The following is a 144,179-nucleotide window of genomic DNA, read 5'->3' as shown; positions in this document are numbered from 1 at the left end:
CGGGACATATGAAACAGCTCTACAAAAATGCATAGAACATTTCTGGAGTCAAACCCGAGAGCTTCCATTTTTTTCTACAGCATTTTGTCACCTTTTGCGTAATGGTTTCACTGAAACTTGGTTCCTCATCCACCCACAGCCCGCAGGCGCAGAGCAGTAAACTCGTTTAGTTGTTTATTTAATGTTGGTGCAAATATAATGTTCTTTAATTCTTCTTCTTTTTCCCTGACATCGCATTTCAATAGCATGTTGTCTGGACGTCAAAATGAGCATTCTTTGCATCGCAAGGCACTCTTTTCGTTAGTCTTGAACCCCTCAAGCAAATGAGGGCGTATATTACGAGGAAAAAAGATGTTTTTGCTCTACTTTGCATATTTCTCTCTCTTTTTTAAAACTATCATTTTTGCAAGACCACTGTGTTATCTCAAGCATTCTTGGCAAATTCCACCGGTTGTGGTAAATATTATGGGTGTAAATGTTCCCTATTTAATGTCGAGAACTCTCATTGAGTACTGTCGCTTCTTCCCATTCTCATGCACACTGTAGATATTTTGTGGCCTTGGGCTCTTACGGGACTTATTAGAAAACCCTGACATCAGAGAATGCCGATCGTTAGTGTCCGCAGAATCCACATGCAAGAATAACCAGCCTTGTGCTTTGTTAAATCTTCTGTTTAGTTGTTCTTTGCTGGTGTCTTGAGGGACGGGATCGCTTTCAATATCGCGGCATACCGCACTTAAGAGTTCAGGGCCCAGGTCTCTCAGCTCATTATGTCGTTGTTCGACATATCCGCCTCGTTTACAAATCATGGCGTGATCTAACGTAAAAACTTTTCCGCATACACACGTGGACATGTGGAGGAAATATCATCGACTGGCTAGTCATATTATAGTTTGATAGCATTACGGAACTCCCATTTAATCTGGCTGATTAAATTTGCGTTCTGTTATCGCAACAATAATGATTCTACATTCTCCAGTGGCTCTAGTAGATCCTGGTGCTTTGGAAGTAAGTCGACGGACATTTTAAGCCAAACAATGCGCATATAAAAGCTGAGTTAACATTCCTTTAAAGAAGTTTTCCCTTTGATTTCGAGTGGCCTTGTCAATCTTGACCTCTTGACGTTTTGTATGAATTGGTTACCGATAAAGGACAAGGGTGGGAAAATTCAAAATAATGACACAAAATGTCTCAATATTTATATTTAAAATTATAAACAGCGTGTGAAATTGAGCCGGTGCGAGCTAGCTAGAACGCTATGTTCAGGTTTATAATGCCAGGTACGGTCATGATTTAAAATCAAAAATATGTTTGAAATATTTTGCTTTAGACTGCAAAAGAGATGATTAAAAGATAACCGGCATGTTAGTCTCCTGATTAGGCTTTATGAAGCAAAATTTGCATGCCCTATAGTCAGTGATATGTACTCTGTGGCTATGAACTACCAAGCGGTAGATTGGTGAGGACGGTGGTCTACAGTCAGCCATAACATCATACTTATGCATGGTCCTGCAAGTAACTTGGTGGCTTTGACAATTGTTCAGATCTAGTGGTCCGGCCTCCACTACTTGGGGCTTGTCAGGTGTTTCGGAGAGATACTGGACTTTACTTGGTATTGCCATTGTAGCTTTGTCTAGTTCTTTAGGTAATATTGGAGTATCTGCTAAAGGGGGTGCTTGAGGTTCGTCTGGAGTGGCTTGGATGAAAGGCTGCTGGGAGATCATCTTTTGTATCAGGGAAGCCATCCAAGATTGTGTTTTTTAGCCTCTATAGAGCTGGGTCACAAATATCTCTCTCTCTGGGTTGCACTGAGTTGGTGATATGGAACGGGAAGAAAGTGGTTGGTATCAATGCGATCAACCACTTGTTCTGCGGGGGTAAGCTCACAGTCCTTCATGAAAGCTCTCGATAGAAAGCCGGCTAACAGCATACCTCTCTTAGCTTGTAGCTCATCTCGTTGTATTACTGCTGAAGTGGCAACGGGGCACTTTAGCTTCTTGGGTGCTGATGCTACGGGCTTCCCCATAATAAAGACCGTGGCTTATTGATCAGTCCGTAAGATGACTTTCTTAACGAACACATTTTGGTAGTTGTGCTCCATACCAAAGACTGGGAGCAAAAATTACTTCTCGATCTTAGAGTACTTCCTCTAGCCAACGGGAGTGTCACTGGTTCACCATGCCTCATTAGTAAAGGGTCAAGGCTATTCTTGGACGCATCTCCTTGTCCCTCTACTGGGTCACCCTTACTGAAGAACTGGAGTACTGGTGGTTTTTTTAACTTCGTCTTTGATCTCTTCGCTCAACTAAGACTGAAATTTGTTCACGGCTCAAAAATTGTGTTCGTCTCGCCAAGCAGTAATTATTCCATACTAAGACTTTATCGATCTTACCTTTCTATTCCCTAGAGGAAAAGGGTAAACCAGAGTGTATATCGAGGGCTTCTGACGCGATATATGTGATGGAAGACACTACTCGATAAATGTCCAGCTTTGAGTGTAAATCGAGGGTAAATTCCATGTTTGACAGGTTTCATGGCCTACTAGCTCAAAAACACATGGTTCTTCAAGGTCACGATTTCTCGCACCACAGTCCTACCATTACAAGACCATCCAACAATTTGGGAGGAAAAACAAAAAATCATGCATAATTTTATGCAAGTCGAGGTTCATACTCTGCATTGGATGTTTTTCGGTCGTAGTATATCACAAAAATCCTTTTCGGATTTTCTTTAATTGAGAAATTGAAACATGCGACCGGTTTCTACACTTGATTACAGGCAGATATATTGGAAATGAAGAAAATGTGACGAATGGGTATACCTCTCGACAGCTTCGCATAATCAGTATTCTAGCATAAATAACGTTTACCTTGTTTTTATACAGATTGTCATTTTATCACAGAATTGAAACTAGCAACCCGCATTCGAAAATGATGATCACATCCTCTGGACCAAAATTAATTCACAGTGAATAGGACTCTGAGAGAGTCTTATTGAGAGACTCGAATAAATGATATCGTGCCTGAGTTTTCTTTTCATCCATCTAGATCAAGGACGATTGAACTACACAAAGAGACGCAGTTCCTTTTGGTTAGAAAAAAAAATAGACCTCTAATGGCTTTTCTACAACTCCCCCCTTTTTCCAACTTGACACTCTCAAGGGAATAAGGCAGAGAAGTGCTCGAATGGATCACTATATATTAATTATTTATGATTAATCTGATTTCATTGGGGTAAATAATTACCAAGTAACAAAAACTACATCCTTCCTGCATGAAAGATGGATTCCAAGCTCAGCTTTTACATTGGGGGTAACGAGTCTATCAAGACTGATGTATTAAGCAATCATACAAATCTGTAAGTTCAGCGCCAAAGTCTAATCATTATGATGACTTAAATGCCACTTATTGTCCCTGAAATGATTTGTTTATATCCTATTGTTTTCCTTTCAAAATGTCAGTAAGATTAAAACTAAGAAGAATAGTCTTTACTTTTTGCTTTACATATATCTTAGTTTAATATTGGGGACGTGTGAAACAGGTCCATAAAATATTAGAAGACAAGCTATGCGCGTCTACCCATGAAAGGTAAGTGGAGGAATTTTGTATGCCAGAAATTTATTTTTTAAATGCTCTAATCTGCTAACAAAGCCATACTCTTCAAGAACGGATATCTTCTTCTCGGTTTTTAAATAAAAAAACCTAAAGTAGCATTACGAATTATAATCTGGTTCAAAACTAATTGAAACTTGTTGGTTTTTTTTATTTTTGTTAAGTACTAAGAGCAACTAAATGCTTTACACATTTTGTTGTAAAGCCGGTAAAGTGAGATGACATCACTTCACAACAAGGTTCAACTTGAATGTTAGAATAAATTTGTGACTTGCATACGTTAAATTCGACCTGATCAGTTATCTTATTTTGTGTTTCCTCATTGGTGGTCTATAGTTTATTTTCTTTAACTAACCAACGCATACTTTATGGCAGATTTAAAATCAAGCGAAACGAGAAGAAACTTTCTCCTATAGAGGCATTCTTTACAAAAAGAAGAAAGAATCCCAACTTACAGGTCAGACAGCTTGGTATTGTTACTGAATATGCCTGTTGGTAATTCCTTCAATTGGTTGTTGCTTATATCCCTGCCAAGAATTGATAAAGGGTGGTGTTCATCTCCATGTATTCAATAATTGCATTAAATCAAAGGGTGCATCCGGTAATGCTGTACTTTCTTGTAAGCTTTGATATGGAGGCTCAAACAAATCTAGGTACTCCTTTTTTTGCTATCGGGCAGGAATATAGCCTATTTTGTGCTTAACCAGAACTTTAAGTGAGCATGTTCCATTTTCACGTTGAGTATTTTTTAATTTTTGGAGACTGTGCCTTAATTCCTATATTTGGGAGCTCTATGTAAACTCAGAGCCTGAAAGAGGGGGAGGGGATGTTGTTTAAATTTCCCATTAAAATTTAAAAAGCATGGAAGGGGGGAGGGAGGGGGGGTTAGATTTCGCAATCTCTAACGGGAGGCTCCCCAAATGAAGAAGATTTTATCCGGTAACAATTATTGTCCGGTTGAGAGTGGTGCTGCGAAGGATTGTGCTCGGAACCAATAGCCAACGTTTCGATAAGTCCGACGGAGGTTTTCCTAAGGGTCGATTAAAGAAATATTGTCGGTCGACAACAGTCCTTCACAGGACTACCCTCATCCGGAAGATCAGGCCACAAGATCACACGTCAGTCCATGTCACTGACACAGTGACTGAAATAATGAGTTCAGGTACACGAGGTGTTCGCGTAAAGGTTGGGCGGAGCTAGTCATGATTTTTGGGAGCTAAAAATACTCAACATTACAACCGCAGATTACTCGGAGAAGGGACCTTTAGTTCACTGTTACTCAAATTCCTATCAAGAATCATGACAAACGTGTCTGACACGGATAAGAAATAGTCTTGGCTTACAGCCATTCCAGCTGGGTATAATTACTGAAGATTCCTTGAGGCAAGTCCCTCAGCTTGTTGTTGCTTAAGTACCTATCAAGATAACGTTAGAAACGTGTAAAGTACATGCTGAATACAACCGTTACGATGAGAATGATACCTGAACTTCTAACCTCTTTAATTTCAAAGTTATAAGGAAATTTATAAAGAAAGTGACTAACAAATTACTAATATCGTATCTTTAGTCATAAGTTACTCTCGTTAGCCTAATAACCCATAACCGCTAGATACATTTCTGAAGAATAGGGTTATTAAATGTAGTGATAGTCCAATTGAGTGGAACGATAGCCCATCGCCGGGAACTTCATCAATAGTTTTCGTAGTTTCTTAGTTTCACTGTATCTATTTTTGACCCCTGGCTGGAGAGAATGTCTTTCCCCAAAACACAATACATTTATCTGCCTAGGGCTTAAACCCGGACTTGTCAATCTGGAGTCAACACAAGGAGACAAGATATATTTAAGTGTTATTGAATATGGATTAATCCTGTCTTAAACTCAGGTTTAATAAGTTGCAAACACCTACACAGTTGGCCACTGAGCTTTGCAATGTTAAGAGCAGTGCTAGCAATTGGCTCATGCAGTGCTTCTTATGATTGGCGTTCTTTTACCTCCTTCGGTATTTAGTAACTGTTTTATGTTTCAAATTTCATTGATCGAAAAATTTATCCCTTATCTGTATGTAGTTTTCATGTAAATAATATTTTGTATCCAGGCATCAAGATGGTTACATTGATTTCTAGTCAATTATTAAACCGGTGAAAGTGAAATAGTCGCGAAAACTAAATTCGTTGCAACGTCAACAGATAATCCAAATTGGACTGATAAGTTTATTTTTTCACTTTTATCTCAGTGACGTATTATAGAACGTTCTCAGCTCTGTGTGCTGCAACCTATTGTGAAATTGAAGGTTAAAACTTGAAATGAGCTTAGATTCTTCGTTAGCGTGGCTTGACAACTAATTGCATTCTTTGATCAACCCGATAAAGCAAATCCCTCATTTCCCACTTTGTCATTCTACTACACACTAGGTGTTAAAGTCGCACGGTTCAGGACATGCACGTTACTAGTTTTAAGAGAGGATCAAGTGAAGGGACTAAATTCCACGTGTAAGCCTTATTCTTGAGCTTAATTCTCATAATTTTTTTTTAAGATCACACCCTTCCTTGTAGATCCTAGGAAGATATAACCAATCCAGTGTAGAACATTGTCCACATTAAGAATTCACACCTATCGACTACCCTTTATGGTACATTCTACATTGTCCTGGAGTTATCCTAATTGATTTGAGCCTTGCAATAACATGAAAGTAATTCCTTTGAGAATAGGGCCTACGATAGCTAAGAATTCCTCTGAGAATAGGGTTTTTAGTGGAGAAGCAGTCCTCTGGGTCAATCTTTTCTTGGAGTTTACAACTGTTTAATTACTCTCACAATTTTGACATGGCAGGTGGAAATTTCCATGGAATTGAATGAAAGCTTTTTCCACTACAATTCACACTGACGATAGTTTGGCGGAAGACGTCACATTCGCAATGGTCTGGGCACTCTAAAATGAGGCAAGAAATGATTGGCTGTTAAAATTCGTCAACAAAGGCTTCAAATTTGAAAGAGTTAAGTCGGTTTTTGGCAACGAAGAATATTTCATTTTGAAAGAACATAACTGTAAAATCCCAATTACCAAAAGTAAACGATCACTTCAGAGTTACGATGTAAATTAACTGATCATGAGTCAAAGATGAAAACTGGATTGAAAACGCGAACTTCAGGTACACTGTATGCAGACGTCAAAATCGAAAAACTCTGGCATAGTGACCTCGCTTGGAATAGAAAAAAGTTTAAGCGTATAAATGTGAATTTCCTTTGGCCCTCATCATATACGCCTTTCCCTTCACCAGATAACTGTCATACCAATAATTAACATTCAAACCTAAAAACAACATACAAATTAAATTAAAGGGATATAGAAAGATTACTTTTGAAAGGTTAAATAAGATCCAACTACCAAAGTAGCTTAAACGTTTTTTTGGGTGGTTAGAATTTTGAGCAAATAAAAAAGTACAGGTTTAGACAATCCGACTATACAAAGCACTAATGTACTTCAACAAAACAATAATACCTCACCTTCAATTGTGAGGCTGATGTCTCTTCTTAACACCTCTTCATCTTTTCTTACCTCACAGCTATAATTCATGTTGTTTTCCGAAGTTACCTTAAGCTGAAATGTTATGCTGGTACTATTTTGAACAGTGACACCATCTTTTCTCCATAAAATGTATGGAGCCGGCGCAGCCTTCGCTGGACACCACAGTTTGAAGGTTCTGTTCAAAAATACATACTGCGTCTTTGGAGCTTGGTCCATCGTAGGATTGACTGTATCAGATTTAAAAAAAAAAGAAAGTAATTGTCAGAATGATTATGGCGTGGTACTCAGAAAACCTTAAAAACAGTGCAGGACGTGAAAATCTTTCCTGTTCGTCTGCGTTTAAAACTAGAATGTGAATAGAGAAAGACGAAAAGGAAAAGAGTCCATAGGTGAAAGTAGAAAAGAGGCCTGGCTTTCAGCACAAGAAGTAAAGAAATTCGTCGCGGAATGGCGAAATAATCTTACCAAAATGGAGAAAGCTTCATAGTTTGAGCAATTTTCGCTGCTTGCAGTCAATCAGCAACCATTCATTTTTGCCGCGGCGTGCGTAGGCCGCTTTTTAAGTTGAAAAACAAACAAACAAACAAACAAACTTGAACTCAAAATTTCCGTTCAGCAGAATTAAAGTAAGGTCTCTCACGGGTTACTGTTAAATTGTTATCGCAAATCATGCGTTTGCAAGGAGTCTCCTGAGATTCTGCAAGACGCTTCTATGTTTCTATTAGGGGTTAGCATTTTAAGTTTTTCAGAGTTTTGAAATAACTTGACGTGTGGTCACCCAAAGGCGTGAGCTGTTTGGAAAACCTTGGAAGCATAAAACAGTCTACGTCGTTTCCATGCAAATGTGCATTTCTTTGAAGAGTCAATGGGGTATGTAAACTTTACTAATTGCCTTGAAATTGGGCTGAAGACTCCCAAGATATCAACCCTCAAGATTGAAATTGAGCGAAATTTTATATGTGTCAAATGTGACATCGTCCGTTACGAATTGTTGCGCTCTTTCGGTCTAAAATTAGATCGAACTAAAACGAAAAAAATTTGCCGAATATTGCATTTCATAATCGTTCAATTAATAAATATATATACGTTGCAAGTTTGACAATACTTGATATATATATACATACATATATATATATATATTTTTTTTTCTAATCAGGAATAGACACTTTTTGATGTATAAACAAAGGTATAGATATTTTCATATGTAATTTCAAATTGCAGCGCTTTTGAAAACGGGTGTATATATACATATATATTGATTTATTAAAAGAAACATACCTGTTTCATTGATGGATCTGGTGGTATAGAATACAGCGAAGTTGTAGAGATCTGTCCGCGTAAATTTCAACCACATGTATCGTCCACTGGATCTCACTACTCCAGTTCCGTAATCTCCACAGAATTCACCAAGAAGATTGGTTGACTGATTACTGCCATCACGAATTTCAAGATAAAATCCCCATAGACATAGTCCTGGAAAGTGGCCGCGTATTGTAAAGTTTAGTTCCACATAATGTCCCCATGGAACTGAAAGAAATTTTTTTCCGTCAAACTCCTTGACTCGTTCCCATCCTTGTGCTTGCTTATCAAATTCCAACAAACCTGAAATAACTGCAACAAATCAATTAGTTTGGTTGCAACAAAAACAATTCATAGTTATTATAAAGAAGTTATAAATGGTAAATAAAGACCAGAAAAAGAAAGAATGTGTTAGTACAAAAAAGAGTGCCTTGCATAAGAGCTGAGCTCTATATTGCGGGCACAATTACTCCATTCATTAGATTTTAGACCATTAGAAAAATCTTATGTAAAAATAGACTTTACTTGTTTTATCCTTCGCACAGGAGAGAGAGAAGCAGTACCTACAAATCGATCTCGGCTTGAACTGGGACAAAAGACCCACAAAATGAATGACGATTTCAAAACTTCAAGGTTTCAACTTCAATGGAATTTTAAAAAATGCAAATATTACTCCGCAGAGGTTGTCCTAACATGAGCTATCTTATTCACAAAAATAAAATAAACAAAAGCTCAAAGAAAAATAGCAGAGACGTTGTGTAGAGTAAGTAGCTCAAGAACATAACATAAATTTACAGTCAGGGCTGGTTCTCACTAAGCTTGGGGTATAGCCACTGCACCAAAGAGTCTCCGATTCCAAATGGAAAACTTACCACCAATTTAGAATTAAGAGCGCGAATTTAATTTCAGTAAAACATGCAGCAGATACTTATTTGGAATTCAGATGGGACAATCTTGACGTCTGAACGTTTTGTAACAAAGAATGCACCCCATTTCACATGCATAGTCTAAGTTGCATGATATACTCATATTCAAGAGATAACGATCTCTTGTTCATCTTTCAGCAGATGCCATCTGCCATATTATGCCATCTTCGTTCATCCTCTGAGTCTTCAATGCCCTCCTTCGATGAATATCCCACTCATTCCCTGTATTCCTTTCTCAAAGACGCCCACCCCACCCATGGAGCCTCTCCTCCCTTAAAATAAGGAAAAAAATTGAAAAGCTAATAACAATTTTAGATAATGGTTGTAAATAGCCGAGGCGCTTACAGAAAACAAGGATGAAACTCCAGTTGGTCATTGAACATACCATCACAATGTTGTGAGCTGAAGAAGAAAAGTTAATATGCTTAATCCAGGTACAGTTATAAAAAGCGTTAGTTCATATGCTTCCATAAGTCCTAGAGCAATCAGTATCCGTCGAAGCCGATGATTTGGCCTTTGGTTTTCCTTTCTTTATGAAAAAAAATATCAGGGTTACTTGCTCTGGATTAGTGGAAAATTCTTTCTGTTTCATTATTAATTTGAGGTACGCTGTCGTCGATTGACTCAGCGCGTGGACCTTTATCTTGATCCTCATCAGACGCCAGTTTAATTATTCTAATACTGGAAGCAGAAGTGATGTGTTGACTTATCTTAGAACCACCTTAATATTCCCTGTAAGCTTACATCAAGCCAAGTGAGATTTATTAATGTAATTCATGCAGACGCAGTGACATACAATATTAATTGTTCTCAAATAGAAAATTATGTTTATGTATACTTTTATCTTCGACGAGTTGATTGACATTTTCCTATAAACCTTTATTTCACCTGAGTTTTAGAAATCATTGCCAGTTTGAGAACGAACTCTGAAAAAAGGTCTATTGAAAAAAAAGCCGAATCTCTTGTTTGGTCCAATACGTAGTTTGGGACCAAGATTGAAAACAACACGATCCTTTATTATACGGTTTATTCTCGATAGTCCATAAATGATGAGTCTTGTTTTTCTCGACACCTGTTTTCTGAAAAAAAATTGTTGATATGTTGAGAGAGTTTACTCTTCTTTAAATATGAAATTGGGATAATGTACTTTGGTTACCGAGGCTGATGTCATCTAATATCGGCATTAAAAAATATTGATTCTTGGAACCCTTGTGACTGATGGATGACTTTTCTGCATTCAGAATCTAAATAGAAATTGAATTCGAATCCTGTCTTTTTTAAGCTTTCAATATTTTATGGTAAAGGAGAAAAGAGTCACTGTCTATGGTCAGCAAAAGCCAACAAGACAGATAAATAAACCGGTTGTAAAATCTTTTGTTGGACTAAGAATTCAAATATAGGAACACGAAATAAAAGAAAAAAGTAATTGAAAGAAATTTAAAGGTGATTTCTTATTCCTTTTGAAACGCTGAACAAAATCTCCCCCGTTGCGCAAAGCAAATATTATGTTCATGCATTTTTAATGTAAAGAACAAAAAGACTAGAAATTTTTTAAATTCAGTCCTTCCTACAAAGTAAGTACTTCTCTTTTCCCGTGTGGAGTTCTCCAACCTCTTCAGCAAGAACATTGATGACACATTTAGAGTTTTGGAGGAAATAAATTGAAATCCTCGTCCTGTGAATAGTTATCCTTTTATCCGTCAATCAGCTGATAATTTTACAAGCTGCATGTTTTTTGTTTTTGCTCTGGTGTCATTTTAATTTTTTAATTGATCGAGCTGATCGTTTTCCAAAATTTTAAAGACAAACTTTTAAGACGACTCGGCAGAGTAGCACATATTTCTTTTAGAAATTATGTCCGTTACTCTGTTAACGTAACTGTTGATCGTTTACAAGCTGACTGCTTCGTGTATTTACTCACAGATGTCATTTGACTTTCAAATTTACGTTTGAACAACTGACAAGGAGAATGGTTTCCTTTCCGTAAAATTCGCATCTGCATTGTAAAATACCATTACATAACATAACACTTTATTATTCCGAGGATAATACTACTATTTGTGTTTGTCGAAGAGTTTGGACTCTTTTCTATGTCGATCAATTTTCCTAAACTGCTACCATCATTCTTCTTGAAAATGCGTCGTTAATGATAAGGAAAAACTTGATTCTGAGAAATGATATGAAGTGCTGTGAAAAAACAACTATATTTCACTTTTTCGTGTGCTTTGTTTCTCAGAAAACGCGAGAAATGCACCTAATGATAACATAAAAATCTCAAAAACAGAGAAAGAAACTAAAATTGAAGAACTATAAGTCCAGGAGCTCGAATAGTTTAGAAAAAATATTGTGGTAACAAACGTGACAAAAACAATTTCATCGAAAAGATCGCCATCTGTCGACATCTCGGAAGCTAATTTCTTAGTAAAAAAAATTGCTCCCTACTTTCAAATCTAACTTTTGTACCGTATAGCGAGGGAGAGAGATGAATTTTATGAGATAAGAACAGAAAGATACGAAGCTCTCATGTTTAGTACCTGAATGTTGATTGTCCCTTACTCTGTAAGAATCTGATCGCATTTATCCGCATATGCAGATGATAATTAATTCACAAAAAGGTAAAGGTTTTTACAGCTGTTTTAATTGTTGTTTTAATAGCTTGAGAGCTAAAAACTATTTAAAAGTGTTATTTTGATCTTCAGATGAAGAAAAGCCGCAGAAATGTTAGGTTTTCGATTTTGTGGTTTGACCGGTCTTGTTCTTCTCAAAGTAAATCTGCTTAATATCATCATATATTGAAGATAGAAGGAGAAATTGCGCTTTTATCACTCTACTGCAATAATTTTTAGACGGCACACCATTAAAGATTGTGTCCGTTACTCTGTTAATATAACTGTTTATCGTTCACAAACTAACTTCTTCTGTCTTTTTTCTCAGGTGCCATTTGAATGTCAAATTAACTTTTGAACAACTTACAAGGATTATGTTTCCATTTCAGTAAAATTCGCATCTCTACTGTAAAATAACATTACAGAACATACACTCTTGTTTATTGTTTCGAGGATAATACTACTATTTGTGTTTTTCGAAGAATTTAGACTCTTTCTATGTCGATCAATTAGTCGATTAATGTTTAACTTTTTCTGAGTCCTATGTTTCCCAAAAAAGGCGGAAAATGCACCTAACAATAACATAAACATCACAAAAAAATAGAAAAAAAAAAACCAAAATGATCGAATTACAGAACTTCAGAAGCTAGAATAGTTCAGGATATATAATGTGGTAACAAACAGAACAAAAATGATGTCATCGAAAGGATCGCCATCTGTCAACATCTTGGAAGCTTATTTCCTATCAACAAAAAAAAAATTCTCTCCACTTTCAAATCTAACTTTTGTACCGTATAGTGAGCTAGAGAGATGAATTAAACTATTATGAAATAAGAACAGAAAGAAACGAAGCTCCTATGTTTAGTACCTAAATGTTAATTGTCCCTTTACTCTGTAAGAATCTGAACGCATATATCTGCATAAGCAGAAGATAATTAATTCACACAGGGGTAAAGGGTTTTACAGCTGTTTTAACTGTTGTTTTTAATAAATTGAGAGTTTTAGATTGACAAAAATTTCCATCACGTAGTTTTCCCAAGTCCACGTCTGCCTTAAAAGAGAAACTGAAATAAAGTCTATTTCTTTTTGTCTTTTTTTTCTCCCTTTTCTCTTTGAGCAGTTTTAATAACTAATTTATATCATGTTTTATAAAATAATTCAAATAGTACGCGCACTCTGATTGGCCATAAAACCATTTTACATGAGCGTATGTAAACACGGTTTTCGTTCCTTTTTCATTAGTTATTTTATAAAAGAGATGTAAAAATGGTTTCCGTGTTTACATAGCCTGATGTAAACACTTGGGAGGTTGGAAGAACACTTCTCGCTTCGCGTCGTGGTTTCCTACGCTTATCTCGTGTTCTCCCAACCTCCCGCGTGTTTACATCAGGCTATGTAAACACGGAAACCATTTTACATTTCTTCAGCAATGAACCGAATAAAATGACTTAATTATACAACTAATGTGACTATTCCTCGGCAACCAACGCTTTTATCATTTTATAACAGTATTTGACTTTCCTTACCCTAAGTAATTTTTTTTTTATTTTCATGAACACTGACTTACTTTTTTAAGCCGGAAATCCAAAATAAGGGTCTCATCTCAAAAGCATTTTCATTTTCTTCTTTTATCAATTTCTCGAAAACGAAAACTTATTTCCGGGATTGAAAATGACCCGTCAGTGGAAAGATAAGCATATTATTTACCGACTGAGACGTCCCTACAATATAAATCTCCGTTGGAGGGTAGCATTTTCAAGTTTTCCCATGTGGACCTTCCCTTAGCCGGTTAATAGCTTACCATTACTTTCTCCTTTTTTCCCAGTTCGTGGAAGGGCGGTATTTTACAATTTTGTGATTTGATTGGTTCTAGGAGCGGGCAATTTCGCTTCTCCCCTTCCCACTCCCCCTCTTCCACAAACGCACACGCACTCACACTCGCAGCGGGCGATATCTGTCGGGTGATGAGTTGTGTCATATATAAATATCGGTTTTTTTTCTGGCGGGACAGCGGCTTGGTCGTAGTTTACGACCTTGGTCGTAGTTCACTTCTATTAGGGCCCACCTTAAGCAGGCAAATGATTTATCTATATTTTTACTCCTTCTCAAATCATTTTGGTCGCTTGCGTAAAATTGGCTTTCAAAGAAATCTGTTATCGCAATGCATTATTGATTGGGTTACAATACTTAAAACGCTGTCTAAACACCATAGGCATTTTTCACTCCTTCGCAAAAGGTACTTAGAGAGGTATTTATTGCCATTTTAATTAATAATTCTCACTTTCAGTCATTTAATACCTGGATTCTCCTGACAATTTTTTCAGTGAACAAAATTTAGGCTTAGTTTTGAGTTCTTCTAAAGCTAAACGTTCGGTAAGTCTATGAAAGTTCTTTCAATACAGGATTCCACATTAGAAACCGAAAGAATTCAGTGAGCGAAAGCCGAATTAAACCCCCTCGTTTCTTGTGTTATCTCATTTAACTTCAGTTATCCATTGGAATAGAGACATGATGTATAAGCGCCATTACGGCGTACAAACGAACAAATTCTTACATTTATAACATAACCATTTGAACCTACTAACCGTGACTTTCCTTGTCATTTAGTGAGTAGCGTTACCATTGAATAATCGTCAATAGAGGCGGATAATACTTTCCGATAAATTAGTTGACTGGTTCTTAGAAATTATCGATGTAGAGCAATTTTTCGTTGTCTAAAGTAAGTGTGAAGAGTCGAAAAGCAAGCCAAGTTCTCTTTTGGTTTGCTTCACTTTGCTCTGTGATTGGTCCAGAAAACTAGCACCATCCTGTCAACCAATCAGATCTAAATTAAAAGCCAATCGCGACTTCGACACTGGCGTTTGCCCGCGCTCCAGGCATTGTACCTAAATTGTCACCTCTCTCAGACACTAACTGAGTTCTGGTTTCCGGGCTGATTGCTCCAGAGGTGGTCAACGAACTTCAAGCGTTGCGCATGGAAAGTTTCAAGTTTGTCACAGCCAACTTAAGCCGGGTAAGAGGCATACTGTGACACCATTTACGAATAATATCATAAATGAAACAGTTTCCAGTTTTATTATTTCTTTTTGTTTTCCTTGCTCGACTTTGTTTCAGGTCTGCCAGATTTCTTAGATGCCTTTCTATACAGATAGTACAAGATCATTCCAGCCACGAACGGCCAAAATCCTATTTGTAGCAGTAACTTTGGATCGAACAGCGACTTCCTCTTAATGGACATGAGCTCGGTGGTAAAAATAAGTACCGAGTTGGCTTTGTGTGAATAAAGCAAAAATAAGAAAATGTTTGGATTTACTGTTTATTTAGTAACGTGGAATGATATTAATATCATGAGTAGCAGAAATATTTCTGTATAACCCCTTACTATTATTGTAGTAAATCAATTTAAAGTCATAGTCCTAGAGGCAATATATTGTTTCTGCGGTTGTTTTTTTATCCATAAACTATCTGCATAGTGAAGTATGGGGTTGTGGAGAAATATTGCTAAGTGAGGGAAAAGGAAAGGCTTCTTGACCATTCCCTTTCTATGTTATTAGAAAGAAGAAATTTAAAAGAAAAATTTCCCTTTTTGGCTATTACCACATGCCCAACAGATATCTCGTTCGTGATTGGTCAATGACTCATGCCAAAATAAGTTCTGGAGTGCAACACAGGGTTTACATATCGCACGTGCTCAGAATTAAAGACAAACAAAAAAAAGCTAAGTTCTAAATGTTTTGAAAAACTTTCAACTTGGTTAAAATGTCACAACTTTTTTGCAACTCCATAAAAATTTCTTATTTTAAGTAATATGTATTGAGGACAAACAAAGAGATTTAAAAAATGAAAAAAACCGACTTTGTGTTTTGCAATTTATTGTTAGTGCGACTTTGTTGAATCTATAATTTTCCCGCTTTTTTGTTTTTGTTTCTTTTTGTTTCAGGCTTCACGACAAAGGAGTTTATTTTAGAGCAGGTATAAAGAAAATGGTCAAAGGCTACTCCCGGACATTTACTCAAAAGGTCGAAACAGAGGTGATTAATGAATCTCTAGAACGATGATATTGAAGGGCTGATCACAATAAAAGGAGTGTACCGCTGATTGTAAGACCTCTTACTGTCTTCTGTTTATCCTGAGGGCGGGCTCATGTTTAGGTTTCACCATAATGCCCCTTTTCGGGCACAGCCGCCTATTTTACCATCGACAGCTGCTTATGGAAAAAGGTTATTAAAACCCTGTATCAGAATGGGTTATGTACCTAAAGGGTGGCTAACATGGAAAACGGACCGTACTACGGGTGGAAAGGTTTATGTTCTTGCCTTGGCCAGCTCGTGTTGATGCCCTCATGGGATGAACACAGTCTTCTCAGAGAGCCTCTCGCCACCAAGGAGCGGGCAAAAGGCTAGGGAAACCTGACAAAATCCCGCGGAAGGGGAGGGAGAGGGGGAGGAGTGTAAGCTGCAATGGACAACCATCATAATCAGGTGGAATAGCAAATTTTGAAGTCACTTCACGTTGCGGAAAGCTTAAATAGCCCATCAATAGGGGAGTCAGTCTTGTTTTTCAAACTTAACATTCTTAGCATCGAGTGTTGGTCCAGATCATCATCGTCTTTCAGTTGTATTCAACACTTAATGATTGCATGTATATCAGCAGCACAATTTTTTTTATTTCATGTCCCAAACACACCTGAGCATTTTATTTTGGCGTTTTGCGGTGGTTGTTTGCCTCTCGTCCTCTTTAACTTTCCAGACACCAGTATCTTGTTTACTCAGCATCCTCTGTTGTGACTTCCTTTTCGCTGCAGATTGATGGCAAAAAACTCGACTTACGAACAATAGAAGGAATTATTATTCTTAACATAGGAAGGTAAGTAAAAGCTGGAGGTTAAGGTCCCTCAAATTAATTCGAATTAATTTTGTAATAGTTAGATGTTCAATTTAATTGCAAGAAAATCGCAGAACATCGGCTTCAACAAGTAGTTTTAAGCTGCAAGGTTTTTATCCCCGGTGAAAGTATGATTCGTGTAGGTCAGCATTATCTATTTCATATAATTATGATCTGATTCCTTTACGGGAACGAATAACCTTTGAAAATTTGTCTCCCTCACATCATGTAGCTTCACAGCTCAATTGGTAGCAGTCCCCAACTATTATCTGGGAGGCCCGCGTTCGAATCGGGTCGAAGTCGGAATTTTTAAGGGTTCTTTTCTCAGATCACTTTGATAGCAGCTGATTATCACTTCGTTACTTGTAAAGTCTTTTTGTATCAATTTTGCCCTTTTACTTTGTTTTTAAATTTGTTTTTCGGCCAGTTGGGTAGCAGGCACAGATGCATAGGGACCAAAGAAAGAAGATGTATGTAGTACTTCATGAATTTAGTAGTGATATCTGCTCATATTCTTAGCACCAAACAGCTGATAACATAACCATGACATGTTGTCCTCAGAAGGTGAGGTCTGGAGAAGACTCTAAGATTCAGCGCATCAGCTATGAAGAAGCCAACCATGAAGTTATCACAACGGCCGATCAGAATACGAAGTACGAAGAGAAGAATGGCGCAAACTGCTATTAGCGTGGGAAGTTGCGAATGACCAAACCACTTTTGGTTTTAGTTTTGCCCATGATTGGTTCAGATAGTGGCTTGAATTATCTGGACCAATCGCAAAGCGAAGTTACACGAACTAAGTGCAATCCCGGATTCCTTTTCCACACACAATTGAAATTGCTTGAATCTTTTTGCAGGATCATTCCCCAGCTTGTCACTGTGACGGTCTTGTCGAGGTGATTGGACTTCAGGGAGTAATGCACCTAGTGAGTCAGAATCGCCACCATCTTTACCCTTCACACCCTAACATCAGCAGGCATATGCACCATTTAACAAAAAGAGAAGCCTTGACTGTGCTCTGTTCTGTTATAAAGCACGCAGGAAGCGGCTAGAGCACGAAAGACGTGTAGGGAGAAACACGAGACGTAGTCGAGTGTTTCTTCCCACTTCTTGAGTGCTCTAGCCGCTTCCTGCGTGCTTTATAACAGAACAGAGCACAGTCAAGGCTTCTCTATTTGTTTTATAATAAAGAATCCATTAAATTCCTCAAGCATTACTTTCAATTTTCAAAACAAACTTTATTTCCAAAGAGAACAACAATGTCGTCAGCATGCTCTATACTCTCATAGAGCACGTTACAATAAGCCAATCAGAATCTTTGTTAGAATGGTAAAACTAATCTGATTGGTTGAACAAGACAAGAGCTGTCAATATGTCAAGCCATCAAAAGCGATCACGTAGAATCTCAAAGCGAAACGAGCTACTCTTACAGTGAATTCGAATGCGAACTGAATGTAATTTCCACGTCCAAAATTAGCATCTTTAGTAACATGATTAATGAAATTCGGCCGAATCGTGGCCCATGAAAACCTGGATGTTATTAACTTGACAATTTGCAAACAAACTGCTTAAAGCTTGTGGCTGATACTTGACAAACTGCTGCGCTGTGTTGTTCTGTGAGTGAACAACGGTCGAATTTACAGCAGCGAGAAGATTTCCTGAACTGGTGACTGCATTAGGGGAATTGGGCTGCCGTGGTCCACCACTCATTGCACCAGAGAGGATATCTGAACAAGCCCTTAGCTGTTCACTCGATGGGCGAGTGTTGTAACTCTTGAGGCTTGCCTCACTGCGATGACCAGAGATCGCCATTATGTGCCGCGATGGAACTTGCGCGTCGGACCACAGCGTGATTGCAGTCGCTCTGACACTAAGATTTGTGTAGTTTCTTGAAAGAGACGCCAGTTTGGAAATTTCTTTCATCATTCCGTCAAGTTTATTGACCCCCAGCGGTTTGTTTTCATACCAAACGTCATCTTCAGGTTTCACGGCTCGTTTTGGGTACTGAAAGAATGCTTCGCAGTTAGGATTTAACTTCTGGATATAGTTCTTGAGGTAGTTAAGGCCATCAAAAAGTGGATCCTCCGATGTTGAATACATCCTGGCCTCCTTTTCTACACTGGAGATGTCTTTAATCCCTTCTGGATGGTTCTTAGTAGCCTCGTCATGGGTCATTGAAGTGTATTCCCGTCCATTATCGTCAAACAAGAACTGGAAGCTTTGCTTCGTCAATTGTCGTTGACCTTCGCGTCCTCGACGACACCAGTACAAGCTGATGTTAAGCCAGACATTTCGTAGAAGACCCCAAGGACTGTCTCCCCGGATTGTATTCTACGACTTCAACTTTTGAAGGTCTGCTGCTGGGATGGGAGGTTTGTGTTTTGTGTTTTCATTGTTCTCGCGTTTGTTTAACTTTATCATACTCTGCAGGAGTTTGTTTGATGATTGGAATTCGGTCCCTTTGGTGATTGAAATTCCTCTATTAAATGGTGGGTTGTTGAGATATCTTTCGATCGCATTTCGCAATCCAAGGAGGGACGATCTTGAATATAATGTACCACCTCTTGTTCTTGCTTCTGCGTAAAAGTAGCGGAGGTTTTTGTCAAGCTCTTTCTTGCTCATTTCGTGGAGGTTCTTCGAAAGTCTTTTTTCAGTACACCAAGCTATTAAAAGAAAACGGCATCTAACAGCTCTTTTTCTCTTTCGTTTTCTAGGTCGTAGAGGACGTCTAGCTCGAAAAGAAACCCGAGTGAATAATTAGGGAATTGGTCCGCCATGTTACGAATTGGCAGATGGCGTGACAGCTTTCGCTCAGTTCTATGCTCTATACTCTCATAGAGCACGCTCTTTCAACCAATGACAGCGCGCGTTATATCCGAACTTTATTATAAACTATTCTCTCCAATCTGCTCCGCGTATTTTTTTCTACTAACTGCCACAATTTTTGTATCCTGCCTTTTCCTTTCTCCTTAAGTATTTGCATAGGAAACGTTTTTATTTAGCAATAAAATGGTGCGTTAGTTCTTAATTGAAATGAATCCTTTACTTATAGGGTCAAATTCAAAGTGGAATCAGGACTGGTATTCGGCTAGCACAGGGAGCCCAGGTATGTATGTCTGGTTGTAATCCAGTAAATAACATACTGAAGCCATAAGTTGATTATCCTCGTACTATTCTCTTGTAATTTCTGTTTTTAACGTTACTATGTTCCCACCAGTGGCGTAGCGTCATATTCTCCGCATATTTACTTTATAAAATCTGTTGATAAAAAAAACTATCATGTAATACCACCCCTTCCCTTCCCCCCTCCCCTCCCCCCCACACGCAGAACCACAATTTCTTTAGAAATTTACCCTCTTCGTTCATCCGCTTCAATGCCTTTTTTTTAATTGATGACAATTATTATTACTTCATTACAGATCAACATCAAATTAAAATCAGAGATGCCCGTACAAATAGATGGTGAACCTTGGATGCAGCCTCCTGGTAATGTGATTGTACGGCCCATACTAACACAGGTATTTACAGAAAACTGTGTAACGACGCTGTAAAAGATTACCGTTTGGGGAAAATGAAAGGCTTGTGATTGGACTCGCATATCTCAGTGTTAAAAATGCACCTAGAACATTTCGAAAAATCAATTTAGTTTTATCTTTTTACCTGAGAAACTTTTTAATATTATTTTTTTTCAACATTTACATCCAAGAATTCAATAAAACGTTTATAACCGGACGACTTTGGTTCAGAATTCTTTGGAGAATTAAGAAAATTTCGCTAGAACCCAAACGGCCATCGAACACTTCTAGAAATTTCATCGTAAGTTCACCTATTTTTTTCTTTAGGCGCTGATGCTCTCGAAGAGGAAGGTTAAAGTAAAAAACAAAAGAAGACCCACAAGTTCGTCTCGCCCTCCTGCAAGCCCCAGCGCAACAAGAACTATTTTTTATGATGATTAAACACTTACCCCGGGCTTATGGCAGCTTAATTAAAAACCATACTGGATATTTTTTCCAGCTCTGATTTATACTTAACTTGGTAATCTTGTAAAGTTTCATCCAGTTAAGTATTGCTTTAGCCGAGAAAATGTAATTCGAAATTGTAAAGGAAATTACTGTCATTTGCATCGCTTTGGGTATACCCTGTATTGTAAACAGTGCAGACTAAAATTCCATCTTTATAGTGCGTTAAATTGAACCAATTGTGAAACTCTACCAGCACGGTTGAGAAAATCACACGAACATCACGTGCTCGTCATATAGGCTGAAACAAGGAGAGCGGCTCAGTCCTCACCATTCGAACCTCTTCAGTGTACATTACCATTCGTGCTATTGGAGTCAATTTCTAACACCGGCCATGATTTGTTTATCGAAGTGGTATATAATGATTCTGAACTAGTCTCGGCCACATTCTGTCTTTCCCCGTTCCGCCTGTAAATGCGCAAAGGCGTTGTAGTAGACGCTACGCGCTAACGAACCAAACTTGTAACCTGGTATTCCATAGTCGCATGTAGGAAAAAAAAGGGTGGCGCGAGATTTCTAGACGAATCAAAGTTTATTAAAGATTTCATGCCCAAGAAAAAAGTGAGAAGAATACGATTAACAAACGCAATTTCAGATAGGAATGAAAACACTTGAGAGTCGACGATACGCGTACCCTGGTGTTCCACAATCGTATATCACAGGTGCGAACTAAAATGTTGAAATCTCTGTCTCGAGGTGGAGTTGAAAGCTTAGCTTGTCCCGTCAATAGAGTTTTTACAGAAGACACCGGTGAATTTGAAGATAATATAAGTTCGAGTATATTACAAAAGAATGTTGTATTTGTAATTATATGTAAAAAGTGGTTTAACTGCAGAAGTATTCATTAACAAGCTAATATGCATGAACGCCTTCTATTGATTTACCTTTTCTCCATATGTTTCATTTTATAAAATGATCAGTTCATGTAGATGTGATCCGCGTGAATTAAATTTGTGAGAAAACCTTTTTTTCGTCGTTAAAGGCATAGCTGGTGATAGGCTCGCGGTAAGAGGAGAGAAGAGTAAAAGAGAGCGAGCAAAAATCGGCGAGGTTCTGGGAAGGTATGACACCTTCCTTCATTCTAATTCGATTTTAGTCTCACTTACCCCAAGTTTATGCTCTTCCTCGCTGTGTCAGGCTTCCAGAGGCAAGGTTAGCTGTGTAGCACGAGGAAGAGTGTAGAATGGAAGGGAAGATTTTCCGGTTTGCTTCTAGCGGGTTGTACAGACGTTAAGTTACTTAAGTTAAGTTAGTTTCACTCAGGTTTGTGGCTCGATTTACTCAGGTTTGACTGAAGGTCTCTTTCAAGTGTGGTCATAATTAGCTGTGTATCTCTACATGTTACACCTTCGAGTCCTTCACTGGAAATAGAACTTTAGAGCGTAAATTCTAGTCCCCTAATAAATTTAACCGCAATGGCAAATGATTGAATTTCTTAAGTTCGCTCAGCGGTTGACAAGAAGGAAATATCTCAAGCAGTCACTAAGGACAAAAATTCATGACGAGTCAACACCCTATAAGGCAGAACAAAGGGTGGTGCGAGACTTCTAAACCAATCACAGTGCAGTAAAGATTTCATATCTGAGGGTTTTTTAAATGCTTACCGTCACTCCCACCCACCCTTGGTGGAAGTCTTAGGATAGAAATGTAAAGCTTAAAAATGTTTCCTAACCTCCCGGAAATATATGTTTGTTACCCCTTTTTTTACATCGGGTATAACCAAAAACCTCCAAGAGAGTCGCTTCAAGAAGATACATTATGGTTTTAAAAGAAAACAGCTCAGTTTCTGGGAAAAATTCAGACTGAATAACTCATTAAAAAGAAAAGTTCAACATTATGAGAGATACAGAAAGCAATTTTGTATCAGTTTACTTTTCACAGGTCATTGTGGCACATAATCCACACTGTGGATGAACCCGAAGCGTGACTTAGAAACCTTGACAGGGTAAACTGAGAACGGACTCATGTGTAAGGTCATAAAGATGCTTTATTGAAGTCTTCGTTAACGTTTTACAGTAGATCTGGAACCCTTCTTCGTAACTCGGTGTTACTTCCCTCAAAAAGCCACTCACACATCCAAGTTATTTTTACTGCAGAAGCCATGTTAATGATCACGTTTGAACAAAGTTAAAAAAAATACCACATACTACAAAGAACTAGAATTCTCGTTGTGAGTTAAAAAAATCTAGAAATGGGCTACAAAATTAGATTTAAAAACACTACTAAATATCTAAGTTAGTGGTATTCTAAGACCTTTTTTCTTTTTTTGTCGATTTTCAGGTTAATGTTAATAATAATGTAAATTATGTAAAGAGGCAGGCTTCAGCCATGACAGAGGTCACTAATGACTATAATTCTCGCAAACGAGTTATAAAAACTCTAAGACAGGACCCATTTAAATTATTTTCATTCTATAAAAACCTCTAACAAACGAACTCTGACCTTGTTTATTTCCTCTAACAATTCTAAACGTAGTTTGCATGCAAAGTACTCGCAAGCTTGTTGTGGAAGTGAACTATCAGATTGTCGTTGTACCAATTAATATCCTATATCTGACTTGTTACTCGTTACCACAACATCTTTCTAATTTCTTTTTTAAGGAATTTGCGTTCATAAAGAACGTAGTAACATAACGAAAATAGACGTCACTCTACCTTTTAGCAATCATTATGCTCTCATACGAGTTATAAAAATTCTAGAAATGAGCTAGTTAGGTCATTCAATATATTGTTAAATCTCTAATGCATGACGTCTTATCCAGTAATTGTTTCTTTTTTTTCTTGTGTGACATTTTTACCTTTTTTTTTTCAGCTAGAGATACTAACGAAATTAAACAACTCGACACGTACTCTGAATACTCGCCGGACGAGTTGTAGTAATGCTCGAACTATTCAGATTATTGTTGTACCGCCTAATGTCTACTAACTGTGGAAATCTTAACCGCAAGTCTAAGTTCTTTAATTTAATATACAACCCAAAATTAACGTCACTTTAACTCCTTATGACTTAAATGCTCGCGGATGAGTTCTAAAATGTTAAGAAATTAACTATTTGGATTACCAGCGTACCATCAAATATCTTGTAAGTGGACGTCCTCAACCCGTGCATTTGTCTTGATGTACAGGGCCTATACCCTGAGAAAGTTCAATTTTTGTTTCAAAATTTGCAAGAGTGATATGATAAAATTTAATGGTACAGGACTCTAGGCTGGCTACACCCCTGATATTGTTGTGCTCCGTTTTGAGCCATCCGACTTAACTGCGATGTAGCAATCATGGTCTTTAGAAATACGCTAAAACTAACAGACTTAAAGTGTCAGGTAGATGTACATGTTACAAAAACAAACAAACAAACCAAAAACGGGGAAAAAAAAGCAAAAGAAAGATGAACTACCACGACACGCCTACTCAGATATATGTTCCACTCCAACTATACTTAATTACCATAATATACCATAATTACCATAATTACCATAACTATACTTAATTACTAATTATTGTTAAAATTAAATCTAAAAAAAGGGATTAAAAAGCAGATTTTTTTTTAACTAAGATGTTACCATACGACCATACGTATTGATTACTAGAATTGTTTTTTCCTTTTTCTTTGAACTTTTTCTAGTTTTTCTCTAGCACTCGCGGTCTCCATACTAATGGCAATGTTTTTGGCTCTTGTAGACTGTCGGACGCAAAAGAAAAAAGCATGCTAATCAATGAATGCAAAAGTTAATAATCGAGTAGTTGTTTGTTTGATCTACTGACCCGACAATCAGTCAGTCCAGTATTAAATGTTTACATGTCTGCATTGAAGCGTATTGCAGCCATAATATAATCTAGTTAGTAATAACCATGCCCACTGGCCAGGTGGAGAGTCCGGAAAACAGTCAGGCAGATAATCAGCCCACCTGTCAGTCAGCCAGTAGTCATAGCTCAGGTAGTCAATTCAATTTGACGGCTTACCGGCCAGTTAGTCAGAAAGTCAAGTGACCAGACTGTCAGTGAGTAAGCTGGTCAGTGCTTTAAGGACAGATGGCAGATATGAATATACAAGGATATACAGAGAGAGCACTCATCAGTGCGGCGTACTCGCCACCCAGAAGTTTTTTTTTATTATAATTTTTCAAATCATACATCAACAAAAGCAGAGAAAAAAATTGATCAATTTGAAAATGTTTTGGTACTCTTACTGCCAACAATGAAGGGGATAGCTGAAAAAAATTCGCAAGTGACTTTGAAAAAAGACAAACAGCATATTATAGCAATAAAAAAAAACAGACTTCCTTCTTCATCTCCAATAACTTCAATCATTACAGTTGCGTTGAAATCTCAAATTTGAAATTGGTTTGAATAAGCCAAGGATTTTAAAAATTTAGCATAGAGTTCACCCTACATCTCAAATATTACACGTATTCTATAAGATTAGAAAGATGCATGCAACAAAAAAAAAAACATTTTCTTTAGAGGGATTTGTTTTCCACAACCCTTTAGTCCGCGGTATTCAGTATTAAAGCAGACGTAATAAGCATTTACCTTGGTTCGAAAACAAAGAACTAAAGTCTGGTATCAAACACCTCTTCTTCCCCTGGATGGAATACGAAAAGAGATTGAAATACAATGCGCTCATTTTCTTTTAAGCGATAGAATAATAATTTTCACAAACACAGAAAAGAGGGCTGCCACTTATCAAAGCTCATTAAATTTTTGCATGTCTGTGTTGAGGTGTTTTGAAAACTGAGGTACACAACATCAAAGTAACCAAGTCCTTTCAATGAGCTGAGGTAAGAGGCGGCTATGTTTTCTGTATCTGGGCAAATTATTACTGTATCCATAAAAAACCCAAACAAACAAACTAGTAAAACGGCTTCATAAATTCATAAATGTTTGATTTTAGCATTGTATAAAAAGTAATGGCTCTTCGTTACGAGGAGGTATAATAATGCCCAGGTGGTGTGGTTTTTTTGTTTTTTCTCAATGAAGTCACCTCCCGATATGAATCACGACCTTTCGACTAAGCACTTCCAGTGATCTTCAGCCAATTGAGTAGACTGATTATGCATCACCTTATAAATCATGTGTGGACCAATTTGAATTTATCTCTTCTGATTTATAAAAAAATGTTACCTCCCTCTGCGACATCCATGTCAGGCTCAGGCGCCTTCACTTCTTCTTCACCTTTTTTAGCTCCTTTAGAAAATGATTTATATGATACGAAAAAAGTTAGTATACAGTCATTAAATTTTGTGTTTGTACTTAGAAGTTAAAATCATTAATGGTTAGTGACCAATCAAAACCCATTATCTCCTTTACCTTTGTTACTGGGCACCGAAATCTCTTCAACCTCCACCTGCTCCTCAGATTTACCAGCTGTGTGAAATCAGATTTATTATTAAAAGTTACGTTAGTTACATTTACAACGCAACTAAGTCTTAAGTCTTTGACGACAACGAACTTTCCAATAAGAGTTTTTTAAATTCATCTACCCATTAGGTTTAGTAACTGAGAAAGGGTTTTGTACCTTACCGGAAATAGAGACCGACAAGCTGCTCTCGTAAATTTTTTCATGTGACAGACTTAGAATCGTGATTTGATTGGTGATTAAGCGTTAACATGATAACCCCAGTCTTATTGGTGTGACATACAAAACCAAGCAATCAAGTATACCAAGTGCGCCAGCTTGATAGCACCAGCCACCATTCGCTGTTTTTTTTAGAGCTATGAAATTTCCGAAAAAAAATGAAATGAAAATTGAAAAGGTGTTTACCTTCCACAATCTTTGTAGTGGCTGGTCTGATGTCAAAATCCTCCAGATAATCTGTTTTAAGGAACAAGTAGAGTAAAATGTTTCATGATACTTATGGTTCATGCGTTATTCTGCAATAAATATCTCTACAAATTTTATTTTAGGTACGTCAGAATTTCAGATGTATTCAATTATTTATTGATTTATGAAATAACACCGAGTTACAAAGCTCACATTAAATCTGAAAGTTAATTTGGGCGCATGAAAATAGTTGCTGAAATAATATCTCTGCCAAATATAGTTGTTAAGGCGCATTACCTTTTTTCATTTTGGCGATTCCTATGACCGTTTGTAAAAAGCAATTTGCAGTTGAAGTCACATTGGGCAATTGTGACTTTTGCAGTACTAGTACTTCTCTTAAATCAAGCAGTTGTCTACGCCTTCTTTATATATTTCTTTCATAAATAAATTTTTACCTGAGGAAGATGGATTCGCATCCCCTCTACAGGCTTGTTCAATTGCTGTCAACAGAGCAAAGAATTATCTTTCTTCATACAATATAAGTGAAAACTGGAAACAATGAAAGATCATTGTCAATATATATGTATCATTTATTCACTACAACCGTGTCATATAGGAGACGATGGTATCTTCCGTCCATAATACACTGTACAGGTTACCAATGTAAAGGGATGGGGATCTCATGAGTGGAGGTCTTAAAAAGTACATATGGCAATTTATCACCAGAATGTCTGGAGGTAACTTATCAACCAAAAGTAATATAACCTAATTTCGTCACGTTATTGTCATATGGGAAACCATTCCTTAATCTATCCTTTCTCAAAATGCACCTACAGAAATTATCAGAGCAGAAAAGGAATGCTATGGTTTCTATAGGTATTTCAATTTGAGAGGACTAATATTTGCTAGGTTAATTGATTAAACTATACATACCTGCCAAGGGAGTTGGATTGCAAAGTCAATTACAGCTTTATCGTTCGCATCAAAACTCTTATACTTATTAACTGACCTGGTTGCGGTGCAGGCAATTCAGGGGCTTCCACTTCTGGGGTTTCGTTGTGTTCCAATACCTGCATTTCAATTTGCTCTCCTACGGGAAAGAACATGAAAAAAAGGAATTAATATCTATCCTTTCTTAAAATGCACCTACAGAAATTATCAGAGCAGAAAAGGAATGCTATAGTTTCTATAGGTATTTCAATTTGAGAGAACTAATATTTGTTAGGTTAATTGATTAAACTATACATACCTGCCGAGAGTTTTGGATTGCAAAGTCAATTACAGCTTTATCGTTAGCATCAAAACTCTTATTTTTCTTAACTGACCTGGTTGCGGTGCAGGCAATTCAGGGGCTTCCACTTCTGGGATTTCGTTGTGTTCCAATACCTGCATTTCAATTTGCTCTCCTACGGGAAAGACAATGAAAAAAGGAATTGAGTATAGAAAAGAGAAAGGAAATAAAAGTATCATACAGAGAACCCTACAAAGGCGTGGAGGAGATATTTCGTATGTGACTACACTAAGAAGCACTCTATTTTTACCCTCTTCGACGTTAGCATGTTCATCTCCATTTCCAATGTGTCCCTGCTGATCATTATCTGCTTCTTTCATATGAAAAAGTAACACCAATTTAAAACTTAATGGCCATTGTCAGGTTTATATTAAAAAGGCATTCTACAATTCAGAATCTTAACCTTATGATTTAAGACAGAAGTATAGCAATTCATACTTTGAGAATTGTTTGCCAAATGAGTTTTGACTAGCATGCTATTTTAAAAATTTATCGCAAATGGCATCCATCTGTCTCAATGTTCTCTAATAGTTTAGTTTTAGAGATACTAACCTTCAAAAATCGAACTGAAAGCATGATTTCCATCATTAAAAATGATGATTTAATACATTGATGCCCTCTCTATTTAGGATCACTCTTGTTTTCTCTTTTACGTCTGCTACAACTTTACATATTGTAAGTTGTACATTTGTGGTTTCAATAATTTGCTCAGTTTCTTTTTCGAAAAAAAAAATGTGTTTTCTACGATTTCATGCCAGTTCTACCCTATTCCCCCTTGAACGCCTTGGAGTAATAATCACATAAGTTACTTAGAGAAAACTGGGTTGCTCATACTCAATTTGATAAAAGTTAAAGTTTCTTCATATCAAGGTTTGAAATATAATTACTGTTATCATGGTATTTTTCAATGGAACTTAAAACTGTACCTTCTTGATTTTGTCCTCTGATGAAAATAGATTGAACATTGGACCACAACTTCCTCAGTTTTGCTTTCAACACAGGTTGAACCTAGACATTCAAAATATATTGAATAGTTTACCTAAAGACTTTCAAGTAACGTATTTAGAAGTCACATTGGTCTCTATTGCTAAAGTCAACGGCGGAGAAGCTAAAAAAATCTGTCCGATCATTTACTTTTTCATGCTTGTTTTGATGTCAATCGTTACAATTACAAAATTGAGTTGCCAGCCTGCTCTGACACGAAACCAAATTTGAACATAACGGTAGGTGCTATTCCAAAGTAACAAAAAAGAGAAACATGTTACCTGTGGAGTAGAAAGCGTATACAGCAATGGGTTGATGGCTGAATTTATCGGCAGAGCGAACACTGCAATCCACACTGCCAGATCACCAGGTGGATCAAATGTTTTCTCGACGTGGGAACGGATGCCAATAGTAATGATTGGCATCCAACACAAGAAATCGGTCAGAATAATGAAGAAGACTCTTTTGGCAAGTGCTCTTTCTCTTTTGGCCTGAGCACTTTGTGCTCTTGCTCGTATTTCACGAACAGTTCCATGTGCACCAAGCCGTCTGCTTGACGACCATGATTTCCACAAGATGGCAATATAAGCAACCATGATGAAGATGAATAAGGAAAAATTCAAAACGATAAAGATGGAAGTGGAGTATTCCCAGCCTTCTTGTAATTCAGGGGAGAGCTGCAGGGGCAGGCACACTACATTATTGCCGTAATACCTCTCACTGAAATAGTGCATTCCGGACAAGGGAAGGAATGCCATAACGCCTCCCACCAGCCAGATAACCACGCACATTATACGGGTCTGCCTTGGGGTAATTTTTGCAAAGGTGTAAGGAAACACGATGTTCTTGAGTCTGTCCAATGCGATCAGAGAAATCATCATCACTGACACTTCACTTGAAAAGACAGACATGGCACCATTGAAATGGCAAAACCACCCGGTGCGCCACTCATAGTTATGCAGGTAGTATTCCCCTGACCATTGCAGGTCTTTTATACCTATAATGATGAGGTATATCCCCATGATGCCGTCAGATACACCCAGATTCACCAACATGATAGACTGGACCACATTGCTATCAGGGTAGAAATACTGCCACCCAACTACGAATAAAGACCCTAACAACGAGAGCAGACCGATAATCCAAAGAGTTCTCCTTGGAGCATGGTGGCGGAACATGGAGTGGCAGCTTGCGAAGTTATCATTGAATACATATTCGCAATCAGCATCCTGCCTGAAAAGATCGAGATGGCAACACATCAAGTTGGTGTCCAAGGTTCTAAAAAATTCGAAAAAAGAAGAAGAAAAAGAAAAATATCATTTCATTATGGCATCTTTGAAAGCCATTAATAATCATTAATTAATTAACAACATAGACTATTGTTAAAATGTTTTTTTGAAGGGGTGAGTGAAGGAAAGGATCGTTATGGGGTCTTACACTCTGATGATGTGCGTCAAATGCCTGAAAAAGCCTTTGGGGAGCTCAGCCATCAGGTTGTAATGCATGAACCTGTAATTTCAAATAATCATGATGTGAACATTAAGTTGGTTTATATCATAATTAACCGAACAAATGAATCTGATTCACCCCAAAAAGTGAATTTTCAAGAATAAAAGTCATCAAGCTAATGTTAATGTTAACTGTCCAAAAAGTAAAAATAAAGAACCCTAGCTGAGGATCTTTAATACGGACCCTAGCATGATATTTTCTCAACGATTTTTCAAGTCTGATCATTTAGCCTAAGATAAGTCTCATCTTGCTTTCTTGGAAACTTTTGATGGCTACTGATTTTATGAACGTGGCAGCCCCTTCGTTTGAGTTTGTTCGGTGTATAAAATTTTCTTTCCGGACTCATCCAGGGAAATATTGCTTTGGTATATCAAAGTTATTTTCAAAAACTACAATTCACGAGTCTTTTCTTTGACTACAACAAAATCAAAAGAATACTTGCCCACAAGCTAACCGATTTCAATATATGAACATCTTTCATTTGCAGTGAACTTACAAAAATCGCAATTCGTGGGCATAGTTAAAAGTCGTGCTGGTAACGTTTTGTATCCTATTGCCGAAGATATTGCTGAAACGAAGAACGTAACCATTTACAATTACGTCCTAAACGGGGACTTGTAGTTGTCATATTTCTTATCCTATAGATTTAAATGGACTTTTCGTTTAAACTACACAGATCTCCAAAATGTTTTTTTTTTTCATTAATATCCACCTTTGGTTATGTAAATAGGCACATTTTTAGTGCAACATGAACTCGAACAACATTGTTTCGCTGAGCAAGGTAACTTGCATCATGTCTGTCCTACATCATGTTAAATTTTTGGACTAAAATGTCAGATTTTGAACGCTTGGATCATGTTCATTCCATCATCTCAAATATTGTATAATTATTTTGTATGTTATTAACTGTACTCACAGAGCTTTGAGGTTTTTGAGGCCCTTGAAAATTTTGTCAGGCAGAGCCTCGATTTTGTTCTCTGAGAGATATCTTGAACAGGTGAGATGGATAATGAAATAAATATTAAAATACAGTTAGTAACATAATATGATTGAGTAAGGCAACTTTTTTCGAGCGATATGGAGTTAACATTAAAATGATATTACTGTATACGGTCTGCGATTCAGATCATCATGAAAAAAGTTTTCAGTTCCAAATGTACTCACAAATCGAACAGCTCCACCAAGCCCTGGAACTGATCTTCATGAAGCTTCTCAATTTTGTTGTAGTCCATTTTCCTGAAGAGCATCATGGGCAGTTTAGACTGAAATAAGCTCACGTGGGAGTGATATTTTTAAAACCTGCTTTTTAAAAGGTAACTTCTGTAGTTAAGGCAGGGAATGGCGATGTTTTCCAGTAAAATAACTCCCAATTTTTATATCTTAATCTTCAAAGAACACACTAGACACATCTCTAATGATCTCAAGATTAAGCACAAAAACTCTCAAGTTTATTCCCATGGGCCTCAAACAAGGACTGTTGTTTAAAGCTGAATTTGAAAAAAATCATTATTATTGGTTCACTTCCTATTACAAATTACAACATTAGTGCTGAGGTAGTTTGATCTTGCAATACGACAAATGCTTAGATATTGACAACTCGGATAACAAGGAAACAAAAAAACGTTTGCCTCCAGAAGTAAATTATAAAGTAAGTTGTCATCAACTAGGACGCTATTTTAGTCACCAAGTCTGTTATATGCAAGAAAATCCTTTAAGATTAACTTATAATCTTTTGTGCCGATATAAATGTTACTTACAGAAATTCTACCGCTGTAATGTTCGTGAAAATGTACGGCGGCAGATTTCCAAGCTCATTGTTTGATAAATCCCTGAAAATAATCGTTACCACAGCTACAAAGATTTTACCCATGATAGAACTACCAAACTCTCAGAAAATGTCGGGTACTTTACTGTGCGGTTGCTTTCCCTTTTCAGTTTATATATTTATACATATTCCCACGAAAAAAAGATGATGTTTTAAATTCCAGCTCAAGAAGGTCCTAGCACAATTTGCTTGCTAAGAACACTAAGATAAAAAAATATGTTTACTTTTTTTCGGGAAAACATGAAGTGAAACAGCTCCTTTTTATACAAAATCGAAAAACAGGTCAATCAAGGAAATATCCATCCCCAGCTGGGGAGAAAAATTAAAACTGCAATAAAACAAAAAACAGAAAACAAAGAAGCCAAAAAAAAAGAAAAAAACCTGGTACAAAAAAACAAAACAAATTGCAACCCTACCTGCAGCAGAAAAATGAAATCCAAATGCAAAAAAATTTTTCCATTGCAACTATTATTATTGTTATTATTATTATAATCATTATCATCATCATTATTACTATTATCATCATTGCTATTATTATCATCATCAGCCGTTCGTCAATAGTTTATCATATTTTGAAAGCGAGTACTTTATCCTGCGGAAAACAAATCTGGGAGTTGTTAATGTTCCTATTTAAACAAAAGCTTTTAAACTTTTACACCTTCAAATACCTTAACATTACTAACCAAAGCACGAAAACTACATAAAATAGCATCCTCTACTTCAACTAATCAGATTTACAAATACAATCTGGAAAACGTCATGATGATTATGATCATTAATTTTAGTTCTTCACAATTATCTCCTAGGTTAAATAACTATTTCCCTTACAGATGAGTCAGATCGGAAAGACTGTTAAAAAGTCCGTCTGGTAGACTCTTCAACTTGTTATTTGACAGAAGGCTGATAGGAATGACGAGACAAAAGAAAATGCGTATTTATAAAGTCTGCCATCAGAAATTTCTAAGTAAAAATACATAAAGATAGAGAAAGATGTTTTTCGTCTTGTCACGAGCATGGAATAAAGAAAAAAGTCTTTGTGGCTCAGTGGCCCAGCATCGGAGCGCGGAATCCAAAGGTCTGAGGTTCGATTCCTCATGGGAACTCAGAAGTTTTTCTTTGTCCTACACTTGTGACGAGACGAAAAACACCTTTCTCTATTTCTTTACTGAGATCAAACTTACCATCTCTCTTATTCTATTTACCATACAAAAAGATGCCGATCATCAGAACCAACCAAAGAGCAGTACGTAGTCATATACATGCAATATTTTGTTTTAAGGTACAGAGAATATTCAAGACTCACTTCAATCATTTAGTTTAGTCAATGTCTACAACAAAAAGGCAATTAGAGGCTCCTAACAGCTTGAAATTTGCCTATACACCGAACTCTTTCCCGAACATAGACAATGGCTGCCTCTCATGTATCAATAAAGAGATCATTAAGCTCGTGATCTAGAAAAATATTCCAACATGGTTCAAAACAGAGAAAGATGTCCCATGAAAACAACTCTGAAATTCATAACATGCATGAATTTCTTTTATGTATGTATGATCGTTGTAACTAAAACTGTCAAATCATCAACATAAACATAATATAGGATGATTCAATTTTAATTTCTGTGTTATCGGTGCAGACGGGAAGATTTTAAATCATTTTCTTGTTATATGCTTTAATTCGTGAAGGGAAAGGATAATACTGGCTGGATCTGTGTAAAAACATACAAGCAATCACGAGCCGTAATTTTACAAAAGGGAAGAAAATTTTAGTTAGTGTTGGAACACTATATGCAGTAATTGAGTTAAAACAAGGGGAAAACTTGAATTAACTTACAGCCTTCTCAAGGTTTTTAGATCTTGGAATAAGTCAGGAGGCAATTCAGTGAAGTTGTTGTCTTGCAACCATCTGTGTTGAAATTTGAAAAAAAGATAATCTGTATGGCAAAATCGATTCAGTTTTATTAAAACAGTTATAACCGCCTTGTCCTATGATCACTGAGGGGAAGGGAAGAAAAGAGAAAAGAAAAAATGAAATGGAGAAGCAAGTATAGACAAGGCGGTAGGAAAGGGTAATGCTGCTGCGTTATGAAAACAGTTTTTCTTCGATAGCTGCATAATTTCATGCACAACAAAGAAAATAACCACATATTACCTCTGACTATACAATAAAACGAAAGGGGATGCGATGCAGTACGAAGAAATACGATTCAGCATATTACCATATCAATAAAAATAAAAACTTAACCAAACGACGACTGTTCCCAAACTCGATGCAGTGCTCTAAAATCAAAGCAGTTTTTCTCAGCTCTGAAATTTTAGTACGTGCAAAGTACTTTGCGTCAGAAGAGAAAGCCTTGAATGTCTCGTGTGACTTTGGTCAGAATTGAGACCCTTTGGCAAATTCACAGTTTGAATAATTATTTTCAAAACTTTTTTTAGTGTTGTTTGTTTATCTGTCTCTGTTTTATTTTCACAGCATGATTCAGCAGATCACGATATGTCCTGATCCACCCAAGGTAATTCATAAATTTTGTCATCCATAATTTCGTTTTTAGGATAAGGAATTCCTTACACAACAGTATTGATACATTAACTTACAGTTCCTTCAGCATTGCCAATTTTTTGAAGACATCTCCATTCAATGCTTTCATATCGTTGTCATTCAGGCGTCTGTGTTATTTACCATATAAACTGATCAATATTTTTAAGATCCTCAAGAAGGTTACCTATTTAAGTGGCGATATTATTGAAACCTTTTAAGGATGTTGTCGAAGACAGTTAAGGATGTTTTGAAATGTGAGCAAAAGTCGGCATCGGTGTCATTGAGTGAATAATTGTATGTGCTAACTTCATACGTAATACTCATCTTACAACATCAGCATATAATTACATTTGACTTAGATATCGAAATTTTTTAATGATGGAAATCGAAATGGTGTTTTTATTTAATGAAGGCACCTCGTGATGCCTGTTATACAGAGATTGAAATATCACAAACGGTTAGTCGTGGAAAAGATCCAGAACGCAACAGTCGATGTATGATCTTCGTGATGTTTGATATTAATTTTTAAATTGCGAAGCAAAACGAAAGACCTGATAAATTTAATAAAACAACGACAACAACAAAAAGCAGTTGGAGGCCTTTACAACTGTTGTGCAACTGATCTGAGATCAGAGTTTTCAGTCCGCTGGTGCGAAAGTTGACCAGTTGTATTAATTGTAGGTTAATTTCTTTTGTCCTTAAATAGCTTCATATTATGAATACAAGATTTGCGCTTTTTTTAATCTTATTAATGCTTGCATTGCATGACTCAGACTCGATTTTGGATTGTCTTTTCACAAAGATTAGATTAAAATTTAGGAGACATGGTTCGCACAGAAAAAAAAAAAGTGTTACTGACATTTGGATTAGCCGTGTGTTCTTGTCGAAGATTCCTGGAGGTAGGTGGTGCAATTTTATTTCAGACATGAGCCTGTAGATTAAACGAAAATTTAGTCCAGCATAGTACAGAGCTTAGATGCTTATAAAGTAATAAACCAGATGACCAGTAGAATAAACTCAGTTTTGAAATGCAGCCTGAGGATTGTATAGATAATTCAAACTGGTAACTATTGATATTTTTTTACCGTGAGACAATTTCTTTCAAAATCAAAATGGTGCAGCTATGCACATGTGTTTTAAAATTTTCACTTATCAATACGAGCAAGTTTATTTTTTCTTTCATACGTATCTGTATATATTTATGTGCCCTTTGGCGGAGGAACAAACTACTCATGAGGCCTCTATCACAATTCAATTTTTTTTTTTCACAATTCGCTAGCTACACCGGTCTCGCTGTCACCTTTCGAACCTTATCCCTTGATACATGAACTGAAGCGGGCTTCCTTTATTTTTTCGGAGGCTCTTCGATAATACGATAATTCGTAGTTTCCCCGTTCCTTTCGGAATCCTTTGCTTCGAAAAATTAAAATATATAAAAGCTTATCTTTCCTAATTCTCGAATACATCATCGAAGTTTCCTCCTCAAAAGATTCCAAAAGTTCTTACGATATCTTGTCTACACTATTGTGTATTTTGTTCTTATTTTCTCAAGAAATAAGTTCTATTTTGACCTGCAGATGAAAATCAAGTACAAAACTAATCTTCGAAGGCGCAATTGTGCAACTGCACCTTGCCTGCAGGGATCATTGCTTTGCTCGATTTTCATCAACAAAATTTATTTCCTTAAAAATTATGATAAGATTCTTCCATGGAAACGAAGAGCCCTCTAAAATGTGCCTGATCTCAACGAGTAGACTCTAAGCTCAGTTGATAGAAGCACCCTACCAATTTCGGGAAGGCATGGGTTCGAATCCCATTGAAGCCTGAATTTTTCTTCAGGCTTCTCAATTTCTGAAATTGTGTAAATTCCACTTCAACAAGGAGGATCTTTGTTCAATTACTTTATTGCATACTTTTTCTCAAAGGCTTCCTGATGTCACCACATGATCTGTTTGTCTCAGCGTATAACGATAATATCAGAGAGAATTTTTGTTTTTCAAGCTAAAAATGGAACCCAAACACGTCACGTAATAGTGAGTGAGTGAGTTTTAAACTATAAAGACAAATATTTTGTGATGTCCGTAATAGAGGAAAAATCTACTTACAGCACATCCAATTTAGTATTTGTGGCGAAAATGTCAGATGGCAAATTCTTCAACGGGTTATTAGACAAGTCTCTAAAAAATAAAAACAAGAATTATTAGAAATGCAACTAGGAACTTTTTAATATTGACCTTTTTTATGCCGTCAGTTTGGGATTGTCAAGTGAAATATCTCTATGGATAAAGGATTTGTCATATTCAAACCATACTCAATAAATGAATTAATAGAGGAATACAGAAATGAATGTTTATCCTATTAAACGCTTGTCGCAAAATTTCACTCAATTTACGTGAAAGACCTACACTTTACGTTTACTCACAGTTAATCCCTTAGGAATTTCAGGATTATAATTACAAATATAGATATTGACTCTGAGTCTACCAAATAAAACGTCGTACTTTATTCCGTGCCACAAATATAATAAAAGGAAAATGGATTGCAAAATTGTGGCGGTTTTTTAGACTGAGTTATCGAGAGTTAAAACTCTGTCGGAGATGACGCTTGAGGCAAGTGGCGAGGCAGGCAGCAAATACAAAGAGCCACAATGGTCTATAAGTCTCGGCATGGTTTAGCTCCAGATTATTTATGATTTAAATTTGAAAGGCGAGAAACTGCGCATAACCTAAGAGACTAAGAATAAAATAAATGTTCCTTTGTAGCGCACAAACTACTACAAATTAAAATAGCTTTAGCTATAGTGGCGCCACTCTTTGGAATAGACTTCCTCGTGACATAAGATAAGCAGAGTCCCTTGGGTTATATATGTATCTATCTTACCTAACTATCTGTCTCTCTCTCTATCTATCTCAAGTTTCGAGAAACCCTGATTAACTCTCCATCTAGATGAGTTGGTTGGTTCGTGATCAGTTGATTCTTGATGAGATTGATTCCGCTCGAACTTTTTGGACCTAAAATAATTTCGCTTTCGACGAACCTGTCGGTTTCCCGGTGCGACGCACAGATTTCTCGCAGTCCACATTCACAGTTTTAGATACCAACTGAGCGTTGTCAACTGTCGTTTGTACTTCCTGAAGTTCGGTAGACTTGTTGCGTACAGAATCTATAAGCGATTTCTTGAAATCAGCACTTAAAGGGCCTCCAAATTGTACCACCTAAGTGCTATGATAAAAATTCATCGCGAACATCTCTGCTGATATTCGGATGTCCTGATAAAAATACATGTAGACGGTCGCTGTCGAGGGGCCATTTACGTAGTTTGTGTCTGGCATAAATAACGTTTACATTTTTTTTTTTCTTTTTTTTTTTTTTTTTTTTTTTGAGCGTGCCATATTTTTTTATTTTCACTTAAAGCACAAATACTAGAATAATACAAACAAATACAAAGTTAATTACACTAACGCTTACGCTACTCACTAACACTAATTACGAAATACTGCGTTACATTACATTCACAGTCGGCTAGATTTAATTTATGTTGTGGTTATATAATAATATAAACCTAATTTGTACAAATACTTCTACATCAAATTCCTTTTTTGGTAGAACGACTGTATATACAACTGCGTCTATAACTGTTAATACCCGATACTCATCTATTGAGTTACAATAACATGTTTTCCCATTTTTTATAATGAATAGATTCTTTTTTATTCTTTTTTGCAATCAAAAATTCAAATTTCCGAGTTTCAGATGTTTTAGCCTTCAGTAAGGATACAGACGGCTTGATATTTTTACAACGACATGAATAAATGGCATATTTTCCAAGAATGATTATGTGATTTAACAAACAATTCCCAGGGATATTATCGGAAATACCAAAGAGGATTGTTACCTCATCAAGCTTATCAATTTTCATATTGTAAGTATTTAACCAAGAAATAACCGAAAGCCAAAAGTTTTTAGTGTAAGTACAGCTGATTAGAAGATGCTCAAGAGTTTCTTCGTGATCTCCACAAAAGGTACACATCGGAGAAGGAACCAAATTCATTTTATATAGGATTTTATTGGTGTAGAGAATACGATTTAAGATTTTGTATTGAAAGGCTCTCGTTCTAGTGTCAAGAGTGACTCGACCCGGCAATAGATAAATATTTTTCCAGTCTATATTACCTGAAATATTGTATACGGAATTAAACTTAGATTGGGCAGTCGGAGAAATCTGGATTCGTTTGACCAGGGTGGAATAGATTGATTTTGAAGTCATTCTAGTTATATCTTGAACATCGTCTGAAACAGTTTTGTCAATTCGGTTGTTATTATTCTCTCCAACGTTAAGGAGCTGTTTCCAGTTAGGCGGAATGGCGGAAAAAATGCCTTGTAGGAGTAAGTAATCTGACAAGGAGAGATTTTTCTCTCTAAAAGCGTCCCACCTTTTTAATTTTGAGTCATTTGAGAGAATATCTCCAAGTTTCAAAAAACCTGCTTCTTTTATTCTCTTGTTGTATATTGATTTCTTGTTAATCAAGAGGTTCTGGTTGTTCCAGATAGTCACATTTAAAACGTCCTGTTTTGTAGCTATTATATCGTGATTGCCATTAAAGTCAGACAAAACTTCAAGACATTCTTTATAAAAAGAAGGTAGTTTACAGGGTAGGCGCGATGGATTGAAATTGCACTGAAGCAGAAAACTGGTTCCTACAGTCTTAAGATAATGAGACAAGAAAACTTTCCACGGACTACTATTATCATCTAAATACCTTGCCAGACACACAATTCTTTGAGTTTTAATTAAAGATTCAGGGTGAGGCATTTTGAGGCCACCGTCTTCGTATTCACTAATTAAGGCTAGTCTTTTGACTTTGTCTTTGCCTCTCCACACGAAATTGAATATCACAGAATTTATGCTTTTAATTATATCCTTATCAAAAGAGATAAAGGAGGTCCGATACATAAACTTAGGCATAGCAAATGTTTTGACTAATTGAATTTTACCAATTAATGTTAAGTTTCTCCATTGCCAGCAACTTAAGGACTTTCTTATTGACTTTAAAGTAAGGTCAAAGTTAAGCTCTCTGCTTTTACGCTGATCATAAGTGAAAAATATACCTAGTATTTTAATTGGCTCATTCACCTTATTGATATCGAGAGCTTCGTGATTTCGATAGGAACTTCCTAACCAGTAGGCTTCTTTTTTGTCCTTATTTAGTTTAAGCCCTGAACATTCGCCATATGTGTTCAATACGGAACTAAGAGAGTCATAAGATTCCTTATCGCGTAAAAAGTTTGTTAAGTCATCGGCGAAAGTGATACATTTGATTTCTTTGTTTTCTACTACTATACCTTTTATATCTCGAGTCTGTTTGATAGCGGTAAGGAGGGTTTCCAAGGCTAAAATAAATAAATAGGGCGAGAGAGGGTCACCCTGTCTAACTCCTCTTCCGATTGAAAAAAGAGGAGTTGCTACACCATTATTCATAATGCAGCTGGATATATTAGTATAGAAAAGACGTATCCACCTAATAAAGGATTCTCCAAAATTGAACTTTTCCAAGGTCTTAAAAAGGAAGTTCCAACTTAAGGAGTCAAACGCTTTCTCGAAGTCAATGGTCACCATGAGACCGGGGAGATTGTATAACTTTGTATAGTCCATAATATCACCTATAGTTCGTACTGCATCAAAGATGTTCCTTCCTTTCACATATGCGCACTGTTCAGCACTAATTAAGTCGGAAAGAACTTTCTCGAGTCTTAATGATATAGCTTTGGACGCAATCTTAACATCCACGTTTAACAGAGAAATGGGTCTCCAATTCGCAACATATCTTTTATCCTTGTTTTTCTTCTCAATAAGTTTTATAATTCCTTGTTTTTGGGAGTCTGCCAATTCTCCTTTTCCATAGGAACTGTTTAGAGAATCAACTAACAAATGTCCTAAGGTGGGCCAAAATACTTGATAAAATTCTGCTGTCAGGCCATCGTTACCTGGGGATTTTCCGTTTTTAAACGTTTGTAGAGCTTTAAAACACTCCGCCTTTGTAAGAACCCCTTCACAAATTTGTTTGGCATCTTCGTTTAAAGTTGGCAAACGACATTGGTCAAGAAACGCATCGCTAACATTGTTATGATTGGGTGGGTCGCGGTTAGAGTACAATTCAGTATAGAAGTCATACAATTCTGATGAAATTGATTTGGGATTAGTTATTAATTTACCGCCTTTATCAAAAAGTTTACGAACGCAAGAGTTGCTCATCTTTCTACTTTCTAAATTTAAGAAATATTTGTTATTTTTCTCACCATGTTCATACCAATTGGCTCTAGAACGAATAACATTACCTTGAATAATATAATCATACAGTGAGTTGTACTCAGATTTGATCGTTTCCAGCTGTACAGCGTTATTTTCTGTCGGATTAGAGTCAAAAATCTCTTGGCATTCTTTCAATTTATTCTCGATTTCGCAAAGACGACTTCTCCTTTCTTTTGCCTTTGTTTTGCTATATTTCATTGTTACTTGTCTTATTTTGTATTTAATTAAATCCCACAGAAGACCTTTGTCTAACACTTCATTAAATTCTACTAGCCACGAGGGAACTTTGTCTTTTATAAGATTGATATATTCTGGATCTTCTAACAGGCTAGAGTTAAATTTCCAATATGACGGCCCAGTTGGTTGCATTTCAACACTGTTAACCTGGAGCACAATAGCAGCGTGGTCTGTTTTAATGGCAGAAATTATACCTGTGCTGTCCACGTCATCTTGAAAATCATCGCTTATTAGCCAGTAGTCTAACCGACGTTGGACTAAAGGCTTATTTTGTTTCCACGTGTAACGCTTTTTGTCCGGGTTCCTTAGTCTCCATATATCTACCAGGTTAAAGTCTAACATTAGCTCGTGGATTTTGGTTACCACGTCTTTTTTTTCTGTTTTACTTCCATAGCTATCAAGTTGAAGACTTAATGGCACATTAAAATCACCTCCCATAATAAACCTGTAGTCTTGGTCATAGTCACTCTCAAGTAAAGTAGTCCTAAGGTTTTCATAGAAGTCAACAGCGTCATGAGTATTGTTAGGAGCATAAATATTGATCAACAAAACGGGAGAATCTTGAACTAACGCTTCAACGATGACGAATCTGCCCTGGCTATCTTTCTTGACCGACTTCAACTCAAATTGAAGGGTCTCACGTATTAACACCAGAACGCCTTTGCTATGATTGGATCCGTGCGAATAATACATATCTCCCAGCCACTGAAATTTCCAACTATCAAAAACATCTGGCGTACTATATGTCTCTTGCAAAAAAATAATATCCGCTTTCTGGTTCCTAGCCCATGTAAAGATCGATTTGCGTTTGTTGAGATCACGAATTCCTCTAACATTCAAGGATAGAACATTAAAGCAAACGTTATTCATAAGAGTAAGTTGATAGATATCACATTCTTCAAATATGAAAATGAGCCGGGTGTAAAAATCGAGTGCGGTTTGAATGAAATAAATTGGTATCTAACAGACTGCGATAAAACTACATGAACATAAAACGAAAACGAGAACGAAAACGAAGACTGAGGGCGAAAATAAGTTAACCAATCCCACATACCTCTTGCTCCAGAAGAACTGTTTACGAGCGCGAACAAACGCCTAGTACATCATTCCACCCGAAACCCTTTCACCGGAATGTGAAAAAAAAATCAAACTGGTAGTGCCCATGAGGTGTGAGAAAGAATATGCATAACGGATAAAGTAGAAAGTGACAAAAATGGCAGGAATTTTCTACTGCTTCTTAAATTAGCATTTTCTAGAGAAAAAGAATGATCATGATAGCAACGTTAACCCAAATAAACTTATTACATTTTACATTTTGACGTATTTACCGTTGATGTAAAGTTTGTCGGGCTCCGATCTACTAAAATAAGCACGTTTACCGTCCTTCCTGGCATTCTTTAACTTCTCCATTTGGAGCTTTCGCATCTCGTGGATTTCTTTCGGGAGGTCTTCATACATCTTGTATCCTGTTTCCTTGAGTTTACGTCCGCATTTGAGCACCCGTTCTCGGTCTGAAAATCTTAAGAAACGCGCAATAATGATCCTTTCTCTTCCATTTTCCTTTCTTGGCTTGCCCATTCGGTGTACTCGTTGAAATTCGATGTTCTTTGCATCTTCTATTCCCAGGACTCTTTCAAAGAAATTAGTCAGCACTGCTTTTGTATTTTCAGTAGACACGTCGCCCCGCTGAATAGCTCCATCTTCTTCACTCGAAGCGAAAGTCTCGGGGATGCCTTCAAATTTCAAGTTTTCGCGTCGACTGTAGGCCTCCAAGTATAACAGTTTTCTACGTGTATCGCTGACGTCGTCATTGTTTTTATTAGTCTTAGCTATCAGGTCTTGTACTTGCTCGTCAACGAATACAGAATTTTGTTCCATTGAAGTGAAGTATTCGTCTAAGGTTTTCTGCTTCGTTTTCACTGAATCTACTTCTCTCTCCAAAGACGTTACCTTGCTTTGTAGACCTTTGACTGCTGCATTCAGTTCTTCCATTTTTGTTTCCAGGTTAGAAAGCTTCGATAACACTAAATCTATTTTGGATCCGAGTGCTTCCATGACCTCGTCTTCGTCACACGATATCTTAGCCGGAGAATTTGACTCTTTCAGTCTTTTATCTTCTGGTGACGGCTTCGAATCACTGCGATAGCTACTTTTCCGTTTTGGAGTGATGAATAATTTTTCCATGGACGTTCAAACGGTAGTAAAATTGTCCGGTTTACGGAGCCTCGCAACACACGTCTACATTCTGTGACGCTCTCCCCAGTCTCCTCACGTTTACCTTTTTTAATGAATGAATGCAACCTGCATTCAAAAGCGATAATCACATCCTCTGGATCAAATGCACAGTGAATAGGACTCTTAGAGAGCTTAATTGAGAGACTCGAATAAATAATATCGTGTCTTGTTGTCGCTCCTCTTCTTTTCCCTTACGTACGTACGCTACATGTAAGTAATACAGGCCTAACCGGTGAGTACTTTTGACCTTTAGAGCTTAGAATACAGTCACATTGCGACAACTTTGACGCAACAAGGTGCAACTCGGATGCTAGGATAAATTAGTAACCTGCTTACTTAAAATTTGACCAGACTTTGCTTGATTTGTCACATAGTGGGTAGAGAATTTGTAATGTTGCTTCATCGATGGTCTTTTGTTTATCTTCGGCGTAACTTACGAACTCATCCTTGTCAGCAGATTCAAAATCAAACCTAGTGGCCATTCATCTTCCCCCCCCTCCTCCTCTCTTTCTTATCTCGATATTTCAAAGAAAAATTACACTGATAAATACTTGAATGGATTACTAAATCTTAATTATTAATGATTAATCTGATTTTTTGGGGTAAATAATCACCAAATAATTAAGAATTATATTTCTCCGGCTTAGCTTTTTACATTGGGGGCTGACGGGTCTACTAATGCCAATATATCAAACAAAAATTCAAATCTGTGATTTTGGCGACAAAGTCTAATTATTGCAATGTTTTAAATCCCACTGTCCGTGAAGTTATCTGTTTATGTCCGTGAAGTTATCTGTTTATGTCCGCTTGTATTCCCTTTTAAAGGTCAGTAGATTTAAAGATATAAAGAATAGTCTTTACTTTTTGACCTACAGATATTTTGGTTTGATATTGGGAAGGTATTGAACAGCTCTAAAAGAGGTTAGTGGACAAACTGTGCCCGTCCAAAGTTAGACAACACACGTTCAACTTGGAATCTCATCTCGTTGGCTTAAAACGAGATAACTTTGGACTTCGAATTCCTATAGTAACTACATGCCTAATACGAACGAATGACTAAACGGTGCGGAACAAACTAAATACTCCAGAACGTTTTTGATTCCCTTCCTTTGAAAGGTAAACATCGTGTGTGACGAGCGAGTACATCTGCCTATCATACCACAAAGATACAGCAATAGCCAAATTAAAGAGTGTCCCACTGATTATTGACCTGACCCTGTTTCAATGTGTTGCATGGAGTTTAGAGATCGACGCTGTGTAATGTTTCGTCATTGTATAGATATCTTTATCTGATTTAGTGGATTTTCTGTAAAATGAACTATGCCAGTTTGTGACCAAGGAAGCTTATCATGAGAAAACTTGTAAAAGGCCAAAGTTAGGAGTGTAGGATTTGACTAGGAGATTATCTTATAAAATAAATAAATAAATAAATAAATAAACAAATAAAACGAATACAAAGGAAATTCTAGTTCATATCAGTATCTTCAGAACACACCAACTTCGGAATACACGTCACAAGTTTTCTTAGATAATTTGTATTCCGAGCAAAATTTAAAGATTTTATAAATGGGAATGGCATGTAGTGTTCTGCAGAAGTGAGGACAGGAAGCTATCACAGGGGTAGTCGGGTGGAGTCCATGGGTGCATTTGCCCTACATTCTTATCCCGTTGTACTTTCAGGAGAAATAAAGTCTAAGTTTACGAAAATAGGACATTCCTATTTCGTGGCTGATTTCATTTGGAGCCAAGACATCGCTGTTCGTATCTCCTTGTATTTTTTACCGATGCGCGATGGATTTGTGACACGTTCCTTACACAGAAATAAGACTGACTTCATACTTACAGATTTCTCAGCTGGGTATTGTTACTGAAAATGCCTGATGGTAAATTCTTCAACTGGTTGTTGTCCAACGTCCTACCAAAAGTAATAGAAAAAGGTGTTGATCACAATAGGGAGAAACTATGTATTCTTGAAAATGTCGTATTTTTTTCATGCTCTGATCTGCTAACAAATTCATATTGTCCACGAAGCATTGCCTTCTTTTCAGTTATAGATAAGGAGACCTAAGGTAGCATTACGAATTATAACCTAGTTCAAAACTAATTGAGACTTCTTAGTTTCTTTTTGTCAAGCACTGAAAACAACTGAATTCTCTACAAATGCATTTTCTCCCTCCTTTCATCACCCATTGTTACACACTACATTACACACTGTCATTCAGAATAGTCTTCATCATAAGCCAGGCGACATTGATTGCAGGGAGGGAAAGGGTAAGGTACCAAGACAAAAAATATCTGGATAGTTCTATTTAGGTTTACATACAGTGTCTTCACTTGTACCAGCACAAATGATAACCCCATGTTCAAACTTATTTTGCTAGTCAAAGTATAGATGTAAAGTCCATTTCTGTTTAAAGTAGCTTGTTTAAAGTTTCAAATTCCTGTAGGTAAATCCCTTAGATTGTTGTGGTTTAGACCTCTAATACAAGAAAACAAATCAATGCATTGATTAAGTGAAAGTGTCTACATGTAAATGAATAATGTGTGTTACGATTGAAGAAGGATTGTTGTCGGTCTGAGCGCACTGTTGTAGAAAAGAGAGATAGAGAAATCTTTGTCAATCACTCAAAGCCAAATATTTGTCACTTCACCTATTTGTCGACCGAACACCGACAGATCGTAGCACTGCTGATTTTACCGGAATATCTGTTTTAGTGGAAATTGTTTTGTTTTAGGTGTTGAAAAAACTTTCTTCAGTACTGTCCGGTCATATCTGTTCTGATACAATCCTGCGCGCAGCAAAAAACATTTGCACGGCATAACAAAACATGCATAATAAGGTTTGAAGATACGCTCGTTTTGTATTCCAAAATTAATTTGTCCCCATTTTAGGGCACTGGAAAACAAAAATGTGAATAAGTACTGGGGATGTTGCATTCTCCAGCAATGTTCTTAGAAAGTAAGTTCAACGACGTTTTAAGCCGAACTGAGGTAAAAGCGGCGTAGCATGCCTTTGACTGTATCTGAGGAACTCCGCCAATTGACCAAATCAGACACCTTCTCACTGACGAATTCCTCTTGATAATCTCGTGAGCCTATCACCGCTCTTAAATGGTTCCTTCCTTCCATTGTTACAATAATATCTGTTATTTTAAAAACTTCTTTCATACTTTCTTTCTTGCCCGGCTTAGCGTCAATTCATCACTTCTAGTCGTTTGGGAAGAAGCCAAAATCTGGACCCAGGGTACTCAACGTGTCTCACCATCTCTTAATATCTGTAGAGGAGCCTATCCCACCCGCATCATCGGCAAACGAACACTGCTTTGATTCGACTCGTGATCAGAGGCCAGATATTAGGAGCATAAAGAGCCATAGCGATTGAATCGCCCTGTGTGGTCCCTTCTGCTCTGTGACAGAATCTCTTTACCGCCGGTGATAAGTTAATACTTGTCTCCAAATCTTGGTCACGAAGGTGGTTGCAATTTTTGCCTTTCTTTTTATTGGTTTTGTAATCAATCTTTTGAGCATCACCACGCGCATATCAAAGCTGCGTTAACACCCCTTTAAAGTTGTTTTCTCTTTGATTTCAGAACGAATATGTGAGTACCTTTGTTTTTTGTTTAGGTTACGTTTCATAGTTATGGGCAAAGATTACAAAAGAACACGAGGTCCTGAAACGTATCCGCTGATAAACTCGTTTTGTTTAAGATTCGTTCTTTTTTCTTTGGTTTTCCATATTAATACCTAAAACAATACATTCAAAGGGTAAAATTTTATTCAGTCATGTAGTGTAGTTCTTATAATGGACCAATCTCCTTTGTTATGGGCTTATCCCCGCGAAATGAAAGCAAACAATGGAATTTGAAAATGCCACCATTTTACCTCGATAGTTACACTATAAAAGTATTGTCGTTCCCATTCCTTTACGCTCCTTAAAAATTCCTCGCTTGTTACAAGCATGTCCGCTCATTTTGCTGCTATGTTTACTCTGTGTTCATTTGAGCATAAACAAAAGAGAACACTATAGGCATATTTACTATTTAGCCCCGAGCCTTCGAAAAAAAGAACGTTTTAAAAAACATTGGAAAGTTAGGGATTGGTCATAAGATCTTTCTTATTTCATGGAAAATAATATATTATGATTGATTATGTGCCGCGCGCAAAATCTATCATTGACGGAAAAATAAGATGGGTTTTCTCTTATTTCAAAGGGATTTCAAACGGGAGAACTTGAACAGATTTCAATTCCGTGGAAGGTGATCTAATATTTGGTAACAAAGTCACATGTCCAAGAACCGATGTCTTTTCAGAAATAGATAAGGAGGCATAGGGTAGCGTTACGAATTAAAATCTGGCTCAAAACTAATTGAGACTTCTTGGCCTTTTTTTTTAGCACTAAAAACAACTGAAGCCTTACATATGCCTTTTCTCCCTCCTTTTATTACCCAGCGATGCAATACGTAAGGCTTGTCATTCAGAATAGTCTTCATCATGAACCATGCGACATCGATTGCAGGGAGGGGAGGGTAAGATACCGCGACACAAATTATCTGGATAGTTTTGTTTTAGTTTACATACACAGTGTCTTCAGCACAAGTGAGAACACCATGTTCAAACTTATTTCAAATTGCTTTCCACTGAGACTCTTACAAACTTTTCTCTAATAATTACAATTTAGAGTCTTTATCCACGTGATGCCACGTGAGGAAGCCCGTGAAGGGAGCGGTGTTCAAGGTTAGAAACCAACATTTTAAGCATATTAATGGGAGCGGAAAAATTATGCCTCAGAGAAAGATTGAATAATGTATGTTACGAGTGACGAAGGACTGTTGTCGGTCGCGGCGGACTGTTTTAGAAAAGAGAGATGGAGAAATCTTTGTCAGTCACCCAAAGCCAAATGTTTGTCATCTCACCTATTTATCGACCGAACGCCGACAGATCGCAGCACGGTTATTTGTATCGAAATATCTGTTTCAGTGAAAATTGTTTTGTTTTAGGTGTTGATAAAACTTTCTTATGTACTGTCTGGTCATATCTGTTTTGATATAATCCTACGTGTCGCAAAAACATTTGAACAGCATCACATAAGAGGCTTCATGAGGTTTGAAGATACGCTCGTTTTGTACCCCAAAATTTAGTTATTTCAGCATATTAGGGCACTGGGAAGCAAAAGTGTGAATAAGCACTAGAAATATTGCATTCTCCAGTGGCTCTAATAGATCCTGGATGTCGGGCAGTGTTCTTAGAAAGTAAGTCCAGCGATGTTTCAAGCCGAAGGTGAAAGGCGTGGCATGCCTTTCGTTATATTTGAGGAAACTCTACGAATTGAACTATTTCACTGACCAAATCAGACACCTTCTCATTGACGAATTCCTCTCGTGAGCCGATCACCGCTCTTGAATGGTTTTTCCCTTCCATTGTCATATTAATGTCTGTGTCCTTAAATATTTCTTTCACACTTTCTTTCTTGTCCCGCTTTGCGATAATCCAGCACTTCTTGGCGTTTAAGAAGTAGCCAAAATCTGGACCCAGGGTACTCAACATGTCCCACCATCTCTTGATTTCTGTAGTGGAGCCTGCCCCACCCGCATCATTGGCGAACCAGCACTGCTTTACTGTGGACCTCACCTGTAGATTCGTGCATAGAGGCTGGATACTAAGAGCACAAAGGACCGTAGCGATGGGATCTCCCTTTGTGGTCCCTTCTTCTCAGTGGCGGGATCTCTTTACCACCAGCAATAAGTTAGCAATTGTCACTACGTATTAGTCTCGAACGTACTTATAATGTTTACTTATGTTTTTATTGATTTTGTAATGGGTCCTTTGAGCATCACCATGCGTATATAAAAGCTGAGTTAGCATCCTTTTAGAGAAGTTTTCCTTTTGATTTCGAGTGGCCTACCATTCTTATTCCTTTGCAAACAAAGCTGACGCTGGTTTTCCACCAAAACAACAAACTTTTTCGCCAGGGATTTGGCCACCGAGGAGGCGATGACCAGGTGTGCCCGATGCGGCGATTGCGATTTTCGCCAATCCCCGCTATCGGGGTATAAAATCGCCGATATCTGGCATGTCAGATATCGGCGACTAAATTTGCTGGCATTCGCTAAGTCGGCCCGTTCCCGCGATTTTCTCGTCTTTCCTCTGGGAGTCGGCAGGAAAATTAACCAGTCAAGTTGGGCGATATTATCACATGATTTTTCAAAATGGCGGAAGGCATCGAAAATTGTTTCTGAACCGAAGAAAAAGAGGTAAATTTGACCACACTGTGGTCAGAAAAGCCATGCCTATTTGGTGTAACGTCGAGCGACTACGGTAATCGTCTCAAGAAAAACTGCGTTTCAATAAATCCATGTCTTTGATCATACTTTTCCATTGTCCCACTTTTAAGAACGCTTCCTGGAGCGCTTTGGGTGCAAAATTATGGCAGCAGCCAGAAATTTTTTCGCTTTGCTGTCGCCATTCTGTTTGTTTATATTGGTTCGCGCAATTTTTAAACGTCAGCCTATGGAACCTGGGATGAAGTGCCAGATTGTCGCGATCGGCAAAAAAAATCGCCAAGTGTGTCCGCAGCTATCTGTGGCGATCAAATTGGCTGCAAGTGGCGCATAAAATCCCAAGGTGTATCGCCGGCTTAAGGCAAAAGGTGCTACGAGCTTTGTAGCCATATTAAGGATGCTCTACTTCGGTTGATAAATCCACACCTGCTTCTGCAACATATTTTTATTTTGTGACGTAGAAGGTTTTAAGGTTTTAGAAGGTTTTAGTGACGTAGACGGAAACTTTCCTGAAAACGATAGTCTTGTCTGTTTTGGTTTGGGTTTATCCTCGTGAGATGAAAACAGACAATGAGAATTTAAAAAATGCCACCATTTTGCCTCGATAGTTATGCTATGTAAATATTGTCGTTCCTATTCCTTTATGCGCGTAAAATTTCTCGTGTGTTACAAGCATGTACACTCATTTATCCGTTTTGTCTGCACCGTGTGTTCATTTGAGCATGCGTAAATGAAAACGCTATGCTTTGGTTTAACAGGTAATTTGGTGTTCAAAACATAAGCTGCCCTCGTAGAGGGTAAATCCTTTACATTCTTTACGGTGGCCAATTAACGTGTTCAACTCAGTTGTTAACACTTAATTACCCTGTTATACTTTCCCACCAACGCAGCACCACAGTTTCTTTAGAAACTTACCCCCTCTATTCGTGTTTAGGTTTATATTGCCAGCTATTGTCATGATAATTATAAAATATGTATCCTGTTTAAAAAAATTTGTGTGAGACTTTAAAAGAGGTGATTAAGAGGGAACCGGCATGTTATTCTTCCTTTCAGGCTTTATGAAGCATAATTTGCATGCTTTATAGTCAGTGATATATACTCTGTGGTTTTGAACTCTCGAGTGATGGATAGGTGAGGACTAGGCGCATTATTTCCTCTTGGTGACGAATAACGTCAAAGATAGTGGTCCACAGTGAAGAAACCATGTTGAATATAGCTGGTTCTATATTATTTTTCAAAATATTTGAAACGAAAATACCCGAGGTTGTTTAACCACAAAATCTCCACAAAACATTCTCTCGGTATCAATTTTTTTACACCTTTCTAATCCTGCTAATAGCCAATAAGCCCTCACATATCGAAGAAACTTCTCGGAAAAAAAAGCTCAGTAAAAGGATGTATGGCATCTTATTTTTCATTGAGTGTGGTCACTTCGTAGGTTTAAAGCTGCCCGTATCCCAAAGTTTACTTGATCGGAAATGCAATTGGTAGTGGACCTGAACCTTCAAAGGAAACAGGAAAAGAAAAAACCCTTGAAAGTCTTCACGTGCAAACACTGTCGTGATGAGTGTATATAGGCATTATTACTACTAAGCCCTAAGCCCTCGGAAAACAAGACGCTTTAAACCTTTAACTCCCATGAATGACCAAGACAGAATTTCTCTTCAAAATATCCTTACAATATCAAGTACACATGTGATGAGAATAGAGAAAAAGATGATTTAGTAGATTATTAGTCGATCCAATGCCAAATTCTCCGCACTAACATCTTAAGGATTTATGGCAGACAGTAGAGAGAGTTAATGATGAGATCTTGCGAGCGAAAGGGGTAAAAACACTTGAAAGCTAGGGATTGTTGATAAGATCTTTCTTACTTCATAAAAAAATATCTTATGATTGATTATGGGCCGCTTACAAAATCTATCATTGACGGAAAAATGGTATGGGCTCTCTCATATTTCAAGGAGACGTCAAATGCGAGAACTTAAACATAGTTTGAATTCTGTTGAACGGTAAATAATATCAGAGTCATTATGTCATTAGTTAAAGTATGATGGTCGTTTCAATTTAGTTTTCATCTCAGGAAACTAACGAATAAAAACGTTTCGCGCCTCAGCCAGCACAAGAGGCTCGCAGAATCTCTGTGTGCTGATAGTATGTGCTGTGAGAGCTCTTCTAGTGCCCCTTGATGTAACGTCACGGAATCTTCGTCTAGGTGTCAAAATTTCGTAGGGAAAATAATGAAATATATCAGCAATGTTAGCAGTCCAAAATATCAGAGGGGACATGGTAAACACGGCTTTGATCAGGTTTCCTGGCCTGCCAGTTCAAACCAATAGGGTCTACTAGGCCACGTGACCTCACACCACAGGCTTACAATTACATCCATCTTCTTACAGAAAATGGTAAAAAGACGCAATTTTAACACTTTTGAAGAAGCTTAAATTAAAAAAAACTTACTGTGAATCTTTCGTACGAGTAAAGTCAGGCTCTATGTGTTCAATGTTTCCCTTTTTTCATATTTTGGGTGGTCTACAGGCGGCCATTCGATTATACTTATGCATAGTCCTGCGAGTAACTTGATGGCTTTTACAACCGTCGAGATCTAGTGTCTCCGGCTTCCACTACTTGGGTCTTGCCAGGTGTTACAGCTTAGGAAAAGGTTAATTTCTCACGGTCACAGCAGAATAAAAGAGCCGCAAATAGATGTTTAATTTTATTACATTGGAACCGCAACGAATATCACTGTATGACCAACACCGATGAAGAACAACCGTAGCTGCAGTTCAAGTTGTCTCCAGCATGAGTAACGTAATCACAATCACAGAACTTAAGCTCACAGAAGATCTTACTTGAAGGACTAATGTTCTTTCGGGACATATGAAACAGTTCTACAAAAATGTGAATAACATTTTTGAACTCAAAATCGAGTGCTTCCACTTTTTTCTACAGTATTTTCTCGTATTTTGCCGAATGGTTTCATTTAAACTTGGTTCATCATCCATTTACACCTCGCAAGCGTAGAGCGGTAAACTCTCATAGTTGCGTATTTGATGTCGGTGCGCATAGTATGTACTTTAACTCTTTATCTTTCCTTAGCGTTGCTTATAATCTTTTCTTGCCTTATAAATCATATAAAATCAAACATCGATCGCATTTCAATGACAGGAAGCTGGTGAAGAGTCTCAGGGTTAAGGATACCAAACAAAGGATACAACAAAGTGTGAAATAAATCCTGCAACCCCAGCAATAACTACATTTGGTAATGATAACAATGATATTTATAATAACAATTATGATACTACTATTATGTAGGTATTATATTTTAATACTAATCTTCATGAAAAATCCATGTTTAAATGGCTACTTTTAAAAAGTCAATCAAAAGCTGATAAAATCTTAAATTTCACGGTCGTATTCTTTCCCTCTGTTGTCTGGACAGAGCAATAGGTAAATTAAGGTGTGTCCCAGTGATTATTGACCTGACCCTGTTTCGATTTGTTGCATGGAGATCGACGCTGTGTGATGTTCCTTCATTGTACAGATTTCTTTCTCTGGTTTACTAGATTTTCTTTTCGACGAGCTATGCCACTGTTTGACCAAAGAAGCTTATCATGGGAAAACTTTTAAAGGCGACACTTGGGAGCGCAGTCTTTGACAAAGAGATTATACAATATAATAAACTACGATTAGAAAGGAAATTCTTTTTGAAAACACTAACTTCAGGACACATAAACTTCGGAATGCACTTCACAAGTTTTGTTTGAAAATTTATATAGTGAGCAAAATTTGAAGATATATACATGGGAATGGTATGTAGTGTTCAGCAGAAGTGAGAATAGGGATGTAGCACAGGGGGCAGGAATGTGGAGTCAAAGGGTGCATTTGACCTACACCACTACTCCATTGTACTTGCAGGGGAATAAATTTCCATGTTCACAAAAATAAAACATTCCTGCTGCGTAGCTGATTTCATTGGAGCTAAGTCATCGCTGCTCGTATCTGTTGTTATTTTTATCAATGCGCGATGGATTTAACGCGTTCCTTACATAAATAAGACAGACTCAAAACTTACAGCACCCACAGCTTGGTGTTGTTACTGAAAATACCTGATGGTAATTTCTTCAACTGGTTGTTGTTCAACAACCTACCAAAAGTAACAGAAAGGGGTTTTAATTACATTGTGCTTATCAACATGGTGGGGGCACCGTGTATGCTCGAAAATGACGTATAATTTAGTTATAATCTGCTAGTAAAGTCATATTGTCTGATGACCGATGTCTTCTGTCGAGTTTTACATATAGAGGCCTAAGATTGCACACTGTCATTTAGAGCAGTCCTCATTATAATCCAGGCGACATTGATTGCAGGGAGGGGGAGTTTAAGAAATACCAAGACACAAATTGCCTGAATAGTTTTTTCAACTTTACATACACAGTGTCTTCACTTGTACCAGCACAAATGATAACGCCATGTGTAAACCATTTTTCGCTAATCAAACTCTAGATTGACGCGGTGTGATGTTCCTTCATTGTATAGATTTCTTTCTCTGGTTTATTAGATTTTCTTTTCGACGAGCTACGCCGCTGTTTGACCAAAGAATCTTATCATGGGAAAACTTTTAAAAGGCGAAACTTGGGAGTGCAGTCTTTGACAAAGAGATTATACAATATAATAAACTACGATAAGAAAGGAAATTCTTTTTGAAAACACTAACTTCAGAACACATTAACTTCGGAATGCACTTCACAAGTTTTCTTTGATAATTTATATAGCGAGCAAAATACGAAGATATATAAATGGAAATGGTATGTAGTGTTCAGCAGAAGAGAGGAGAGGGATGTAGCACAGGAGATAGGAGGGTGGAGTCAGAGGGTGCATTTGACCTACACCACTGATCCATTGTACGTGCAGGGTAAAATAATTGAAATTGGTAAAAAAAAAACTGGTTGTTGTCCAAAAGCCTACCAAAAGTAATAGGGAGGGGTTTTGATTACATTGTGCTAGTCAACATGGTGCAGGCCCCGTGAATGCTCGAAAATGACATTTTTTTTAGAATTATAATCTGCTGACAAAGTCACATTATCTAAAAACCGATGTCTTTTGCCCAGTTTTACATATTGAGATCTAAGGTTACACACTGTCATTTAAAGCATTCTTACAAGCTAGGTGACGTTGATTGCAGGAGGGGGAGTTTAACATACCAAGACACAAATTGTCTGAATAATTTTTTTTTAACTTTAGATACACAGTGTCCTCCCTGTGATTTTTATCTCTCAAAGGATGGATTTGTTAGTGAAAGACTCCAATAAATGACGTTATGCCTGAGTTTTCTTCTTGTCTCTCTAGGCCTCCCGCACTTATCGAAATAAGCACCTTTCTCCACTTTACAGTGAACATTTAGTTCTTTCACTGATGTGTACTTGGGACTCTTAGATCCTCATGAACTTGTCAGATTGAATCAACTCTTAGGCGCAACAAGGTGCAACTGGGATGCTAGGATAAATTAGTTACCTGCGTACTTTAAATATGACAGGACTTTTTTTTATATGTCACAGAGGTTAGAGACTTTGTGATGTCACTCCATTGATGTTCTATCGTTTATCTACGGCGTAACTAACAAACTCATCCTTGTCAGCAGATTCAAAGACAAAGTACAATTGAACGACACAACGAAGCGCCCTTCTCTTCGGGTGCCAAAAAATAGGCCTCCAGTAGTGACCATCTCCCCCCCCCCCTCCCCCTTCTCCCCCCTTTTCATAGAATGTTCATTAACTCTTTTTCTTTCCCTGGCGTTGCATTTTATTTTTTCTTGCCTCATTAAATCCTATCAAATCGAAATTTATCGCATTTCAAGGACAAGGCAGCCGGTGTTAAGGTTACCAAACAAGGGCCCATTTTGTGGAAAAAAAGCAACCATAGCAATAATAACAATGATAATGATGACAAAGATACAATTATGGTACTACTTTCGAGTACCATCATATTTGTTTCGTGTTAAATGTCGAGAACTGTCCTTAAGTAGTGGTGCTTCTTCTTATTCTCATGCATATCTGTGGGTTTTTTGAGGCTCTAGGCTCTTATAGGACTTCGCATTTGGGTGGCAAACCCTGACATCAAAGAATTCCGATCATTGGTGCTCGCAGAGTCCACGTGCATGAACGACCAGCCTTGTGCTTTGTTAGATCCTCTGTTCAGCTGTAATATCATCCACTGGCCAGTGATGTTGTAGTTTTGACAGCAGCACGGAACTCCTGTTTAATCAGGTTGGCGCCCAATTCTCGGAAAGGAAGTATTGCCAGCCTTTTCCAGGTACTTGGTCAAGCACTCTCTCGATCTTTTGTGGTTCTCCTGGTCTTTCGAAAGTGACTACGTTCTGTTCCAACTTACTAAGAGACTCGCCTGTTAGCTGTTGTGATTGAAATGTTTGAGATACTTAACGAGGTGCGTTGACACTTTGACTGATGAAGCGTACTTCCTGCTTGGATTTGCAAGGCACAGGCGCCTCCAAGGCGAACATTAGAGCTAGCATGGTCGTAGCCAGCTGATTACACTTGCGTTTCGATATTCCAGGAATAAATCTCAGAGTTCTTGCTTTCTCCAGTGGCTCTAGTAGATCCTAATGCCTTGGGCTGTGTTACCAGAAAGTGTGTCCACCGATTTTTTAAGCCCGTGTTGGAAATGGCATAGCATGACTGTGACTGTGGCTGCGTCTGAGCGAACCCCGCCAATTACCCTACTTCACTGACCCAATCAGACACCTTCTCAGTGACGAAATCCTCTTGCTACTTTCGCAAGCCTGTGGCCGCGCCTCGTTGTGCCTTCCATTCTATTCATTTCTGTAGTAAAACCTGTCCCACCAGCATCATTGGGGAACTAAGTCTGCTTTGCCGCAGACGCCACCTGTAGACACGTGATCATAGGCTGGACGGTAACAACAAAAAGAGCCACAGCGATCAGATCTCCCTGCGTGGTCCCTTCTTCTCAATGACAGAATCTTTTTACCGCCAATAATAATTTAACAGTTGTCTCCACGTCTTAGCCACGAACGTACCTCTAACGTTTAATTCTAGTTTTTTTTTTTTATTTTGTTTTTGTCATCGGTCCTTTGAGCATCGCCACGCGCATATAAAGTTGATTCAGCATCCCTTTCAAGTAACTTTCCCTTTGATTTCGAGTGGCCTTGACAACCAGGACCTCTTGATGTTTTTTGACTCTTGACCCTTGGCTCAAGCGAGACCGATATGTTAGTACCTTTGTAAGTTTGTTTTTAGGTCTTTTTCTACAGTTATGGGCAAACATTACAAAGGAACATATCTCCTTCATGTTCTACATGAGGCCCTAAAACACACCCGCTAACAAACTGATTTGTTCAAGATGCAATGTTTTCTCTTCGTGTTTCATATTAATGCCTTAAATAGATTATAAAGCTGCCCAAAAATGCAGAACTTGAACATTAGGAGTGAAGATTTGCTGCGATGATTGTGGCTTGGAACTGATGCATTTCTGGTGCTATCTGCTCTCATTTGTCTAGATTCTGTCGATGTGTATAGGCCTAAAGTCAGCTTAAATTCGACTGAAACAGAGGTTTAACTAGAGCTTCACTTCAAAATTCTGTGTGGAGAAGTGCAATTATGACCCCAGTATTTCTAGGATTATACGAAGGAAGTCATTCCTTTCAATGAAATTGGACTTTAAATATTCTAAACTATTTATATTTTTACGTCTCTTCTTGTGCAAGTTAAACACCATAAGTGTCACTAGCAAGTACTTATGACTCTCATATCACAAAAATAAAGAAATAGGTAAATTAAGGAGTGCTCCACTGAACATTGACCTGACCTGTTTCGATTTGTTGCATGGAATTTAGAGATCGACGCCGGGTAATTATGCTTTATTGAATAGATTTCTTTCTCTGGTCTACTTGGTTTTCTTTAAAATGAGCTATGCCACTTTTTGACCGAGGAAGCTTACCATTAGAAAACTTGTAAAAGGCGAAACTTAGAAGTGTAGTATTTGACAAGAAGATTGTGTAAAAAGAAATAAAATGGAATAAAAATAAAAAAAACCCAGAGATACAAAGGAATTTTCGTTCAGAGCACTAACTTCAGAACATACTAACTTTGAAATAGACGTCATAAGTTTTCTTTGATAATTTGCAGAACGAGCAAAATTAAAAGATCTAAAAAATTTAAAGATTCGTAAAGTAGTGTTCAGCAGAAGTGAGGACAGAGACGTAACACGGGGGTAGGAGGGTGGTGTCTGAGGATGCACTTGACCCACACCCATACCCCATTTTACTTGCAGAGGAAATAAATAACATGTTTACGAAAATTAAACATTCCTACTTTGTAGCTGATATTTATTTGGAGCCAAGACAACGCTGCTCGTATCTGCTGGTTTTTTTTTCACCAATGCGCAATGGATTTGACGCGTTCCTGAGACAAAAATAAAACAGAGTCCAAACTTACAAATATTCAAGCTCGGTGTTGCTACTGAAAATGCCTGATGGTAATTTCCTCAACTGGTTGCTGTCCAACAACCTACCAAAAGTAATAGAAAGAGGGTGTCGAGTGTTGAAAATGTCGTATTTTTCTTAATTTTCTTATCTTCTAACAAAATCACATGTCCAAGAACCGATGTCTTCTTTTCAGAAATAGATAAGGAGACCTAGGGTAGCGTTACGAATTAAAATCTGGCTCAAAACCAATTGAGACTTCTTGTTTTTTTTTAAGCACTAAAAACAACTGAATGCCTTACATATGCCTTTTCTCCCTCCTTTCATTGCTCAGCGATGCAATACGTAAGGCTTGTATTTCAGAATAGTCTCCATCATGAACCAGGCGAGATCGATTGCAGGGAGGGGAGGGTAATATACCGCGACACAAGTTATCTGGATAGTTTTGTTTTAGTTTACATACACAGTGTCTTCAGCACAAGTGATAACGCCATGTTCAAACTTATTTCAAATTGTTAAAAATTTCAAATTTTTTTCCACTGAGACTCTTACAAACTTTTCTTAGATAATTACAGTTTACAATCTTTATCCACGTGATGCCACGTGAGGAAGCCCGTGAAGAGAGTGGTATTCAAGGTTAGAAACCAACATTTTAAGCATATTAATGGAAAGCGGAAAAATTATGCCTCGGAGAAAGATTGAATAATGTACGAGTGACGAAGGACTGTTGTCGGTCGCGGCGGACTGTTGTAGAAAAGATAGATGGAGAAATCTTTGTCAGTCACCCAAAGCCAAATGTTTCTCACGTCACCTATTTATCGACCGAACGCCGACAGATCGCAGCACGGTTATTTGTATCGAAATATCTGTTTCAGTAAAAATTGTTTTGTTTTAGGTGTTGATAAAACTTTCTTAGGTACTGTCTGGTCATATCTGTTTTGATATAATCCTACGTGTCGCAAAAACATTTGAACAGCATCACATAAGAGGCTTCAAGAGGTTTGAAGGTACGCTCGTTTTGTACCCCAAAATTAAGTCATTTCAGCATATTAGGGCACTGGGAAGCAAAAGTGTGAATAAGCACTAGAAATATTGCATTCTCCAGTGGCTCTAATAGATCCTGGATGTCGGGCAGTGTTCTTAGAAAGTAAGTCCAGCGATCTTTCAAGCCGAAGTTGAAAGGCGTGGCATGCCTTTCGTCATGTCTGAGGAAACTCCACGAATTGAACTATTTCACTGACTAAATCAGACACCTTCTCATTGACGAATTCCTCTCGTGAGCCGATCGCCGCTCTTTAATGGTTCTTCCCTTCCATTGTCATATTAATGTCTGTGTCCTTAGATATTTCTTTCACACTTTCTTTCTTGTCCCGCTTTGCGATAATCCAGCACTTCTTGGCGTTTAAGAAGTAGCCAAAATCTGGACCCAGGGTAGTCAACATGTTCCGCCATCTCTTGATTTCTGTAGTAGAGCCTGCCCCACCCGCATCATTGGCGAACCAGCACTGCTTTGCTGTGGACCTCATCTATAGACTCGTGGATAGAGGCTAAATGCTAAGAGCACAAAGGGCCGTAGCGATCGGATCTCCCTTTGTTTTCCCTTCTTCTCAGTGGCGGGATCTCTTAACCGCCAGCGATAAGTTGGTAATTGTCACTACGTATTAGTCTCGAAGGTACTTATAATGTTTACTTATGTCTTTATTGATTTTGGAATGGATCCTTTGAGCATCACCTTGCGTATATAAAAAAGCTGAGTTAACATCCCTTTAGAGAAGTTTTCTTTTTGATTTTGAGTGGCCTTTTTTGAGTGACGTTTTTTTGACTCTTAACCCTTGGCCCACCTTCCTTATTTCGTTGAGGTTACGTTTGATTGTTATGGGCAAAAAATACAAGAGAACATATATTTCCTCATGTTCTACCTGAGGTCCTGGAACATACCCACTAACAAACTTTTTGTGCTAATGTTACTTTTTAAAGAGTGGGATAATTTAAAATAATAACACAAAATGTCTCAACAGTTTTATTTGAAATAATGCCCGTAAGACACAGCGACAAAATGACTGCGCATGCCTCATTACTCGTGCCTTTTGAGTGTTTAGGGCTACCATTCTTATTCCTTTGCAAACAAAGCTGATGCTGGTTTTCAGCTTGGTGACTCAAATCGAAATTTATCGCATTTCAGTGAGAAGGCAGCCGGTGTAGAGTCTGAGTGTTAAGGTTACCAAACAAGGGCCCATTTTGTGGAGAAAAAAAAAAGCAACCATAGCAATAATAACAATGATAATGATGACAAAGATACAATTATGATACTACTTTCGAGTACTATCATATTTTATTTTATCGAAGTCACTCTTCCTGCCGGTGGTGGTAAATATGAGGCATGTTAATGTTTCGTGTTAAATGTCGAGAACTGTCCTTGATTAGTGGTGCTTCTTCTTATTCTCATGTATATCTGTGGGTTTTTTGAGGCTCTAGGCTCTTATAGGACTCCGCATTTGGGTGACAAACCCTGACATCAAAGAATGCCGATAATTGGTGCTCGCAGAGTCCACGTGCATGAATGACCAGCCTTGTGCTTTCTTATATGCTCTGTTCAGCTGTAATATCATCCACTGGCCAGTGATATTGTAGTTTGACAGCAGCACGGAACTCCTGTTGGCGCCCAATTCTGGGAAAGGAAGTATTGTCAGCCTTTTCCAGCTACTTGGTCAAGCACTCGCCTGATCTTTTTTGGTTCTCCTGGTCTTTCGAAAGTGACTACGTTTTATGCCGTTTTACTAAGAGACTCACCTGTTAGCTGTTGTGTTTGAAATGTTTGAGATACTTAAGGAGGTGCGTTGACACTTTGACTGATGAAGCGTACTTCCTGCTTAGATTTGCAAGGCACAGGCGCCTCCAAGGCGAACATTAGAGCTAGCATGGTCGTTGCCAGCTGATTACATTTGCGTTTCGATATTCCAGGAATAAGTCTCAGAGTTGTTGCTTTCTCCAGTGGCTCTAGTAGATCCTGATGCCTCGGGCAGTGTTGCCAGAAAGTGCGTCCTCCGATGTTTTAAGCCCGAGATGGAAATGGCATAGCATGCCTGTGTCTGTGTGTGAGCGAACTCCACCAATTACCCTACTTCACTGACCCAATCAGACACCTTCTCACTGACGAATTCCTCTTGCTACTCTCGTAAGCCTATGGCCGCGCCTCGTCGTGCCTTCCATTCTATACTGTTGTTTTGATGTCCTTTTCTTTAAATACTTCCTTCACACTTTCCGTCTTGTTTGGCTTTGCGATAATCCATCACTTCTTTTTGTTTGGGAAGAAGCCAAAATCTGGACCCGGAGTACTCCTCATGCCCTACTATCTCATTTCTGTAGTATAACCTGTCCCACCAGCATCATTGGGGAACTACGTCTGCTTTGCTGCGGACGCCACCTGTAGACACGTGATTATAGGCTGAACGGTAAGAACAAAAAGAGCCACAGCGATCGGATCTCCCTGCGTGGTTCCTTCTACTCAGTGACAGGATCTTTTTACCACCAATAATAATTTAATAATTGTCTTCATGTCTTAGCTACGAACGTACCTCTAACGTATAATTCTAGTTTTTTTGTTTTTGTTTTTGTCATCGGTCCTTTGAGCATCATCACGCGCATATAAAAGTTGAGTCAGCATCCCTTTCAAGAAATTTTCCCTTTGGTTTCGATTTGCCTTGACAACCAGGACCTCTTGATGTTTTTTTGACTCTTGACCCTTGGCTGAAGCGAGACTGATATGTTAGTACCTTTCTAAGTTTGTTTTTAGGTCTTTTCTACAGTTATGACGAACATTACAAAGGATCATATCTCTTACATGTTCTACATGAGGCCCTGAAACACACCCGCTAACAGACTCGTTTGTTTATGATGCGATGTTTTCTCTTCGTGTTTCATATTAATGCCTTAAATAGATTATGAAGCTGCCCAAAAATGCATGTAACGGTAAGATTATGTTCGGTCACGTAGTGTTGTCTTCATAATGTGCCAGAAAACATTGATTGCAGGGGAGGCTAGGGGTTGATTACCGATAAAGGAAAAGAGTGGGGAATTTTAAAATAACGACACAAAATGTCTCAATTGTTCCATTTAAGATTATATGAAGCGTGTTCAATCCAGCAGGTGCAAAGGAGAACGCTACGTTCAGGTTTATACTGTCAGGTATAGTCATGACCTAAAATCAAAATTATGCGCAAAATAATCAAGTTTTTTTTAAGAGTTCAAAATAGTTAATTAAAAGAGAACCGGTATGTTAGTCTCCTGATCAGGCTTTATGAAGCATAATTTGCATGCGTTATAGTCACTGATCAGATCTAGTGGTCCGGCGTCCACTACTTAGGGCTCGTCCGGTGTTACAGACAGAGACTGGGCTTTGCTGGTATTGCCACTATGACTTTGCCTAGTTGTGAAAATAATATTTGAGCGTCAGTCACCAGAGGTACTTGAGGCTTGTCTAGAGCGCCTGGGATGGATTGCCGTAAGGCGATCATCTTCTACAGCAAAGAAGCCGTCCATATTGGTGGATACGCTCAATGCCAAGGACCGACGCCAACAATTACTTCTTTACCTGTGAATACTCCCTGTCTGCTACCGAGAGCGCCCCACTTCTATATGTCACTGGTTGACCATGCTGCATCAGTAAAAAGCCAAACCCATCCTTGGACGCATCGTCTTGTCCCCCTGTTTGGTCGCTCTTACTAAAGTAATTGAGTACTGGTGCTTTAGAGACAGCGTCTTTGAATTCTTTGAAGGCATCTTTCTGGTAATGAGTCCATTTCCACTCAGCATTCTCGCGTAACAGGCGGCGTAGTGGCTCTTACATTCTTGAAAGGTTTTATAGGAATTTAAAAAGGTACCTCACTAGCCCTCATAATCTCTTCACTGCTGATTGTGTTCGTCTTACTTAGCAGTAATTAATCCACATCTCTAAGACTTTGTTGACCCTGCCTTTCCCCTCCTTAAAGGGTAAAGGGTAAACCAGGATGGATATGGAGGGCTTCTGACCCGATACATGTGATGAAAGACGTTATTCGATAATCTTACAGCTTCAAGTGTAAATGGAGGATAAATTCCGTGTTTCGAGTTATTTATTTCAATATTTTTCTAGCCTCGAAAGAACTTGAACATTAGAAGTGAAGATTGGCTGCGATGTTTGTGGCTTGGAACTGATGCATTGCTGCTGCTATCTGCTCACGTTTGTCTAGATTCTGTCGCTGTGTCTAGGACCAAGGTCAGCTTAAATTCGACTAAAACACAAGTTCAAAGCTGCTGCATGTCTTGCTAAGAATTTCCAAAGTCACCATGTAGCAGTAGCGGCCCGAATTAGAAAAAACAAGTTAAACAGGACTTTGAACTGGTTTGATGACCTGCCAGCTCAAAAACACATATGGTCACTAGGTCACGATATCTCGCACTACAGTCTTACCATTGTAAGACCCTCTTACAATTTTGGAGGGAAAACGACATAACATGCATAGTTTCAAGCAAGTCGAGGTTCTTACTCTACGTTGGATGTTTTTCCGTAATGGTACATCAGAAACCTTTTTCAGATTTTCTTTAATTGAGGAATTGTAGCTTTCGACCGATATCCTCTCCTGATTATAAACAATTATATTGTAAATGAAGAGAATGTGACTAGTAGGTATACTACTCGACAGCTTGGCATAGTTAGTATTCTAACATAAATAACTTATACCTTGTTTACTATAGATTGTCGTGTACTATATATTGTCGTTTTATCGTACAATTCAACCTTGCAACCCGCATTCAAAAGCGATAATCATCCTCTGGAGTAAATGCACAGTGAATAGGACTCTTAGAGAGCCTTATCTAGAGACTTGAATTAATGATATCGTGCCTTAGTTTTCTTGTTGTCTCTCCAGGCTCATTCGTTGGAAATAAGCACATTTCCTGCGTTTTACGTCGTAGTATTACAGGTTTCACCGGTGAGTACTTTTGACCAAAATCGGTCTGGAGATAAATTTTTCACGCAATAAGTTGTAACTCGGCTGTTAGGATAAATTAATAGCCTGCGCACTTAGAATGTGACCATAATTTGTAAGCTTGGCGACAAATTTCAATCATTGGTATACCTTAAATGTTACTGACTGTCCCTCAAATTATCTGTTTATGTCCTCTTTTCTTCCTTTCACAAATTCAGTAGGCCTGGAGTAAAACTACTGAAAATACTCTTTACTTTTTTACTTACAGATCTAGCAGGTTGATATTGTTATTGAATATTTCTTTTGGCAAGTCCTCCAACTGGTTGTTCCTCAAATCCCTTTCAGCAAAAGACAGTTAGTGTTTGTAACAAGTATTCAGCTGAGTTATCAATCTAAACGCATTATCATTATCATCAATATTTTGACCACCTAGAGTTGTTTTGGGTAGGCACCGAACAAATCCATTTCTAAATCCCGCCCTTCGTTTGCTGATGTCTATAACAACATTCATCTATGATCTCTTCGATTACATCCTTCCTAGGAGGAATCCCGATAAACTTAATTGATTCCCTTTTTACCATTTGCGACTAATTTGTGGTAGGACTGCTAAGGAAAAGGCTAATTTTCCACTGAAGAATAAAAGAGCTGCAAATAGTATGAAATTTTACAACACTATAACTACAGCCATCTTTGAAAATAGGCTTCTGAGCTCTGAAGCTGATAAAGTTTCACAGAAATATGAATTTGTAATTAAGTGCCGCTCCCGCCAAGAGCGGTCCTCCCGGCTTCCCGTCGGAAAAAAGTTTTCTTTTATTTTTTGCCCATGAAAAGGGTTTTGGGCACATGTTTCAAAAATAGTTTAGTTGTTCTCCAATTCTCTTTTTTAACGTCGCCACAAGCCAAAAATGATTTTTGGCCAAACCACCCCTGTGGACAGCGATCGAAAGTGTAAATTTCAAAGATTTTGTCCAGCGCGCAGGGACTGCAACAATGCAGCTCACGGGATTCTATCTTGCTACAAGTTACAAGGTGTATTCATTTAGTTCACAGACAAAATATGGAAACTTCAGCTGAAACATTTTTCATACCAGCGTGATCAGAGGAGACCCTTCTCTTCGAACTTAATTTGCATATCAAAAACTTACTACTTTTTACGAAAGAATTCTCAAAATGCAGGCGTTAATCGGGCTGAAAAAGCATATCAGTGCATAGTTTATACACCAATGAGGTTACAAATTGCCTCAAACCCGCGGGTATATCTCTAGCTTCCATCCACCAACTTCTTAAAAACAACGCAAATCCATGTGTTTGCTCAATTGCGCTCGTGTCAAAGATCATTTGCATGATTCTTAGAATTGACCAAGATCTCCTTTTGACCGTTCAAACTTCGTTCGTTTATCTTCTACGTTGAGGATTTAAGGTTTTCACAGCAACTGAAAGGAGATTAGATGTTGAGTTGTCCTAAATCGTTGCATAAACGTGATCGGTCGTAACGCTTGCGCGCTTGCGTGACTTACAAAGTAGACAAAGGTGATCGTAAGGCGCCTTCTCGATAATTTACGTTGAAATATCAGGTCATGAACTACGCACAGTGTGGAGAAGATCAAAATTAAAGAATAAAACTTGGTACTCTGGTCATAACAGACATATCACGTTGCTTAAAAGGACACAAAAACAAGTTAAAATAGATTGCAATGTTTATATTTACAAACAACACGCATACAGTCCGAAACAATTCTTGGAGTTTCTCCCGAGATTTAGTATACGGTATCCGATGAACTAACCTTCCTTTCTGCAAATTTTTTCCGTCATTAGTGATGTTACGCTTTTATGGACCACAACGGTTTTGAGCGACAAACTCGACATTTCCCTGCGACCATCAAAATCAACTGGACAAACCCAGCTTGATGTATTGCGTGACGTGATTGTGCAAACTTTACTCTTTGTCATACGACCTGTTTCGCCGGTTCTACAAGTTGGAACCAAAATTAGTTAATGTAACGAATTAGAATCGAAAGTTATTCAAATGGAACCTAAATCGTTGCATAAACAACCTAAATCGTTGCAAAAACCTCTCAGGTGTTCTGGTGTTTAGAACATACCACTAACTGTTTTATTTTTTCCAAATCAGGGCTGAAATACCCAAAGCCACTCCAATATTTGCTTTCCATGAATCAGGTAAACATTTAAACGATAAAATTTTCCTTAAAATGTAAGATTCTTCAGTCCATTTGAATAACTTTCGATTCTAGTTCGTTACATCAACTAATTTTGGTTCCAGTTTGTAGAACCTGCGAAACAGGTCGTATGACAAAGAGAAAAGTTTGCACGTTTTGCCTAATGGTCGTATTGAGACTTGGTTCATAATCCACCGACAGTTCGTAAGCGCAAAGCGGTAAACTCCTATAGCTGATTATTTGATAGCGGTACGCATAGAATGTTCTTTAACTCTTTTTCTTTCCCTGACGTTGCATTTTATCTTTTCTTGCCTTATGAAATCCCATCAAATCGAATATTGATCGCATCTCAATGACAGGAAGCTGGTGAATATTCTGAGCGGTAAAGATATCTAGCAAAGGCCCATTTTGATAATAAATAAAAAAAATTTTAAATCAATGTCAAATAAATGATACAACCACAGCTATGACAACAGTGGTAATGATAACAATGATATTCAAGAGCGATGATCACAATCTGTGGATCAAATGCACAGAGGAGAGGACTCTTAGAGAGCCTTTTTGAGAGACTCAAATAAATGATATCTGCCTGCCTTAGTTTTCTTGTTGTCTCTCCTCCTTTCTTGTACATTCATCGAAAATAAGTACTTTTAATGGGCTTTAATTCATACGCTAAGTAGTACAGGTTTCACCGGTGATTACTTTTGTCCTTTAGAGTCTTAAAAAACCATTCACAATGAGATAACTTTTCGACTTATTTTTGATGCTGGGATAAATTAGTAACCTGCCTACTTAAAATGTGACCGAACGTTGCTTTGATTTGTCTCGCAGTGGCTAAAAACTTTGTGATGTTGCTTCATTGATGGTCTTTTCCAGTCAGTGTTTATCTTCGGCGTAGCTAACAAACTCAGCTCAAACTCAAAGGTCTTTCCAAGCTTTTTTATCCAGCAGGTATGTACTGTGATTTAATACTGATCTTTATTTTAAAAAAATTAATAAAAAAAAGCCATGTTTGGCTAGAAATTGAATCCATATTTAAAATAACTACGGTTAAAAAAAATCGATTAAAAGCTGATGAAATCTAAAATTTCGGAGTCGACTTCCTTCTCTCTGTTGTCTGGACGTCAAAATCAGCTTTCTTTGCATCGCAAGCGACTCTTCTCGTTACTCTTGACCCCTCGAGTAGATGAAGGCGCATCTTATTAGGAAAAAACAGGTTTTTGCCCTACTTTGCATATTGCTTTTCGCTAAAACTATCATTTTCGCGAGACGACTGTGTTATCTGAAGTCAAGCATTCTTAGCCAATTCCGCCGGTTGTGGTAAATATTAGAGGTGTAAATGTTCCATGTTCAGTGCCGAGAACTGTCCTTGATTACTGTCACTTCCTCTCATTCTCGTACTTACCATAGATATTTTGTGGCTCTAGGCTCTTCCAGGACATGGTATTTGGTTGGAAAAACCCTGACGTCAAAGAATGTCCATCGTTGGTGCTCGCAGAATCCATGTGCAAGAATGACCAGCCTTGTGCTTTGTTATCTCCTCTGTTCAGTTGTTCTCAGCTGATGTCTTGAAGAACGGGTTCGCCTTTAACATCGTTGCATACCGCACTTAAGAGTTCAGGGTCCAGGTCTCTCAGCTCATTATGTCGTTGTACGAAATCATGGCGTGGTCTAACGTAAAGACTTTCCCGCATACACACGTGGACATGAGGAGGGAATATCATGGACTGGCCAGTCATATTGTAGTTTGACAGCATTACGGAACTCCCGTTTAATCTGGCTGATTACAATTGCGTTCCGTTATTGCAACAATAAGTAGTGGAGATATTGCATTCTCCAGTGGCTTTAGTAGATCCTGGTTCTGAGGAGGTAAGTCGACGGTTATTTTAAGCCGAAGGTGAAAGCAGCATAGCATGACTGTGCCTCTTTTCTGAGCGAACTTTGCCAATTAAACTACCTCGCTCACCCAATCAGACACCTAACTGATGTAATCCTCCTGATACTCCCGTGAACTTATCGCCGCGACCAGATGTATCTTCGCTTTCACTCATGTTCATGACCGTTTCCTTTCACACTCTCTTACTTGTTCGGCTTTGCGATAATCCAGCGCTCTTTGCTGTTTGAGAAGTAGCCAAAGTCTGGACCCAAGGTACTCAACATGTCTCACTACCTCTTCCTCTCTGTAGTAGAGCCTGTCCCACCTGCATCATCGGCGAACGAGCACTGCTTTGCTGTGGACGTTACCTGTAGACTCGTGATAAGAGGTTGGATGCTTAAAGCACAAAAAGCCATAGCTCTCCGATCTCCCTGTGTGGTACTTTCTGCTCAATTACAGGATCTCTTTACCGCTAATAATAAGTTAATAACTGTCTCTACGTCTTAGTCACGAAAGTACTTACAATGTTTACCTCTGTTTTTATGATTTTGTAATCGTTCCTTTGAGCATCAACAACGTGCATATAAAAGCTGAGTTAGCATTCCTTTAAAGTAGTTTTCCCATTGATTTCGAGTGGTCTTGTCAACCCTGACCTCTTGAAGTTCTGTAGATGGTTACCGATAAAGGACAAGAGTGCAAAATTTTAAAAAAATGACACAAAACGTCTCAATAGTTATATCAAAAATTATAAACAGCGTGTTAAATTGAGCAGGTGCGAACTAGAACGCTATGTCCAGGTTTATAATGCCAGGTATAGTCATGATTTAAAATAAAAACTACATTTAAAATAATTTGCTTCGGACTTCAAAAGAGATGATTAAAAGAAAACCGGCATGTTCGTCTCCTGATTAGGCTTCGTGAAGCAAAATTTGCATGCCTTACAGTCAGTGATATGTACTCTGTGGCTATGAACTCTTAAGCGGTAGATGGGTGGGGTTGGTGGTCTATAGTCAGCATAGTCCTGCAAGTAACTTGACTGCTTTGACAACCGTCCAGATCTAATGGTCTGGTCTCCATTACTTGGAGCTTGTCAGGTGTTACAGAAAGTGACTGGCCAGTTCTTGGTTTTGCCGCTGTGGCTTTGTCTAGTTGTTAGGTCATATTGTAGCGTCTGCTAACGGAGGTGCTCGGGGCTGGTCTAGAGCGGCTCGGATGGATGACTGCTGGAAGATCATCTTTTGTATCAGGAAAGCCATCCAAGGTTGTGTTTTTTAGCCTCTGTAGAGTTGGCTCACAAATTTCTCTCTCTGTGTTTCATTGAGTTGGTGATCCGGGACGGAAAGGAAATGGTTGGTATGAATGCGATCGACCACTTGTTCTGCGCGGGTAAGCTCCCAGTCCTTCATGAAAGCTCTCGGCAGCATCCTTTTCCTACGCTTGTACCTTATCTCCTAGTCATACTGCTGAAGTAGTAACAAGGCACTCTAGCTTCTTGGGTGCTGATGCCAAGGGCTTCTGCATAATAAAGACCAGGGCTTTTTGATCAGTCCGCAGGATGACTTTCTTAACGAACACATATTGGTGGTTATGCTCCGTGCCAAGGCCGAGAACAAAAATTACTTCTCGATCTTAGAGTACTTCCTCTCTGCCAACGGGAGTGTCACTGGTTCACCATGCCGCATTAGTAAAAAGTCAAGTCTATTCTTGGACGTATCTCCTTGGCCCTCTGTTGGGTCACCACTTCTGAAGTACTTGAGTTCTGCCGCTTTTTTAGCAGCGTCTTTGATCTCTTCGAAGGCATCTCTCTGGTCATGAGTCCAGATCCAATTACATTCTTACATGTCAGTCCGCTCTACTAAGACTGAAATTTGTGTAGCGCTCGAAAATTGTGTTCGTGTTGCCAAGTAGTAATTATTCCACATCTCGAAGACTGTATCGATCCTACCTTTCTCTTCCTTGGAGGTAAAGGTTAAACCAGAGTGTATATATCGAGGGCTTCTGACACGATGTATGTGATGGGAGACACTACTTGATAGATGTCCAGTTTCGAGTGTTTGAAAGGTTTGATGGCCTACTAGCCTAAAAACACATGGTTCTACAAGGTCACGATATCTTCCACCACAGTCCTATCATTACAAGACCCTCCTACAATTTGGGAGGAAAAACAACAAAACATGCATAATTTTATGCAAGTCGAGGTTCATACATGGGATGTTTTTCGATTATAGCATATTATAAAAATCCTATTCGGATTTTCTTTAACTGAGAAATTGAAACTTGCAACCGGTATCTACACTTGATTACAAGCAGATGTATTGAAAATGAAGAAGATGCGACTAATGGGTACATATCTCGACAGCGTCGCATAATCTGCATTCCAGCATAAATAAAGTTTACCTTGTTTTATACAGATTGTCTTTTTATCGCAGAATTGAAACTTGCAACCCGCATTCAGAAGTGATGGTCACATCCTCTGGAGCAAAATTAATGCACAATGAATAAGACTCTTAGAGAGCCTTAATGAGAGACTCGAATAAATGATATAGTGCCTGAGTTTTCTTTTCATCCATCGAAATCAAGGACGATTGAACGACACAACGAGACGCACTTCCCTTTGGGTAGTAAAAATAGGCCTCTTAGGGCTATTCCTCCGCTTCCCCCTTTTCCCAACTCAACGCTCCAAAGAAAATAAGGCTGAGATGTGCTTGAATGGATGACTGTATAAATTATTAAAGATTAATTTGATTTTATTGGGGTGAATAATCACCAAGTAATTAAAAACTGTGCTTGAATGGATGACTGTATAAATTATTAAAGATTAATTTGATTTTATTGGGGTGAATAATCACCAAGTAATTAAAAACTACATCCTCCCTGCATGTAAGATGGATTCCGATCTCAGCTTTTTATAGCGGGAGCTGATGGGTCTATCAAGACTAATGTATCAAGCAATAATACAAATCTGTGACTTTAGCGACACGGTCTAATTATTATAAAGCCTTGAATGCCACTAATTGTCCCTGAAATTATCTGTTTACGTTCTATTGTCTTCCTTTTAAAATGTCAGCAGGATTAAAACTAAGAAGAATAGTCCTTCCTTTTTACTTTACATATATTTTAGTTTAATATTGGAGACGTGTGAAACAGGTCTATAAAAAGTCAGAAGACAAACTTTGTGCCTCCACTTATGAAAGTTAAGTGCAGGAACTGTGTATGCTAGAAATTTCTTATTTTGTAATGTTCTAATCCCCTGAAAAAGTCATATTCGACAAGAACCGATGTCTTCTTTTCCGTTTTTTTACATATAGTAACCTAAGGTAGCATTACGAATTATAATATGGCTCAAAACTAATTGAAACTTGTTGGTTTTTAAATTTTTAAGCACTGAGAACAACTAAGTGCTTTACACATTTTGTTGTAAAGCTGGAAAAGTGAGATAACATCACTTCACCACAAGGTTCAACTTGAATGTTAGAATAAATTTGTGACTTGCATACGTTAAATTCGACCTGACCAGTTGTCTTATTTTGTGTTGCTTCAATGATGGTCTATTGTTTATTTTTCTTTACCCAACAAACGTATACTTTATAGCAGATTTAAAATCAAGCGCAACAAGAAGAAACTTTCTCCTCTGAAGGCATTCTTTACAAACAGAAAAAAGAGTCCGAACTTACAGGGCGTACAGCTTGGTATTGTTACTGAATATGCTTGATGGTAATTCCTTCAACTGGTTGTTGCCTATACTCCTGCCAAGAATTGATAGAGGGTGGTGTTACGATATATTCAACAATTACGTTGAATTGAAGGGTGTATCCAGTAATGCTGTATTTCCTTGCATGCTTTGATATGATATCTATCTTGCCCTGTGCGAGATAGATCTTAGGTATTCTTTACAAAAAGAAGAAGGGGTCCCAACTTACAGGGCGGACAGCTTGGTATTGTTACTGAATATGCCTGATGGTAATTCCTTCAACTGGTTGTTCCTAATATCCCTGCCAAGAATTGATAGAGGGTGGTGTTCATTACCATGTATTCGATAATTACATTAAATCAAATGGTGCATCCGGTAATGCTATACTTTCGTGTGAGCTTTGATAGAGGGGCTCAAACAAGTCTATGTAATCATTTCTTTTCTATCAGCTGTGAATATAGCTTATTTTGTGCTTAACCAGAACTGTAAGTGAGCTCGTTCCATTTTCACGTTAAGTATTTTTTCTTTATTTTTTGAGACTGCGCCTTAATTCTTAGATTTGGGAGCTCTATGTAAACCCAGAGCCTGAAGGTGGGGGAGGGTGCATTGGTTAAATACCCATTAACACTAAAAAACCAGGGCTGGGGGGGGGATTTCGCAACCTCTAGCGGGGAGGCTCCCCAAATTAAAAAGAATTTATTGGGTAATTATTATTGTTCGGGTGAAAGTGGTGCTTTGAAGGATTATGTTCGGAACCAATTCCAACGTTTCGATAAGTCCGGCGGAGGTTATCCTAAGGGTCGAGTAAAGAAACATTGTCAGTCGACAACAATCCTTCGCAGGACTACCCCCATCCAGACGATCAGGCCACAAGATCACACGTCAGTCCGTGTCACTGACACTGTGACTGAAGTAATGAGTTCAGGTACACATCAGGTGTTCATGTAAAGGTTGGGCGAAGCTGGTCATGATTTTTGGGAGCTAGAAAGACTCAACATTACAACCGCAGATTACTCGGTGAGGAGTCCTTTAGTTCACTGTTACTCAAATTCCTATCAAGAATCATTACAAACGTGTCTGATACAAATAACAAATAGTCTTGGCTTACAGCCACTCCAGCTGGGTATAATTACTGAAGATTCCTTGGGGCAATTCCCTCAGCTTGTTGTTGCTTAAGTGCCTATCAAGATAACGTTAGAACGTGTAAAGTACATGCTGAGTACAACCGTTACGATAAGAATGACACCTGAACGTCTAATCTCTTCATTGTCAAAACTATAAGGAAATTTATAAAGAAAACAACTAATAAATGACTAATATCGTATCTTGAATCATATGTTACTCTCTTCAGCCTAATGATCCATCACCGCCTGATATTTTGCCACTTTCTGAAGAGTAGGGATATTGAAAGTGATGATACTCTATTTGAGTGGAACGATAGCCCATCGCAGGGAACTTCATCTGTAGTTTTCGTAGTTTCTTATTTTCACTGTATCTATTTTTGATCTCTGGTTAGAGAGAATGTCTTTCGCCAAAACACAAAACATTGATCTGGCCAGGGCTTAAATCCGGACCTGTCAATCTGGAGTCAAACACTCCCACCAGTTGGTCGGTGAACTTTGCAATGTTAAGAGCAGTGTTAGCAATTGCATGAGGGGACGCAAATCGTCTGCACTGTAAGTACATATCAAGCTCTGTAGGTGATTTAATCCCATTTTAATCCCATCCGATCTCACAATTTACTACTACCTGATATGGTACATTTTACGTTGTCCTGGGGTTATCCTAATCGATTTGAGTCTTGCCATAGCATGAAAGTAATTCCTTTGAGAATAAGGTCCAAGATAGCATGAGAGGAATTCCTCTAAGAATAGGGCTTTTGGTGGAGAAGCAGTCCTCTGGGTCAACCTTTTCTTGGTGTTTATAACTGTTTAATTACACTCACAATTTTGACATAGCAAGCGGAAATTTCCATGCAATTGAATTAAAGCTTTTTCCACCACAATTCACACTAACAATAGTTTGGTGGAAGACGGCACATTCGCAAGGGCCTGGGCACTCTAAAATGAGGCAAGAAATGATTGGCCGTTAAAATTCGTCTACAAAGGCTTCAAATTTCAAAGAGTTAAGTCAGTTGTTTTGGCAACGAAGAATATTTCATTTTGATAGAACATTACTGTAAAATCACAATTACCAAGATTACATGAACACTTCAGAGTTACGATGTAAATTAACTGATCATGAATCAAAGATGAAAACTGGATTGAAAACACGAACTTCAGGTACACTGTATGCAGGCGCCAAAATCGACAAATCTGTGGCATAGTAACTTTACTTGGAATAGAAACAAGTCTAAGCGTAGAAATGTGAATTTCCTTTGGTTCTCATCATATCCGCCTTCCCCTTCACCAGATAACTGTCATACCAATAATTAACATTCAAACCTAAAAACAACATAGAAGTTACATTAAAGGGATATAGAAAGATTACTTTTGAAAGGTTAAGTAAGATCCAACCACTAAAGTAGCTTAAACGTTTTTTGGGGTGTATAGAATTTTGAGCAAATGAAAAGGTACAGGTTTAGATAATCCAATTATGCAAAGTACTGATATACTTCAACAAAACAATAATACCTCACCTTCAATTCTGAGGCTGATGTCTCTTTTTAATACCTCTCCATCTTTTCTTACCTCGCAACTGTAATTCACGTTGTTTTCTGAAGTTACTTTAAGCCGAAATGTTATGCTGGTACTATTTTGAACAGCGACACCATCTTTTCTCCACACAATGTACGGAGCTGGCGCACCTTTCACTGGGCACCACAGGTTAGAGGTTCTGTTCAAAAATACATACTGCGTCTTTGGAGCTTCATCTAACGTAGGATTGACTATATAAGATTTCAAAGAAAAACAGAAAGTAATTGTTAGATTATTATGATGCATGCATATCAAAAAATATTCTAATTCTGACACAATTCAGTGTTCAGGCCAAAGTAACATACGGATTCTATTTGTATTCCTCCCGTTTCTCTGTCTCCGCCTGTCTGGCTGTGGGTTTAAGGATATGGTAGACCTTCGAGTGCCAACTTTTTATTTTGTTATGTTTTTTTTTTTTTTTTCATGTCAAACTAAGCATTATTGATTTCATTATAATTTCCAAGAACATTTTTGTGAGATATTGAAATGCGGGCGAAAATCTCTGTTATCTGTCTGCGTTTAAAACTAGCATGTGAATGGAGAAAGATAAAAAGGAAAAGGGTCCATAGATGAAAGTAAAAAAGAAGCCTTGTTTTCAGCAAAATAAGTAAAGAAATTCTTTGCGGAATGGCGAAATGATCTCACTAAAATAGATCAAGCCTTATAATTTTGGCAATTTTTGCTGCTGGCACTCGTTCAGCAACCATTCATTTTTGCCGCGGCGTGCTTAGGCCGCTTTTTAAGTTGAAAAAAAAGAAAAAAATTGAAATCAAAATTGCCGTTCAGCAAAATTGAACTTCAGGTCTGTCACGGGTTACTGTTAAGTAGTTACCGCGAATCCTGTTTTTTAGGTAAACTTGACAGTAATAGACCGCGAAGGTCTACCGTATCATTAACTTGGTAGTTATCACTTCTACAGAATAAAACGTGTAAGCGAAGTAACAATTGCTCAATGCAATTTGATCTACAATTTGAGCCACAAAGATGACGCTATCAACGTTGTTGTTCATCCTAGAAGTATGCAGGAAGCGTGCCATATGAACTTCATAATACACCTCGCTCACCGTAGAGTCTCTGTGGCTCAGTGGTAGAACATCGAAGCGCGGAATCTTAGGGCCTGAGGTTTGATTCCTCAAGGGGACTCAGAATTTTTTCTTTGTCCTACGCTCGAGACCAGACGAAAAACGTCTTTTTCTGCTTCTTTAGCGAGCTCAAAACTTACCATCTCTCTTACTCTATTAACGAAAAATTTAGTTGCTTCTGGAATTTACAATTAGTAAATACATACATACATACATACATACATACATATATATATATATATATATATATATATATATATATATATATATGTGTGTGTATGTATACATTGATTTATTGAAAGAAACATCATGCCTGTCTCATTGATGGATCTGGCGGTATAGAGTACGTCGAAGTTATAGAGATCTGTCCCGATAAATTTCAACCACATGTATCGTCCACTGGATCGCACTACTCCAGTTCCGTAATCTCCACAGAATTCACCAAGAAGATTGGTTGACTGATTACTGCCATCACGAATTTCAAGATTAAATCCCCATATACATAATCCTGGATGCTCGCTGCGTATTGTAAAGTTTAGTTCCACATAATTTCCCCGTGAAACTGAGAGAAATTTTTTCCCGTCAAACTCCTGGACTCGTTTCCAATCTTGTGCACGTGCTTGCGTATCGTACTCAAACAAACCTGCAATAACTGTAACTAGTCAATTTGTCTGGTTGCAAAAAAAAAATTGATAGTTATTATGAAGAAATTATAAATGGTACATTAAGACCAAGAAAAAAGAGAGTGGTTTCCAAAAAAACTGAGCTCTGTCTTGCAAGCACAATTACTCCATTTATTAGATTTTAGACCATTAAACAAATCCTAGATAAAAATATACTTTACTTTATTTTATACTCCGCACAGGAGAGAGTGAAGTAGTACCCACAAATCGACCTCTGCTCCAGCTGGGAGCAGGATTCCAAATGGCAAACGTGTCAGCGATTTAGAATGAAGACTGTAAATCTAGTTTCCTTGTGAAAAAAAGTGTATCGAAGATAGAGAAAAGTTGGTTTATCACTGGTTTTCAAATACATTTCATTGGTATCATTTTATTGAATTGTAATTTGAGTTAATTTTATTGAACTTGAAAGAGATTGAAATCTCATAAAAATTAATGCACCAGCAAAATATGCAGGAGATCCCTATTTGAACTTAGATGGGACTATCTTGACGTCTTGGACAATTTGTAACAAAGAATGCGCTCCATTTCTTATGCATAGTTTTTATACTACAAAGTTGCTTGATACACTTATATTCAAGAGATAACGATCTCTTGCTCATCTTTTCAGCAGATGCCATCTTTGTTCATCCTCCAACTCTTCAATACCCTCCTTCGACGAATATCCCACTCATTACCTCTATTCCCTTCCCATTGGCGCCAGCCCCACCCATGGAACCTCCCCTCCCTCATAATTAGAAAAAAAACAAAAAGCTTAAATTTCTTATATAATGGTTTTAAACAGCTAAGGCGCTTACAGAAAACAAGGATGAAACTCCACTTGGCTATTGAAGATACCATCACAATGTTGTGTGCTCTAGAAGTAAAGTTCATATGCGTAATTTTTCCCTATTCACTGTAAGCTTACATCAAGCCAACAGATATTTGCCGTTCTTTTTTTAAGCTTTCAATATTTTATGGTGAAGGAGAAAAAAGTCCCTGTCTATGGTCAGCAAAAGCCAACATGAAAGATTAATAAATCGGTTGTACAATCTTTTGTTGGACTAAGAATTAAAAAATTGGAACACGAAATAAAAAGAAAAAATAATTGAAAGAGCAGCTTTGTGAATATAAGTTTTTGTCTTGTTTTAACGCGTTGCTGTTTCCCTTTTATTTTGATCATAGACAGGTAGTAATGATACTCCTTTATTCACTGTAATTACTAAAAATATTTACAAAATAATGATAAAATCCTTAAAAATCGAAAAATACATGAAAATGTCAAATAAAAATCTAAGAACAACTAACGGATACACGCTTCGTTTACGTTTACTTCTTGAACTTTGAATAAGAAGATAATTAGAAAAAAAAGTAATAATAGTAATGTGAAGAATATTAAAAGTTTTAATCCTAAAAAATCTTGGTAGTTCGCTATCGATTCCAAAGCCCCTACTAATCCTAAATGTGAGGAATAGTAAAAGGTAGTAAAAGCTAGTTCCACTTTGATTCCTTATCACGATTCTTGTCTTTTTTTTAAAAAATGACCTTAAATACGCGTACGAAATTTTGTAGAGCGGATAATTATTCTTCTTTTCCTTCCTCAGCCAAAATATCTTGGAAAAGAGGCCATTCAAAGTACGTCGATAAGTTCATATTATCAGTTTTAAATTACCCAGTCCATCAACATGCACCCGAAATGGATCAATCTCTCAATTCTCACTTACAGACTACTTAACAAACCAATAAAATAAGAAATAGGAATTCTAATGCGATCACTGAGCGCAGTTAGAATTCAGTTACGAGATGAATCATTGATAAACTTATTGCTAATTCATGGCGACCGATAAAAATATTCCATACTATATTTGGCGCTTTTCATCCTCTAAACAAGAAATATAAAGGTGATTTTTATTCCTTTGGAAAAGCTGAACAAAATCCCGACCGTTGCGCAAAGTAAATATTATGTTCATGCATTTTTAATGTAAGGAAGAAAGAATGTACAAATTTTTTGGATTTTCCTTCCTACAAAGAAAGTGCTTCTCTTTTCCCTTGTGGTGTTCTCCAACCTCTTCGGCGAAGATATTGATGACACATATACAGTTTTAGAGGAAATAAATTGAAATCCTCGCGCCGGGAATAGTTATCCTTTTATCCATCACTCAGCTGATAATTTTACAAGCTGCATGCTTTTTGTTGGTGCTCTGATGTCATTTGAATTTTTCATTTGATCGAGTTGATCGTTTTCCAAAATTCTCAACACTAATTTTCTTGACAATATAACGATGTTGGTAGCGGGAAATGAGATTTCGATGAATTGAATGAAGTGTTATCATGAATTGATTCAAGTTTTACTCATTTTTTTGTGTACTGGTTTTGACAGGGCGTAAAATGCACATCTAGAGCATAACTCACACATACTATGGTTAAAAACTGAAAGGAATCGAGTTGATTTTGTAGTGGAAAAATATTCTAGACATATTAGAAACTATATTGTGACAAAGCACGTAGCATATTCATCAACAGGATCGACATCTGTACTGACTGTGTACATGTAGTTATCTCGCAATAAAAAAAGGAAGGCTCGCCACCTTTAGATAAAAAGAGCTCGTAATAAAATAACTAGGTTATTCATTGTTTGAAATTTATCTTAAATTGGAAAACCTTCACTATTCGTTCTTTTTGGAAAGAAAATGGCTACTTCCCTTTAAACAAGAGATGTTTCAATGTCTATATAAATATTCTAGCCATATTTTGCATAGTTTATGGTGCGAACGTGGCGAGAAACTATTTAAAAGTGTTTTTTAATCTTTAGATGAAGAAGAGCCGCATGTTAGGTTTGCGATTTTGTGGTTTAACCGGTCTTGTTCTTCTCAAAGTAAATCTGCTTAATATCATCATATATTGAAGATAGAAGGAGAAATTACGCTTATATCACTCTACTGCATAATTGTGTAACTGACAACACATCATAAAAGAACTGACAGAAAAAAAGATCTGTATGCGTTGCGCGCTTTCTATATCACCTAAAAGACTAATTGATTCAGCAATTTTTCAATTTCTCATCAGGACATAGATTTTTGAACAAGGCTTATAGAAAGACTCCACAAAATCGAAGAGTTGCAAACTTTTTTTTTTATGTCCGTTACTCTGTAAATATAACTGTTTATCGTTCACTAACTGACTTCTTCGTTTTTTTTTTTTTTCTCAGGTGCCATTTGACTTTCAAATTAACGTTTTACAAGGAATATGTTTCCCTTTCAGTAAAATTCGCATCTCTATTGTAAAATACCATTACAAAACATACACTCTTGTTTATTATTTCGAGGATAATACTACTATTTGTGTTTTTCGAAGAATTTAGACTCTTTTCTATGTCGATCAATCAGTCGATTAAAATGTTTAACTTTTTTCGTGTCCTTTGTTTCTCAAAAAAAGCGGAAAATTCACCTAACTATAACATAAAATCCCAAAAATAGAGAAAACGAACTAAAATGATCGAATTACAGAACTTCAGAGGCTAGAATATTTTAGGATAAATACAGTGGTAAAAACAGAGCAAAAATAATGTCATCGAAAGGATCGCCATGTGTCAATATCTAGGAAGCTTATTTCCTATGAACAAAAAAATTCTCTCTACTTTCAAATCTAACTTTTGTACCGTATAGTGAGCGAGAGAGATGAATTAAACTATTATGAAATAAGAACAGAAAGAAACGAAACTCTTATGTTTAGTACCTGAATGCTGATTTCCCTTTACTCTGTAAGAATCTGATCGCGTTTATCCGCATAAGCAGAAGATAATTAATTCACACAGAGGTATAGGCTTTTACAGCTGTTTTTATTGTTGTTTTTAATAAATTGAGAGTTTTAGATAGACAAAAATTTCCATCACGTCTACCTCAAAAGAGAACTGAAATAAGGTATATTTGTTTTTTTTTTCTTCTCCCTTTTCTCTTTGAGCAGTTTTAATAACTAATTTATATAATGTTGCAATGAACTGAATAAACTGACTAAATTATATGACTAACGCGACTATTCATCGGCAACCAACGCTTTTATTATTTCAGTCATAACAGTATTTGACTTTCAAATCCAAATTATGCCAAATCTTCTTTACGCTAAATATTTTTTTTTCATGAACACTGACTTACTTTTTTTAACCGGGAATCCAAAACTACGGATCTCATCTCAAAGGCATTTTCATTTTCTTCTTTTATCAACTTCTCGAAAAGGAAAACTTATTTCCGCAGTATTATGTCCTCGGATTGAAAATGACATGTCAGTGGAAAGATAAGTATATTATTTACCGACTGGGAGGTCCTTACAGTATAAATCTCCGCTAGAGGGCAGCATTTTCAAGTTTCCACCATACGGACCTTCCCTTAGACGGTTAATAGCTTACCATTAGTTTCTCTTTTTTTCTCAGCTCGTGAGCGGGCGTAATTTTACAATTTTGTGATTTGATTGGTTCTAGGAGCGGGGAATCCCCCTTCTCCCCCCACCCCCACCCCCATCTTCCACACACGCACATACACTCTCACGCTCGCAGCGGGTGATATCTGTCGGGTGATGAGCTGTGTTATATATAAATATCCGTTTTTTTCCGGCGGGACAGCGTGTTTAAAACCTTGCTCGTAGTTCACTTCTAGTAGGGTCCATCTTCATCAGGTAAATTACTTATCTATATTTTTACTCCTTCTTCTTCTAAAGCTAAACTTTGGGTAAGTCTATGAAAGTTTTTTCAATACAGGATTCCACATCAGAAACCAAAAGAATTCAGTGAGCGAAAGCCGAATTAAACCGCCTCGTTTCTTGTTTAAGTTATCTCATTTAACTTCAGTTATCCATTGGAATAGAGATAGGATGTATAAGCGCCATTACGTCGTACAAACGAAGAAATTCTTACAACTCTAACATAACCATTTGAACCTACTAACCGTGACTTTCCTTGTCATTTAGTGAGTAGCGTTACCATTGAATAATCGTCAATAGAGGCGGATAATACTTTACGATAAATTATTTGACTGGTTCTTAGAAATTATCGATTTAGAGCAATTTTTCGGTGTCTAAAGTAAGTGTGAAGAGTCGAAAAACAAGCCAAGTTCTCTTTGGGTTTGCTTCTCTTTGTTCTGTGATTGGTCTAGAAAACTCGCACCATCCTGTCAACCAATCAGATCTAAATTAAAAGCCAATCGCGACTTGGACACTGGCGTTTGCCCGCGCTCCAGGCATTGTACCTAAATTGTCACCTTACTCAGACACTAACTGAGTTCTGGTTTCTGGGCTGATTGCTCCAGAGGTGGTCAACGAACTTCAAGCGTTGCGAATGGAAAGTTACAAAAATGAGGGGAAAAAATCGTGTCACAGCCAACTTAAGCCGGGTAAGAGGTATATTGTGACACCATTTACGAATAATCTCATAAATTAAACAGTTTCCAGTTTTATTATTTCTTTTTGTTCTCCTTGCTCGACTTTGTTTCAGGCCTGCCAGATTTCTTAGATACCTTTCTATACAGATAGTACAAGATCATTCCAGCCACGAACGGCCAAAATCCTATTTTCAGCAGTAACTTTGGATCGAACAGCGACTTCCTCTTAATGGACATGAGCTCTGTGGTAAAAATAAGTACAGAGTTGGCTATGCTTAAATAAAGCAAAAATAAGAAATGTTTGGATTTACTGTTTATTTAGTAACGTAGAATGATATTAATATCATGAGTAGCAGAAATATTTCTGTATAACCCCATACTATTATTGTAATGAAACAATTTAAAGTCATAGTCCCAGAGGCAATATATTGTTTCTGCCGTTGTTTTTTTAATCCATAAACTATTTACATAGTGAAGTATGGGGTTGTGGAGAAATATTGCTAATTGAGCGAAAAGGAAAGGCTTCTTGACCATTCCCTTTCTGTGTTATTACAAGAAATTTAAAAGAAAAATTTCCCTTTTTGGTTATTACCATATGCCCAACAGATATCTCGTTCGTGATTGGTCAATGACTCATGCCAAAATAAGTTCTGGAGTGCAACACAGGGTCTACATATTGCACGTGCTCAGAATTAAAGACAAACAAAAAAAGCTAAGTTCTAAATGTTTTGAAAAACTTTCAACTTGGTTGAAATGTCACAACTTTTTTGCAACTCCGTGAAAATTTCTTATTTTAAGTAATATGTATCGAGGACAAACAAAGAGATTTAAAAAATGAAAAAACCGACTTTGTGTTTTGCAATTTATTGTTAGTGTTTTGTTTCTTTTTGTTTCAGGCTTCACAACAAAGGAGTATACATTAGAGCAGGTATAAAGAGAATAGTCAAAGGCTACTCGCGGACATTTACTCAAGAGGTCGAAATAGAGGTGATTAATTAATCTATAGAACGATGGTATTGAAGACCTCTCACTGCCTTCTGTTTATCCTGAGGGTGGGCTCATGTTTAAGTTTCACCATACTGCCCCTTTTCGGGCGCAGCCGCCTATTTTACCATCGACAGCTGCTTATGGAAAAAGGTTATTGAAACCCTTTATCAGAATGGGTCATGTACCTAAAGGGATGGCTAACATGGAAAATGGACCGTACTACGGGTCGAAAGGTTTATGTTCTTGCCTGGGCCAGCTCGTGTTGATGCCCTCATGGGATGAACACTGTCTTCTCAGAGAGCCTCTCGCCGCCTAGGAGCGAGCGAACGGCTAGGGTAACCTGACAAAAACCCGCGAAGGGGGAGGGAGAGGGAGAGGGGGAGGAGTGTAAGCTGTAATGGACAACCATCATAATCAGGTGGAATAGCAAATTTTGAAGTCACTTCACGTTGCGGAAAGCTTAAATAGCCCATCAATAGGGGAGTCAGTCTCGTTTTTCAAACTTAACTTTCTTAGCATTGAGTGTCGGTCCAAATCATCATCGTCTTTCAGTTGTATTCAACACTTAAGATTGCATGTATATCAGTTGCACAATTTTTTATTTCATGCCCCAAACACACCTGAGCATTTTGTTTTGGCGTTTCGCGGTGATTGTTTGCCTCCTCCTCTTTAACTTTCCAGACACCAGTATCTTGTTTACTCAGCATCCTCTGTTGTGACTTCCTTTTCGCTGCAGATTGATGGCAAAAAACTCGACTTACGAACACTAGAAGGAATGTAGTTCTTAACATCGGCAGGTAAGTAAAAGCTGGAGGTTGAGGTCAATCAAATTAATTTGAATTAATTTTGTAATAGTTAGATGTTCAATTTAATTGCCAGAAAATCGCAGAACATCTGCTTCAACAAGTAGTTTTAAGCTGCAAGGTTTTTATCCCCGGTGAAAGTATGATTCGTGTAGGTCAGCATTATCTTTTTCATATAATTATGACCTGATTCCTTTACAGGCTAGGAACGAATAACCTTTCAAAATTTGTCTCCCTCACATCATGTGGCTTCATAGCTCAATTGGTAGCAGTCCCCAACTATTATCTGGGAGGCCCGGGTTCGAATCTGATCGAAGTCGGAATTTTTTTGAAGGGTAGTTCTATGAGATCACTTTGATTGCAACTGATTATCACTTCGTTAATTATAAAGTCTTTTTTTATAAATCTTGCCCTTTTAAATTGTTTTTAAATTTGTTTTTTGGCCAGTTGGGGAGCAGGCACAGATGCATGGGGACCAAACAAAGATGTATGTAGTACCTCATGAATTTAGTAGTGATATCTGCTCATATTCTTAGCACCAAACAGCTGATAAAATAACCATGACATGTTGTCCTTAGAAGGTGAGGTCTGGAAAAGACTCTAAGATTCAGCGCATCTGCTAAGAAGAAGCCAACCATGAAGTTATCACAACGGCCGATCAGATCCGACGAAAGTTCAAGAAGCCAATAAGTACGAAGAGAAGAATGGCGCAAACTGCCATTAGCGCGGGAAGTTGCGAATGACCAAACCACTTTTGGTTTTAATTTTGCCCATGATTGGTTCAGATAGTGGCTTTATCATGAGTTATCTGGACCAATCGCAAAGCGAATTTAAACGAAATAAGTGCAATCCCGGATCCCTTTTCCACACACAATTTAAATTGCTTGAATCTTTTTGCAGGGTCATGCCTCAGCTTGTCACTGTGACGGTCTTGTCGAGGTGGTTGGACTTCAGGGAGTAATGCAACTAGTGAATCAGAATCACCACCATCTTTACCCGTTCGACCCTTGCATCAGCAGGCATATTCACCATACTGTTCTCTCTAATCTGATCCACGTATTTTTTTAACTGCCACAATTTTTGTATGCTGTCTTTTCCTTTTTTCCTAAGTATTTGCATAGGAAACGTTTTTATTTAGCAATAAAAATGGTGCATTAGTTCTTAATTGGGACGAATTCTTTATTAAAAGGGTCAAATTCAAAGTGGAATCAGGACTGGTATTCGGCTCGCACAGGGAGCCCAGGTATGGATATCTGGTTGTAATACAGTAAATAACATAATGAAGCCATAAGTTGATTATCCTCGTACTATTCTCTTGTAATTTCTGTTTTTCACGTTACTATGTTCCCACCAGTGGCGTAGCGTCATTTTTTCTGCATATTTACTTTATAAAATCAGTTAATAAAAAGAACTATCATGTAATACCACCCCTTCCCTCCCCCCCCCCCCCCACCACAACGACGCAGAACCACAGTTTCCGTAGAAATTACTCTCATCATCCATCCGCTTCAATGCTTTTTTTTTAATTGATGACAATTATTATTACTTCATTACAGATCAACATCAAATTAAAATCAGAGATGCCCGGACAAATAGATGGTGAACCTTGGATGCAGCCTCCTGGTAATGTGATTGTACGGCCCATACTAACACAGGTATTTACAGAAAACTGTGTAACGACGCTGTAAAAGATTACTGTTTTGGGGAAAATGAAAGGCTTGTGATTGGACTTTCATATCTCAGTGTTAAAAATGTACCTAGAACATCCCGAAAAATCAATTTCGTTTTATCTTTTAACCTGAGAAACTTTTTTTTTTGTCAACATTTACATCCAAGAATTCAATAAAACGTCTATAACCGGACGACTTTGGCTCAGAATTCTTTGAAGAATTAATCAAATATTACTAGAACCCAAACGGCCATCGAACACTTCTCGAAATTTCATCGTAAGTTCACTTATTTTTTTCTTTAGGCGCTGATGCTATCAAAGAGAAAGGTTAAAGTAAAAAACAAAAGAAGACCCACAAGCTCGTCTCGCCCTCCTGCAGGCCTCAGCGCAACAAGAACTATTTTTTATGACGATTAAACACTTACCCCGGGCTTATGGCAGCTTAATTAGAAACCATACTGGATATTTTCTCCAGCTCTGATTTATACTTAACTTGGTAATACATCTAGTTAAGTATTGCTTTAGCCGAGAAAATGTAATTCGAAATTGTAAAGGAACTTATTGTCATATGTATCGCTTTGGGTTTACGCTGTATTGTAAACAGTGCATACTAAAATTCCATCTTTATAGTGCGTTAAATTGAACCAATTGTGAAACTCTACCAGCACGAAATGCATGCTGGTTGAGAAATCACACGAACATCACGTGCTCGTCATACAGGCTGAAACAAGGAGAGCGGCTCAGTCCTCACCATTCGAACCCCTTCAGTATACCTTACCATTCGTGCTATTCGAGTCAATTTCTATCACCGGCCATGATTTTTTTATCGAAGTGGTATAAAATGATTCTGGACTAGTCTCAGCCACATTCTGTCTTCCCCGTTCCGTCCGTAAATGCGCAAAGGCGTTGTAGTCGACGCTACGCGCTAACGAACCAAACTCGTAACCTGATATTCCATAGTCGTATGTAGGAAAAAAGGGTGGCGCGAGATTTCTAGACGAATCACAGTTTATTAAAGATTTCATGCTTAAGAAAAAAGTGGGAAGAATACGATTAACTAACGCAATTTCAGATAGGAATGAAAACACTTGAGAGTCGACGATACGCGTACCCTGGTGTTCTACAATCGTATATTAAAGGTGCGAACTAAAATGTTGAAATCTCAGTCTCGAGGTGGAGTTGAAAGCTTAGCTTGTCCCGTCAATGGAGTTTTTATAGAAGACACCGGTGAATTTGAAGATAATATAAGTTCGAGTATATTTCAAATGAATGTTGTATTTGTAATTATATGTAAAAAGTGGTTTAACTGCAGAAGTATTCATTAACAAGCTAATATGCATGGCCGCCTTCTATTGATTTACCTTTTCTCCATATGTTTCATTTTATAAAATGATCAGTTGATGTAGATGTGTTCCGAGTGAATTAAGTTTGAGAGAGAGAACCTACTTGTGGCTTTTTTTTTTTTTGGTCACAAAAGGCATAGCTGGTGATAGGCCCTCGGTAAGAGGAGAGAAGAGTAAAAGAGAGCGAGCAATAGTCGGTGAGGTTCTTGGAAGGCATGACACTTTCCTTCATCCTAATTGGATTTTTCTCTCGCTTACCCCACGTTTATGCTCGTCCTCACTGTGTCAGGCTTCCAGAGGCAAAGTTAACTGTTTAGCATGAGGAAGAGTGTAGAATGGAGGGGAAAATTTTCCGGTTTGCTTCTAGTGAGTTGTACAGACGTTAAGTTTGTTTAGTTAATTTAGTTTCACTCAGGTTTCTGGCTCGATTTACTCAGGTTTAGCTGAAGGTCTCTTTCAAATTTGGTCATAATTGGCTGTGTAGCTCTACATGTTACAGCTTTGAGTCCTTCACTAGAAATATAAATTTTGGAATGTAAATTCTAGTCCCCTAGTAAATTGAACTGCACTGGCAAATTATTGAATTTCTTAAGTTATCTCTGCGGTCGACAAGTAGGAAATATCACAAGCAGTCACTAAGGACTAAAATTCATGACGAGTCAACACCCTAAAAGGCAGAACAAAGGGTGGTGCGAGATTTCTAAACCAATCACATTGCAGTAAAGATTTGATATCTGAGGGTTTTTGAAATAGTAACCCGTCACTCGCACCCACCCTTGGGGAAAGTCTTTGGATAGAAAATGTAAAACTTAAAAATGTTTCCTAACCTACCGGAAATATATATCGGTTACCCCTTATTTTACATGGGGGGTGGGGGGGGGGGGTAACCAAAAACCCTCAAGAGAGTCGCGTCAAGGAGATACATTATGGTGTCAAAAGAAAACGGTTCAGCTTTTTGGAAAAATTCAAACTGAATAATTCATTAAAACAAAAAGTTCAACATTATGAGAGATACAGAAAGCAATTTTGTATCAGTTTACTTGTCACAGGTCATTGTGGCACATAATCCACACTGTGGATGAACCTAAAGCATGACTTAGAAACCTTTATAGAGTAAATTGAGAACGGACTCATGTGTAAGGTCTTAAAAGTGTTTTATTGAAGTCTTCGTTAACGTTTTACAGTAAATCTAGAACCCCTGTTCGTAACTCTGTGTTAATTCCCTCAAAAAGCCACTCACACATTCAAGTTATTCTTACTGTAGAAGCCATGTTGAAGATCATGTTTGAACAAAGATATAAAAAAAATACCACATACTACAATGAACTAGAATTCTCGTTGTGAGTTAAAAAAAATCTAGAAATGGGCTACAAAATTAGACTTAAAAACACTACTAAATATCTAAGTTAGTGGTATTTAAGACCCTTTTCCTTTTTCCCTTTTTTTGATTTTCAGGCTAATGTGAATAATAATGACGAATTATGTAAAGAAGCACGCTTCAGCTATGACAGAGGTCACTAATGACTATAATTCTCGCAAACGAGCTATAAAAGCCCTAAGACCTATTTAAGATCTATTTAAATCATTTTCATTCTACAAAATCTCTAACAAACGAATTCTGACCTAGTCTATTTTCCTCTAACAATTCTAAACTTAGTCTGCATGCAAAGCACTTGCAAGCTTGTTGTGGAAATGAACTATTCAGATTGTTGTCGTACCACTTAATATCCTATGTCTGACTTGTTACTCGTTACCACAACATCTTTCTAATTTCTTTTTTAAGGAATTTGCGTTCATAAAGAACGTAGTAACATAACGAAAATAGACGTCACTACCTTTTAGCTATCATTATGCTCTCATACGAGTTATAAAAATTCTAGAAATGAGCTACTCAGGTCATTCAATATATTGTTAAATCTCTAATGCATGACGTCTTATCCAGTAACTGTTTCTCTTTTTTTCTGTAACATTGTTACCTTTTTTTTTCAACTAGAGATACTAAGGAAATTAAGCAACTCGACACGTACTCTGAATACTCGCTGGACGAGTTGTGATAATGTTCGAACTATTCAGATTATTATTGTACCGCCTAATGTCTACTAACTGTGGAAATCTTAACCGCAAGTCTAAGTTCTTTGATATAATATCCAACCCAAAATTACCGTCACTTTAACTCCTTATGACTTTAATGCTCGCGGATGAGTTCTAACATGTTAAGAAATGAACTGGTTAGTTTACCAGCGTATCATCAAATATCTATTAAGTGGACGTGTTCGACCCATGCATTTGTCTAAGTTTTACTTGTCAAATTTCAGATGATTTTTCGTGTTTAAACAAAACCTAGAAATGAGCTATCTAAATAGTTGTTATACAGATAAATCTCTGATAATTCTTATTCAAGCCCCTTAGTGTTCTATTATCATCACATTATTTGCTCTTTTCTATATTAGGAACTCTAAAAGAAAGTTCTTCAGGGACATCAAATCCCCTCTAAACTAAGAGTAAACTCCGAATAAACCCAACAATTTCCATGGAAATGAACCTAGACATTACTTTTAAAACCAGAGAGGCATTCCTAATCAAAACATTTACTCAGCTATATTGTAATTAATGATGGAAAGATCAGCATGCAGAATAGAATACCTTATCACACTGGGAGCATAGCCAGCTTTTCGAATTGTCGTGGGCCTATACCCTAAGAAAGTTCAATTTTTGTTTCAAAATTTGCACGAGTGATGTGATAAAAGTTAAGAGGTACAGGACTCTAGGCTGGCTACACCCCTGATATTGTTGTGTTCCTTCTTGAGCCATCCGACTTAACTGCGGTGTAGCAATCATGGTCTTTAGAGATACGCTAAAACTAACAGGCTAAAAGTGTCAGGTAGATGTACATGTTACAAAAAGAAACAAACAAGCAAACCAAAAACGGTCAAAACGAAACAAAAGGAAGATGGACTGATAGATAGAGTGCAAGGTATACAATGATTAGCTCGGACAACAAATTTGCTGAGTATTGTTAACATTAGATCAAAGAAAAAGAAATTACAAGTCCACTCAGATATAGCGAAATATGTTCTACTTAAACTATACCTATTTACCACACAATGATAACTTCAGACAACAAAGTTATTGAGTATTGTTAACATTAAATCTAAGAAAAAGAAATTACACGCCCACTCAGATATAGCGCAATATGTTCTACTTAAACTATACCTTGTTACCACACAATGATAACTTCAGACAACAAAGTTATTGAGTATTGTTAACATTAAATCTAAGAAAAAGAAATTACACGCCCACTCAGATATAGCTCAATATGTTCTACTTCAACTATACCTTGTTACCATACAATGATAAGTTCAGACAACAATGCTACTGAGTATTGTTAACATTAAATCTAAGAAAAAGAAATTACACGCCCACTCAGATATAGCGCAATATGTTCCACTCCAACTATATCTTGTTACCATACAATGATAAGTTAAGAAAGCAAAGTTACTGAGTATTGATAACATTAAATCTAAGAAAAAGAAATTAAAGACTAAGATGTTACCATAGACAGTATGTATTGATTACTAGAATCATTTTTCTCCATTTCCTTGAAATTTTTTAGTTTTTCTCTAGCCTTCGCGGTATCCATACTAATGGCAATGTTTTTGGCTCTTGGAAACTGTCAGAGGCAAAGGAAAAAAGCACGCTTATCAATGAACGCAAAATTTATTTATCGATTAGTTGTTTGTTTGATCTACGGACCCGAAATTCAGTCAGTCAAGCGTTGAATGTTTGCATGTCTGTATTGAAGTGTTTTGCAGCCATAATCTGATTCAGTTAGTTATAACCATGCCCACTGGCCAGGTGGAGAGTCCAGCCGACAGTCGGGCAGACAATCAGCCCATCTGTCAGTCAGCCAGTGGTCATAGCTCAGGTAGTCAATTCAATTTGACGGCTTACCGGCCAGTTGCACAGATAGTCAGGTGACCAGACTGTCAATCAGGAAGCTGGTCAGTGCATTAAGGACAGAAGGCAAATTTGAATATACAAGCATAACCAAAGAGAGCACTCGTCAGTGCAGCGTATTAGCCACCCAGAAGTTTTTTTTTTTCAAGTTATACTTTTTCAAATCATAATCAACCAGAGAAAAAATTGATTAGTTTGAAAATGTTTTGGTAGCCTTACTGCCACCAATGAATGGGCTGCCTGAAAAAATTTGCAAGTGACTTTGAAAGAGACGAGCAGTATATTATAGCTACAACAAATCAAACTTCATCTCCTTCATCTCCAATAACTTCAACCATTACAGTTGCAGTGAAATCTCTAATTTGAAACTGGTTTGAGTTAGCCAAGGAGCAAAAAAATTTAGGATAGAGTTACGCTTTGTGTATGGCATCAAAAAAGTCACTTTTGATTCAGAATATAGATCGGGTTCAACAAACTGATAGTTTAAGTAATCATGAGTCAACTATACATGCATACACACCGTAACGCATCGAAGATTTTCACTCTAAATCTCAAATATTACACTTATTCTGATTGGATACATGTAACAAAAAAAACCTACCTTCTTAAGAGGAATTTGTTTTCCGTACCCCTTTAGTCAGCGGTATTCGGTATTAAAGCAGACGTAATAAGCATTTACCTTGAAAGTACTAAAGCGGCCTGGTATCAAACACGTCTTCTTCCCCTGGACGGAACACGAAAAGAGATAGAAATGCAACGCGCTCATTTTTTCTCAAGCGATGCAGTACTAAATTGTACAAGTACAGAAAACAGAGCTGCCACTTATTACAGCTCATTTAATTTTGCTTGCTTGTGTTGAAGTGTTTTGAAACCTGAGGTACACAACATCAAAGTCACTATTTTCATTCAATGAGTTGTGGTAAGTGGCGGTTCTGTTTTCTGTATCTGGGCAAATTATTATTGTATCGCTTAAAAAACAAACAAACATGTAAAACGGCTCAATAAATTCATAAATGTAGGATCTTAGCTTTGTATAAAAAGTTATGGCTCTTCGTTACGAGGAGGTATAATAATACTCAAGTGGTGTGTTTTTTTCCTCAATGTAATCAACTCCCGATGTGAATCGCGACCTTTCGACAGAGCACTTCAAGTGATCTTCAGCCAATTGAGTGGACTGATTATGCGTCACCTTATAAAGCATGTGTGGACCAATCTGAGTTTATCTCTTCTGATTTATAAAAAATGTTACCTTCCTCTACGACATCCATGTCAGGCTCATGCATCTCCTCTTCTTCTTCAGCTTTTCTAGCTTCTTTGAAAAAAGATTTATTTGATACAATGTAAGTTAGTATACAATCATTAAATTTTGTTTTTGTACTTATGAATTAAAATCATAAATGTTTCACCAATTTCAACACTAGAATTTTTCCAGTGACTACCAAGGGAAAACAGATATTTTAATTACTCATAAAATGCCTTACTCTCTTGAGTGACCAATCAAAAACCATTATCTCCTTTACCTTTGTTACTGGGTACTGAAATCTCTTCAATTTCCACCTGCTCCTCAGATTCAACAGCTGTGTGAAATCAGATTCATTGTTAAAATTCATAAGGTTAGACAACGCAGCCCATTGCCCGCTATCAAGTCAGAAAATTAGCCTTGTTGCTACTTACACTGTACGCTGGAATAAATGAGACCCATGTAGGACAAATGTTCAGTTCCTAAAAAGCAATTCATTGTTTTTACCTTCCTCAGTTGTCTTTTTAGGTTCATGCTTACTTCCTCCTTCTTCACCTGCACACAAATATTAAAGATATCTTGACATTATAGAAAGTAAAGTATTGTGTTCACTGAAATCCGCAACAATCGCCTTATTCTTCGACTATTATCAGAAGCTATAAGTAACACTGAAGATGAGTGTCCATCATTAAAAAGGTTCTTGTAAGTAGCTTAACCCTCGATCACTTCTGATGATTTTTTTTAAAACCTTTCATAGGGTTAACTGCAATTGGAACTAGTGGTTCCTTAAAACTGGGCGATTCTCAACATCAAAAACTTCTGTTAGTGTGCAGAGACACTCCTACTTACAGAAAATGTCAACTATTACCTTCTCTTTGTGTTCTTCGTCGATACTGGCTCTCGCGATGATGAACAGTGATTGCATTAAAGAATACCATCCATTTAAATAAACCGCGAGTTATTCCGGAAAGGCTCAAACCTTAATAACGCAAATATGTCTTAAGTCTTTGACAACAGCAGACTTTCCGACAGGACTTTTTTGATTGCATAGACCTGTTAGGTTTAGTAACTGAGGAAGGGTTTTGTGCCTTACGGGAAATAGTGGCCAAAAAGCTGCTCTCGTTAATTTTTTCATGAGACAGACTTAGAATCTGTGATTTGATTGGTGATTACGTGTTAATATGATAACCCTAATCTTATTGGTTTGACATACAAAACCATTCAATCAAGTATACCAAGTGCGCCAGCTTGTTAGCACCAGCCACCTTTCGCTGTTTTGACAGTTATGACATTTCTTTAAAAAAATGAAAATTGAAAAGGTGTTTACCTTCCACAGTCTTTGCAGAGGCTGGTCTGATGTCGAAATCATCCTCATAATCTGTTTTAAGGAACAAGTAGAGTAAAACATGACATAATGCTCATAGTTCATGCTTTATTCTGAAATAAATTTCTTTACAAATGTATTTTACGTACGTTAGATTTTCATATATTTATTCTAGTATTCATTGATTGATCAAATATCACTGAGTTACAAAGCTCAAATTTAAATCTGCAAGTTAATTAGTGCGCATGAAAATTGTAACCGGAATAATACCTCTGCCAAAGACAGTCGGTTAAGACGCATTACCTTTCTTCATTTTGGCGATTCTTATGATCGGTTGTAAGGTGCAATATGCAGTTGAAGTCACCTTGTATAACTGTGACTTTTGCAGTACTTCTTTTGTAAATAGAGCGGTTGTCTATGCCTTCTTTTGATATTTCTTTCATAAATAATTTTTACCTGAGGAAGATGGATTCGCATCCCCCTCACAGGCTTGTTCAATCTCTGCCAACAGAGAAAAGAGTTATCTTTAAGTTATTTTTCATATAATATAACTGAAAACTGGAAACAATGAATAATCATTGTCAATATATACGTATCATTCATTTACTACAACCACATCATATGGGGGACGATGGTATCTTCCTTCCATACTGGAATACTACATACTTTGGCACATTACAGTTTACTAATGTAAAGGAATGGTGATATCATGAGTGGAGGTGTTACAAGTGCATAAGGCAATTTATCACCAGAATATCTGAAGGTAACTTATCAATCAAAATTAATCCAACCTAATTTCATTACATTTGTGTCATACGAGAAACCCTTCCTTGATCTCTCCTTTCTCGAAGTGCACCTACAGCAACTATCAGAGCAGAAAAAGAATACTGTGGTTTCTAGGCATCTTATTTGAAAGAGCTCATATTTGATAGATTAATTGAGTAGACTATACATACCTGGCAAGAGAGTTGAATTACAAAGTCAATTACAACATTGTCTTTGGCATAAAAAATTCTACATTTATTTACTGACCTGGTTGGGGAGCAGGCAATTCAGGGGCTTCCACTTCTGGGATTTCGATCTGTGCTATTAACTGCATTTCAATCTGTTCTCCTAGGGGGGAGAAAAATGAAAAAAAGGAATTAAGTACAGAAAAGAGAAAGGAAAGAAAAGTATCGCACATAGAACCCTACAGAGGTGTAGAGGAGATATGTGATTAGATTGAGAAGCACTATATTTTTTACCCTCCTCGACGTTAGCATGTTCATCCCCATTTCCAATCTGTCCCTGCTGATCATTTTCTGCTTCTTTGATATAAAAAGGAACACCAATAAAAAATTAATGGTCATTGTAAGGTTTATCCAAAGGGAAAAAAGAAACGCTCAGACAAACAATTCAGAATGGATCGTCATCTAATAATTTCAGACAGAAGTATAGTGATTCATATTTTTAGAATTGTTTGTAGAATGAGGTTTTGCTAGCACCTTATTTTAAAAATTTGTCGCAAACGGCAACTATTCGTCTCAATGTTTCTGATGGTTAGTATCTCTAAAGCTGTGTATTAAAGAAAATCGAACTGAAATCATGATTTCTAAATGTGTCGTTGCCTTCATTAAACTTGATGATTTATTACATTCATCCCCTCTCTACTTAGAATCATTCTGGTTTTCTCCTCTACGTCTGCTACAACTTTACATATTGTCAGTTGCACCTTTGTGGTTTCAATAATTTGCTCAGTTTCTTATTCGAAAAAATTAAAAAAAAACATGAGTTTTCTACGATTTCATACCAGTTGAAAGCCTTATGAGTAAAAATGACATATGTTACTTAAAGAAAACTGGGTTGCTAATACTCAATTTGGTGAAACTTAAAGTTTGTTCATTTCAAGGTTTGGAATACAATTATTGTTATCATGGTATTTTTCAATGGAGCTTAAAACTGTACCTTCTTGATTTTGTCCTCTGCTGAAAATAGATCGAACATTGGACCACAGCTTCCCCAGTTTTGCTTTCAACACAGGCTGAACCTAGACATTCAAAATATATTGAATAGTTTACGTAAAGACTTTCAAGTAACGTATTTAGAAGTCACGTTGGTCTCTATGGTTAAAGTTAACGGTGGAGAAGCTAAAAAAAATCTGTCCGATCATTTACTTTTTCATGCTTGTTTTGTATGTCAATCGTTACAATTACAAAATTAAGTTGCCAGCCTGCTCTGACACCAAACCAAATTTGAACATAACGGTAGGTGCTATTTCAAAGTAACCAAAAAAGAAACGTTACCTGTGGAGTAGAAAGCGTATACAGCAATGGATTGATAGCTGAATTGATCGGCAGAGCGAACACTGCAATCCACACTGCCAGATCACCAGGAGGATCAAATGTTTTCTCGACGTGGGACCGGATGCCGATAGCAATGATTGGCATCCAACACAAGAAATCGGTCAGAATAATGAAGAAGACTCTTTTGGCAAGTGCTCTTTCTCTTTTAGCTTGTGCACTTTGTGCTCTTGCTCGTATTTCACGAACAGTTCCATGTGCACCAAGCCGTCTGCTTGACGACCATGATTTCCACAAGATGGCAACGTAAGCAACCGTGATGAAGATGAATAGGGAAAAATTCAAAACGATAAAAATGGAAGTGGAGTATTCCCAGCCTTCTTGTAATTCAGGGGAAAGCTGTAGGGGCAGGCACACTACATTATTGCCATAGTACCACTCGCTGAAATAGTGCATTCCAGACAAGGGAAGGAATGCCATAACGCCTCCCACCAGCCAGATAACTACGCACATTAGACAGGTCTGCCTTGGGGTAATTTTTGCAAAGGTGTAAGGAAACACGATGTTCTTGAGTCTGTCCAATGCGATCAGAGAAATCATCATCACTGACACTTCACTTGAAAAGACAGACATGGCACCATTGAAATGGCAAAACCAACCGGTGCGCCACTCATAGTCATGCAGGTAGTATTCCCCTGACCATTGCAGGTCTTTTATGCCAATAATGATAAGGTATACCCCCATGATGCCGTCAGATACACCCAGATTCACCAACATGATAGACTGGACCACATTGTTATCAGGGTAGAAATACTGCCACCCAACTACGAATAAAGACCCTAGCAACGAGAGAAGACCGACAATCCAAAGAGTTCTCCTTGGAGCATGGTGGCGGAACATGGAATGGCAGCTTGCGAAATTGTCATTGAAGGAATATTCGCAATCAGCATCCTGCCTGAAAAGATCGAGATGGCAGCACATCAGGTTGGTGTCCAAAGTTCTGGAATTCGAAAAAAGAAGAAAAAAAAAGAAGAAATAACACTATCATTGCATCATTGAAATCCCTTAATAATCATTAATTGATTAATAACATAGACTATTATTAAAATAATTGTTTGAAGGGATGAGTGAAGGAAAGGATCGTCATGGAATCTTACACTCTGATGATGTGCGTCAAATGCTTGAAAAACCCTTTGGGGAGCTCGGCCATCAGGTTGTAATGCATGAACCTGTGATTAAAAATAATCATAATGTGAATTTTAAGTTGGTTTATATCATAAATAACCTAAAAAAGTGAATTTCAATAATAAGATTCATTAAGTTAATGTTAATGTTCAAATTGACTGTCCAAAAAGACAAAATCAGGAACCTAGCTGAGGATCTTCAGTACGGACCCTAGCTTGATGTTATCTCAAAGATTCTTTCAAAAGTAGTCATTTAGCCTAAGATAAGTCTCGTCTTGCTTTCTTGGAAATTTTTGATGGCTACTGATTTTATGGACGTGGCAGCCCATTCGGTTGAGGTCGTTCGCTGTACATCTTTCCGGACTCTTCCAGGGAAAAAATTCCTTTAGTACATTTATGTTATTTTCCAAAATTACTTTAAACGAGTCTTTTCTTTGACAAAACGAAATCAAAAGAATGTTATCTGATTTCAATATATGCAACTAAGTTTAGTTGCCTAGATAAACATCTGTCATTTGCAGTAAACTTACAACATTCGCAATTCGTGGGCATAGTTGAAAGTCGTGCTGGTAACGTTTTGTATCCTATTGCCGAAGATATTCCTGAAACGAAGAACGTAACTATTTACAACTAACACCAAAACGGGGACTTGCAGCAGTCACATTCCTCATTCTAATAAATTCTCATGGAATTTCAGTTAAGACTACATAGATCTCCACAATGTTTGTTTCTGCTTTTTCATAATATTCACCTAGGTGCACCAAAAGTATGTTATATAAAGGCACATTTTTAGTGCAATATAAATTTAAAAAAACATTGCTTTGTTGAGGAAGATAACTGGCACCACCCCTGTTCTACATCGTGGTAAATTTGTAGACAAAAATCTCAGATTTTGAATGCTGATATCGTATTCATTCTATCACTTCAAATATTCTGGAATGTTTTGTATGTGATTAACTGTACTCACAGAGATCTGAGCTTTTTAACGCCCTTGAAAATTTTATCAGGCAGAGCCTCGATTTTGTTCTCCGAGAGATATCTTAAACAAAGGAAACGGATAAGGAAATAAATATTGAAGTGCAGTAACATAATATGATTGGGTAAGGCAAATTTTATTTGAGCAATGACGGAGTTAACAGTAAAAAAATATTACTGTATACGGTTTGAGATTCAGGTCATTATGGAAAATGGTTTAAACTCTAAATGCACTTACAGATCTAATAGCTCCACCAAGCCCTGGAACTGATCTTCATGAAGCTTCTTAATTTTGTTGTACTCCATTTTCCTGAAGAAAGCATTATGTGCAGTTTAGAATGAAATGTGTAGTGATATCTTTAGCTCTACTTTTTTTTTGTAAGATTTGCGGTTAAGGCAGGGAATGGCAACGTTTTCCAGTAAAATAGCTCCCAGTCTTTATATCGTAATGATCAAAGAACACATTAGACTTATCTATAATGATCTCAAGATTAAGCGCGAAACTCTCAAGTTCATTCTCTATTACAAATTACAAAATTAGTGCCAGGGTAGTTTGCTGTGGCAATACAACAAATTCTTAGATATTGTCAACTCGGATAAAAAGGAAACAAAGCAACCTTTGCCTTCCAGAAGTAATTTTCAATGTAAGTTGTCATTCACTGAGAAGCTTTTATAGTCACCAAGTGCTGTTATTTTCAAGAAAATCTTTTAAAACAATTCTTAATATTTTGGGACGATATCAATCTTACTTACAGAAATTTTACCGCTCTTATGTTTTTGAAAGCATACGCTGGCAGATTTTCAAGTTCATTGTTTGATATATCCCTGAAAACAATTTTTACACAGTTACTTAAATTTCGCTTATGTTAGAGCTACCAACTGAAATCTGGGAATTGTTAAGGTTGCTATTTAATCAGAAGCTATTAAATTCTTACACATCAAAGTAACTTAACATTACTAACCGAAGCACAAGAAATACATAAGATAGCATCGTCTACTTCAATTAAGATTTGCAGATACGAGCTGGAAAACTTCATGATGTTTCAACTATGATGGCTGTGCTTTTAAAAAAATATTTTAAGAATGATCATTTGTTTCTGTCCAATTATTATCTCCTTGGTTAAATAACTAACTCACTTACAAATATGTCAGCTTGGAAAGGCTGTTAAAAAGTCCGTCTGGTAGACTCTTCAACTTGTTATTTGACAGATAGCTGATAGGAATGACGAAACAAGAAAATGCATTTTCATTAAGTCTGCAAACTGAAATTTATAGGTAAAAATACATAAAGATTCTGGTCATCAGAAACAACCAAAGAACAAAGGGAAGTACGTAGTGATACACATGCGATGTTTTGTCTTATAGTACAGAGAATATTCAAGAGTCACTTCATTCATTTAGTTTGGTCAATGTTTATGACAAAAAGCAATTGAAGGCCGCTGAAAACTTGAAATCTGCGTGCATACTGAACTCTTTTCCCCAACACTGGCAATAGCTTCCTCTTGGATCAATAATGAAATCATTAAGCTTGTGATCTAAGAAAATATGCCAACATGGTTCAAAACAGAGAAAGATAACCCATAAAAACAACTCTGATATTCATAACATGCGTGAATTTCATTGTTGTATGTATGATCGTTGTCACTGAAATGTTAGTTCAGCAACAAACACAAAATTCTAGATGGTTCAATTTTAAAACGTGTTATAAGTGCAGATGGAAAGATTTTATAATCTGCAACTGGAAAAGATTTTCTTTCTATATGCTCTAATTAGAGAAAGGGACGAAAAGTATAATACTACCAGAATCTGTGTTAAAGACACTAGCAGTGATTTAACAAAAGAAAGGAAAATTTTATTAAGTGTTGGAACACTTTATGTAGTCATTGAGTTAAAACAAGGGAAAGCTTGGAATGAAATAACTTACAGTTCTTTCAAGCTTTTTAGATCTTGGAATAAATTAGGAGGCAATTCCGTGAAGTTGTTGTCTTGCAACCATCTGTGTTGAAATTGAAAAAAAATATGTGACCTGTATGTAAAATATGTTTAGTTTCATTAAAACAGTTATTAACCGAATCGTCTTTTGAACACTGAGTGGAAGGGAAGAAAAGAGAAAGGAAAAAAGTTAATTTGAAAAACAAGTATAGACAAGGCGGTAAGAGAGGGGAATGCTGCTGCGTTACAAAAACAGTTTTCCTTCCACAGCAGTATTGATACACTAACTTACAGTTCCTCTAGCATTGTCAAGTTTTTGAAGGCACTTCCATTCAACCCTTTCATGTCGTTGTCATTCAGGCGTCTGCGTTATTTACCATATAAAACTGACGATTAGTTTAAAGATCCACCAGAAATTTATCTGCTTAGATAGGGGTACTACTGAAACTTTTCAGGGCTGTTGTCGAAGACAGTTACGGTTGTTTTGACTTGTGAGCAAAAGTCGGCATCACTGTCATTAAGCGAAGAGTTGTTTGTGCTAACTTCACCGTTTACTCATTTTACAACATAAGATTATAATCAAATTTGACATAGATATGGAAATTTGTTAATGATGGAAATTGGAATGATCTTTTTATTTAATGAAGGTACTTCTTGATGCCTTTTATACAGAGGACAGAATCTCATAAACGGTCAGTCCTGGACAAAGATCCAGAATGCAACAGTAGATATGTGATCTTCATGATATTTCATATTAATTCTTGATTTACGAAGCGAAACGAATAATCTGATAAATTTAACAAAACAACGACAACAACAAAAAGCAGTTGGAGGCCTGTAGAACTGTTGTGCAGCTGGTCTGAGATTAGAGTTCTTATTCTGCAGGTGCGAAAGTTGACTAGTAGTGTTGATTAAAGATGAATTTTTTTTGGACTTAAATAGCTACATGTTATGAATGAAATATTTGCAAATTTTGTCAATCTTATTAACGTTTACATTGCATCACTAAGAATCTAAGAGCGCGGATCAGACAGAAAAAATGAGGTTACTTACAGAAACCTTAGCTGTGTGTTCTTGTCAAAGATTCCTGGAGGTAGTTGGTGCAATTGCATTTCAGACAAGTACCTATGAATTCGACGAAAATTTAGCACACTAAATAAAGGCCAGAGCTGGGATGCATATAGAGTAATAAATCAGATGACTAGTGGAATAAACTCAGTTTTGAAATGCAGCTTGAGAATTGTGTAGACAACTCAAAATGATTATTATTGAGATTTTACCGTGAAATCAAAATGGTGCAGCCATGTACATGTGTTTTAATATTCTCACTTGTCGAGACGAGCAAGGTTTTGTCTGTCGTGTTTATCCTAACTCAGTTATGTACCCTTTGACGGAGAAACAAGCTACTCATAAGGCCTCGAAACAATCCTCCAGCTACATCGGTCTTAGGCCACCTTTCGGGCCTTTTCCCATGATAGATGAAGTGAAGCAGGCTTTTTTTTTTTGGCGGTTCATCTTACGATAATTTGTGGTTCCCCGTTTCCTTTCCGAATCTGTTGCTCCGAAAACATATAGAAAGGTTATCTTTCTGATTCTCGAATACACCATCGTATTTTCCTCCTCACATGATTCCGAAAGTTCTTGCGATATCTTTTCTTGTATTTTGATCCTATTTTCTTAAGAAATAAGTTTCATTTTGACCTGCAGATGAAAATCAAGTACAAAACTGATCTTCGCAGGTGCGGTTGTGCAATTGCATCTTACCTGCAGGGATCATTGCTTTGCTTGATTTTCATCCGCAAAATTTATTTCATCAAAAAATATGATAATATTCCTCTACGGGATAGAAGAACCCTTCAAAATGTGCCCTGATCTCAACGAGTGGCGTTTTAGCTCAGTTGGTTGAGGCACCCCACTAGATTTGGGGAGGCACGGGTTTGAATCTTGTTGAAGCCTGAATTTATCTTCGGGCTTATTATGCTTAGAATACTTATGCATAGAAAAAAGTACTATGTTTTGTAACAAATGCATAGAAAAAAGTTTCATTGTGGATATACCATTCAATTTTGAAATTAAATTTAGCTTGATAAATCCTCTATCATATCATGATGTGTATACTTATGGTGTCTATCAAAATTTAGGCTTTTGAATGCTTTGGAAACAATTTCTTCAAGAAGCAGATGAATTTACTTACAAAAGTAATCCCCCAAAGCAGTTAGGTAAGTTTAATTGTTTCTGAACACTCGCGTGTTAAAATGGCGGACACTAAGTTGAATACGTGACTGCGAGTTTTCAAAATTCCCACCTCTTAAACAGTTTTAATTTGTCTTTTTTCCAAATAAATGGGAACCTGTAGGATTACTTTCATTGACAGCGGTTGGAACCAGGTAAAGGCTAAGATGTTTTCGGGCGGAAACCATGATAGAGGAAGCAGCTCCACAGAGACAAAACTTGTTTTAATCTACCTAGCACATCTCTCTTCTTTTTGGCAGCCATTCCAATGAAAAACGTCTCAAATATTCATAGCGATAACTGCATTTTGATTTGCCTTGTGTTTAGTGGTGGGAATTTGCTCAAGAAAGCAACCGACGAATTTGGCGCCGAAATTAACTGTTTTTGGCTGTTGAGAGTATCATATTACGTTGCCACAATTTAGTCCGAGAGAGATGGTAGTGATACACATTTCTGCCAAGTATGAGAAAAATCCCTCGCAAAATAGCTAAGTTATTCTCAATTTTGTGAAAAATATGGGTTAAAGGTAGGGTGACCCAGGCCTTAATTAACCTGAGAATGTCGTCATATGATCTGTTAGTCTCAGCGTATAATTATAATATCAGAGTGAAATATTCTTGTTTTTCAAACTAAAAGTGGTACCCAGACATTTCACATAAGAGTGACTTGGCGTGTTTTAAAATACAAAGACAAATATTGTTTGATGTCCCTTAATAGAGGAAAAATTAACTTACAGCCAAATCAATTTAGTATTTGTAGCGAAAATGTCAGATGGCAAATTCCTCAACGGGTTATCAGACAAGTACCTGAAAGATAAAAAACAAAAAAAATTAGAAATGTAACTTGAACTTGTTAATAGTGGCCTTGTTTAAGCCGTCAGTTTGGCATTGTCGGGTAAAACATCGATATGCATAAGACATTTGTCATACTGATATAAAGAATAAAAAAAAAAAAATGGTTATCCGATAAAACGCTCTCAACATAAATTGCCTCCTTTACAAGTCAGAATGTGTCACTTAATTTACGTGAAAGACCTTTACGTTTACTCACGGTCAATCCTCGTGGAACTACAAGATTATGATTATAAATATAGACACTGACACGGAGTCTACCAAGTAAAAACGTCATACTTCTACCTTCTGTACTTCTAAAAGATTAAAATATAGCAAGTCATAATACAGATTTGCATGGATGCCGTGCTACAGATATAATGAAAGGAGAACTGACTGAAAAATTGGGGCGGTTTATTGAAGTTTAAATTCTGTCAGCGATGACGCTTGACGTAGGTGGCGACGTAAGCTATTTCACAACACTGCATTGCCGTAATGCAGTGAGCTTCACTTCAAAAATTCTGTGAGGGGAAGTGCAATTATGATCCCAGTATTCCTCAGATTATACGAAAGGAAGTCGTTCCTTTCAATGAAATTGGACTTTAAAAATTCTAAAGGCTTGCTTTTTCCTTTTTTCAGTTGTTTTTAAGTGGCTTTGTAATATGTCAATTTGCTTTCCATCTCCGCCAGTTTAAGTTAGAGAACCCCTCGATTATTTCCATCTAAATGAATTGTTTGGTTCATGATCAGTTGATTCTTAATGAGATTGATTTCCGACCGGACATTTTGGACCTCAGAAATAATTCCACTTTTCGACGAAGCTTTCAATTGCCCGGTGCCCCGCACAAATTTCTCGCGGTCCTTGTTCACACTTTTAGATCCCATCTGAGCGTTTTCAACTGTCGTCGTATTTCTTGAAGTCCAGTAGACTTGTTGCGTACAGAATCTATGGGCGATTTCTTGAAAATTGCCAGGTGTTACAGAGAGAGACTTGGCCTTACTTGGTATCGACACTGTGGGTTTGTCAAGCTGTTTAGTCTAACTTTTGCAACAAGGAAGCCTTCCAAGATTGTGTTTTTCAAGTTCTGAAGCGCTGAGGGACAAGTCGTCTCTCTCTCTGTCTGGATGTCCTTGAATTAGTTGTCTGGAAGGTAGTGATAGGTGTGTGGGCGTTCGACCTCTACTTCTGGGGGGGAATGCTCACAGTCCTTTATGTAACCTCTTGACAAAGTGTTGGCTGTCAGCATACCTTTCCTAAGCTTGTAGCGTATCTTTTAGTCATACTGCTGAAGTCGCGACAAAAGCAGTCAGCAGGATGACTTTCTTACCGAACACATATAGGTGGTTATGCTGTATACCAAGGACTGAGGCAAAAAAATTCCTCCTCGATATTTGAACACTTCCTCACTGACAACGGGAGTGCCCCTCTTCTAGATGTCACTGGTTGACCATGCTCCATCAGTAAAAAACTAAGCTTATCCTTGGACGCATCTCCTTAGCCCTCTTTTGGGTCACTCTCGCTGAAGTACTTGACTATTGGTACTTTGAATCTCTTGAGTTCAGATCCACTCGCATTCTTTTGTGTTAGGCGGCGTTGTGGCCTCACATTTCTGAAAGGTTTTGAAGGAATTTAGGAAGGTGCCTCACTAGCCCTATAAATCTCTGCACTGCTGATACATGTACTGTTCGCTCCATCTTGACTGTTGCATCCGATTTCCTATGCTCTGCCTTCAATCCATTCTTTGTCATCACATGTCCAATGAATAGCACTTTGCTTCATTTGAATTCGAACTTCTCCTTTTCCAGCTTAATGAACTTTGCTCAACAATCCTCTTACCCTATTATGACTGAAATTTGTTTAGCGCTCGTAAATTGTGTTCGTCTTGCCTACGCGGTAATTAGTCCACGACTACAAGACTTTATCGATCCTACCTTTCCCTTCCATTGAGGCAAATGGTGAACCAGGGTTAATATCGACGGCGTCTGACCTGATACATGTGAAGAAAGACGCTATTCGGTACTGCGAGTGTAAATTGAGGGTAAATTCCATGTTTGAAGCCAATTTTTCCAATTCTTTTCCAGATCCACAAAATGATCTAGCCTCAGAAGAACAGGTAAACAGAAGTGAAGATTTGTTGCGGTGTTTGAGGCTTGGAATTGATGTGCTGCAGCTGCTATCTGCTTTGGACGTCATATTTGTCTAGGCTCTGTCGCCGTGTCTCGGTTCAAAGTCAGCTTAAATTTGACTAAAACACAGGTTAAAAGTTGCTATATGTCTTGTTGAGAATTTTCCAGGCCACCATGTAGCGTTAGCGGCCCGACATATCAGAAAAGATAGGGTAAACAGAACTTTAAAAAGAGTTGATGGCCTACCATCTCAAAACACATGGTTCTACCAAGTCACAATAGGACTCTTAGAGAGCCTTACTGAGAGACTCGAATAAATGTTATGAGTTTTCTTTTTGTTCTCCAGGCCTTGTACATTCATAGAAAATAGGCACCTTTCATGCGCTTTACTTTTTACGCGAACTAATACAGGTTTAACTGGTAACTAGTTTTGACCTCTAGAGGCTTCAGTTAAAAACCGGTCACATTGAGAACATTTTTTACGCAACGAGGAGTAACTCGGATGCTATATATCAGTTAGTAACCTGAGTACTTAAAATTTGACCAGACTTTGCTTTGATTTGTCACATAGCAGCCTTGAGACTTTGTCATGTTGCTGCATTGATGTTTTTTATTTATCCTCCGGCCTAAGTAACGAACTTTTCCTTGTCAGCACATTCAAAATCAAGCTCGATTGAACGAGACAACGAGGCGCCCTTTCCCTTAAGTAGCAAAAATTGGCCTCTGGTGGCCATTCACTACCCCCTTTTCCCAACTCGACGGTCTAAAGGGAATCAGGCTGAGAAGTGCTTGAATGAATTACTATATATTAATCATTAATGATTAATCAGATTTTGTTAGGGTAAATAATCACCAAGTAATTAAAAACTATATTACTCCTTCATATAAGATAGATTACAAGCTTAGCATTTTTTATTCGCAGCTGAAGAGTCATCAAGACTGATGTATTATACATTAATATAAATCTGTGACTTTGGGAACAAAGTCCATATATTTTAATGCCTTAAACGTCACCAACTGTCCCTGAAATTATCTCTTCATGTACTCTTCTTCCTTTTAAAAAAATAGTAGGATTAAATCTGGGAAGAATGGTCTTCACTTTTGACCAACAAATATTTTAGTTCGTTATTTGGGACGTATGAAACAGCTCTATAAAACGTTCGTCGACAAAATATGAGCGTCCACTTATTGAAGTTAAACAACATATGTCCAACTTGGAAACTCATTGCGATGGCTTAAACCTAAATAACTTCGAACATCGAATTCCTATAGAAACTACATGAAAAATATGAACGAACGACTAAATGATACTAAACAAACTTATTAATATTTTGACGTCTCTTCTTGTGCAAGTTAAACACCATAAGTGTCACTAGCAAGTACTTATGACTCTCATATCACAAAGAGAAAGAAATAGATAAATTAAGGAGTGCTCCACTGAACATTGACCTGACCCTGTTCGATTTGTTGCATGGAGTTTAGAGATCGACGCTGTGTAATGATGCTTCATTGAATAGATTTCTTTCTCTGGTCTACTTGGTTTTCTTTAAAATGAGCTATGCCACTTTTTTGACCGAGGAAGATTACCATTAGAAAACTTGTAAAAGGGGAAACTTAGAAGTGTAGTATTTGACAAGGAGATTGTGTAAAAAAAACAAAAAAACCCAGAGATAGAAAGGAGTTTTCGTTCAGAGCACTAACTTCAGAACATACTAACTTTAAAATAGACGTCATAAGTTTTCTTTTATAATTTGCAGAACGAGCAAAATTAAAAGATCTAAAAAATTTAAAGATTCGTAAAGTAGTGTTCAGCAGAAGTGAGGACAGGGATGTAATACGGGGATAGGAGGGTGGTGTCTGAGGATGCACTTGACCCACACCCATACTCTATTTTACTTGCAGAGGAAATAAATTACATGTTTACGAAAATTAAACATTCCTACTTCGTAGCTGATATTTATTTGGAGCCAAGACAACGCTGCTCGTATCTGCTGTTTTTTTTTTTTTTTCACTAATGCGCAATGGATTTGACGCGTTCCTTAGACAAAAATAGAACAGAGTCCAAACTTACAAAAATATAAGCTCGGTGTTGCTACTGAAAATGCCTGATGGTAATTTCCTCAACTGGTTGCTGTCCAACATCCTACCAAAAGTAATAGAAAGAGGGTGTCGGGTGTTGAAAATGTCGTATTTTTCTTAATTTTCTTATCTTCTAACAAAATCACATGTCCAAGAACCGATGTCTTCTTTTCAGAAATAGATAAGGAGACCTAGGGTAGCGTTACGAATTAAAATCTGGCTCAAAACCAATTGAGACTTCTTGTTTTTGTTTTTTTTTTTAAGCATTAAAAACAACTGAATGCCTTACATATGCCTTTTCTCCCTCCTTTCATTGCCCAGCGATGCAATACGTAAGGCTTGTATTTCAGAATAGTCTTCATCATGAACTAGGCGAGATCGATTGCAGGGAGGGGAGGGTAATATACCGCGACACAAGTTATCTGGATAGTTTTGTTTTAGTTTACATACACAGTGTCTTCAGCACAAGTGATAACGCCATGTTCAAACTTATTTCAAATTGTTAAAAATTTCAAATTGTTTTCCACTGAGACTCTTACAAACTTTTCTTAGATAATTACAGTTTACAATCATTATCCACGCGATGCCACGTGAGGAAGCCCGTGAAGAGAGTGGTGTTCAAGGTTAGAAACCAACATTTTAAGCATATTAAGGAAAAGCGGAAAAATTATGCCTCGGAGAAAGATTGAATAATGTACGAGTGACTAAGGACTGTTGTCGGTCGCGGCGGACTGTTGTAGAAAAGAGAGATGGAGAAATCTTTGTCAGTCACCCAAAGCCAAATGTTTCTCACGTCACCTATTTATCGACCGAACGCCGACAGATCGCAGCACGATTATTTGTATCGAAATATCTGTTTCAGTAAAAATTGTTTTGTTTTAGGTGTTGATAAAACTTTCTTAGGTACTGTCTGGTCATATCTGTTTTGATATAATCCTACGTGTCGCAAAAACATTTGAACAGCATCACATAAGAGGCTTCATGAGGTTTGAAGGTACGCTCGTTATGTACCCCAAAATTAAGTCATTTCAGCATATTAGGGCACTGGGAAGCAAAAGTTTGAATAAGCACTAGAAATATTGCATTCTCCAGTGGCTCTAATAGATCCTGGATGTCGGGCAGTGTTCTTAGAAAGTAAGTCCAGCGACGTTCAAGCCGAAGGTGAAAGGCGAGGCATGCCTTTGGTTATATCTGAGGAAACTCTACGAATTGAACTATTTCACTGACCAAATCAGACACCTTCTCATTGACGAATTCCTCTCGTGAGCCGATCGCCGCTCTTTAATGGTTCTTCCCTTCCATTTTCATATTAATGTCTGTGTCCTTAGATATTTCTTTCACACTTTCTTTCTTGTCCCGCTTTGCGATAATCCAGCACTTCTTGGCGTTTAAGAAGTAGCCAAAATCTGGACCCAGGGTACTCAACATGTTCCGCCATCTCTTGATTTCTTTAGTGGTGCCTGCCCCACCCGCATCATTGGCGAACCAGCACTGCTTTGCTGTGGACCTCATCTGTAGACTCGTGGATAGAGGCTGGATGCTAAGAGCACAAAAGGCCGTAGCGATCGGATCTCCCTTTGTTTTCCCTTCTTCTCCGTGGCGGAATCTCTTAACCGCCAGCGATAAGTTAGTAATTGTCACTTATGTTTACTTATGTTTTTGTTGATTTTGGAATGGGTCCTTTGAGCATCACCATGCGTATATAAAAGCTGAGTTAGCATCCTTTTAGAGAAGTTTTCTTTTTGATTTCGAGTGGCCTTTTTGAGTGACGTTTTTTGACCCTTAACCCTTGGCCCACCTTCGTTATTTTGTTGAGGTTACGTTTGATAGGTATGGGCAAAAAATACAAGAGAACATATATTTTCTCATGTTCTACCTGAGGTCCTGGAACATACCCGCTGACAAACTTTTTGCGCTAATGCTACTTTTAAAAGAGTGGGATAATTTAAAATAATAACACAAAATGTCTCAACAGTTTTATTTGAAATAATGCCCGTAAGACACAGCGACAAAATGACTGCGCATGCTTCATTACTCGTGCCTTTTGAGCGTTTAGGGCTACCATTCTTATTCCTTTGCAAACAAAGCTGATGCTGGTTTTCCACCAAAAAAATAAACTTTTCCGCCAGGGATTTAACCACCGAGGAGGCGATGACATAAAGAAGCGCTAAAGCCAGTGACACACCTGGCGATTTTATACGCTGATCACGGTGATCGGCGAAAATCGCCAATTGTGCTCGGTGCGGCGATTGCGATATTCGCCAATCCCCGCGATCGGGGTATAAAATTGCCGATATCTGGCATGTCAGATATCGGCGATTTAATTCGCCGACATTCGCTAAGTCTGCCCGTTCCCGCGATTTTCTCGCCTTTTTACTCTGGGAATCGGTAGTAAAATTAACCAATCAAGTTGGACGATATTATCACATGGTTTTTCAAAATGGAGAAAGGCATCGAAAATTGTTTCTGAACCGAAGAAAAAGAGGTAAATTTGACCACACTGTGTCCATGCTTATTTGGTGGAACTTCGAGCGACTACGGTAATCGTCTCAAGAAAGACTCTGCGTTTCAATAAATCCATGTCTTTGATCATACTTTTCCATTGTCCCACTTTTAAGAACGCTTCCTGGAGCGCTTTGGGTGCAAAATTATGGCAGCAACCAACAGTTTTTTCGCTTCGCTGTCGCCATTCTGTTTGTTTATATTGGTTCGCGCAATTTTTAAACGTCACCCTATGGAACCTGGGATGAAGTGCCACATTGTCGCGATCGGCAAAAAAAATCGCCGAGTGTGTCCGCAGCTATCTGTGGCGATCAAATTGGCTGCAAGTGGCGCATAAAATCCCATGGTGTGTCGCCGGCTTGAGGCAAAAGGTGCTACGAAGCCATATTAAGGATGCTCTACTTCTGTTGATAAATCCACACCTGCTTCTGCAGCATATTTTTATTTTGTGACGTAGAAGGTTTTAAGGTTTTAGAAGGTTTTAGTGACGTAGACGGAAACTTTCCTGAAAACGTTAGTCTTGTCTGTTTTGGTTCGGGTTTCTCCTTGTGAAATGAAAACAGACAATGGGAATTTAAAAAATGCCGCCATTTTGCCTCGATAGTTATACTATGTAAATATTGTCGTTCCTATTCCTTTACGCGCGTAAAATTTCTCGTGTGTTACAAGCATGTACACTCATTTATCCGCTTTGTCTACACCGCGTGTTCATTTGAGCATGCGCAAATGAAAACGCTATGCTTTGGTTTAACAGGTAATTTGGTGTTATTAACTGACTTCAAACATAAGCCGGCCCCCGTAGAGGGTAAAGCCTTTACACTCTTTACGGTGGCCAATTTACGTGTTCAACTCAGTTGTTAACACTAAATTACCCTGTTATACTTTCCCGCCAACGCAGCACCACAGTTTCTTTAGAAACTTACCCCCTTTATTCGTGTTTAGGTTTATATTGCCAACTATTGTCATGATAATTATAAAATATGTATCCTGTTTAAAAAAATTTGTCTGGGACTTTAAAAGAGGTGATTAAAAGGGAACCGGCATGTTATTCTTCCTTTCAGGCTTTACACTGTAAAATTAAGAGTTGATTTGGCCCCAAAAATGGGGCCAAAACGAGTGAGTCCAGTTTGGCACTCGCTTAGGGTCAATTCAGCCCCATTGAAATGGGGCTGTTTTTGGCACCAATTTTGGGGCTGAATTGACCCCGTTGTAGGGGCCAAATTGGACCATGTGAAGGGTGAATTTGAAAAATACAGGGGCCACTTTGAAATTTATAGGGGCCAAAACAGCCCCCGAAATTTCAGCCCTCTCACAAATGGCCCCTTTAAAAAGAGCCAATTCAGCTCCAATGTGGGCCACTTCAGAAGTAGAGGGCTCTTTCCTCTCCATGCTGATTTTCCCCCTTACATTCAAATAATGAAAATACACCACATACTTTATCTTTCAAACACTCATTTATTAGGTTCTAGATATTGTTTATGTAAAAACCTTTTATGCTACCTGATTTTACAGTTATTAAGAATCTTAATTGTGGTATAAAACAGACAAACTTTGAAACATCATGTGAAAGAATATAACATACATACATATTTAACATTAATTCAACCATTTTCTAAAATAGATCTCTTCCCTAAATCAGTATACTTCTTAACAGTGCAAGCATTGCAAGAAATTACACCCAAGAGACACTTGTGAGTAAAGCTTCCCTTTTCAATGACTTAGCAAATGTGGTAATGTAAAGCAGCTTATAATTAAGACTGATTTAAAGTACTGAAAATTATCAAAATAAGACAGAGGTAACAAATGGTCCAGTTCCTGCACAAGAATATAGATCTTGTTTGATTTGTGCATATGAAAAACAAAGAGCCTTAGAGCAGCAAAGAGTATTCTTCCAGTGGATGTGAGAATACATGCACTCATATAGCTACTTTAGATATTATCAAAATATAAACTATCAGCAAGTACTACCGCAGGCATTTGCCAAGTCATTGAAAATAGAGGAAACAGTGACAAGAGTCTGCCTGTGCCCAATTTCAAGCAATGCTTGCTCTAAAAAAAAAGTCAAAATTGCCTTTGGCCGATTGTAAGAAAATATAAATGAGCCAAGTAACCCAATGAGAGCATCAAGAATCTTTTCTTGTGAGAAGTGACAAATTACACTTCCCTCTGTTACTATATTCAGGTGATTGATGTATTGAAGATCTCCAACAATTAAAATTTGTGCTGGACATAATCTCTGATTGCTGAATCAACATCAGCTACTCTATGCAATAAAAACAAGTTTTAAAACCACATTAAAATCAAGCCAAAGTGCAAAAAGTGCCTGTAGCCAGAAAAAAAAAAGAATATATATATACACACTTAAGTTAAAGAATTAAAGAGGACGCATCAATTCTCTGTGACTGAGTTTTGTGCCTAAGCGCTTGTCAGACACAAAAGTTCTGTCTGACAAGCGCTTAGGTGTGAAATTCAGAGTCACAGAGAATTGATGTGTCCTCTTTAATTCTTTAACTTATGTATACTTAGCTCTACAGCATTGAGCACTTTATGCCAAGGTAGACTCTACCCCCACATTTACATATATATATATTGTTTTTCTAAAACTATAAGCTAAAACACCAGAAATGGAAGTGGAAGTTTAGCTCAATGTGTGTAATTTGTCTCCCATTCAAGACTTGAAAAACTAATGTATGACTCCCAAAATATCTGAAAAAATCAGCTATTCTATGTCCAATATTTATCTAATGGTTTGACAACAGGAATATTTTAAAAAATTGCAAAATCAAAAAAACTAAACAAAAAGGCAAAATTAATACAACCCCAAAGTACTTGAACCTTTGTATCTGGACTTCATTGGCAAATGGGCTCAGAAGTTTTAGCTGTTCATCTTAGTACCAGAGTAGCAGTTTTTTGGACTTGTACCTCCAAAATGGTCACAACTTCATTAAATGCATGTGATAACAAACACACAAGAACAAAGGTCATGAACTTAAAAGGTGAGAGTGATTATTTTGCAACTTTTTAGTTTAAGGCAAGAGATTCAGCACCACAAAATTGTCTCTCTTCACTGCAAGCAGAAGAGGTGAAGCAATAGATTTTTAGACCATACCAATCCATTCAGTTTCCAAGTCAACTTAGTCTAGTATCCTGCTAACCATACAAGGATACTCTGCAATAATTTTTTTTTGCAATCCACTGTTGCTCAGAGTACTTTAGGCTGCTGATGAGATATCCCTTCTGGGTATCCAACTCTACTGAGGCAGAGAACTGTACAAAAAAACAAACAAATGAACAAATTAATTTGTTGTTGGAGAACAGTAAATTTTTGCAACTACAAAGTTGCAAAATATTTGTAGGCAAACTGTGCATAAGAAGTAAAAACACAATAATGGTGATCATCAATGATGTATTTTCACCAAACTGTATATGTACTTATCAAGAAAAGAAATCATACCTCTATGCACTTCAGTTTTAGTTCAGTATTCATGAATAAATAAGGATTGCTTGTAGACTTAAAAAACAAAACAAAGAAAAGTTTCTTACCCTCGATGGTAGTTGGAATTTTGAAAGCCATTCAGGAGGAACCTGTAGGTAAATATTTGTTTTCAAAAAAATTAAACTGTCTGATAACATCCTATCAATTCACTAATTTTTTAATTTACCAGATTTAAAAATTGGGTTTACTTTGTTTTATGCATGGTGCAAGTAAATACATATATAATATATTTCAATAAAAATAAAACAAATCTCGCCATTTTTGTAGGTGCAATCCCCGAGATTTGTCATCTTTAACTGACCAACTGGCACCTTGTGTGTTTTCCTTTGGGATATAATCGAAAGAAAGTAATCGATAATGTACTCTTCACTATCCTGCTAAGTTTAATATACAAGAACTTACTTAGACAGTGCTCAGTTCTGTCGCCTCGTCCGTAAAACAGAGATCCCTGGGCGATTAACCCTTTTCTTTCGGTGCCAATGTCACCTCTAAATTTTCATAATCGCTGATGTTATCTGAACCATCAATCGAAGTTTGAACCGTCTTACTCGAAGGACTTGATTCTGCACGCTGAAAGAGTGAGAGCCAAAAAATCAGCTTAAGTGGATGCAAACAAAGACATAAAAATATCAGTTCATCTTTTCAAGAAAAAGATTAAGAATTCAGAGTGAGAGATCCTAAAATCAGAGAATCTTGAAATAAGTTAAATCCATCTTGTGCAAATGCAGTATTCGAACAATAACCGTCTCTATCTTTCGGCGCCAAAATTTGATCACGTGACTTTAGTTGCGAAACCGCTGAGACTCAACAAGACTCGGGAGAAGAGGCGAACCATTCAAATTCTCTGGTGGGAAAATTAATTATCGTACCGACGAAGAACTCGTGTCATCTCTAGGTTCAGCGTTCATTGCAATCAATTTCTTGAGCTTTAGACGCTCTTTTATAATAGGGATGTAGTGCCTTGGTTCGTCTGCATCTTGGGCGATGGCAAGGAGATCTTGGCCATCGCAACCGTCTTTTTCTGCAAGATAAGATACGAACACAGATCAATGGAGCGGTCAAGTTTGTGAATGTAAAGTTGCAGTAAAATACGTTGTTAAGAAATTTCTTTTGCCTACCTTTCTTTTCTTAAGTCTCATTCCATGCGACTCTAGCCAAGAAACAGCCTCTTCAGTGACGAATTCGCTGCTATAATTCATTATTGTTTCCGACGCACGTGGTCTAGGTTCGACTAATGCCATCACAGGCAGCTCACGCTCACGTCTCGAGAAAAAGCCAACGATTAATTCGTTGTGTGACTCGGTGTTCAGTTACGAGAGGAACCGTTGAAAATTTGAACACTTTATAAGGAATAATATATAGGGAATGAAATATGGTCGAAAAAAGAAAATTATTTTTATATTTTCTTTTTTTTTCAAAAATTTCACCTCGTTGGGGCCAAATTGGTCAATCCTGTTTGGCTCTTGGAAGGGCCAAATTGAGAAAAAGTTCCAAAGTAGAATTCATAGGGGCCAATTCAGATTTTGGATGGGTCGAAATGGTACCTGTCCCGCCCGTTTTGGCTCAAATAGTCCAAAACGAACCTTGATGGGCCAAACTGGCCCTCGAGAAATTGGGGCCAATTTGGCTTTTGGGGTCAATTTGGCTCTTTTCATTTTACAGTGTATGAAGCATAATTTGCATGCTTTATAGTCAGTGATATATACTCTGTGGTTTTGAACTCTCGAGTGATGGATAGGTGAGGACTAGGCACATTATTTCCTCTTGGTGACGAATAACGTCAAAGATAGTGGTCCACAGTGAAGAAACCATGTTGAATATAGCTGGTTGTATATTATTTTTCAAAATATTTGAAATGAAAATACCCGAGGTTGTTTAACCACAAGATCTCCACAAAAAATTCTCTCGGTATCAATTTTTTTACACCTTTCTAATCCTGTTAATAGCCAAGAAGCCCTCACATATTGAAGAAACTTCTCGGAAAAAAAAGCTCAGTAGAAGGACGTATGGCATATTATTTTTCATTAAGTGTGGTCGCTTCGTAGGTTTAAAGCTGCCCGTATCCCAAAGTTTACTTGATCGGAAATACAATTGGTAGTGGGCCTGAACCTTCAAAGGAAACAGGAAAAGAAAAAACCCTCGAAAGTCTTCGCGTGAAAACACTGTCGTGATGAGTGTATATAGGCATTATTACTACTAAGCCCTAAGCCCTCGGAAAAAAAGACGCTTTAACCCTTTAACTCCCATGAATGACCAAGACAGAATTTCTCTTCAAAATATCCTTACAATATCAAGTACACATGTGATGAGAATAGAGAAAAAGATGATTTAGTAGATTATTAGTCGATCCAATGCCAAATTCTCCGCATTAACATCTTAAGGATTTATGGCAGACAGTAGAGAGAGTTAATGATGAGATCTTGCGAGCGAAAGGGATAAAAACATTTGAAAGCTAGGGATTGGTGATAAGATCTTTCTTACTTCATAAAAAAAATATCTTATGATTGATTATGGGCCGCTTACAAAATCTATCATTGACGGAAAAATAGTATGGGCTTTCTCATATTTCAAGGAGACGTCAAATGCGAGAACTTAAACATAGTTTGAATTCTGTTGAACGGTAAGTAATATCAGGGTCATTATGTCATTAGTTAAAGTATGATGGTCGTTTCAATTAAGTTTTCATCTCAGGAAACTAACGAATAAAAACGTTTCGCGCCTCAGACCTCACACAACAGGCTTACAATTACATCCATATTCTCACAGAAAATGGTAAAAAGACACAATTTTAACACTTTTGAAGAAGCTTAAATTAAAAAAAAACTTACTGTGAATCTTTCGTACGAGTAAAGTCAGGCTCTATGTGTTCAATGTTTCCCTTTTTTCATATTTTGGGTGGTCTACAGGCAGCCATTCGATTATACTTATGCATAGTCCTGCGAGTAACTTGATGGCTTTTACAACCGTCGAGATCTAGTGTCTCCGGCTTCCACTACTTGGGTCTTGCCAGGTGTTGCAGCTTAGGAAAAGGTTAATTTTTCACGGTCACAGCACAATAAAAGAGCCGCAAATAGATGTTTAATTTTATTACATTGGAACCGCAACGAATATCACTGTATGACCAACACCGATGAAGAACAACCGTAGCTGCAGTTCAAGTTGTCTCCAGCATGAGTACCGTAATCACAAACACAGAACTTTAGCTCACAGAGGATCTTACTTGAAGGGCTAATGTTCTTTCGGGACATATGAAACAGCTCTACAAAAATGTGAATAAAATTTTTGAACTCAAAATCGAGTGCTTCCACTTTTTTCTACAGTATTTTCTCGTATTTTGCCGAATGGTTTCATTTAACCTTGGTTCATCATTCATTTACACCTCGCAAGCGTAGAGCGGTAAACTCTCGTAGTTGTTTATTTGATGTCGGTGCGCATAGAATGTACTTTAACTCTTTATCTTTCCCTAGCGTTGCATATAATCTTTTCTAGCCTTATAAATCATAGAAAATCAAACATTGATCGCATTTCAATGACAGGAAGCTGGTGAAGAGTCTCAGGGTTAAGGATACCAAACAAAGGATACAACAAAGTGTGAAATAAATCCTGCAACCCCAGCAATAACTACATTTGGTAATGATAACAATGACATTTATAATAACAATTATGATACTACTATTATGTAGGTATTATATTTTAATATTAATCTTCATGAAAAATCCATGTTTAAATGGCTACTTTTAAAAAGTCAATCAAAAGCTGATAAAATCTTAAATTTCACGGTCGTATTCTTTCCCTCTGTTGTCTGGACAGAGCAATAAGTGAATTAATGTGTGTCCCAGTGATTATTGACCTGACTCTGTTTCGATTTGTTGCATGGAGATCGACGTTGTGTGATGTTCCTTCATTGTATAGATTTCTTTCTCTGGTTTACTAGATTTTCTTTTCGACGAGCTATGCCACTTTTAAAAGGCGAAACTTGGGAGTGCAGTCTTTGACAAAGAGATTATGCAATATAATAAACTACGATCAGAAAGGAAATTCTTTTTGAAAACACTAACTTCAGAACACATAAACTTCGGAATGCACTTCACAAGTTTTCTTTGATAATTTATATAGCGAGCAAAATATGAAGATATATAAATGGGAATGGTATATAGTGTTCAGCAGAAGAGAGGAGAGGGATGTAGCACAGGAGATAGGAGGGTGGAGTCAAAGGGTGCATTTGACCTACACTACTACTCCATTGTACTTGCAGGGGAATAAATTTCCATGTTCACAAAAATAAAACATTCCTGCTTCGTAGCTGATTTCATTTGGAGCTCAGACATCGCTGCTCGTATCTGTTGTTATTTTTATCAATGCGTGATGGATTTAACGCGTTCCTTACATAAATAAGACAGACTCCAAACTTACAGCGATCTCAGCTTGGTGTTGTTACTGAAAATACCTGATGGTAATTTCTCCAACTGGTTGTTGTGCAACAACCTACCAAAAGTAACAGAAAGGGGTTTTTATTACATTGTGCTTATCAACATGGTGGGGGCACCGTGTATGCTCGAAAATGACGTATAATTCAGTTATAATCTGCTAATAAAGTCATATTGTCTGATAACCGATGTCTTCTGTCCAGTTTTATATATAGAGACCTAAGATTGCACACTGTCATTTAGAGCAGTCCTCATTATAATCCAAGTGACATTGATTGCAGGGAGGGGGAGTTTAAGAAATACCAAGACACAAATTGCCTGAATAGTTTTTTTCAACTTTACATACACAGCGTCTTCACTTGTACCAGCACAAATGATAACGCCATGTTTAAACCATTTTTCGCTAATCAAACTCTAGATTGACGCAGTGTGATGTTCCTTCACTGTATAGATTTCTTTCTCTGGTTTATTAGATTTTCTTTTCGACAAGCTATGCCACTGTTTGACCAAAGAAGCTTACCATGGGAAAACTTTTAAAAGGCGAAACTTGGGAGTGCAGTCTTTTCCAAGTTTTCTTTGATAATTTATAGAGTGAGCAAAATATGAAGATATATAAATGAGAATGGTATGTAGTGTTCAGCAGAAGAGAGGAGAGGGATGTAGCACAGGGGCAGGAGGGTGGAGTCAGAGGGTGCATTTGACCTACACCACTGATCCATTGTACGTGCAGGGTAAAATAATTGAAATTGGTAAAAAAAAAACTGGTTGTTGTCCAAAAGCCTACCAAAGGTAAAAGGGAGGGGTTTTGATTACATTGTGCTAGTCAACATGGTGCAGGCCCCGTGAATGCTCGAAAATGACATTTTTTTAGAATTATAATCTGCTGACAAAGTCACATTGTCTAAAAACCGATGTCTTCTGCCAAGTTTTACATATTGAGATCTAAGGTTACACACTGTCATTTAGAGCATTCTTACAAGCTAGGTGACGTTGATTGCAGGGAGGGGGAGTCTAACATACCAAGACACAAATTGTCTGAATAATTTTTAGATACACAGTGTCCTCCCTGTGATTTTTATCTCTCAAAGGATGGATTTGTCATTGAAAGACTCCAAAAAATGATGTTATGCCTGAGTTTTCTTCTTGTCTCTCTAGGCCTCCCGCACTTATCGAAATAAGCACCTTTCTCCACTTTACAGTGAACATTTAGTTCTTTCACTGGTGTGTACTTGGGACTCTTAGATCCTCATGAACTTGTCAGATTGAATCAACTCTTGGGCGCAATAAGGTGCAACTGGGATGCTAGGATAAATTAGTAACCTGCGCACTTTAAATATGATAGGACTTTTTTTATATGTCACATAGAGGTTAAATACTTTGTGATGTCACTCCATTGATGGTCTATCGTTTATCTACGGCGTAACTAACAAACTCATCCTTGTCAGCAGATTCAAAAACAAAGAACAATTGAACGACACAACGAAGCGCCCTTCTCTTCGGGTGGCAAAAAATAGGCCTCTAGTAGTGACCATCTCCCCCCCTCCCCCTTCTCCTCCTTTTCATAGAATGTTCATTAACTCTTTTTCTTTCCCTGGCGTTACATTATATTTTTTCTTGCCTCATTAAATCCTATCAAAACGAAAAAAAGCAACCATAGCAATAATAACAATGATAATGATGACAAAGATACAGTTTATGTACTACTTTCGAGTACTATCATATTTGTCTCGTGTTAAATGTCGAGAACTGTCCTTAAATAGTGGTGCTTCTTCTTATTCTCATGCATATCTGTGGGTATTTTGTGGCTCTAGGCTCTTATAGGACTTCGCATTTGGGTGGCAAACCCTGACATCAAAGAATTCCGATCATTGGTGCTCGTAGAGTCCGCGTGCATGAATGACCAGCCTTGTGCTTTGTTAGATCCTCTGTTCAGCTGTAATATCATCCACTGGCCAGTGATGTTCTAGTTTGACAGCAGCACGGAACTCCTGTTTAATCAGGTTGGCGCCCAATTCTCGGAAAGGAAGTATTGCCAGCCTTTTCCAGGTACTTGGTCAAGCACTCTCTCGATCTTTTGTGGTTCTCCTGGTCTTTCGAAAGTGACTACGTTCTCTTCCGACTTACTAAGAGACTCGCCTGTTAGCTGTTGTGTTTGAAATGTTTGAGATACTTAACGAGGTGCGTTAACTCTTTGACTGATGAAGCGTACTTCCGGCTTGGATTTGCAAGGCACAGGCGCCTCCAAGGCGAACATTAGAGCTAGCATGGTCGTAGCCAGCTGATTACACTTGCGTTTCGATATTCCAGGAATAAATCTCAGAGTTCTTGCTTTCTCCAGTGGCTTTAGTACATCCTAATGCCTCGGGCAGTGTTACCAGAAAGTGTGTCCACCGATTTTTTAAGCTCGAGATGGAAACGGCATAGCATGACTGTGACTGTGGCTGCGTCTGAGCGAACTCCGCCAATTACCCTACTTCACTGACCCAATCAGACACCTTCTCACTGACGAAATCTTCTTGCTACTTTCGTAAGCCTGTGGCCGCGCCTCGTTGTACCTTCCATTCTATTCATTTCTGTAGTATAACCTGTCCCACCAGCATCATTGGGGAACTACGTCTGCTTTGCCGCAGACGCCACCTGTAGACACGTGATCATAGGCTGGACGGTAAGAACAAAAAGAGCCACAGCGATCAGATCTCCCTGCGTGGTCCCTTCTTCTCAATGACAGGATCTTTTTACCGCCAATAATAATTTAATAATTGCCTTCAGGTCTTAGCCACGAACGTACCTCTAACGTTTAATTCTAGTTTTTTTTTTATTTTGTTTTTGTCATCGGTCCTTTGAGCATCGCCACGCGCATATAAAAGTTGATTCAGCATCCCTTTCAAGTGATTTTCCCTTTGATTTCGAGAAGCCTTGACAACCAGGACCTCTTGATGTTTTTGTCTCTTGACCCTTGGCTCAAGCGAGACCGATATGTTAGTACCTTTGTAAGTTTGTTTTTAGGTCTTTTTCTACAGTTATGGGCAAACATTACAAAGGAACATATCTCCTTCATGTTCTACATGAGGCCCTAAAACACTCCCGCTAACAGACTGATTTGTTCAAGATGCGATGTTTTCTCCTCGTGTTTCATATTAATGCCTTAAATAGATTATAAAGCTGCCCAAAAATGCAGAACTTGAACATTAGGAGTGAAGATTTGCTGCGATGATTGTGGCTTGGAACTGATGCATTTCTGGTGCTATCTGCTCTCATTTGTGTAGATTCTGTCGCTGTGTCTAGGCCTAAAGTCAGCTTAAATTCGACTGAAACAGAGGTTTAACTAGAGCTTCACTTCAAAAATTCTGTGTGGAGAAGTGCAATTATGATCCCAGTATTTCTCAGATTATACGAAGGAAGTCGTTTCTTTCAATGAAATTGGACTTTAAATATTCTTAACTATTTATATTTTGACGTCTCTTCTTGTGCAAGTTAAACACCATAAGTGTCACTAGCAAGTACTTATGACTCTCATATCACAAAGATAAAGAAATAGGTAAATTAAGGAGTGCTCCACTGAACATTGACCTGACCCTGCTTCGATTTGTTGCATGGAGTTTAGAGATCGACGCTGTGTAATGATGCTTCATTGAATAGATTTCTTTCTCTGGTCTACTTAGTTGTCTTTAAAATGAGCTATGCCACTTTTTTGACCGAAAAAGCTTACCATTAGAAAACTTGTAAAAGGCGAAACTTAGAAGTGTAGTATTTGACAAAGAGATTGTGTAAAAAAAGTAAAATAAAATAAAAATTTAAATAAAACCCAGAGATAGAAAGGAATTTTCGTTCAGAGCACTAACTTCAGAACATACTAACTTTGATAATTTGCAGAACGAGCAAAATTAAAAGATCTAAAAAATTTAAAGATTCGTAAAGTAGTGTTCAGCAGAAGTGAGGACAGGGAAGTAACAAGGGGGTAGGAGGGTGGTGTCTGAGAATGCACTTGACCCACACCCATACCCCATTTTACTTGCAGAGGAAATAAATAACATGTTTACGAAAATTAAACATTCCTACTTTGTAGCTGATATTTATTTGGATCCAAGACAACGCTGCTCGTATCTGCTGGTTTTTTTTTCACCAATGCGCAATGGATTTGACGCGTTCCTTAGACAAAAATAAAACAGAGTCCAAACTTACAAATATTCAAGCTCGGTGTTGCTACTGAAAATGCCTGATGGTAATTTCCTCAACTGGTTGCTGCCCAAAAACCTACCAAAAGTAATAGAAAGAGGGTGTCGGGTGTTGAAAATGTCGTATTTTTCTTAATTTTCTTATCTTCTCACAAAATCACATGTCCAAGAACCGAGGTCTTCTTTTCAGAAATAGATAAGGAGACCTAAGGTAGCGTTACGAATTAAAATCTGGCTCAAAACCAATTGAGACTTCTTGTTTTTTTTTTTAAGCACTAAAAACAACTGAATGCCTTACATATGCCTTTTCTCCCTCCTTTCATTGCCCAGTGATGCAATACGTAAGGCTTTTATTTCAGAATAGTCTTCATCATGAACCAGGCGACATCGATTGCAGGGAGGGGAGGGTAATATACCGCGACACAAATTATCTGGATAGTTTTGTTTTAGTTTACATACACAGTGTCTTCAGCAAAAGTGATAACGCCATGTTCAAACTTATTTCAAATTGTTAAAAATTTCAAATTGTTTTCCACTGAGACTCTCACAAACTTTTCTTAGATAATTACAGTTTACAATCTTTATCCAAGTGATGCCACGCGAGGAAGCCCGTGAAGAGAGTGGTGTTCAAGGTTAGAAACCAACATTTTAAGCATATTAATGGAAGCGCAAAAATTATGCCTCAGAGAAAGATTGAATAATGTATGTTACTAGTGACGAAGGAGTGTTGTCGGTGGCGGCGGACTGTTGTAGAAAAGAGAGATGGAGAAATCTTTGTTAGCCACCCAAAGCCAAATGTTTGTCATCTCACCTATTTATCGACCGAACGCCGACAGATCGCAGCACGTTTATTTGTATCGAAATATCTGTTTCAGTAAAAATTGTTTTGTTTTAGGTGTTGATAAAACTTTCTTAGGTACTGTCCGGTCACATCTGTTTTGATATAATCCTACGTGTCGCAAAAACATTTGAACAGCATCACATAAGAGGCTTCATGAGGTTTGAAGATACGCTCGTTTTGTACCCCAAAATTAAGCCATTTCACCATATTAGGGCACTGGGGAGCAAAAGTGTAAGTAAGCACTAGAAATATTGCATTCTCCAGTGGCTCTAATAGATCCTGGATGTCGGGCAGTGTTCTTAGAAAGTAAGTCCAGCGATGTTTAAGCCGAAGGTGAAAGGCGAGGCATGCCTTTGGTTATATCTGAGGAAACTATACGAATTGAACTATTTCACTGACCAAATCAGACACCTTCTCATTGACGAATTCCTCTCGTGAGCCGATCGCCGCTCTTTAATGGTTCTTCCCTTCCATTGTCATATTAATGTCTGTGTCCTTAGATATTTCTTTCACACTTTCTTTCTTGTCCCGCTTTGCGATAATCCAGCACTTCTTGGCGTTTAAGAAATAGCCAAAATCTGGACCCAGGGTAGTCAACATGTTCCGCCATCTCTTGATTTCTGTAGTGGAGCCTGCCCCAACCCCATCATTGGCGAACCAGCACTGCTTTGCTGTGGACCTCACCTGTAGACTCCTGGATAGAGGCTGGATGCTAAGAGCACAAAGGGCCGTAGCGATCGGATCTCCCTTTGTTTTCCCTTATTCTCAGCGGCGGGATCTCTTAACCGCCAGCGATAAGTTAGTAATTGTCACTACGTATTAGTTTCGAACGTACCTATAATGTTTACTAATGTTTTTATTGATTTTGTAATGGGTCCTTTGAGCAACACCATGCGTATATAAAAGCTGAGTTAGCATCCTTTTAGAGAAGTTTTCTTTTTGATTTCGAGTGGCCTTTTTTGAGTGACGTTTTTTGACTCTTAACCCTTGGCCCACCTTCGTTATTTTGTTTAGGTAACGTTTGATAGTTATGGGCAAAAAATACAAGAGAACATATATTTTTTCATGTTCTGCCTGAGGTCCTGGAACATACCCGCAAAAAAACTTTTTGTGCTAATGTTCTTTGTACTTTTTAAAGAGTGGGATAATTTAAAATAATAACACAAAATGTCTCAACAGTTTTATTTGAAATAATGCCCGTAAGACACAGCGACAAAATGACTGCGCATGCTTCATTACTCGTGCCTTTTGAGCGTTTAGGGCTACCATTCTTATTCCTTTGCAAACAAAGCTGACGCTGGTTTTCCACCAAAAAAAACAAACTTTTTCGCCAGGGATTTGGCCACCGAGGAGGCGAATGACGTAAAGAAGCGCTAAAGCCGGTGACACAACTGGCGATTTTATGCGCCGATCACGGTGATCGGCGAAAATCGCCAATTGTGCTCGGTGCGGCGATTGCGATATTCGCCAATCCCCGCGATCGGGGTATAAAATCGCCGATATCTGGCATGTCAGATATCGGCGATTTAATTCGCCGGCATTCGCTAAGTCTGCCCGTTCCCGCAATTTTCTCGCCTTTTTACTCTGGCAGTCGGCAGTAAAATTAACCAATCAAGTTGGGCGATATTATCACATGATTTTTCAAAATGGCGGAAGGCATCGAAAATTGTTTCTGAACCGAAGAAAAAGAGGTAAATTTGACCACACTGTGGTCAGAAAAGCCATGCTTATTTGGTGTAACGTCGAGCGACTACGGTAATCGTCTCAAGAAAGACTCTGCGTTTCAATAAATCCATGTCTTTGACCATACTTTTCCATTGTCCCACTTTTAAGAACGCTTCCTGGAGCGCTTTGGGTGCAAAATTATGGCAGCAGCCAACAATTTTTTCGCTTCGCTGCCGCCATTCTGTTTGTTTATATTGGTTTGTGCAATTTTTAAACGTCAGCCTCACATTGTCGCGATCGGCAAAAAAAATCACCGTGTGTCCGTAGCTATCTGTGGCGATCAAATTGGCTGCAATTGGCGCATAAAATCCCAAGGTGTGTCGCCGGCTTAAGGCAAAAGGTGCCACGAACTTTGTAGCCATATACAGGTTGCTCTACTTCGGTTGATAAATCCACACCTGCTTCTGCAACATATTTTTATTTTGTGACGTAGAAGGTTTTAAGGTTTTAGAGGGTTTTAGTGACGTAGACGGAAACTTTCCTGAAAACGGTAGTCTTGTCTCTTTTGGTTTGGGTTTATCCTCGTGAAATGAAAACAGACAATGGGAATTTAAAAAATGCCGCCATTTTGCCTCGATAGTTATACTATATAATATTGTCGTTCCTATTCCTTTACGCGCGTAAAATTTCTCGTGTGTTACAAGCATGTACACTCATTTATCCGCTTTGTCTACACCGTCTGAGACTTTAAAAGAGGTGATTAAAAGGGAACCGGCATGTTATTCTTCCTTTCAGGCTTTATGAAGCATAATTTACATGCTTTATAGTCAGTGATATATACTCTGTGGTTTTGAACTCTCGAGTGATGGATAGGTGATGACTAGGCACATTATTTCCTCTTGGTGACGAATAACGTTAAAGATAGTGGTCCACAGTGAAGAAACCATGTTGAATATAGCTGGTTCTATATTATTTTTCAAAATATTTGAAATGAAAATACCTGAGGTTGTTTAACCACAAAATCTCCACAAATCTGGTTAATAGCCAATAAGCCCTCACATATTGAAGAAACTTCTCGGAAAAAAAGCTCAGTAGAAGGACGTATGGCATCTTATTTTTCATTAAGTGTGGTCGCTTCATAGGTTTAAAGCTGCCCGTATCCCAAAGTTTACTTGATCAGAAATACAATTGGTAGTGGGCCTGAACCTTCAAAGGAAACAGGAAAAGAAAAAACCCTTGAAAGTCTTCACGTGTAAACACTGTCGTGATGAGTGTATATAGGCATTATTACTACTAAGCCCTAACCCTCGGAAAAAAAGACGCTTTAACCCTTTAACTCCCATGAATGACCAAGACAGAATTTCTCTTCAAAATATCCTTACAATATCAAGTACACATGTGATGAGAATAGAGAAAAAGATGATTTAGTAGATTATTAGTCGATCCAATGCCAAATTCTCCGCACTAACATCTTAAGGATTTATGGCAGACAGTAGAGAGAGTTAATGATGAGATCTTGCGAGCGAAAGGGATAAAAACATTTGAAAGCTAGGGATTGGTGATAAGATCTTTCTTACTTCATAAAAAAAATATCTTATGATTGATTATGGGCCGCTTACAAAATCTATCATTGACGGAAAAATAGTATGGGCTTTCTCATATTTCAAGGAGACGTCAAATGCGAGAACTTAAACATAGTTTGAATTCTGTTGAACGGTAAGTAATATCAGGGTCATTATGTCATTAGTTAAAGTATGATGGTCGTTTCAATTTAGTTTTCATCTCAGGAAACTAACGAATAAAAACGTTTCGCGCCTCAGACCTCACACCACAGGCTTACAATTACATCCATATTCTCACAGAAAATGGTAAAAAGACACAATTTTAACACTTTTGAAGAAGCTTAAATTAAAAAAAACTTACTGTGAATCTTTCGTACGAGTAAAGTCAGGCTCTATGTGTTCAATGTTTCCCTTTTTTCATATTTTGGGTGGTCTACAGGCAGCCATTCGATTATACTTATGCATAGTCCTGCGAGTAACTTGATGGCTTTTACAACCGTCGAGATCTAGTGTCTCCGGCTTCCACTACTTGGGTCTTGCCAGGTGTTGCAGCTTAGGAAAAGGTTAATTTTTCACGGTCACAGCACAATAAAAGAGCCGCAAATAGATGTTTAATTTTATTACATTGGAACCGCAACGAATATCACTGTATGACCAACACCGATGAAGAACAACCGTAGCTGCAGTTCAAGTTGTCTCCAGCATGAGTACCGTAATCACAAACACAGAACTTTAGCTCACAGAGGATCTTACTTGAAGGGCTAATGTTCTTTCGGGACATATGAAACAGCTCTACAAAAATGTGAATAAAATTTTTGAACTCAAAATCGAGTGCTTCCACTTTTTTCTACAGTATTTTCTCGTATTTTGCCGAATGGTTTCATTTAACCTTGGTTCATCATTCATTTACACCTCGCAAGCGTAGAGCGGTAAACTCTCGTAGTTGTTTATTTGATGTCGGTGCGCATAGAATGTACTTTAACTCTTTATCTTTCCCTAGCGTTGCATATAATCTTTTCTAGCCTTATAAATCATAGAAAATCAAACATTGATCGCATTTCAATGACAGGAAGCTGGTGAAGAGTCTCAGGGTTAAGGATACCAAACAAAGGATACAACAAAGTGTGAAATAAATCCTGCAACCCCAGCAATAACTACATTTGGTAATGATAACAATGACATTTATAATAACAATTATGATACTACTATTATGTAGGTATTATATTTTAATATTAATCTTCATGACAAATCCATGTTTAAATGGCTACTTTTAAAAAGTCAATCAAAAGCTGATAAAATCTTAAATTTCACGGTTGTATTCTTTCCCTCTGTTGTCTGGACAGAGCAATAAGTGAATTAATGTGTGTCCCAGTGATTATTGACCTGACTCTGTTTCGATTTGTTGCATGGAGATCGACGTTGTGTGATGTTCCTTCACTGTATAGATTTCTTTCTCTGGTTTACTAGATTTTCTTTTCGACGAGCTATGCCACTGTTTGACCAAAGAAGCTTATCATGGGAAAACTTTTAAAAGGCGAAACTTGGGAGTGCAGTCTTTGACAAAGAGATTATACAATATAATAAACTACGATCAGAAAGGAAATTCTTTTTGAAAACACTAACTTCAGAACACATAAACTTCGGAATGCACTTCACAAGTTTTCTTTGATAATTTATATAGTGAGAAAAATTTGAAGATATATAAATGGGAATGGTATGTAGTGTTCAGCAGAAGTGAGGATAGGGATGTAGCACAGGGGGCAGGAATGTGGAGTCAAATGGTGCATTTGACCTACACCACTACTCCATTGTACTTGCAGGGGAATAAATTTCCATGTTCACAAAAATAAAACATTCCTGCTTCGTAGCTGATTTCATTTGGAGCTAAGACATCGCTGCTCGTATCTGTTTTTATTTTTATCAATGCGCGATGGATTTAACGCGTTCCTTACATAAATAAGACAGACTCCAAACTTACAGCCATATCAGATGGGTGTTGTTGCTGAAAATGCCTGATGGTAATTTCTTCAACTGGTTGTTGTTTAACCACCTACCAAAAGTAATATAAAGGGGTTTTAATTACGTTGTGCTTATCAACATGGTGCAGGCAACGTGTATGCTCGAAACTGACGTATAATTTAGAGTTATAATCTGCTAACAAAGTCATATTGTCTGATGACCCATGTCTTCTGTCCGGTTTTACATATAGAGACCTAACATTGCACACTGTCATTTAGAGCAGTCCTCATTATAATCCAGGCGACATTGATTGCAGGGAGGGGGAGTTTAAGAAATACCAAGACACAAATTGCCTGAATAGTTTTTTTCAACTTTACATACGATAAGAAAGGAAATTCTTTTTGAAAACACTTACTTCAGAACACATTAACTTTGGAATGCACTTCACAAGTTTTCTTTGATAATTTATATAGCGAACAAAATATGAAGATATATAAATGGGAATGGTATGTAGTGTTCAGCAGAAGTGAGGGGAGAGTGTAGCACAGGGGATAGGAGGGTGGAGTCAGAGGGTGCATTTGACCTACACCACTGATCCATTGTACGTGCAGGGTAAAATAATTGAAATTGGTAAAAAAAAAACTGGTTGTTGTCCAAAAGCCTACCAAAAGTAATAGGGAGGGGTTTTGATTACATTGTGCTAGTCAACATGGTGCAGGCCCCGTGAATGCTCGAAAATTACATTTTTTTAGAATTATAATCCGCTGACAAAGTCACATTGTCTAAAAACCGATGTCTTCTGCCCAGTTTTACATATTGAGATCTAAGGTTACACACTGTCATTTAAAGCATTTTTACAAGCTAGGTGACGTTGATTGCAGGGAGGGGGAGTTTAACATATACCAAGACGCAAATTGTCTGAATAATTTTTTTGTAACTTTAGATACACAGTGTCCTCCCTGTGATTTTTATCTCTCAAAGGATGGATTTTTTATTGAAAGACTCCAAAAAATGATGTTATGCCTGAGTTTTCTTCTTGTCTCTCTAGGCCTCCCGCACTTATCGAAATAAGCACCTTTCTCCACTTTACAGTGAACATTTAGTTCTTTCACTGGTGTGTACTTGGGACTCTTAGATCCTCATGAACTTGTCAGATTGAATCAACTCTTGGGCGCAACAAGGTGCAACTGGGATGCTAGGATAAATTAGTAACCTGCGTACTTCAAATATGACAGGACTTTTTTTTTATATGTCACATAGAGGTTAGAGACTTTGTGATGTCACTCCATTGATGGTCTATCGTTTATCTACGGCGTAAGTAACAAACTCATCCTTGTCAGCAGATTCAAAAACAAAGTACAATTCAACGACACAACGAAGCGCCCTTCTCTTCGGGTGGCAAAAAATAGGCCTCTAGTAGTGACCATCTCCCCCCCTCCCCCTTCTCCCCTCTTTTCATAGAATGTTCATGAACTCTTTTTCTTTCCCTGGCGTTGCATTTTATTTTTTCTTGCCTCATTAAATCCTATCAAATCGAAATTTATCGCATTTCAATGACAAGGCAGCCGGTGTTAAGGTTACCAAACAAGGGCCCATTTTGTGGAAAAAAAGCAACCATAGCAATAATAACAATAATAATGATTACAAAGATACAATTATGGGACTACTTTCGAGTACTATCATATTTGTTTCGTGTTAAATGTCGAGAACTTTCCTTAAGTAGTGGTGCTTCTTCTTATTCTCATGCATATCTGTGGGTTTTTTGTGGCTCTAGGCTGTTACAGGACTTCGCATTTGGGTGGCAAACCCTGACATCAAAGAATTCCGATCATTGGTGCTCGTAAAGTCCACGTGCATGAATGACTAGCCTTGTGCTTTGTTAGATCCTCTGTTCAGCTGTAATATCATCCACTGGCCAGTGATGTTGTAGTTTGACAGCAGCACGGAACTCCTGTTTAATCAGGTTGGAGCTTAATTCTCGGAAAGGAAGTATTGCCAGCCTTTTCCAGGTACTTGGTCAAGCACTCTCTCGATCTTTTGTGGTTCTCCTGGTCTTTCGAAAGTGACTACGTTCTGTTCCGACTTACTAAGAGACTCGCCTGTTAGCTGTTGTGATTGAAATGTTTGAGATACTTAACGAGGTGCGTTGACACTTTGACTGATCAAGCGTACTTCTGGCTTGGATTTGCAAGGCACAGGCGCCTCCAAGGCGAACATTAGAGCTAGCATGGTCGTAGCCAGCTGATTACACTTGTGTTTCGATATTCCAGGAATAAATCTAAGAGTTCTTCCTTTCTCCAATGGCTCTAGTAGATTCTAATGCCTCGGGCAGTGTTACCAGAAAGTGTGTCCACCGATTTTTTAAGCCCGAGATGGAAACGGCATAGCATGACTGTGACTGGCTGCGTCTGAGCGAACTCCGCCAATTACCCTACTTCACTGACCCAATCAGCCACCTTCTCACTGTAAAATCCTCTTCCTACTTTCGTAAGCCTATGGCCGCGCCTCGTTGTGCCTTCCATTCTATTCATTTCTGTAGTATAACCTGTCCCACCAGCATCATTGGGGAACTACGTCTGCTTTGCCGCGGACGCCACCTGTAGACACGTGATCATAGGCTGGACGGTAAGAACAAAAAGAGCCACAGCGATCAGATCTCCCTGCGTGGTCCCTTCTTCTCAATGACAGGATCTTTTTACCGCAAATAATAATTTAATAATTGTCTTCACGTCTTAGCCACGAACGTACCTCTAACGTTTAATTCTAGTTTATTTTTTTATTTTGTTTTTGTCATCGGTCCTTTGAGCATCGCCACGCGCACATAAAAGTTGATTCAGCATCCCTTTCAAGTAATTTTCCCTTTGATTTCGAGTGGCCTTGACAACCAGGACCTCTTGATGTTTTTTGACTCTTGACCCTTGGCTCAAGCGAGACCGATATGTTAGTACCTTTGTAAGTTTGTTTTTAGGTCTTTTTTTCAAGTTCATTGTTTGATAAATCCCTGAAAACAATTATTACACAGTTACAAAGATTTCGCTTATGTTAGAGCTACCAACTGAAATCTGGGAATCGTTAAGGTTGCTATTTAAACAGAAGCTATTAAATTCTTACACCACAAAGTAACTTAACATTACTAACCAAAGCACAACAAATACATAAGATAGCATCGTCTACTTCAATTAAGATTTGCAAATACGAGCTGGAAAACTTCACGATGTTTCAACTATGATGGCTGTGCTTTTAAAAAAATATATTTTAAGAACGATCATTTGGTTCTGTCCAATTATCTCCTTGGTTAAATAGCTAACTCACTTACAGATATGTCAGCTTGGAAAGGCTGTTAAAAAGTCCGTCTGGTAGACTCTTCAACTTGTTATTTGACAGATAGCTGATAGGAATGACGAAACAAGAAAATGCATTTTCATTAAGTCTGCAAACTGAAATTTATAGGTAAAAATACATGAAGATTCTGGTCATCAGAAACAACCAAAGAACAAAGACAAGTACGTAGTGATACACATGCAATGTTTTGTCTTATAGTACAGAGAATATTCAAGATTCACTTCATTCATTTAGTTCGGTCAATATTATGACGAAAAGCAATTGAAGGCCGCTGAAAACTTGAGATCTGCGTGCATACTGAATTCTTTTCCCCAACACTGGCAATGGCTGCCTCTCTTGGATCAATAATGAAATCATTAAGCTCGTAATCTAAGAGAGAAAGATAACCCATAAAAACAACTCTGATATTCATAACATTGTGACGATAGGTTTTCGCTCGCTAACTGGAAAACTGAACCTTCGCGGACGGCACAATAACAACTGGGGGAAATAACTCTGTAGAGACGACTTGGCAGCGAGAACGGAAACTCGTCACGATTTCCTGGTACACGGAGATCTACTTCGAGCGAGCTTATACGGACGTCAAGGATAAGACAATCTTTGGTTCCACAGTACTTTTATTCTAGGTCAGGCCAACAAGCGACATGACCTCTAGCATACTCTAGGTTGTAATCATCGAAGCTGTACAAGGTACTTGCTTAAGAAGTAACTGGTGTGAAGTGCTATTGTTACACAAATCGCAATATTTGAATTAGGACACAAAGGAGCGGAAAAAGTCTCTTTGAAGTTAAACGAAAACTACTTAAATATTCCATCTGTTTCTACGACGGAAAGAATCTCAAAAATTAAAAAGACGGATGCAATAAACTCTAGGCCATTAAAGTAGGAAACCTAGGTGCGATTTTACAGCTCTGATATAGAAAACAATACCTATCTTAATTGCAGTAGCGCAGCTCAAGAAATAAAAAAACGGAAAAGCAATTAAAAGTTTCTGCTTATTTATGCAAGGTTGGTTTGGAAACCATCGCAAAAAAAGAAATTAAATTTACGCGTTTAAACTCAGCTGCTATCTACCATGAAAACCAATGTTTCCAGAAAGACCATCAACACCCACATTTACTTAAAAAAAACCATGTAATAAATAACAAAAGTGCCGACAAGCAGGTGCATATGATGAAAGCGAGTAAGAACAAAAATCTATTCTAAAAGCTACTGTGGTTTTTATGCATTTTTTGATTTATTAAAATGAAAGGACTTGAAATGATTAAATGTGAAAGTTTACGAATAAATATGTACCGAATAACACACACGGGAAAATCAGTAAATTTTCCCGTAACAACATGCATGAATTTCATTGTTGTATATATGATCGTTGTCACTCAAATGTCAGTTCAGCAGCAAACACAAAATTCCAGATGGTTCAATTTTAAAATGTGTTACAAGTGCAGATGGGAAGATTTTATAATCTGCAACTGGAAAAATTTTCTATATGCTCTAATTAGTGAAAGGGACGAAAAGTATGATACTACCAGAATCTGTGTTAAAATACACTAGCTATGATTTAACAAAAGAAGGGAAAATTTTACTAAGTGTTGGAACACTTTATGTAGTCATTGAGTTAAAACAAGGGAAAGCTTGGAATGAAAAAACTTACAGTTCTTTCAAGTTTTTTAGATCTTGGAATAAATTAGGAGGAAATTCCGTGAAGTTGTTGTCTTGCAACCATCTGTGTTGAATTAAAAAAAAAATATGTGACCTGTATATAAATATGTTTAGTTTTATTAAAACAGTTATTTACTGACTTGTCTTTTGATCACTGAGGGGAAGGGAAGAAAAGAGAAAGGAAAAGAGTTAATTTGAAAAACAAGTATAGACAAGGCGGTATAAGAGGGGAATGCTGCTGCGTTACAAAAACAGTTTTCCCTCCACAACAGTATTGATATATTAACTTACAGTTCCTCTAGCATTGTCAAGTTTTTGAAGGCAGTTCCATTCAACCCTTTCATGTCGTTGTCATTCAGGCGTCTGCGTTATTTACCATATTAAACTGACAATTAGTTTAAAGATCCACTAGAAGTTTATCTGCTTAGATAGGGGTACTACTGAAACCTTTCAGGGCTGTTGTCGAAGACAGTTACGGTTGTTTTGACTTGTGAGCAAAAGTCGGCATCACTGTCATTGAGCGAAGAGTTGTTTGTGCTAACTTAACCCTTAACTCATTTTACAACATAAGATTATAATTAAATTTGACATAGATATGGAAATTTGTTAATGATGGTAATCGCAATGATCTTTTTATTTAATGAAGGCACTTCTTGGTGCCTTTTATACAGAGGATAGAATCTCATAAACGGTTAGTCCTGGACAAAGATCCAGAATGTAACAGTCGATATGTGATCTTCATGATATTTCATACTAATTCTTGATTTACAAAGCGAAACGAATAATCTGATAAATTTAATAAAACAAGGACAGCAACAAAAAGCAGTTGGAGGCCTGTAGAACTGTTGTGCAGCTGGTCTGAGATTAGAGTTCTTATTCTGCAGGTGCGAAAGTTGACTAGTAGTGTTAATTAAAGATGAATTTATTTTGTACTTAAATAGCTACATATTATGAATAAAATATTTGCAAATTTTGTCAATCTTATTAACGCTTACATTGCATCACTAAGAATCTAGGAGCGCGGATCAGACAGAAAAAAATGAGGTTACTTACAGAAACCTTAGCTGTGTGTTCTTGTCAAAGATTCCTGGAGGTAGGTGGTGCAATTGTATTTCAGACAAGTACCTATGAATTAGACGAAAATTTAGCACACTAAATAAAGGCCAGAGCTGGGATGCATATAAAGTAATAAACCAGATGACTAGTGGAATAAACTCAGTTTTGAAATGCAGCTTGAGGATTGTGTAGACAACTCAAAATGATTATTATTTAGATTTTACCGTGAAATCAAAATGGTGCAGCCATGTACATATGTTTTAATATTCTCACCAGTCAAGACGAGCAAGGTTTTGTCTGTCGAGCTTATCCTAACTCAGTTATGTACCCCTTGACGGAGAAACAAGCTACTCATAAGGCCTCGAAAACAATCCTCCAGCTACATCGGTCTTAGGCCACCTTTCGGGCCTTTTCCCATGATAGATGAACTGAAACAGGCTTTCTTATTTTTTGGTGGTTCATCTTACGATAATTTGTGGTTCCCCGTTTCCTTTCCGAATCTGTTGCTCCGAAAACATATAGAAAGGTTATCTTTATGATTCTCGAATACACCATCGTATTTTCCTCTTTACATGATTCCGAAAATTCTTGCGATATCTTGTCTTGTATTTTGATCCTATTTTCTTAAGAAATAAGTTTCATTTTGACCTGCAGATGAAAATCAAGTACAAAACTGATCTTCGCAGGCGCGGTTGTGCAATTGCACCTTACCTGCAAGGATCATTGCTTTGCTTGATTTTCATCCGCAAAATTTATTTCATCAAAAAATATGATAATATTCCTCTACGGGATAGAAGAACCCTCCAAAATGTGCCCTGATCTCAACGAGTGGCGTCTTAGCTCAGTTGGTTGAGGCACCCCACTAGGTTTGGGGAGGCACGGGTTTGAATCTTGTTGAAGCCTGAATTTTTGCTCGGGCTTCTCAGTTTTTGCAATTGTATGAAATACAGGTCAACTTCGAGGATCATTGTCCAATTTATTTTATTTTATACTCTTTCCTTAAAGCCTTTCGAATGTTGTCATATGATCTGTTAGTCTCAGCGTATAATCATAATATCAGAGTGAAATTTTTCTTGTTTTTCAAACTAAAAGAGGTACCCAAACATCTATAAACACGTAATAGTGGGTTAATGTGTTTTAAAATACAAAGACAAATATTGTTTCATGTCCCTTAATAGAGGAAAAATTAACTTACAACCAAATCAATTTAGTATTTGTAGCGAAAATGTCAGATGGCAAACTCTTCAACGGGTTATCAGACAAGACTCTGAAAGATAAGAAACAAAAAAAATTAGAAATGCAATTTGAAATTGTTAATAGTGGCCTTCTTTAAGCTGTCAGTTTGGCATTGTCAAGTAAAACATCGATATGCATAAGAAATTTGTTATACTGATATAAAGAATAAAGAAAATAAATGGTTATCCGATAAAACGCTCTTAACATAAATCGCCTCCTTTTCATGTCAGAATGTGTCACTTAATTTACGCGAAAGACCTTTACGTTTACTCACGGTCAATCCTCGTGGAATTACAAGATTATGATTATAAATATAGACACTGACACGGAGTCTGCCAAGTAAAAACGTCGTACTTCTACCTTCTGTACTTCTAAAAGACTAAAATATAGCAAGTCATAATACAGCTTTGCATGGATGCCGTGCTACAGATATAATGAAAGGAGAACTGACTAAAAAATTGGGAAGGTTTATCAAAGTTTAAATTCTGTCAGCAATGACGCTTGACACGAGTGGCGACCTAAGCTACTTCACAACACTGTATTGCCGTAACTAGAGCTTCACTTCAAAAATTCTGAGAGCAGAAGTGCAATTATGATCCCAGTATTTCTCAGATTATAAGAAGGAAGTCGTTCCTTTCAATGAAATTGGACTTTAAATATTCTAAAGGCTTGCTTTTTCCTTTTTTCAGTTGTTTTTAAGTGGCTTTGTAATATGTCAATTTGCTTTCCATCTCCGCCAGTTTAAGTTCGGAAACTCCTCGATTATGTCCATCTAAATGAATTGGTTGGTTCATGATCAGTTGATTCTCGATGAGATTGATTTCCGAACGGACATTTTGGACCTCAGAAATAATTCCACTTTTCGACGAAGCTTTCGGTTGCCCGGTGCCGTGCACAAATTTCTCGTGGTCCTTGTTCACACTTTCAGATCCCATCTGAGCGTTTTCAACTGTCGTCGTATTTCTTGAAGTCCAATAGACTTATTGCGTACAGAATCTATGGGCGATTTCTTGAAAATTGCCAGGTGTCACAGAGAGAGACTGGGCCTTACTTGGTATTGCCACTGTGGGTTTGTCAAGCTGGTTAGTCTAACTTTTGCAACAAGGAAGCCTTCCAAGATTGTGTTTTTCAAGCTCTGAAGCGCTGAGGGACAAGTCGTCTCTCTCTCTGTCTGGATGTCCTTGAATCAGTTGTCTGGAAGGTAGTGATAGGTATGTGGGCGTTCGACCTCTACTTCTGGGGGGGGAACGCTCACAGTCCTTTATGTAACCTCTTGACAAAGTGTTGGCTGTCAGCATACCTTTCCTAGGCTTGTAGCATATCTTTTAGTCATACTGCTGAAGTCGCAACAAAAGCAGTCCGCAGGATGACTTTCTTACCGAACACATATAGGTGGTTACGCTGTATACCAAGGACCGAGGCAAAAAAATTCCTTCTCGATCTTTGAACACTTCCTCACTGCCAACGGGAGTGCCCCACTTCTAGATGTCACTGGTTGACCATGCTCCATCAGTAAAAAGCTAAGCTTATACATGGACGCATCTCCTTAGTCCTCTTTTGGGTCACTCTCGCTGAAGTACTTGACTATTGGTGCTTTGAATCTCTTGAGTTCAGATCCACTCGCATTCTTGTGTGTCAGGCGGCGTAATGGTCTCACATTTCTGAAAGGTTTTGAAGGAATATAGGAAGGTGCCTCACTAGCCCTATAAATCTCTGCACTGCTGATACATGTGCTGTTTGCTCCATCTTGACCGTTGCATCCGATTTCCTATGCTCTGCCTTCGAATTCAATCCATTCTTTGTCATCACATGTCCAATGAATGGCACTTTGCTTCATTTGAATTCTAACTTCTCCTTTTTCAGCTTGATGAATTTTGCTCAGCAATGGTCTTACCCTATTATCACTGAAATTTGTTTAGCGCTCGTAAATTGTGTTCGTCTTGCCTAAGCGGTAATTAGTCCACGACTCTAAGACTTTATCGATCCTACCTTTCTCTTCCTTGAAGGCAAATGGTGAACCAGAGTTAATATTGACGGCTTCTGACCTGATACATGTGATGAAAGACGCTACTCGGTACTGCGAGTGTAAATTGAGGGTAAATTCCATGTTTGAAGCTAATTTTTCCAATTCTTTTCCAAATCCACAAAAAGATATAGCCTCAGAAGAGCTGGTAAACAGAAGTGAAGATTTGCTGCGGTGTTTGAGGCTTAGAACTAATGCGCTGCAGCTCCTATCTGCTTGGAACGTCATATTTGTCTAGGTTCTGTCGCCGTGTCTCGGTTCAAAGTCAGCTTAAATTCGACTAAAACACAGGTTAAAAGTTGCTATATGTCTTGCTGAGAATTTGCCACGCCACCATTAGCGTTAGCAGCCCGACATATCAGAAAAGACAGGGTAAACAGAACTTTGAAAAGGAGTTGATGGCCACAATCGGACTCTTAGAGAGCCTTACTGAGAGACTCGAATAAATGTTATGAGTTTTCCTGTTGTTCTCCAGGCCTTGTAAATTCATAGAAAATAGACACCTTTCATGCGCTTTCCTTTGTACGCGAACTAATACAGGTTTAACTGGTAAGTAGTTTTGACCTCTAGAGGCTTCAGTTAAAAACCGGTCACATTGAGAACATTTTTTACGCTATTATCAATTAGTAACCTGCGTACTTAAAATGTGACCAGACTTTGCTTTGATTTGTCACATAGCAGCCTTCAGACTTTGTCATGTTGCTGCATTGATGTTTTTTTGTTTATCTTCCGGCCTAAGTAACGAACTTTTCCTTGTCAGCACATTCAAAATCAAGCTCGATTGAACGAGACAACGAGGCGCCCTTCCCCTTAAGTAGCAAAAGTTGGCCTCTAGTGGCCATTCACTTCCCCCTTTTCCCAACTCGACGGTCTAAAGGGAATCAGGCTGAGAAGTGCTTGAATTAATTACTATATATTAATGATTAATGATAAATCAGATTTTATTAGGGTAAATAATCACTAAGTAATTAAAAACTATATTACTCCTTCATATAAGATAGATTACAAGCTTAGCATTTTTTCTTCGAAGCTGAAGAGTCATCAAGACTGATGTATCATACGTTAATATAAATCTGTGACTTTGGGGACAAAGTCTATATATTTTAATGCCTTAAACGTCACTAACTGTCCCTGAAATTATCTCTTCATGTACTCTTCTTCCTTTTAAAAAATTAGTAGGATTAAATCTGGGAAGAATGGTCTTGACTTTTGACCAACAGATATATTAGTTCGTTATTTGGGACGTATGAAACAGCTCTATAAAACGTTCGTAGACAAAATACGAGCGTCCACTTATTGAATTTAAACAACAGATGTCCAACTTGGAAACTCATTGCGATGGCTTAAACCTAAATAACTTCGAACATCGAATTCCTATAGAAACTACATGCCAAATATGAACGAATGACTAAATGATACTAAACGAACTAGATACTTATTTATATTTTGACGTCTCTTCTTGTGCAAGTTAAACACCAGAAGTGTCACTAACAAGTACTTACGACTCTCATATCACAAAGATAAAGAAATAGGTAAATTAAGGAGTGCTCCACTGAATATTGACCTGACCCTGTTTCGATTTTCATTACATTGCTTCATTGAATAGATTTCTTTCTCTGGTCTACTTGGTTTTCTTTACAATGAGCTATGCCACTTTTTTGACCGAGGAAGCTTACCATTATAAAACTTGTAAAAGGCGAAACTTAGAAGTGAAGTATTTGACAAGGAGATTGTGTAAAAAAAGAAAAAAAAACCAGAGATAGAAAGGAATTTTCGTTCAGAGCACTAATTTCAGAACATACTAACTTTGAAATAGACGTCATAAGTTTTCTTTGATAATTTGAAGAACGAGCAAAATCAAAAGATCTAAAAAATTTAAAGATTCGTAAAGTAGTGTTCAGCAGAAGTGAGGACAGGAATGTAACACGGGGATAGGAGGGTGGTGTCAGAGGATGCACTTGACCCACACCCATACCCCATTTTACTTGCAGAGGAAATAAATTACATGTTTACGAAAATTAAACATTCCTACTTCGTAGCTGATATTTATTTGGAGCCAAGACAACGCTGCTCGTATCTGCTGGTTTTTTTTTCAACAATGCGCAATGGATTTGACGCGTTCCTTAGACAAAAATAAAACAGAGTCCAAACTTACAAATATTCAAGCTCGGTGTTGCTACTGAAAATGCCTGATGGTAATTTCCTCAACTGGTTGCTGTCCAACAACCTACCAAAAGTAATAGAAAGAGGGTGTCGGGTGTTGAAAATGTCGTATTTTTCTTAATTTTCTTATCTTCTAACAAAATCACATGTCCAAGAACCAATGTCTCTTTTTCAGAAATAGATAAGGAGACCTAGGGTAGCGTTACGAATTAAAATCCGGCTCAAAACCAATTGAGACTTCTTGTTTTTTTTTTTAAGCACTAAAAACAACTGAATGCCTTACATATGCCTTTTCTCCCTCCTTTCATTACCCAGCGATGCAATACGTAAGGCTTGTCATTCAGAATAGTCTTCATCATGAACCAGGCGACATCGATTGCAGGGAGGGGAGGGCAATATACCGCGACACAAATTATCTGGATAGTTTTGTTTTAGTTTACATACACAGTGTCTCCAGCATAAGTACCGTTATCACAAACACACAACTTTAGCTTACAGAGGATCTCACTTGAAGGGTTAATAATCTTTCGGAACATATAAAACAGCTCTATAAAAATATAAATAACATTCTTTGCAGTGGCCCTCTCCTAGCCCTATAAATCTTTGCGCTGCTGATGCATCTGCTGGTCGCTCCATTTTGACTGTTGCATCCGATCCATTGTTCTTCATCACATGTCCAATGAATGACGCTTCGTTTCATTTGAATTCGAACCTCTCGTTTTTCAGCAAGATGAATTTTGCTCCACAACACTCCTGTTCTATTATGACTGAAATTTGTGTAGCGGTAGAAAATTGTGTTCTTCTTGCCTACGCAGTAATTATTCTACATCTCTACGACTTTCCATGGCGGAAAAGGGTAAACCAGAGTGGATGTCGATGGCTTCTGTCCCGATACATGTGATCTCCTGGAAGACCTGGCCTAGAAATGGAACAGTAGAAGTGAAGATTTGCCGCGGTGTTTGAGGCTTAGAACTGATGCGCTACTGCTGCTATCAGGTTGGAACGTCATATTTTTCACTGTCATATTTGTCACCATTTCTCTGTCCAAAGTCAGCTTAAATTCGGCTCAAACACAGTTTAAAAGCTGCTTTATGTCTTGCTGAGAACTTCCCATGCCCTCAAATGATGTCACGCCTAACTTTTCTTGTTGTCCCCCAGGTCTCATGCATCCATCGAAAATAGGCACCTTTCATGGGCTTCCCGTACGTAGGTCTCACCGGTTAGCACTATTGACCTTTGCGTCCTTAAAAACCGGTCACATTAAGCTAAGTACTTAAAATTTGACCTGAAGTTGCTTTGATTTGTCACATAATGGCTTGAGACTTTGTAATCTCGCTGCATTGATGGTCTTTTGTTTATCTTCCGGCGTAACTAACGAACTCATCCTTTTCAGAGTATGTAAAATCAAGCACGAATGAACGAGACAACGAGACGCTCTTTCCTTTGGAAAGCAAAAATAGGCCTGTAGTGGCCCATCCCTGCTTCAAGGCCGAGAAGTGCTCAATGGATTACTATAAATTAATCATTAATGATTGATCAGATTTCATTTAGGTAAATAATCACCAAGTAATCAAAACTACAGACTTCCTGCATATGAGATAAGTTCCAAGCTTACCATTTATATCAGGGGCTGGCGGGTGTATTAAGACTGATGTATCAAACAATGATACAAATCTGTGACCTTGGTGGCAAAGCCTTATTACTCTGATGTCATGAATGTCGCTATCTGTCCCTAAAATTATCTGATTATGTCCTCTTCTCTTGCCTTTTAACAGTAAGTAGGATGAAAACTACAAAGAAGAGTCTCAACTCTTTGACTTACAGATATTTTAGTTAGTTATTTAGTACGTATGAAACAGCTCTATGACAAGTTATTAGACAAACTATGCGCTTCCACTTATGGAAGTTAAACAACACATGTTCAACTTGGAAACTCGTCACGATGGTTTAAACCTTCGGACTTCGAATTCCTATAGTAAATACATGCCGAATATGAACGAATGTCTAAATCGTAATAAACAAACTAACTACTTGATAACATTTGAACGCCCCTCCCTGTGCAAATGAAACACTATAAATGTCACTACCGGTATTTTTGACTTTCATTTCACAAAGATAAAGCAATAGGTTAATTAAGGGATGTCCTAGGGATTATTGACCTGACTCTGTTTCGATTTGTTGCCTGGAGATCGACGCTGTATGATGTTCCTTCACTGTATAGATTTCTTTCTCTGGTTTACTAGATTTTCTTTTCGACGAGCTATGCCACTGTTTGACGAAAGAAGCTTATCATGGGAAAACTTCTAAAAGGCGAAACTTGGTAGTGTAGTCTTTGACAAAGAGATTATACAATATAATAAACTACGATTAAAAAGGAAATTGTTTTTGAAAATACTAACTTCAGAACACATTAACTTCGGAATACACTTTACAAGTTTTCTTTGATAATTTAAAAAGCGAGCAAAATATGAAGATATATAAATGGAAATGGTATGTAGTGTTCGGCAGAAGTGAGGGGAGAGTGTAGCACAGGGGGCAGGGGGGTGGAGTCGATGGGTGCATTTGACCTACACCACTACTCCATTGTACGTGCAGGGTAAAAAAATTCCATGTTTACAAAAATAAAACATTCCTGCTTCGTAGCTGATTTCATTTGGAGCTAAGACAACGCTGCTCGTATCTGTTGTTATTTTTATCAATGCGCGATGGATTTTACGCGTTCCTTACATAAATAAGACAGACTCCAAACTTACAGCGATCTCAGCTTGGTCTTGTTACTGAAAATACCTGATGGTAATTTCTTCAACTGGTTGTTGTTCAAGAACCTACCAAAAGTAATATAAAGGGGTTTTAATTACGTTGTGCTTATCAACATGGTGCGGGCACCGTGTATTCTCGAAACTGACGTATAATTTAGAGTTATAATCTGCTAACAAAGTCATATTGTCTGATGACCGATGTCTTCTGTCCGGTTTTATATATGTAGACCTAACATTGCACACTGTCATCTAGAGCATTCCTCATTATAATCCAGGCGACATTGATTGCAGGGAGGGGGAGTTTAAGAAATACCAAGACACAAATTGTCTGAATAGCTTTTTTTCAACTTTACATACACAATGTACTCACTTGTACCAGCACAAATGATAACGCCATGTTTAAACTTATTTCGCTAATCAAACTCTAGATTGGCGCAGTGTGATGTTCCTCCATTGTACAGATTTCTTTCTCTGGTTTAATAGATTTTCTTCTCGACAAGCTACGCCACTGTTTGACCAAAGAAGCTTATCATGGGAAAACTTTTAAAAGGCCACACTTGGGAGTGCAGTCTTTGACAAAGAGATGATACAATATAATAAACTACGATTAGAAAGGAAATTGTTTTTGAAAACACTAACTTCAAAACACCTTAACTTCTGAATACACTTCAAAAGTTTCCTTTGATAATTTATATAGCGAGCAAAATTTGAAGATATATAAATGGGAATGGTATGTAGTGTTCAGCAGAAGTGAGGGGAGAGTGTAGCACAGGGGATAGGAGGGTGGAGTCAGAGGGCGCATTTGATCTACACCACTACTCCACTGTACGCGCAGAGTAAAAACATTCCATGTTTACAAAAATAAAACATTCCTGCTGCATAGCTGATTTCACTTGGAGCTAAGACATCGCTGCTCGTATCTGCTGTTATTTTTATCAATGCGCGATGGATTTAACGCGTTCCTTACATGAATAAGACAGACTCCAAACTTACAGCACTCTCAGCTTGGTGTTGTCACTGAAAATACCTGATGGTAATTTCCTCAACTGGTTGTTGTTCAACAACCTACCAAAAGTAACAGAAAGGGGTTTTAATTACGTTGTGCTTATTAACATGGTGCAGGCACCGTGTATGCTCGAAACTGACGTATAATTTAGAGTTATAATCTGCTAATAAAGTCATATTGTCTGATAACCGATGTCTTCTGTCCGGTTTTATATATAGAGACCTAACATTGCACACTGTCATTTAGAGCAGTCCTCATTATAATCCAGGCGACATTGATTGCAGGGAAGGGGAGTTTAAGAAATACCAAGACACAAATTTTCTGAATAGTTTTTTCAACTTTACATACACAATGTATTCACTTGTACCAGCACAAATGATAACGCCACGTTGAAACTTATTTCGCTAATCAAACTCTAGATTGACGCGGTGTGATCTTCCTCCATTGTACAGATTTCTTTCTCTGGTTTACTAGATTGTCTTTTCGACAAGCTACGCCACTGTTTGACCAAAGAAGCTTATCATGGGAAAACTTTTAAAAGGCCACACTTGGGAGTGCAGTCTTTGACAAAGAGATGATACAATATAATAAACTACGATTAGAAAGGAAATTGTTTTTGAAAACACTAACTTCAAAACACTTTAAATTCGGAATACACTTCAAAAGTTTCCTTTGATAATTTATATGGCGAGCAAAATTTGAAAATATATAAATGGGAATGGTATGTAGTGTTCAGCAGAAGTGAGGAGAGAGCGTAGCACAGGGGGTAGGAGGGTGGAGTCAGAGGGCGCATTTGATCTACACCACTACTCCATTGTACGTGCAGAGTAAAAAAATTCCATGTTTACAAAGATAAAACATTCCTGCTGCATAGCTGATTTCACTTGGAGCTAAGACATCGCTGCTCGTATCTGCTGTTATTTTTATCAATGCGCGATGGATTTAACGCGTTCCTTACATGAATAAGACAGACTCCAAACTTACAGCACTCTCAGCTTGGTGTTGTCACTGAAAATACCTGATGGTAATTTCCTCAACTGGTTGTTGTTCAACAACCTACCAAAAGTAACAGAAAGGGGTTTTAATTACGTTGTGCTTATTAACATGGTGCAGGCACCGTGTATGCTCGAAACTGACGTATAATTTAGAGTTATAATCTGCTAATAAAGTCATATTGTATGATAACCGATGTCTTCTGTCCGGTTTTATATATAGATACCTAACATTACACACTGTCATTTAGAGCAGTCCTCATTATAATCCAGGCGACATTGATTGCAGGGAGGGGGAGTTTAAGAAATACCAAGAGACAACTTGTCTGAATGGCTTTTTTTCAACTTTACATACACATTGTATTCACTTGTACCAGCGCAAATGATAATGCCATGTTTAAACTTATTTCGCTAATCAAACTCTTGATCGACGCGGTGTGATGTTCCTTCATTGTACAGATTTCTTTCTCTGACTTACTAGATTTTCTTTTCGACAAGCTACGCCTCTGTTTGACCAAAGAATCTTATCATGGGAAAAC

At 37.7% G+C, this 144,179-nt stretch overlaps 4 protein-coding genes, 4 long non-coding RNA genes and 3 pseudogenes across 9 annotated transcripts in view; 2 read left to right on the top strand and 9 right to left on the bottom strand.

The window, feature by feature from the left end:
• Positions 1-6,829: 6,829 nt before the first annotated feature.
• On the bottom strand, positions 6,830-9,747 carry LOC149053497 (uncharacterized). Its single transcript, XM_089183100.1, has 4 exons — positions 9,708-9,747; positions 8,416-8,739; positions 7,116-7,364; positions 6,830-6,921 (listed from the first exon to the last, which is right to left on the bottom strand). Exons 1-4 carry the CDS (start codon positions 9,736-9,738, stop codon positions 6,830-6,832), a joined length of 696 nt encoding a protein of 231 aa, XP_089039226.1. The 5' UTR covers positions 9,739-9,747.
• Positions 9,748-18,346: 8,599 nt separating this feature from the next.
• Positions 18,347-19,474, bottom strand: LOC149053496 (uncharacterized; annotated as a pseudogene).
• A 435-nt stretch (positions 19,475-19,909) lies between these two features.
• On the top strand, positions 19,910-21,247 carry LOC149053495 (uncharacterized). Its single transcript, XR_016185556.1, has 3 exons — positions 19,910-19,958; positions 20,272-20,370; positions 20,695-21,247. It is a non-coding gene; the product is annotated as an uncharacterized LOC149053495 (long non-coding RNA).
• A 4,173-nt stretch (positions 21,248-25,420) lies between these two features.
• LOC149053494 (uncharacterized) lies at positions 25,421-32,404 on the bottom strand. Its single transcript, XM_089183084.1, has 15 exons — positions 32,173-32,404; positions 31,580-31,651; positions 31,332-31,403; positions 30,912-30,983; positions 30,344-30,415; positions 29,188-30,184; positions 28,849-28,930; positions 28,173-28,235; positions 27,957-28,037; positions 27,641-27,721; positions 27,087-27,131; positions 26,632-26,682; positions 26,178-26,234; positions 25,992-26,054; positions 25,421-25,452 (listed from the first exon to the last, which is right to left on the bottom strand). The coding sequence occupies exons 1-15, from the start codon at positions 32,283-32,285 to the stop codon at positions 25,421-25,423; spliced, it is 1,953 nt and encodes a 650-aa protein (XP_089039210.1). The 5' UTR covers positions 32,286-32,404.
• Positions 32,405-42,563: 10,159 nt separating this feature from the next.
• LOC149053493 (uncharacterized) lies at positions 42,564-43,588 on the bottom strand. Its single transcript, XM_089202685.1, has one exon. It carries the CDS (start codon positions 43,508-43,510, stop codon positions 42,635-42,637), a length of 876 nt encoding a protein of 291 aa, XP_089058811.1. The 5' UTR covers positions 43,511-43,588; the 3' UTR covers positions 42,564-42,634.
• Positions 43,589-67,521: 23,933 nt separating this feature from the next.
• Positions 67,522-121,206, bottom strand: LOC149053490 (uncharacterized; annotated as a pseudogene).
• LOC149053492 (diacylglycerol kinase theta-like) lies at positions 81,787-85,689 on the top strand. The gene is made up of 6 exons (XM_089206000.1): positions 81,787-81,832; positions 82,710-82,741; positions 84,504-84,560; positions 84,793-84,846; positions 85,160-85,258; positions 85,576-85,689. Exons 1-6 carry the CDS (start codon positions 81,787-81,789, stop codon positions 85,687-85,689), a joined length of 402 nt encoding a protein of 133 aa, XP_089062126.1.
• Positions 110,712-114,440, bottom strand: LOC149053491 (uncharacterized). 2 transcript variants are annotated; one of them, XR_016185558.1, is made up of 4 exons: positions 113,642-114,440; positions 113,175-113,342; positions 112,820-112,861; positions 110,712-112,543 (listed from the first exon to the last, which is right to left on the bottom strand). It is a non-coding gene; the product is annotated as an uncharacterized LOC149053491 (long non-coding RNA). The 2 variants fall into 2 exon arrangements; XR_016185557.1 differs by lacking the exon at positions 113,642-114,440 and having other exon boundaries at positions 113,175-113,541.
• Positions 121,207-122,323: 1,117 nt separating the features above from the next.
• Positions 122,324-123,108, bottom strand: LOC149053489 (uncharacterized; annotated as a pseudogene).
• An 8,234-nt stretch (positions 123,109-131,342) lies between these two features.
• On the bottom strand, positions 131,343-138,429 carry LOC149053488 (uncharacterized). The gene is made up of 2 exons (XR_016185586.1): positions 134,657-138,429; positions 131,343-133,530 (listed from the first exon to the last, which is right to left on the bottom strand). It is a non-coding gene; the product is annotated as an uncharacterized LOC149053488 (long non-coding RNA).
• Positions 138,430-143,604: 5,175 nt separating this feature from the next.
• The window catches only part of LOC149053487 (uncharacterized), a 9,467-nt gene continuing 8,892 nt past the window's right edge, over positions 143,605-144,179 (bottom strand). Inside the window, exon 3 of the long non-coding RNA XR_016185583.1 lies at positions 143,605-143,704. This is a non-coding gene — a long non-coding RNA (uncharacterized LOC149053487). The remainder of the gene's footprint in view (positions 143,705-144,179) is intronic.

Source organism: Pocillopora damicornis, chromosome 1, assembly GCF_964200805.1.
Source record: "Pocillopora damicornis chromosome 1, jaPocDami1.2, whole genome shotgun sequence".
Taxonomy (NCBI): Eukaryota; Metazoa; Cnidaria; class Anthozoa; order Scleractinia; family Pocilloporidae; genus Pocillopora; species Pocillopora damicornis.
Note: the sequence above shows the minus strand (reverse complement) of the source record. Positions and strands in the feature narration are given on the sequence as shown.

Bases quoted from the DNA above. Each gene is read 5' to 3' on its own strand.
- LOC149053497 (XM_089183100.1), bottom strand. From the start codon at position 9,738: ATGACCAACTGGAGTTTCATCCTTGTTTTCT. The intron at 7,365-8,415 runs GTATGTTTCTTT...AATCTGATACAG, and splicing joins CAGATCCATCAATGAAACAG to TCAATCCTACGATGGACCAA. The intron at 6,922-7,115 runs GTGAGGTATTAT...TGTTGTTTTTAG, and splicing joins CATCAGCCTCACAATTGAAG to GTTTGAATGTTAATTATTGG.
- LOC149053494 (XM_089183084.1), bottom strand. From the start codon at position 32,285: ATGGGTAAAATCTTTGTAGCTGTGGTAACGATTATTTTCAGGGATTTA. The intron at 31,652-32,172 runs GTAAGTAACATT...GATGCTCTTCAG, and splicing joins ATTACAGCGGTAGAATTTCT to GAAAATGGACTACAACAAAA. The intron at 31,404-31,579 runs GTGAGTACATTT...CACCTGTTCAAG, and splicing joins TTGGTGGAGCTGTTCGATTT to ATATCTCTCAGAGAACAAAA.
- LOC149053493 (XM_089202685.1), bottom strand. From the start codon at position 43,510: ATGGAAAAATTATTCATCACTCCAAAACGGAAAAGTAGCTATCGCAGT.
- LOC149053492 (XM_089206000.1), top strand. From the start codon at position 81,787: ATGAGGGGAAAAAATCGTGTCACAGCCAACTTAAGCCGGGTAAGAG. The intron at 84,561-84,792 runs GTAATGCAACTA...CTTTATTAAAAG, and splicing joins AGGTGGTTGGACTTCAGGGA to GGTCAAATTCAAAGTGGAAT. The intron at 85,259-85,575 runs GTATTTACAGAA...TTTTTTCTTTAG, and splicing joins TACGGCCCATACTAACACAG to GCGCTGATGCTATCAAAGAG.